Here is a 138155-nt window from a genome sequence, read left to right on the forward strand (position 1 = left end):
TATGAGTAATGCTGCTAAGAACATTCCTGTGCAAGTCTGTGTGGATACATTTCCATTTTTCTTAGACCGACATCTAATAGTGAAATTGCTGGTAAATTTATGTTTAACATTTTAAGAGACTGCCAACCTGTTTTCCAAAGTGACTGTACCATTTTACATTCCCATTGGCAGTTTAAAAGGGTTCCCATTTCTCCATACTCTTTCCAAAAAGTTATCTGTATTCTTAAATATGGGTATTCTCTGAAAAACAACCCCCCCAAAAAGGTTTTAAACGTTTCAGTGAGGTTAGGGTTTTGAGAGGTAAAACGACCCCTTTAAAAAGTGACTGCGGTCCTCCAGCCGGCAGAGGGCGCGCCAAGTCAGGACTTCTTGCCTTTCAAAGCGAGAGTTTAGCCGGATCCTCGTTGCTAGGAGACGGAGATGCGTCTTTCGGCTGGAGATCCAAATTCCCTGCAATTCCAGCCTCTTTCTTACCTGAAGACTGAGATCTAAGGTCCCACTACCGTCCAGGTGCAGTTCCAGAAGGCCCCATTTTGGGGACGGTTTCCTCCTTTCCCGTCTACAGCCGGCAGAGGCAGTCCGAGGATACTTGCCCAGATATCCAGTCTCCTACTCAGCTATGCCCAAGAAAGGGAAGAAGGCCAAGACGCCCCTCTCCGATGAGGAGCAACTGCTTTTGTTTCAGCAGAAGTTGCTGGCAGAGGAGGAGATGGCCAAGAAGAAAGAGAGGCTCCTGAGCCAGTTCTTGAAGGTAATGGCTTTCTGCATTACTCCCTGCCCAACCTACCCACCCCTGCGGCCTTGACCCTGCCATTATGGCAGCCTCATTTTCATGCTGGCCTCCCTTCCTCTGCAAATCTTGAGACCCGGATATACTTAGATTTTGAGTTACACTGTTTGGGGGGAGGGGCAGCTCTCTGTGAAGCATGGAAGGGGGCAGGTCGTATGGAGTCACAACTGAGCCTCATAACTGGGACAGTAGATGGTATCTGCTGCCCAAGCTGTCTGAAATTCTAATGTTCTCCCTGGAAATGGGTCACTAACAACATCCTGCTCTAACGCCTTCTCTCTGAAGGAAATTCTCACCCTTACCCTCCCTAAAACGCCTTTGGGCTGTTGCCTGTCTTACATCAGGACCCTCCCAAAACAAGAACAGGAACTCCCTGGTGTTAGCCATCAAGAGCTTTGGTCTTGCAGAAAAGATAAAGGGTACTGTGTTAGCCGACAAACTGTGATCTTGTTTGTTATACTGTATCAGGACTTTTGGTCCTGACCTCCTTGGGTGTATTTATTCCTTCACATAGGATAAGCTGGCCAAGGAGGAGCACAATAGTGCTCTGAACCTTAATAAGATTAACACACAATGGAGAACTGTCCTTAGGGAAGTCAAGACCAGAGAGCTTCATAAGGACATTGAGATCCTCCGCCAAACATTTGAACGAGTTGTGGACTGCAAGGACAGTGTCATCAAGGTAGGCCTTCTATCCAAGGAAACACTTCAACATGGCTGCCTTGGTCTCGTCTCTTAATAGAATGGGCCTGTTTTTTTTTTAAGTTTATTTGTTGTTAAAGAATTGCCAGTAATATTCTCATAATTCTTTTAATCTTTATTGAATACGTTGTATTTCTCCTTTCTCATGTCTTATTGTGTATAGTTTTGCTTTCCCTTAATCAGATCCTATAATTTATTTGTTTTCAAAGAACCGATTTATTTATGTATGTATTCTTTCTCGTATTTTTGCTTGGTTTCATTGGTTTTAGTATTTAGGTTTTTTAAATGTTAGCGTTACAGGAACTTTGTTACTTTCCTGATTTCTTAAAATGAAGACTGAGTTCTGTTTTTTTTTTTTCTTATTTAATAATAAACTTATTTAAAGGCAAATATTTCCTTCTACATTCAGCTTTCAAATGCCCCATAAGTTTTGGTGTTAAGTATCCTTTTCATTGCTTAATAAATAGTTTATAACTTATCTTTGATGTACTCTTTGATCCAAAGGTTATCTAGAAGTGCATTTCTTAATTTCTGTTATGTTTTTTGTCATTTTTATATGTATTTCCTTAATTTTTATTGAAGTGTGATTAGAGAAAGCAGGTAATATCTCTGTTTTGTTAACTTCTTAATTTTTTCTTTCTGGGAAAGTACATGATAGAAATAAATGTACAAAGACATACAAACAAAATGAATAGTGCCTTTTAAAGGAATATGTATGAGTCTACATAGCTATTTAATCAAGTTAGTTTCCCTAGAACCGTTCAGTTCTAAGATGGATATAGTTCTTTCACTAAGTATCATGTTTTCTCAATCATGCATTTGTGATTTCTTTGCTTCTTTGAAAGTATAGTTGATATAAAATCTTATGTTTGTTTCAAATACACAACACAGTGGTTCAACAGTTACCCATATTATTAAATCCTCACCACTTCTAGTGTGGCTACTATCTGTCACCATAGAAAGATGTTATAGAGTCATTGGCTATATTCTTCATGCTGTACTACTATCCCTGTGAAAAACTTATATTATGACTGAAAATTTTTGTGCCCTTTTCCCCCCCTCCCCCTGCCCCCCCACCTCCATGGTAACTCACTTCTCACTGTCTATGTCTATGAGTCTACTGCTGTTTTGCTCATTCTGTTTTGCTTTTTGTTGTTGTTGTTGTTGTTGTTGTTATCATTAATCTACAATTACATGAAGAACATTATTTTTACTAGGGTCCCCCCTTCACCAAGTCCCCCCCACAAACCCCATTACAGTCACTGTCCATCAGTGTAGTAAGATGTTGTAGAATCACTACTTGTCTTCTCTGTGTTACACAGCGTTCCCCATGCCCCCCTCAGCGTTATACATGCTAATCATAATACCCCCTTTCTTTGTCCCCTGCCCTTATCCCTCCCTTCCCTCCCATTCTCCCCAGTCCTTTTCCCTTTGGTAATTGTTGGTCCATTCTTGGGTTCTGTGATTCTGCTGCTGTTTTGTTCCTTCAGTTTTTAGTTGTTCTTATACTCCACATATGAGTGAAATCATTTGGTATTTGTCTTTCTCCGCCTGGCTTATTTCACTGAGCATAATACCCTCTAGCTCCATCCGTGTTGTTGCAAATGGTAGGATTTTGTTTTCTTCTTATGGCTGAATAATATTCCATTGTGTATATGTACCACATCTTCTTTATCCATTCACCTACTAATGGACACTTAGGTTGCTTCCATTTCTTGGCTATTGTAAATAGTGCTGCAATAAACATAGGGGTGCATATGTCTTTTTCAAACTGGGCTGCTGCATTCTTAGGATAAATTCCTAGGAGTGGAATTCCTGGGTCAAACGGTATTTCTATTTTGAGCTTTTTGAGGAACCTCCATACTGCTTTCCATAGTAGTTGAACTAATTTACATTCTCACCAGCAGTGTAGGAGGGTTTCCCTTTCTCCACAACCTCGCCAACATTTGTTGTTGTTTGTCTTTTGCATGGTGGCAATCCTTACTGGTGTGAGGTGATATCTCATTGTGGTTTTAATTTGCATTTCTCTGATAACTAGCAGTGTGGAGCATCTTTTCATGTGTCTGTTGGCCATCTGAATTTCTTCTTTGGAGAACTGTCTGTTCAGCTCCTCTGCCCATTTTTTTAATTGGATTATTTGCTTTTTGTTTGTTGCGGTGCGTGAGCTCTTTATATATTTTGGATGTCAACCCTTTATCGGATCTGTCATTTATGAATATATTCTCCCATACTGTAGAGTACCTTTTTGTTCTATTGATGGTGTCCTTTGCTGTAGAGAAGCTTTTCAGCTTGATGTAGTCCCACTTGTCCATTTTTGATATTTTTTCCCTTGCCCGGGGAGATATGTTCATGAAGAAGTCACTCATGTTTATGCCCAAGAGATTTTTGTCTATGTTTTTTTCTAAGAGTTTTATGGTTTCGTGACTTACATTCAGGTCTTTGATCCATTTCAAACTTACTTTTGTGTATGGGGTTAGACAGTGATCCAGTTTCATTCTCTTACATGTAGCTGTCCAGTTTTGCCAGCACCATCTGTTGAAGGGACTGTCATTTCCCCATTGTATGTCCATGGCTCCTTTATCGTATATTAGTTGACCATATATGTTTGGGTTAATATTTGGAGTCTCTATTCTGTTCCATTGGTCTGTGGCTCTATTCTTGTGCCAGTACCAAATTGTCTTGAATACTGTGGCTTTGTAGTAGAGCTTGAAGTTGGGGAGTGAGATTCCCCCCACTTTATTCTTCCTTCTCAGGATTGCTTTAGCTATTCGGGGTCTTTGGTGTTTCCATATGAATTTTTGAACTATTTGTTCCAGTTCATTGGAGAATGCTGTTGGTAGTTTGATAGGGATTGCATCGAATCTGTATATTGCTTTGGGCAGGATGGCCATTTTGACGATATTAATTCTTCTTAGCCAAGAGCACGGGATGAGTTTCCATTTATTAGTGTCCTCTTTAATTTCTGTTAAGAGTGTCTTATAGTTTTCAGGGTATAGGTCTTTCACTTTCTCGGTTAGGTTCTTCCTAGGTATTTTATACTTTTTTTATTTTATTTATTTTATTATCATTAATCTGCAATTACATGAAGAACATTATGGTTACTAGACTCCCCCCTTCACCAAGTCCCCCCCCAACAAACCCCATTACAGTCACTGTCCATCAGTGTAGTAAGGTGCTATAGACTCACTACTTGTCTTCTCTGTGTTGCACATGCCTCCCTATGCCACCCCCACATTATACATCCTTATCGTAAGGCCCCCTTTCTTTTTCCCTGCCCTTATCCATCCCTTCCCACTCCTCCTGCCCAGTCCCTTTCCCTTTGGTAACCGTTAGTCCATTCTTGGGTTCTGTGATTCTGCTACTGTTTTGTTCCTTCAGTTTTTCTTTGTTCTTATACTCCACATATGAGTGAAATCATTTGGTACTTGTCTTTCTCCACCTGGCTTATTTCACTGTGCATAATACCCTCTAGCTCCATCCATGTTGTTGCAAATGGTAGGATTTGTTTTCTTCTTATGGCTGAATAATATTCCATTGTGTATATGTACCACATCTTCTTTATCCATTCATCTATTGATGGACACTTAGGTTGCTTCCATTTCTTGGCTATTGTAAATAGTGCTGCGATAAACATAGGGGTGCATCTGTCTTTTTCAAACTGTGCTGCTGCATTCTTAGGATAAATTCCTAGGAGTGGAATTCTTGGGTCAAATGGTATTTCTATTTTGAGCTTTTTGAGGAACCTACATACTGCTTTCCACAATGGTTGAACTAATTTACATTCCCACCAGCAGTGTAGGAGAGTTCCCCTTTCTCCACAACCTCACCAACATTTGTTGTTGTTTGTCTTTTGGATGGTGGTGATCCTTACTGGTGTGAGGTGATATCTCATTGTGGTTTTAATTTGCATTTCTCTGATGACAAGCGATGTGGAGCATCTTTTCATGTGTCTGTTGGCCATCTAAATTTCTTCTTTGGAGAACTGTTCAGCTCCTCTGCCCATTTTTTAATTGGATTATTTGCTTTTTGTTTGTAGCGGTGCATGAGCTCTTTATATATTTTGGATGTCAACCCTTTATTGGGTCTGTCATTTATGAATATATTCTCCCATACTGTAGGGTACCTTTTTGTTCTATTGATGGTGTCCTTTGCTGTACAGAAGCTTTTTAGCTTGATATAGTCCCACTTGTTCATTTTTGCCTTTGTTTCCTTTGCCCGGGGTGATATGTTCATGAAGAAGTCGCTCATGTTTATGTCCAAGAGATTTTTGCCTATGTTTTTTTCTAAGAGTTTTATGGTTTCGTGACTTACATTCAGGTCTTTGATCCATTTCAAACTTACTTTTGTGTATGGGGTTAGACAGTGATCCAGTTTCATTCTCTTACATGTAGCTGTCCAGTTTTGCCAGCACCATCTTTTGAAGACTGTCATTTCCCCACTGTATGTCCATGGCTCCTTTATCATATATTAATCGACCATGTATGTTTTTGTTAATATCTGGGGTCTCTACTCTGTTCCACTGGTCTGTGGCTATGTTCTTGTACCAGTACCAAACTGTCTTGATTACTGTGGCTTTGTAGTACAGATTGAAGTTGGGGAGCGAGACCCCCCCTCCCACTTTATTCTTCCTTCTCAGGATTGCTTTGGCTATTCGGGATCCTTGGTGTTTCCATATGAATTTTTGAACTATTTGTTGTAGTTCATTGAAGAATGTTGTTGGTAATTTGATAGGGATTGCATCAAATCTGTATATTGCTTTGGGCAGGATGGCCATTTTGACTATATTAATTCTTCCTAGCCAAGAGCACAGGATGAGTTTCCATTTGTTAGTGTCCTCTTTAATTTCTCTTAAGAGTGTCTTATAGTTTTCAGGGTATAGGTCTTTCACTTCCTTGGTAAGGTTTATTCCTAAGTATTTTATTCTTTTTGAAGCAATTGTGAATGGAATTGTTTTCCTGATTTCTCTTTCTATTAGTTCATTGTTAGTGTATAGGAAACCCACAGATTTCTGCGTGTTAGTTTTGTATCCTGCAACTTTGCTGTATTCCGGTATCAGTTCTACTAGTTTTGGAGTGGAGTCTTTAGGGTTTTTTATGTACAATATCATGTCATCTGCAAATAGTGACAGTTTAACTTCTTCTTTACCAATTTGGATTCCTTGTATTTCCTTGTTTTGTCTAATTGCCATGGCTAGGACCTCCAGTACTATGTTGAATAACAGTGGGGAGAGTGGGCATCCCTGTCTTGTTCCCAATCTCAGAGGAAAAGCTTTCAGCTTCTCGCTGTTCAGTATGATGTTGGCTGTGGGTTTATCATATATGGCCTTTAGTATGTTGAGGTACTTGCCCTCTATACCCATTTTGTTGAGAGTTTTTATCATGAATGGATGTTGAATTTTGTCGAATGCTTTTTCAGCATCTATGGAGATGACCATGTGGTTTTTCTCCTCCTTTTTGTTGATGTGGTGGATGATGTTGATGGATTTTTGAATGTTGTACCATCCTTGCATCCCTGGGATGAATCCCACTTGGTCATGGTGTATGATCCTTTTGATGTATTTTTGAATTTGGTTTGCTAATATTTTGTTGAGTATTTTTGCATCTACGTTCATCAGGGATATTGGTCTGTAGTTTTCTTTTTTGGTGGGGTGTTTGCCTGGCTTTGCTATTAGGGTGATGTTGGCTTCATAGAATGAGTTTGGGAGTATTCCCTCCTCTTCTATTTTTTGTAAAACTTTAAGGAGAATGGGTATTATGTCTTCTCTGTGTGTCTGATAAAATTCCGAGGTAAATCCATCTGGTCCGGGGGTTTTGCTCTTGGATAGTTTTTTGATTACCGCTTCAATTTCTTTGCTGGTAATTGGTTTGTTTAGGTTTTGTGTTTCTTCCTTGGTCAGTCTTGGAAGGTTGTATTTTTCTAGGATGTTGTTCATTTCTTCTAGGTTTTCCAGCTTCTTAGCATATAGGTTTTCACAGTAGTCTCTAATAATTCTTTGTATTTCTGTTGGGGCCGTTGTGACATTTCCTTTCTCGTTTCTTATTCTGTTGATGTGTATTGATTCTCTTTTTCTCTTAATAAGTCTGGCTAGAGGCTTATCTATTTTGTTTATTTTCTCAAAGAATCAGCTCTTGGTTTCATTGATTTTTTCTAATGTTTTATTCTTCTCAATTTTATTTATTTCTTCTCTGATCTTTATTATGTCCCTCCTTCTGCTGACTTTAGGCCTCATTTGTTCTTCTTTTTCCAATTTCGATAATTGTGACGTTAGACCATTCATTTGGGATTGTTCTTCCTTCTTTAAGTATGCCTGGAGTGCTATATACTTTCCTCTTAAGATTGCTTTCGCTGCGTCCCACAGAAGTTGGGGCTTTGTGTTGTTGTTGTCATTTGTTTCCATATATTCCTTGATCTCAATTTTAATTTGTTCGTTGATCCATTGATTATTTAGGAGCATGTTGTTAAGCCTCCATGTGTTTGTGAGCCTTTTTTTTTCTTTGTACAATTTCTAGTTTTATACCTTTGTGGTCTGAAAAGTTAGTTGGTAGAATTTCAATCTTTTGGAATTTACTGATGTTCTTTTTGTGGCCTAGTATGTGGTCTATTCTGGAGAATGTTCCATGTGCACTTGAGAAGAATGTGTATCCTGTTGCTTTTGGATGCAAAGACCTATAAATGTCTGTTAGGTCCGTTTGTTCTAGTGTGTTGTTCAGTGCCTCCGTGTCCTTACTTATTTTCTGTCTGGTGGATCTATCCTTTGGAGTGAGTGGTGTGTTGAAGTCTCCTAAAATGAATACATTGCATTCTATTTCCTCCTTTAGTTCTGTTAGTATTTGTTTCACATATGTTGGTGCTCCTGTGTTGGGTGCATATATATTTATAATGGTTATATCCTCTTGTTGGACTGAGCCCTTTATCATTATGTAATGTCCTTCTTTATCTCTTGTTACTTTCTTTGTTTTGAAGTCTATTTTGTCTGATACTAGTACTGAACTCCTGCTTTTATCTCCCTGTTGTTTGCATGAAATATCTTTTTCCATCCCTTGACTTTTAGTCTGTGCATGTCTTTGGGTTTGAGGTGAGTCTCTTGTAAGCAGCATATAGATGGGTCTTGCTTTTTTATCCATTCTATTACTCTGTGTCTTTTGATTGGTACATTCAGTCCATTTACATTTAGGGTGATTATTGAAAGATATGTACTTATTGCCATTGCAGGCTTTAGATTCGTGGTTACCAAAGGTTCAAGGTTAGCTTGTTTAGTATCTTACTGTCTAACTTAACTCGCTGATTGAGCTATTATAAATACTGTCTGATGATTCTTTATTTCTCTCCCTTCTTATTCCTCCTCCTCCATTCTTTATATGTTGGGTGTTTTATTCTGTGCTCTTTTGTGTTTTCTTTGACTGCTTTTATGGGTAGTTGATTTTATTTTTTTGCCTTTAGTTAGTATTTGGTTGGTCTGCTTTCTTTGCTGTGATTTTATTTTTTCTGGTGACATCTATTTAGCCTTAGGAGTGCTCTGATCTAGAGCAGTCCCTCTAACATACCCTGTAGAGGTGGTTTGTGGGGGACAAATTCCCTCAACTTTTGCTTGTCTGGGAATTGTTTAATCCCTCCTTCATATTTAAATGATAATCGTGCTGGATACAGTATTCTTGGTTCAAGGCCTTTCTGTTTCATTGCATTAAATATATCATGCCATTCTCTTCCGGCCTGTAAGGTTTCTGTTGAGAAGTCTGATGTTAGCCTGATGGGTTTTCCTTTGTAGGTGACCTTTTTCCTCTCTCTAGCTGTCTTTAAAACTCTGTCCTTGTCCTTGATCTTTGCCATTTTAATTATTATGTGTCATGGTGTTGTCCTCCTTGGGTCCCTTCTGTTGGGAGTTCGGTGTACTTCTGTGGTCTGAGCTACTGTTTCCTCCCTCAGTTTGGGGAAGTTTTCAGCAATTATTTCTTCAAAGACACTTTCTATCCCTTTTCACTCTGTTTTTCTTCTGGTAACCCTATAATGCAGATATTTTTCCTTTTGGATTGGTCACACAGTTCTCTTAATATTGTTTCATTCCTGGAGATCCTTTTATCTCTCTCTGTGTCAGCTTCTCTGTGTTCCTGTTCTCTGATTTCTATTCCATTGATGGCCTCTTGCACCTCATCCAGGCTGCTCTTAAGTCCTTCCAGAGATTGTTTCATTTCTGTAATCTCCCTCCAGACTTCATCCTTTGCTCTTGCATATTTCTCTGCAGCTCCATCAGCATGGTTATGACCTTTATTTTGAATTCTTTTTCTGTGAGATTGGTTAGGTCTATCTCCCCCAATTCCTTCTCAGGGCAGGATGTCTGGGTTAGTCTGGTTTGTATCAAATTCTATAAAGGTCATAATGGAATACAATGAAACAATATGATTAGCATGTATAATGTAGGGGGGAGGTTTGGGGAGAGCTGTGCAACACAGAGAAGACAAGTAGTGATTCTACAACATCTTACTACGCTGATGGACAGTAACTGTGATGCGGTTTGTGGGGGGGACTTGGTGAAGGGTGGACCCCAGTAAACATAATGTTTGTCATGTAATTGTAGATTAATGATAACAAAATAAATAAATATATATATATATATATACACACACACACACCTCAGAAACAAACAAACAAACACAGGGATGAACACATCTTTTTGAATCAGGGATTCTGTTTTCTTTGAGTAGATTCCCAGAAGTGGAATTACTGGTTGAATGGCACTTCCATTCGAGCCGTTTGAGGACCCTCCACACTGCCCTCCACAGTGGCTGCACCAATCCACATTCCCACCAAAGTGCAGGAGGGATCCCACCTCTCCACCACTGTTTGTCCCCTGGATAGCAACCATTCCAGCTGGTATGAGGTGATATACCATTGTGGCCCTGACCTGCACCTTCCTCATGATTAGTGATGCCGAGCACCCCCACATGTGCCTGGTGGCTATCTGTATTTCTTCCTTGGAGAAATGTCTGCCCAGGTCTTCCACCCATTTTTTAATTGGGTTATTTGGCCTTTTGGTGTTGAGGTGTATGAGCTCTCTACATGCTCCAGATATTAACCCCCCTTCAGATAAACTGTTTATGAATATATTCTCCCATGTATTTCAGGCTGCCCCTGCCCTCATTCTCCTAAAGGTGTCCTCCACTGTACGGAAGCCCTTGGATATGATGTAGTCACACCTGTTCATCCCTGACTTTGTTTCCCTTGCTTGAGGAGATGTGTCCAGGAAAAAATTGATCATACTTACATCCAAGAGATTTTTGCCTATGTTTTCTTGTAAGAGTTTCATGGCCTCATGCCTTATATTCAGGTCCTTGATCCATTATGAGTTTACCTCCATGCATGGAGTTAGACAGTAATCCAGCTTCACCCTTCAATACATAGCTGTCCAGTCCTCCCAACACCAGCCATCAAAGAGGCTGTCTTCTCCCCACTGTACATCCATGGCTCCCCTATTGTATATCAATTGACCACATATGCATGGGTCTACATCCAGGCTCTCCATTCTCTTCCATGGATCCATATGTCCGTTCCTGCACCAGCACCACACTATTTTGATTGTTGCATCCCTGCAGTGTGACCCAAAGTCAGGGAGAGTAATGCCCCCACCCTGCTCTTCTCTCTCAGGATTGCCTCGGCTATTCGGCATCTCCCACAGCTCCATATGAATCCCAGGATTATTTGTTCCAGTTCACCACAAAATGCCACTGGTACCCTGATAGGGATTGTACAGAATCTTCAAGTTGCCCTGGGCAGAATGGCCACTTTGACAATACTAATCTTTCCATCCAGGAACATCCATGAAATAGATTTCCATTCATTTGTGTCTTCTTCAACCTCCCTCATGAGTGTCTCACAATTCTCAGAGTAGCGTTCCCTCACCTCCCTGGCTAGGTTCACTCCCAGGCATTTTATTCCCGTTGATGCAACTGCAAATGGAATCACCTTCCCAATTTCCCCCTCCGCCAGCTCATTGCTAGTATACAGGAAGGCAACAGACGTCTGCACACTAATTTTGTATCTCACAACTTTGCTGAATCCAGTCATTAGTTCTAACAGTCTCTTGGTGGAGTCCCCAGGGCCTTTTATGTATATCGTGTAATCTGCAAATACTGACAGTTTAACTTCTTCCTTACCAATCTGGATGCCTTTTATTTATCTTTCTTGTCTGATTGCCATGGCTAGGACCTCCATCCAGTACTATGTTGAATAAAAGTGGTGAGAGTGGACATCCTTGTCTGCTCCTGATCTTAAAGGAAAAGCTTTCAGCTTTTCTCCATTAAGTATGATATTAGCTGTGGGTTTGTCATATATGGCCTTTATTATGTTGAGGTACATGCCCTCTATACCCATTTTGTTGAGAGCTTTTATCATGAAGGGATGTTGAGTTTTGTCAAATGTTTTTTCAACATCTATTGAGATGATCATGTGGTTTTATCCTTCTTTTTGTTAATGTGGTATATGATATGGATTGTCTTATGAATATTATGCCATCCTTGCATCCCTGGAATAAATCCCACTTGGTCATGATGGATGACCCCTTTGATGTATTTTTTAATTCAGTTTGCTAATATTTTGTGAAGTATTTTTGCATCTATGTTCATCAGGGATATTAGTCTATAATTTTCTTTTTTTTTGTAGTGTCTTTGCCTGGTTTTGGTATTAGAGTGATGCTGGCCTCATAGAATGAGTTTGGAAGTATTCCTTCCTCTTCTACTTCTTGGAAAACTTTAAGAAGGATGGGTATTAGCTCTTCTTTAAATATTTGGTAGAATTCAGCTGTGAAACTATCTGTTCCTGGACTTTGTTGGGAGTTTTTGATTACCACTTCAATCTTAGTGCTGGTAATTGGTCTGTTCAAATTTTCTGTTTCTTTCTGGGTCAGTCTTGGAAGGTTGTATTTTTTTAGGAAGTTGTCCATTTCTTCTAGGTTGTTCAGTTTGTTGGCATGTAATTTTTCATATTTTTCTCTAATAATTCTTTGTACTTTTGTCGTATCTGTTGTGACTATTCCTTCTTTGTTTCTGATTTTGTTTATTTCTGTACAGTTTTTTCTTGATAAGTCTAGCTAGGTGGGTATTTATTTTGTTATTTTCTCAAAGCACCAACTCTTGGTTTCACTGACTTTTTTCTATTGTTTTATTATTCTCTGTATTATTTATCTGCTGTGGTCTTTATGATGTCCCTCCTTCTAACTTTGGGTTTCATTTGTTCTTTTTCTAGTTTCTTTCATTATGAGTTTAGACTGTTTATTTGGGATTGTTCTTGTTTCTTGAGGTAGACCTGTATTGCTGTGTACTTCCTTCTTAGTACCACTTTTGCAGTGTCCCACAAATATTGGACTGTTGTATTTTCGTTTTCATTTTTCTCCATGTATTGCTTGATTTCTCTTTTAATTTGTTCATTGATCTATTGACTATTTAGAAGCATGTTGGTTGACCTCCATGTGTTTATAGGCTTTTTTTGTTTTCTTTGTGTAATTTATTTCTAGCTTCATACCATTGTGGTCTGAGAAAATGCTTGATATAATTTCAATCTTTTCTAATTTATTGATGCTCTTTTGTGGCCTAGTAAGTAATTTATTCTGGAGAATGTTCCATGTAAACTTGAGAAAAATGTGTATCCTGCTGCTTTTGGGTGGAATGTTCTGTAGATATGTGTTAGGTCCATCTGATCTAATGTATTGTTCAGTGCCTCTGTTTCCTTGTTTATTTTCTGTCTGGTTGATCTATTATGTGAGTAGTGTGTTCAAGTCTCCTAATATGAATGAGTTGCATTCTATTTCTCCCTTTAATTCTGTTATTATTTGTTTCACATATTTACATGCTCCTGTTTTGGGTGCATAGATATTTATAATGGTTATATCTTCTTTTTGGACTGACCCCTTTATCATTATATAATGTCCTTCTTTGTCTTGTGTTACTTTCTTTGTTTTGAAGTCTACTTTGCCTGATATAAGTACTGCTTCTCCTGCTTTTTTCTCCCTTTCATGAAATATCCTTTTCCATCCCTTCACTTTTAGTCTCTGTATGTATATGGGTCCGAAATGAGTCTTTTGTAAGGAGCATATAGGTGGGTCTTGTTTCTTTATCCATTTTGCCACTCTGTCTTTCTATTGGTGCGTTCAGTCTATTTACATTTAAGGTAATTATTGATTGGTATGTACTTACTGCCATTTTATTAATTGTTTTCTGGTTGTTTTTATAGCTCCTCTCTATTCCTTTCTTCCTCTCTTATGCTCTTGTTATTTTATGGTTTTCTTTAGTGTCATGATTGGATTCCTCTTTTTTAATTTTTTGTGTACCTATTATAGGCTTTAGGTTTGTGGTTACAGTAAGTTTCAAGGATAGCTTCCTGAGTATATAACAGTCTATAAGTTGATGATTGCTCTTTTTCAGGCACAGTCTAAAAATAGGTTTTTTCTTCTTTCTCCTCCACACTTCATGTATTAGATGTTATAATCTGCACTTTTTGTGTATCCCTTGACTGATTTTGTGTATAGTTGGTTTTACCACTTATGTTTTAATTTCATACTTCTTAGTAATTAACTGGTCTACTAACTTTACTGTGGGTTTATTTTCACTAGTGAAAACGATTTAGCATTAGGAACATTTCCATCTACAGCAATCTCTTTAACATGTCCTATAATGCTGTTAATTGTTATAAATTCCCTAAGCCTTCATTTATATGGGAATTGTTTAATCCCTGCTTCAAATTTGAATAATTTTGCTGGGTAGAGGATTCTTGGTTGAAGGTCCTTGGTTTCAATACATTAAATATTTGAAAAAGGAAGTAGCCAACTCGATTGGCTTAAAGATGGAGGCCTGAGAAGTGAGACAGAAACCTCCTCCCAAAACCACATATGATATGAAAACACAGCGAATACAACTAATCCTGAAAGAGCAACAGGTAAGAAGATTGCAACAGACTGCCTACATATGGGGAAAGAGAACACCTCATGGAAAAGGATAAAGCAGCAAAGCTGTGATCCTGAGGGACCCAAGCCTTTCCCCTACCCCACCTCACCAGCAGGAGGAAGAGAAATGGACAGGGGAGGGTTAGATGCCTAGGACTGCTGAATACCCAGCCCTGGATATTTGCTCTGGGAACATGAACCTAAATTACATGGTGCTCTGAAGATTAGTGGGGTTGGATAATTAAGACAGGCAGAATACTCAGAGAGACTGAGATTCCAGCCACCTGTAGAGAACAGATACCCACAACTGGCCACTCTGGGACAAAAGAAAGGCAGGCACTCTGAGAGACCTCCCAACAGAGACAGGGCTGCTAAAAGGGCAAGAGCTGCACACAACTTGCTGCTGGAGAAAGGACAGGTGGACAAAATCAGCCCAGCACACTCAGCCCAGCAGATTGGAAACTTTTGGGAGCTTCAGGGCTCTATCCCACTGGCTGGCCACACAACTCCAAAGACCCCCCACCATGATAGGTAGCCTGCTGCTCCTTCCTCCCAGCCAGCACTAGCTCACAGATCTGCTGCCCCAGCCATTGTACCAGGCCAGCCAGAGGGCAGCCCCACCTACAGCAGCTACAGGGGCATAGCATAGAGGCTTCTCCTTGCAGACTCGGCCCACTGGCCCTGGCTGTGGAGGCAACCACTGCAGCTGGGAAGCAAGAAAGAGCTCTTTCCCCCTAGCAGGCACCAGCATCGCTCACCTGTGACCCCCAACATCGCTCTAGGGGCTGATCAGCTCCAATAGTAGAGCTTCTGGGCACTAGTGGGTGTCACCTACAAATACGAAACGTCAAAAGAACCTGGTTCAACCCCAAATCCCACAAACACCAGAAAGAGGGGCAAGTGAAACTGGACTCACCAATCTTCCTGAAAGAGATTTTAAAATAAAAATCATAAACATGCTCATGGAGCTACAGAAAAATATTCAAGACCTCAGGGAGGAATTCAAGAAAGAGATAGAAACTTTGAAAAATACAGTATCCAAAATGAAAAATACAATGGAGGGATTTAAAAGCAGATTAGATGAAATAGAGGAAACGATAAATGAAACAGGAATTAGAGAACAAGAATACAAAGAAGCTGAGGCACAGACAGAAAAAAGGATCTCTAGGAATGAAAGAATATTGAGACAACTGTGTGACCAATCCAAATGGAACAATATTCACATTTTAAGAGCACCAGAAGATGAAGAGAGAGAAAAGGGATAGAAAGTGTCTTTGAGGATGTAATTGCTGAAAACTTCCCCAAGCTGGGGAAGGCGATAGCCTCTCAGGCCATGGAGCTGCAAAGATCTCCCAACACAAGAGACCCAAGCAAGACAACATCAAGACATATAATAATTAAAGTGACAAAGATCAAGGATAAGAACAGAATATTAAAAGCAACCAGAGAAAGAAAAAAAGTCACATACAAAGAAAAACCCATCAGGCTATCATCAGATTTCTCAACAAAAACCTTGCAGGCCAGAAGGGAGTGGCATGACCTATTTAATGCAATGAAACATAAGGGCTTCAAACCAAGAATACTCTACCGAGCAAGATTATCATTTAAATTTGAAGGAGAGATTAAACAATTTCCAGATAAGCAAAACTTGAAAAAAGTTACCTCCCATAAACCGCCTCTACAGTATATTTTGGAGGAACTGCTATAGATGGAAGTGTTCCTAAGGCTAAATAGCTATCACCAGAGAAAATGAAACCACAGCAAAGAAATTAATTACTAAGCAAATGCAACATTAAATCAACTATCCCCAAAGTCAGTCAAGGGATAGACAAAGAGTACAGAATATGATACCTAATATATAAAGAATGGAGGAGGAGTGTTGGCAGAACTGGACAGCTACATGTACGAGAATGAAACTGGATCATTGTTTAACCCCATACACACAAAAGTAAACTCAAAATGGATCAAAGACATGAATGTAAGTCATGAAACCATAAAACTCTTAGAAAAAAATATAGGCAAAAATCTTTTGGACATAAACATGAGCAACTTCTTCATGAACATATCTCCCCGGGCAAGGGAAACAAAAGCAAAAATGAACAAGTGGGACTATATCAAACTAAAAAGCTTCTGTACAGCAAAGGATACCATCAATAGAACAAAAAGACATCCTACAGTATGGGAGAATATATTCATAAATGACATATCTGATAAGGGGTTGACATCCAAATTATATAATGAGCTCATGCATCTCAACAAACAAAAAGCAAATAATCCAATTAAAAAATGGGCAGACGAACTGAACAGACACTTCTCCAAGGAAGAAATTCAGATGGCCAACAGGCACATGAAAAGATGCTCCACATTGCTAATCATCAGAGAAATGCAAATTAAAACCACAATGAGATATCACCTCACACCAGTTAGGGTGGCCAACATCCAAGAGACAAACAACAAATGTTGGTGAGGATGTGAAGAAAGGGGAACCCTCCTACACTGCTGGTAGGAATGTAAACTAGTTCAACCATTGTGGAAAGCAATATGGAGGTTCCTCAAAAAGCTCAAAATAGAAATACCATTTGACCCAGGAATTCCACTTCTAGGGATTTACCCTAAGAATGCAGGAGACCCTATAAGAGATATTCACCCCTATGTTTATTGCAGCTCTAATTACAATAGCCAAGAAATGGATGCAACCGCAGTGTCCCTCAGTAGATGAATGGATAAAGAAGATGTGGTACATATACACAATGGAATATTTTTCAGCCATAAGAAGAAAACAAATGCTACCATTTGCAACAACATGGATGTAGCAAAAGGGTATTATGCTCAGTGAAATAAGCCAGGCAGAGAGAGACAAGTATCAAATGATTTCCCTCATCTGTGGAGTATAAGAACAAAGCAAAAACTGAAGGAACAAAACAGCAACAGACTCAGAGAACCCAAGAATGGACTAACAGTTACTAAAGGGAAAGGGACTGGGGAGGATGTTGGGAAGGGATGGTTAAGGGGGAAAACATGGCATTATGATTAGCACACATATTGTAGTGGGGCGGGGGGACAGTGGAAAGGCAGTATATACAGAGAAGACAAGTAATGATTCTATAGCATCTTACTACAGTGATGGACAGTGACTGTAATGGGGTATGTGGGGAGAACTTGATAATAGGGGGAGTCTAGTAACCACAATGTTCAAGTAATTGTACATTAATGATATCAAAATAAAATAAAAAAGAATGGAGGAGGAAGAAAAAGAAGGGGGAAAAAAAGAACCTTTAGATTGTGTTTGTAATAGCATACTAAGTGAGTTAAGTTAGACAGTTAGATAGTAAAAAAGTTACCCTTGAACCTTTGGTAACCATGAATCTAAAGCCTGCAATGGCAATAAGTACATACCTATTGATAATCACCCTAAATGTAAATGGTCCGAATGCACCAATCAAAAGACATAGAGGCACTGAATAGATTTAAAAAAAAAACAAGACCCATCTATATGTTGCCTACAAGAGATTCACTTCAAACCCAAAGATATACACAGACTAAAAGTGAAGGGATGGAAACAGATATTTCATGCAACTAATAGGGAGAAAAAAGCAGGAGTTGCAGTACTTGTATCAGACAAAATAGACTTCAAAACAAAGACAGTAACAAGAGACAGAGAAGGACATTACAAAATGATAAAGAGGTCAGTCCAACAGGAGGATATAACCATTATAAATATCTATGCAACCAATACAGGAGCACCTACATATGTGAAACAAATACTAAATAATTAAAGGGGGAAATAGAATGCAATGAATTTATTTTAGGAGACTTCAACACACCACTCACTCCAAAGGACAGACAACCAGACAGAAAATAAGGAGACAGAGGTGCTGAACAACACATCAGGACAGATGGACCTAATAGACAATCTACAGAGCACTCCACCCAAAAGTAGCAAGATACACATTCTTCTCAAGTGCTCATGAAATATTTTCAAGAATAAATTATATACTAAACCACAAAAAGAGCCTCAGTAAATTCAGAAGGATTGAAACTGTACCAACCAGCTTTTCAGACCACAAAGGTATGAAACTAGAAATAAATTATGCAAAGAAAACAAAAAAGCCCACAAACATATGGAGGCTTAACAATGTGCTCCTAAATAATCAATGGATCAATGACCAAATAAAACAGAGATCGAGGAATATATGGAGACAAATGAAAATAACTCAACCCTGTAAAATCTGTGGGACACAGTGACGGCCATGCTAATAGGGAAATATATTGCAATACATACAGGCTTACCTCAAGAAAGAACAATCCCAAATGAACACATTCTAAACTCACAAATAATGAAACTAGAAAAAGAAGAACAAATGAGGCCCAAAGTCAGTAGAAGGAGGGACATAATAAAGATCAAAGCAGAACTAAATAAAATCAAGAAGAATAAAACAATAGAAAGAATCGATGAAACCAGGAGCTGGTTCATTGAGAAAATAAACAAAATAGATAAACCCCTAGCCAGACTTCTCAAGAAAAAAAGAGTCTACATACATAAACAGAACCAGAAATCAGAAAGGAAAAATCACTATGGACACCATAGTAATACAAAGAAGTATTAGAGTACACTATGAAAAATTATGTGCTAACAAATTGGATAACCTGGTAGAAATTGACAACCTTCTAGAAAAATACAACCTTCCAATACTGACCCAGGAAGAAACAGAAAATCTGAACAGACCAATTACCAGCAATAAAATTGAATTGGTAATCAAAAAACTACCTAAGAACAAAACTTCTTAACCGGATGACTTCGCTGTTGAATTTTATCAGACGTTTAGTGAAGACCGAATACAATCCTTCTTAAAGTTTTCCAAAAAGTAGAAGAGGAGGGAATACTTCCAAATTCATTCTATGAGACCAGCATCACTCTAATAACAAAACCAGGCAAAGACACCACAAAAAGAAGAAAATTACAGATCAGTATCCCCGATGAACATACATGCAAAATTACTCAACAAAATATTAGCAAGCCGAATTCAAAAATACATCAAAAAGATCATCCATCATGATCAAGTAGGATTTATTTCAGGGGTCCAAGGATGGTACAACACTTGAAAATCCATCAACATCATATACCACATCAACAAAAAGAAGGACAAAAATCACATGATCATCCCCATAGATGCTGAAAAAGCATTCGACAAAATTCAAGATCCATTCATGATAAAAAATCTCAACAAGATGAGTATAGAGGGCAAGTACCTCAACATAATAAAGGCCATCTACAACAAACCCACAGCCAACATCATACTTAACAGCAAAAAGCTAAAAGCTTTTCCTTTAAGATCAGGAACAAGACAAGGATGCCCACTTTCCCCACTTTTATTCAACATAGTACTGGAGGTCTTAGCCACAGCAATCAGACAACACAAAGGAATAAAAAGCATCCAGATTGCTAAGGAATAAGTTAAATTGTCACTCTTTGCAGATGACATGATATTGTACATAAAAAACCCTAAAGAATCCACCCCCAAACTACTAGAACCAATAACTGAATTCAGCAAAGTTGCAGGATGCAAAATTAATATACAGAAATCTGTTACATTCCTGTATACTAAAGATGAACTAGCAGAAAGAGAAATCAGGAAAACAATTCCATTCATAATTGCATCAAAAAGAATAAAATACCTAGTAATAAACCTAACCAAGGAGATGAAAGACCTATACCCTGAAAACTACAAGACACTCTGAAGAGAAATTAAAGAGGACACTAACAAATGGAAATTCATCCCATGCTCTTGGGTAGAAAGAATTAATATTGTCAAAATGGCCATCCTGCCTAAAGCAATATACGGATTCAATGCAATCTCTACCAAAATACCAACAGCATTCTTCAATGAACTGGAACAAATAGTTCTAAAATTCATATGGAACCACAAAAGACCCCAAATAGCCCAAGCAATCCTGAGAAGGAAGAATAAAACTGGAGGGATCATGCTCCCTGACTTCAAGCTCTACTACAAAGCCACAATAATCAAGACAATTTGGTACTGGCACAAGAACAGACCCATAGATCATTGGAACAGAATAGAGGGCCCAGATGTAAACCTAAGCATATATAGTCAATTAACATATGATAAAGGACCCATGGATATACAATGGGGAAATGACAGCCTCTTCAGCAGCTGGTGTTGACAAAACTGGACAGCTACATGTAAGAGAATGAAACTGGATTATTGTCTAACTCCATACACAAAAGTAAACTCAAAATGGATCAAAGACCTGAAAGTAAGTCATGAAACCATAAAACTCTTAAAAGAAAACATAGCAAAAATCTCTTGAATATGAATATGAGCAACTTTTTTCTGAACATATACTATCTCCTCAAGCAAGAGAAACAAAAGCAAAAATGAACAAATGGGACTACATCAAACTAAAAACTTCTGTACAGCAAAGGACACCATCAATAGAACAAAAAGGCATCCTACAGTATGGGAGAATATATTCATAAATGACTTATCTGACAAGGGGTTAACATTCAAAATACATAAAGAACTCACATGCCTCAGCACCCATAAAGCAAATAATCCAATTAAAAAATGGGCAGAGGATCTGAACAGACACTTCTCCAAAGAAGAAATTCAGATGGCAAACAGCCACATGAAAAGCTCCACATCGCTAATTATCAGGAAAATGCAAATTAAAACCATAATGAGATATCACGTCACACCAGTAAGGATGGCCAACATCGAAAAGACAAGGAAAAGACAAATGCTGGTGAGGATGCAGAGAAAGGGGAACCCTCCTACACTGCTGGTGGGAATGTAAATTAGTTCAACCATTGTGGAAAGCAATATGAATGTTTCTCAAAAAACTCAAAATAGAAATACCATTTGACCCAGCAATTCCACCCCTAGGAATTTACCCAAAGGAAAATGGAAGCAACCTAAGTGTCCATCAGTAAATGAATGGATAAAGAAGAGGTGGTACATATACACAATGGAATATTATTCAGCCATGGGAAGAAAACAAATCCTACCATTTGCAACAACATGGATGGAGCTAGAGGGTATTATGCTCAGTGAGATAAGCCAGGTGGAGAAAGACAAGTACCAAATTATTTCAGTCATTTGTGGAGTATAACAAAGCAAAACTGAAGGAACAAAATAGCAGCACAGACTCCAAGAAGGGGCTAGCGGCTACCAAAGGGGAAGGGTGGGGATGGGTGGGTGGGGAGGAAGGGAGAAGGCGATTAAAGGGCATTATGATTGGCACACATGGTATGGGGGGTGTTACAGTTCCCAGTGTAGCACAGAGAAGACAAGTAGTGACTCTGTGGCATCTTACACTGATGTACAGTGACTGCAGTGGGGTGTGGAGGGGACTTTATAATATGGGTGAATGTAATTATCACAGTATTGCTCATATGAAACCTGCATAAGAGTGTATATCAATGAAACCTTAATAAAAAAAAAAAGGAAAGAGAAAAAAGGAAGTAGCCAAGGTTCTCTGACCAGAATGAATGAATGAATGAATATATATATATATTTCATGGCAGTCCCTTCTGGCATGTAAAGTTTCTTCTGAGAAGTATGCAGATAGCCTGATGGGGTTTCCCTTATAAACAGTCTTTTTTCTTTTCTGACTGCTTTCAGAACTCTCTCCTTATCATTAATCTTTGTTGTTTTAATTATTATATGTCTTGCTGCTTTCTTCCTGGAGTTCCTTTAGTTAGTGACTTTGTGTACTTCCATGACCTCCCCAGGTTGGGGAGGTTTCCAACAATTATTTCCTCAAAGAGACTTTCTATTATTTTGTCTCTATCTTCTCCATCTGGTACCCCTATTACGTGAATACTTTTTTGGTTGTATTGGTCACACAGCTCTCTGAGTGTTCTTTCATTCCAGAGATCCTTCTTTCTCTGTTCCTCATCTTCACTGTGTTCCTGTTCTCTAATTTCCATCTCATTGTCTCCTCTACTTGCAGCAGTCTATTTTTCATCCCCTCCATTGTATATTTCATTTGCTACTATATCCTTCAGCTCTGAGTGGATCTTTTTCAGCTCTTGTATCTCTTTGTTGAAGTCCTCCCTGAGATCTTCAATGCTTTCCTGCAGATCAGTGAGCATATTTATAACTTTTTCTTTGAAATCTTTATCAAGAAAATTGGTGATCTCCATTTCATTTAGTCCTCTTTCTGGTGTCTTATCCTGCAGTTTTGTTTGGAACATATTCCTCTGCCTCCTTATTTTGTCAGGGTTTCTGTGTTTCTTCCTTTGTATTAGATGGATCTGCTATGCTTTCTGGTCTAGAGAGTAATGATTTTATGAAAAAGGAGTCCTGTGGTGCCCAGAAGCTCAAGACTCTTTACTGTTCAGTTCTCCTTTGTGGTGGAGCCCCAGGTGCTGTTGATGGGCAATGGGTGAGGCTGCCTTTCTGTCTTTCTGCTGGCAGTGGTTTATCTCGGTCTGCTGAGACCAGCAGTTTTCCTCAGTTGGCCCTTTGTGATCAGAACAGTGGCTTCCACTTGGGTCATTGTAGATGGGGCTGCCCTCTGCCTGCCCTACAGCCATGGTGGGGCTACAGGTTTAAGGCCACCTCCAGTTTCCAGGAGGCCAGGCTAGCTGGGGTGGTGAGTAGTGCAGTAATGGGCTTGTCTGCCCACAGGGAAGAAGGAGCACTTTGATCTGGCTCCTGCAGACACTTCCCCATTTGGGATGAGATAGGGCCAAGAAAGCTAGGGGAGCCTCCCTCTGCCTGCCAGGCAGCAAAGTCTTACACTGCTGGGCCAAATGGGCCAGCACACCTGTGGTATGCAATGAAGCACCTCAGGGCTGAGCTGCCAGTAAGGGAGATGGAGCATCTGGGGCTCCTGAGAGTGCCCGCCCCATTGGGCCAAGGAAGGGCTGGACAAGTATTACCCACCTGACCTTTCTCCTGTAGAGACAGCTCCATCCAACCCTTGCTCCTCTGGAACCCTTCCTGCTGCTGGCAAGTCTTTCAAACTGCTGCCTCTGCTTTGGGTCTCATCAGGACTGGTGGAGCGTGCCTGTGCTCCACAAGCAGCTAGAGTCTCAGCCTCCCAGAGTGTTCCAACTGTCCCTAGTGTCCAGCCCTGCTAATCACCAGAACCCAATGCAATGTGGACTCATGCTCCCACAGCAGATCTCCAGGGCCAGGTGTGCAGAGTTCCTGGGCTCCATTCCTCCACTGCCTGTGGGCTGGGAATGGGGGAAGAGCTAGAGTCCCTCTCAATCGTGGCTCTGCCACCTTACCCTTTTCTTTGTGGTCTTCTCTTCTTCCCCAGGTGTAGGTGGTCTGTTCTGCAGTCTTCAGGTCATTTTCAGGGTGTGTGTGTGTGGGAGGTTTCTGCCTTGCCTTCCTACTCTACCGTCTTTTTTCCCCATCCTTATCCAGAATGGGCCTAGTTTTAGTTTATTAGTTTACTAATCAAGCTTAAAGCCCTCACAAGACACAGCAGTGATGAAACCAGGCTATTGGTAATAACAGTTTTCACTGAAATGAAAAATAGAATATTGGGCATCATCTCTCCCCCTTCCTTAGAGTAGTCATTCTCCTTCATGTGCAGGGAAGTGCCGCAAACCAGTATTACACAATATTAGAGTTGTAGGACACAGTAGACATCTGACTTGAACTTAGTCCCACCCCTTCATTTCAAAGTGAGAAGACTCAGTTCCAGAGAGGGGAAGTGGCTTGCCCAAGGTCACTTAGCTAGTCAGCTGGGACAAGAGCACGAGTTCGATTCCCACTCCAGTGCTTTATTTAACTGACTTCTGTTTTGACTGTGATCCAACTTCAGGGGCTGTGGATGAGGTTGAAAGCAGTTCTTTATCTCTCAGTAACTCAATCAGCCATCCTTATGCTCTTGGAAGGTTCTTGAGTTCATACCATCTTTTTTTCCAAGGGATTTTGCTGTATTCCTTCACTCATCCTATTTTTAACTTCTATTTATTGACTCTTCCTTAGTCTTTAACATCTTAAAACCAAACAAGAAAAAAAACTCACAATAACAGCAAAATATATATTGTCAGCCTGGCATAATCCCCTCTAGAAAACACACCCCTCTCCTTCACAGCATAAACCCCTAGGGAAAAAAATTTAGAGTTTGGGCAACTATCATGTAATACATATTAAGAGTCCCCGAGATTTGCAGGAACCATTATACATTAGAGTTTCTCACCCACTAGTTATACCTTATGGCTTTTTAAGTGACTTCTTCAGACTCTTATTGGGAGTTACCAAATACTTGCTTAGAAGGGAACCAGCAGTGTTCATTTAGGGATGCTGAGCATTAGCCAGGCTCACCTTTGAGCCAATTAGCTTCTTCTTACACTTCTTGCACTTAATGATTTCAGTTCCTGCCATAGGTAAATCACACACTGCTAATATTATGCACCTTCATAGTTATTCCTGAATAACCAAAACTACACAATAAACGTGCAAATATTAGTTATCCTCACTTGTTCTCTCTACTCCCTCAGTTCCCATTTGTCCTGCACCCCACAACATGTGATTTCCACCCTTCTCTAAGAAACTACTCTTATAAAGACCACGAGGCCTGAATCACGGATACTTTTCATTTAGTCTTCATCTGACCTGACTTTTGCATGGCTCTGACACCCCTGATTATGCCCTCCTTCCTGAAACTCCCCTTTGCTTTCCATGGTATCATTCTTTGATGGATTTTCTCCAGCCTCTGGGGTACGTACATCCAGTCCCCTTTGTGAGCTTATCTTCCTCTCTTCATCCCCTGAGCTTGGCATTTTCCAGATTTCTGAGTCTGACCATCTCACTCCTTAACCAGGTATTTAGGGCCTAGATAATCTTAATCTTACTCATTAAGATTACTTACCCTGGCTTTAAATACCACTTATACATGACTCCCAGGTCTATAAACTGCCAGATCTATAATCCAGCTTGGACTTTTCTCTTGAGTTCTAAATCTTATATTCAGGACTCCTAGATACCTGTTCTTGCTGTTGTACTGTCCTCATGAGCTGCCCCTTCCCCAGCCAGTCCCATTCCTCATCTTCCACAATCAGGTTTTCCTTTTATTCTCCATTTGTGTGGCTAGTGCCATTCAGCAAATCATCCGACCAAGAAACCTGGGAGTCATCCTAGGTTTTGCCTCCATCGGTGATCTGTTACTAAGTCCTGTATAAATCTTCTGCTCTCCTTCCCCACTCTCCTGCTGTAGTTGAGACCTGGGCATTATGTCTCCCAGGGACTACTGCAGTAGTAGTCTCCTATCTTCCAGTCTTTGTACCCAACCACCTCCAGATGACTGTTGATACAACTGTCAGGATTAACTTTCTGAAACAAAAATCTGACCCTGTTACTCCACTGCTTAAATGTCCTTAGTGGCTCCCCTCTTCCACAGGATAAAATCCAAACTCCATATAAAGCACATCAAAGCCCTTCATGATCAGGCTTCTACCTTTAGCTTTCACACAGCCAGCCTTTGCTGTGCCTATTGCCTCTGTCCGGAATTCTTTTTTCCATCTCCTCAGTCTTTCTGGAAAACTCTCACTCCTCCTTTAAGACTGATACAAATGACATCTCTCTTGTGAAGCCTTCCCCAGTGCTCTGAATCCTCAGGGTCCAGCACAGTGTAGGTGCATAGCATGTCTAGTAAACATTTGTTGACTGAGTGAATAGGCCCCTATTTCCCAAGATCCTTTTCCATAGCACACATGTAAGGTAAAAGGTAGCTCTGTGTAGAGGCTGTGGTAGTTTACAGTGAGAGGACGCAAGGTGCCTGGTTCATGTGGGCATTCAGTAAATGCTCTTTTGTTGTATTTGCTTTCATTTGTTTTACTTTTTTTGTTTTGTTTTGTTTTACTTTTCTGAATAGTAATACATTCACATTATTCAAAATTCAAAAGATAAGAAAGTTATATATAGAAAAGTTCCCCCACACCAGTGCTTTCCAGCCACCGAATGCTCCTCCTAAAAATGTTAGTTTCATGAGGAAACCTTTTTTAACACAAGTGGTAATATTCCATACTGTTCTGGCCCTTGCCCTTTTTCACTTAATATATCCTGTGGGTTATTCCACATTAGCCCATGAACAGCTTCTCATTTTATTTTGTTTTAACTGTATAATATGCAGAATCATAGTTCAGTGTCTTACTCTGTCCTCTGTATTATCTGTATCTTGGTAATTGGACCTAGAAACTTGAAGATGCTGTGTTCTTCCATCAGGAGGCACACAATGTCTAGTCATTTCTCTTTTTTTGATGTTAACGGCTGTTGATTACCCATTAATTCACTAGGGTTGCAAAATGCAGATTTCCTAATAGCTTCATTCCTCTTTTCATTTATTAGCTTAAAAACTTCATAGAGACTTTCTGTCATTTACCATTCATTTATCCAGAAGTATCGTTTATATAAGAAAGGCAGGATAAATGCTTGATTCTTTTTCCTTTATACACCAGTTTTTTTTAAAAAGTGGTTATCTGGCATACTCCAATAGTAACTGATTTTTTTTAAGTATCCTTATGAACTCAAAATCACACATATTTGATATTTTTCAGTTCATTGCAGTTTTTATCCTACTGATGCTCACACTGTCCGTTTTTTGCCAGTGGAAGTGTTCCAGTTATCTACTGCTACACCACAAACCACGCTTAAATCAGTGACTTAAAACAACAGTTTATTATCTCTCATGGTTCTGTAAGTTGACTTAGCTCACTAGAGTGGCTCGTGCTTGGGATCTCTCATACCATTGGTCAGATGTCAGTTGGGGCTGAGTTGTATGAAGGCTTGACTGGTCTGGATGTCCAAGCTGGCTAGTAGTTGCCTGTCAGCTGGGAGCTTAGCTGGGTTATTGACTGGAATGCTTGCACACAGCCTCTCCACATGCACTGGACTTCTTACAACTTGACAACCGGGTTCCTACAGGGAGCATCCCAAGAATAAGCATTCCAAGAGGCAGGAAGCAAAAGCTGCCAAACCATGTAAGGACTGTGCCTGGAACTGGCACAGTGTCACTTCCACCGTTTTCTGATGATCCAAGTAGTCACAGGGTCTTCCCAAATTCAAGGAGATGGAAGAAGAGACTTCCTCTTGATGGAGGAGTGGCAAGGTCATACTGAAGCTTGTAAGATGAGAGATGTTGTGCCCATGTAATCTGCCACCGTGAACCACTTCTGTTGGTTCCTAAGCCCTTTTGACATGACCCTATTGGTCTTTGATAGCTTATTTGCCATCTTGTAAAACAGGATACCCTAGATTCAGCTTGTTTATTTTCTGCCTCAGACTTCAAAGCAACCATTTCTCCAAGAATCCCTGGTTCCTTTTAGGAGTAGCCCCATCACTGTAAATGTTCCTTGTTCTTAGGACACTGGCTAGTTACATGGGGATCCCTGATGTCATGCTTACTTTATGTTCAAAGGTAGGAGGACCAGCACTCCTAGAGCTAAAGAATTGGTATTAGGAACTAGGGGAAAATGCCATCCAGCTATCCAGTGAATACCTTTTTATTTTCTAACACAGATGTCACTCAGCCAAAATAGTAACTCTGTTTCCTACCCAGTCTTTAGCTAAGGACCTGTCAGAAGCCGAGCAGCAGCATGCCCATGCCCTGTGCAGCCACTTGCACAACATTGACCAGCTCTTGGCCCTGCAGAGGTGCCGGCTCAGCCTCCTAGAGGAAAGTTACAACATGGAGCTGGAGGCCCTAACCAAGGAGTTTGAGACAGAAAGGTATGGGGGCCTAAGAGATTATTTGAGTCCAGGGGCACATCCTGTCAAGGAGCTGCCTGCAAGCATGTAGCTACACCTGGCCAAGACACGACCCCAAAAAGAGGAGATTCTGTGTTCCTTCCAAACTAACCTAGGTTTAAGCTTGTGGCCTTAGCCTCCCTTTGCCCATGCCAGGTCCCTGTCTGTCACCCTCACCCCCACTTTCAACTATCAAAAGCCAACCCATCTGGAAGGGGACTGGGATTGGAGGGGGACTTCTCACTGAAATCTTTTGTGCTTTTTGATTTTTGTATCAATGACTATACTACTTATTCAGATATCAAAATAATTTTATTCTATTCATTTTTTCTGGCCCTAAAAAGGATAGAGCCCTTCTTACCTCTGGTATCCTTCAGTACCCAGGAATTTGTACTATTCAGTTTTATTATATACTGCTTTAAGATACCATTATTGGTCCCTATGCTTTATCCCTCAGATTAGGGACACTGTCTTATCTCCTATAGGAAGATAATTATTGACCAGCATGAAAAAGAGATACACTACCTACAAGATGTCTTCATGGCCATGGAGCAGAATTATATAGATTATGAGTATGAAAGCAAGCTGGAGTTCCAGAGCACATGGGACGACCTCAAAAACAAGGTATGGGGGGAGAGCAGATGGGCAAGAGCTGGGAGAGAAGTGGGAGAAAAATGCTGAAGGCGTCTAGAGTTGGGAGAGATCCCTGAACCGACACAATAAAATGCCTGCTGCCACTGAAGTTTCTCCTACTGCTTTTTGTAGTTTTGTGAAAATTGGTCAGGAAGGAGAACCATTCTGAAATGTCAACAAAATGCATTTTAGAGTTAAAAGGCACCAAAGAGATCATCTGGCTTCACCCCATGATTTTCAGGTGAAAAAACTAAGGCCCAAAGAGGTAAAATGACCTGCCAAAGTCTTGCTGCTGGGCTTCGGTGGGGCCCGGAGAATCCAGTTCTCCTGCCTCTCTGCCCAGAGTGCTTGCCACCATCCTGGAGATTGCGAACTTAGCCAGCCTACAGACCTGGGTTTGGGTATGGGGTTCTTTGTCTTAATTTTGCCCCATAGTGTTTTGTAAAGGCTTTTAATAATCTTACTACATTTAAAAACTGGGAGATTTCACATAAAAATCCAAAATTTCCACTTCCCTTGAAAAAAGATCTGGCAGCACTGGGCCACGTTCCAAATGAGGATGTTCATGTGGAGCTGAGTAGATGGGCCACCCCTCACTCCCGATCCCCAGGAGCATTTCCTCTTTGGTTCCCCACAGGTCCCATCTAGCCCACAGCAGTTAGTTATATCTGCTCTCTACCAGACTACAAACAGTTCAGAGGGTGAGGTTGCTGGTGGAAGTGAAAGGGCACTACTGATAGCAATATTGGGGCCACTTCCTAGAATTTAGAAGAGAAGCACTTTTTAAGACTGCAGCTAGAGAATACAGTAGAAGATCTGTGGAGACGGTTCCAGGATGCACTCAAGAGTTACACTGATGCCACAGAGGATCAGAAGGTTGCCTTCGAGACCCTGAAGGTGAAGGATGAGAGGAGCTCCAAAGAGATTGAAGCACAGATGAAAAAAATACAGAGACTACAGGTCAGTGCAGCCAACTGGAAACACAGCTTTAACTGCTCTTTTCTCCCATTTCTCTTCCCCGTTTCCACTGGGCCCCATCATTGGTTCGGGAAAGATGATCTGCTTGGATCTCAATCCCCAGATAGTTCTTTCCTCTCTCTCACTGAAGACTGTTAGCTAGTCAAGTGTCTCCTCTAATCTACTCTGTTCCTCCAGGATTCCATAACTATTTTAAAAGGCAAGATCATGGTGCACAGCCATGAGAGTGAAGAGCAGAACCAGTACATTCGTGATGACAAGGAGTTGATCCTTGCACAGCTGCGTAAACTTAAGGCCCAAAGGACTCAGGCCCGGGGAATATCACAGGAGAACTTAGTCAAACTCACTCTGGAAAGTAACGCCACCCTCAAGGCCCTGAGAAAGATCGTCGATAAGGTAACAAAGGGCAGAGGGAAGTCAGAACAAAATTTGGACACCTGGCTCCCTGTGAGTGAAAGGGGCTTGAGAGACGCAGAGAGGGCTTCCTCCTGCTTCCTGCCTGCATGGACACTCAGAATACATTTGTTAATCCATGTTTCTTCCTTCTCACATTTTCAATGAATTCATAACAAATGAATTTTATGCAAGTATAAATACTTGGAATAGTGTTTGGCATACAGTAAGCACTCAGTGTAGGATATATTTACTAGTCTTATCTTACATTTGGATGAGTAGCTTCCCTGGGTTCAAGCAGGGGAACCAACTCCACTATTTCCCTCTTCCCTATAAAAGATCTCTTCCTGCTTCCAACAGGGTGAAAAGATCCTTAAACTTGCTGAAATTTGTAGGAAATTTGAAACAGAGGAAGAAAAAGTGCTGCCCTTTTATTCATCAGGTTTGACTCCCAAGGAGCAAAGGGAGATAGAGGAAATTAAGCCAGAGGAGCTCACTGAGGAGCTGGCAAAGGTAAAGTGCCTGGGGCCCAGAGGCTATTGCTCAAGGTTGGGGAGGAGGGGGCACTGGGCTGCATTTGCCCATGGGCCCAGCACACACCTTCTCCCTTTAACTCAACTCCCAGGTGATAGCAAACTACACAGGGATGGAGAATTTCTGGAAAAGGTACAACAAAGTGAAACTGGAGCAACTGAGCCTCCAACACAGACATGCCCAGTTGTTAGAAATCAATGGGAAGTTGCGGGAGATGCTCAAGCAGTACTTAGATGGCATCTCAGTGAGTGATGAGGTGCTGAGCCAGCTCAATCCACTCTTCATCGTCAACCACCGGAGCAACTTACCCGAGCCCTCGTTCACACATCCAACCCAGCCAGGTGACAACCAACCTCCGACCACTTACAACATCATTGAAGCAGCCCACGTGATCTCCCACATCCTGTGACACAAGGAGAAAATCTCTTCTCAACCCCAGAGAATTTTTTGAGAGACCTGAGGATTTTGCTATTAAAAATTTCCATGGAGTGGTGGGCTCCTTCTATCTTTGCCATATTGGACAGAGCAGTCTGCTTTGAGGATACTAGGAATACAGCAGCCCCAGGGAGTGGAGCGAATAGCTAGGCAACTATCAGGAGACTTACTGCTCAGTGAAGCATTGCTGCTCAGTCAGGGCACCATGGGAGCCAAAATCCATTCAGGATCTAGAGATCCTGTGGGAAGATTCAAGAACAAGTCCTTGGGGTAAGTTAGGACAGGAAGAGAAGGCCAGGGGAAGAGGTGACCCAAAGCCTCCAACCACCCCCATGCCAGGCCAGAGCCAACTCAGAATGCCTTTTCCCGAGCCCAGCCCTTTACCTCATCCCTCTTACAGAAGTAGCCTCAGAAAATATCAGGTAAAGAATGCAAAGAAGTTTTTTTCAAACTAGTATTTATTTCTTTTTGCTCTTGTTTCGTTTTTCTTCCTTGAGCTTCTTTTTGGAGACTTTAGGTCTGCTGGCCTTTTTGTACAGATGATACCCAATGAGGCCCAGGAGGGCTGGCACCATGGCCATGCCTACCAGAGGTAAAATGCCCTTCACCAGCTTCTGCCAGTAGTTGGCTCGGATCAGTGCAATCAGCTCCACGTCAAACTGTAGCACTGCATCCGCTGGAGGCAGAGAGGAGGTAAGGGTTAGAATCCTTGCGTACTGTATTCAGGCCTCAGGATCTGAATGAAAATAGGGAGGGTAGGCCACACCAGAGCAACAACTGTGAAGCTGGCAGGATTTAAATGTGTTGAGTCCCCTTGAACAGAGGCAGAGAAGGGTTATAAGTAGAATTTGGTGGTAGACATGTTTTCCCAAAATACGCAAGTGTAGCCTGTGGTCAGTGACAGATATTTGACAGCACGGGAAAACTTTCTGTGGGTCTGAAATGTACAGACTGTCCTCTATTTATACATGAGAAACTCTGCAACTCCACTTCCAAACAGCCACATGGATTGAATCTGCAGGGCTGAAATTAATTGGATTTAAACTTTTAAAACTCTACCAACCAATGAGCACACTCAATGTGATTGTTAGAAAAGATAGATGTTTCAATGCAGGAGCTGGAGAGGAAGAAGGATGTGGCTACCTAAGGAGTGGGAGAAATGCAAGCAGAAACAGCACTGGAAATGGGAAGCTAATAGAGCTTTGGGTCAGAGTTTTTCTTTAGTCCCCCAACCCTCTTTCGGGGTCTCCGTCTGAGCTGGAACTAGGATAAGAACTGTATCCAGGTACTCTGAAGTACAACACAATTTAGCTGATAAACATCTGTTATAACCGAAAGCAAGAGATATGCACCTAGGGATATCTCTCTAGTCTCAAGCCTTCAAGAACAGATATCAGCAGTGACCTGTGAGGGTTTTTTAAGTTATGGGGTGAAATTATTTTTTGTTTTGTTTTGTTTTGAATTACTTGACTGTGGTCATTTTTACTATCTGTTGCCTGGTGGATGCTGAAAGGAGGGGTGGAGATGTGGTGAAAAGCCACACTAGCTGCACAGAGTTTGAAGTTGTAGGAAAAAGGCAGGAAAGAAGTCCAGAGTTCTGAGAGGGGAGCCACAGGCAATTCAGACCTATGTGGCTCAAGCAGGTGTCTCCTCCCTAAAGTTGCTGGCTGCTAGAGGGCAAGCCAGGTGGCCTTAACAAGTTATATGTCTCAAATTCCTGTTAATTATCTGAAGAGGAAAAAAGCAGTCCTGCAGAAGGAGGCCCCAGCCACTCCTGTCCCTTTCAGCAAACTGAGTTTAGACCTTCTCATGCTCCAAAGTGTATAGCTCTCTGTGGCTCTTAGGGACTGGGTATTTTGACTGCCTGAGAAAGAGGCCTAGTGAGATTACCTGGGATAGATGGTGGAAATCCCCGTTTTCCATAGGCCAAGTGAGAAGGAATGATTGCCCTTCGCTTCTCTCTGAGGGAAGGAATGCCAATCACAGCCAGAGGTAGGACCAGGTGGGCCAGCAGCCTTAGTCCATCTGAAGCCCCACCAGGAAAACTCTGGATATTCACAACCAAAACATTAACTTTTCCACCTGAGCACCAAACAGGTTACCAGCAAAGGTGTCCATCCCCCCCATGTCTCGACTCCTCCAGTGACATCCACAGCTATATAGGCACTGAGGTTCTGGATGCCCTCAGGGGTCCCAATGACCTGGACCTACCCAGTATGAAGCCAGGGCCCTTTATCCCATGTCCTCCTGCCTTCTCTAGAGGCAGGGAGGGCAGGGAAAGCCTCTACCCATGCAAAGAGGGGTACCCAATCCCACCCCTGCCCAGATACTCACCCCACACACATGTCTAGAAGGCTCTGCTCCAGACCTTGAGGAAGAAGACACAACTGTACAGGACGCTGCCTACATTCCCCAAATCCCAGGAGAGGAGGATCAAAGGCTCCCCCTTGACGCTCAGTTGAGCTCCCCATTTCTCAAATTTTTGGCTTCCAGTGGGATATGGGGTAAGAAGAATGTTAGAAGTGGACTTTGAACCTCAGCAGGTGTCTGGTAGAGCCCTGGGGAAATTTCCAAGGTAGTCTAGGGGTTGAAGAAGCTAAGAAAAGGCGTAAGTTGGGAAGAAGTGCAAGGGGAGGCACAGGTCACATACCTGGGATCACCTGCTTTTGGCCAAGTTCTATAACCAGAGGGTCTCTGGTCAGGGAAGTGTCAATAATGCGTCCATCTGCCAAGCTGCCCTGGCAGGAGAAAGGATCAAGAATGCACGTCTAGTACCTCTCCTCCCAGCAGGCACACCACACACACCTGGGCCTAGAGGCGGCCACAACCCCCTAGCAGCTGCCGCCTAGCATTCCCCTCGGAGCAGAAAGGAACAGGAAGCCCCAAAGGGCTGGCAGTTCTCGGAGATCTCGCCACCCTTCACCTCTGCACCAGGGAGAAACTGGTGGAAAAGCAAGCAGGGGAAATGGGCAGAGAAGAGCAGCGCCCCTCCCCCGCGCCACGTGCCGGACGACCCCAGAGCCTGGGAGTTACTCCGAACCGCTTGCCACGTGTCCAAGCCAAAGCTGACGTGTTTCGGCAGGGCGCCGCCCCCAGGCCCCGCCCCGGCCCCCCAGACCCCTCACCGTGTAGTGTATGTGCAGTGTGTCTCCAAAGGCAGCGGGCTCCGCACACGGTTCGGGGGGCTCCACCTATGATCGGACTGCAGGAGTCACGGAGGCTCCTCCAAAGATCCCGTTCTGGCCACTACACCCAGTGTCCCGCAACTCAGTTCCCGCACTTCCTCTCCTTCCCGCTCCCAGTTCGCTTAAACCCCGGTCCGCTCCCGACAAGGCCCGCCCCCGCGGGGCCTGGGACTGTCTCCTCCTCACCAGGGTCTCCACTTGGAGGGTCCGGATGGGACTTTCGGTTTCGAACCCAGCGTCAGCCCAGCACACCGCCCCACTGATCAGCAGCAGCAGCCAACGGAGCGGCAGTAGTGAGGGGCACAGGGTCATGACTGGACGCGGCACAGGGCACCGGGCACCAGGACAGGCTGCTCGGGTGGCGGCTGCTAGGACAGCAGTCCCCTCGGCGCCCAGGCCACACTGGACGGGACGGGGCGGGTCGCGACGCGCCAGCTCCTCCTCCTGCAGCCCTTCCTCCACCTTGTCCCCACCTCCTGGAGGGAGGAGGCGCGGGGAGCCCTCCCTACCCGCTAAGATCCGGAGGTCGCGGATTCTAACCCACCCGTTACGGTTCTGCCGCGTAGCAAGGGGCTGGGTCGCATAACAGCACCCATTTACAATTTCCTGCTGTGTGCCAGGCACTTGTTTGTAATCCTCAAAACCATCCTGAAAAGTAGGCATAATTGTTTCCATTTTACAGATAAGGAACAGGGTACTCAGGTTAAGTATTTTGCCCAAGGCCATCCAGCTAGTGGTGTCAGAGACAGAATTCAAAGGCAGAACTGCCTGAGTCCAATGTATTAGCTCTCTGCTCTTTCCTAAGATACTTACCTCCTTACACCTATTCTAGCAGTGTTTGACTGGCCCACACAACCCCAGCAGTTGTCAAAGGCAGCATCCCTCTCCCACTTCCAGCCCTTCCATCTTGAATTTCAGATCATATATCCAAAAGGAGACATATATATATTGGAGCCATATATCCAAAACTAAGGGACAAATCCCTGATCTTTTCCTCTGACATTACCATTTCCTTTCTCCTTTCATCAACAAACACTTGTCAAAAAGGTAGCTACATATATCCCTTTTATGTTTGTGTAAGGATTTCAGTTTTTAAAGGGTTTTAAAATTATTTCAGGACGCCCTACCCAGTCCCCTTCTGCATGATTTAAACCATGACTGCCCACACAAGACTTGACATCTGGATTCTACTCCTCTAAGTCATCAGGGAGCTCAGTCACCAAATTCTTGGGTCTTTTCTTGGTTCCTTGTCCTCTTTAGCATCTCTCTGGTACATGATGCCACTAAGCTCTGACTGCTTTCTCAAAGCTCTAGACACAAATGCCTATTGCATACCTCTACCTGGATGTTTGACCAACACCTCAAACCAACACATTGGATACTGGGCTCATTCCTCTTGCCCCCTCCATCCCAGCTGCAACAATCTAGACCTCCCTCCCAAGTTCCTATTTCTATTATGGTTCTGCTATCAGCATTCTCTTTCTCTCCTCTCCCACATCCAACCAGTCTCCTCTGGATTCTCTCTCCTCAGCTTCTCCACTCTTTCTTTCAGCTTCCATAGCTACCACCCTAATGAAGCCCTCATTCTCTCTCTCTTTTGGGTTGTTTATAAAGAAGAAGCCCCCTCAGTAGGAGGGAGTTTCTGGGTGTGAAGGAATGCTCTATTTCTTGATAGGAAAATGGGTTACATGGGTGTACACATTTGCCAGAATTTACCAAACTCCATGACAAGATCTGTGCATTACACTGCATGCAAATTATAAACTTTTTAAAAAGGAAAAAATTTAAATTAACATATAAAAAGAAACAAAACTACATTTCCAAGTCTCCTTAAAGCCTGAATAAAGCCATGTGATTAAGTTCTGGCCAATTTAAGACATAAACAGAAGTGTTAGAAATAGTATTCTGGACTGTCAGGAGTGTTCCTTGGAGTTAATTTAGCTAAGCTATGTGTTATTGTGTACTATTCTGCCTTTTCCCAATCTCCTTCCCTTCCTTTTTTCTGCTGCCTGGAATGTAGATGAGATGAATTACACTCTAGCAGCCATGGTAAACCATGAGATGACCATGAGGATGGAAGTTCTTTGCTAGAAGGGTGAAGCAAAAAGATAGAAGTCTAAATCCCAGGTAACTGTAAAGCCACCATACCAGTCCTGAACTGTCTACCACCAGAAACCTTTTAACTTAGGTAGAAATGAACTTCTATCTTGTTAAAAAAAAAAAAAAGGCTCTTCGGCCCTAGCCTATCCCTACTTTAGCCCATTCTTACACTGAGGCTATCTGCTCAGTGTCAGTCAGGTCACCTGCCCACTAAAAAGCCTGCCATGGCTCCACCTTGTCCAATGAATAAAATTCAGCCTCTCTGACATGCCAGTTAAAAGCTTACATCTGGTCCTAATCTGCCTTCCCAAACTTGGCTTTTATTCCATTAAACTGAAAGCCTTTTAAACACAAGAACCTCCTCTTTGTCATTTCTATCTTCTCATTGCCATCGTTTGACACTTAGATGCTCAATAAACGTGTGTGAACTGAACCAAATCCCCTTCCTGCTCATGGATGGTCTGGCATCAGATGAACCTGCATCGTGTGTTTTCAGCTCTGTGCCCTGGCTCATGCTCTTCCTTCACCTGTCAAGATACCTCCAAACCAGGCTCAAATAGTGAGTCCTGATTCTCTTAAGCTTGAACTTCAGGAACACACTCCAGGACATGACCGTTTCCCTGGGCTGTAGTTATCTGTGTATGCTCCACCCCCCTGCCCCCATCTCCTCTAAAAGCCAGCTCTCTGATGGCAAGGACAAGGTTGTAATCATATCTGGAGTCCCCTAGGTACTAGCTTCACAGTACCCTCCATATTACAGATTCTAGACCAATACATTTTATTTGGAATAAATAATATACTTTGCTATACTGGAAAACCATTAAAAAGATCTAACTATACTACCATGGAAAACCTCTATGATAAATGTATATACCCTTAAGTTAAAAAAAAAGCACGACTAGATGTGATAAGCCCATTTATATTCTAATCCCTCCCCAAATGTACATAGGTAAACATATTTAGAAAAGCAGCTGCTAGAAGGATGCACACCAAATAGCTGAGGGTGGCTACCTATGGGAATGGCAGTAAGCAGGAACAGGTTCTGCATGTTGCTCTGCATATTAATGGATCTTTTGCAATAAAAATTACTTTGGTTAAAAAACTACACTTTAAAATATTACATGAATGAAGGGAATATATAGGAGATGGAGAATGAGTTGTGCTAAGAGAGCTAAAGGAGACAGACAAGGGAAAATAAGTCCTTGTGATTAGCAAGGCCATAGGCAGCTTTGTGGATCTTAAGGAAAGTAGTATTTTTAATCAAGTGAGAAAGAGGATAAAGGCAGTTGGTCAGATATTTGGGGAAAATAAATGGACCAGTTTGGCTAAAGTAAGGGATTTAGCCAGGAGAAAGAGGTACTTGAGAGGGAAGTAAGCTTTAGTTGTGAACAGCCTTGAATCGAAAAGGGGAAGCTGGTGTGGGCGGTAGGGGTAGAGTTAGAGAGGGTGGTAATAGAAATGGAAAGGGCAAAACTAAGACAACGATATCACCCACAGGGGTCAGCACAAGCCCACTTGGACCCAGGAGGGACAAGGGAGGAAGGAGCTTGGATCAAGTTAGGATTAATCTGAAGGACAGAGAAAAGGTGAGATGGTTCTGGGAAACATAAGGGAGCGGCCCAGCCCAGACTAAACGCACAACTTAATCAGAGGGCCACTCCCAGGAAGGCCTCCATCCCCCATGGTGTCTCTGTGGGCAAATAGGAGAAACTCTGCCACAGTTTCCTGGCTTCCAAGACTCATGGAGCACCCACCATGCCCAGCTTGGTTAAGGACAATAATATTTTATTTATTCATTCAAGGCTGAGTGCCAATTATGTGCCAGACAGTAAGCAGGGCACTGCTTTTTAAGTGCTTTTAATATGTTTATTTTTAAGATTGTTAATAAATAAAAAGCTGTGAGTCAGCATATGCAAGTTGGGCTTCAAAACGTTAATGCCATATTTTCAAGGGTATGGCTACCCTGGCTGCCTAGAGGTTTTCTTCTTAGGTATGGTTATGCACTCATTTATCTAAAAATGAAGTGTTACCTCCCACCCCCACTCTCTCCTGTGGCTGTTTTAGCCAGGGAGGTTATCATCTCATCAATGCAAGATCTAACATAGGCAAAAACAGATTCCCCATCTTCTAATTAGGTAACAACCTAAAGCCAAGAGAACACCCCTGTTTCCTATATTCAGAAATCAGAAAGAAGCTAACATCCAAGTTCCAGTGGTTCACAGCCCCAGGCTAAGTCCCCCAACCCTTAAAGGCCTTGCACTCAATTCTGTCCTAGAATGGCTCCCAAAAATGTGTGGGATGGAGGGGGTGGAGGTGGGGGATGCCAGGTGGACAAGCTGGCTCTCAAACCCTCTGCCTGGCCCAGACTGATTGTCCAGACCTCAGAGACAGCTCTCTCTGTGTCTGATTTGGAGGAAGGGTGAATGGGTAGAACTGGTCAGCTCTGGGCACATAGCCAGACTTCTGGCTCACATGTTGTCTTCTGTTCCACCACAATCAGCTCAGAAGCCAGATTGGCTTCTACACTATAGTCCAGATACTTTCTTCTGTAGCTCATGGCCATTGACAAACATAAGCACTCACCTTTCAGCCTTGATGGTGAACAGAACTGCCCCCAGTTCCTCATTTCCAGGCCTCCAACCACTGCCTTCGATGGCACTGTTCTCATTGCAATACTTAATGCTCAGACCTAACCCTCTCTTCCCTTTGTTCAGGAACTTGGAGCCATCCTTACCCAACCCGGCAAACAGGGCCAGGGAACCCGATAAGAATGAAAAATTTGCAGAAGAAGGAAGACATCTAGATTCTATCACTCCTCAGTGACCAGCATGATATTCATATCCCTCCAGTTACAGGGTTAGAAAACAGAACTGTGGACTTAGGCCCTCCTATCTCCACACCCTTCAAAGCTTCTGAGTATCAATATGACTGCATGCCCCAAAACCCCACTTCCTGCACCAAGCAGCAGCAAAGGGGTATGCCCCTGCACAGGCCCTCCCCAACACTCACTACTCCACAGGGGTAGTGAAGGATTCCAGAGCATCCTGGAAATCGGCTCCTGGGTCTCTCCCTCAGTGCAGTGTTTGACACCACTCTTAACACAGGTCTGGAAACATAAAAAGTACTGAATAATACCTGTCAATTTTCTGCTCAGAGCAATCAAGGCATGTGAACTGGAAGTGATGCAGGGAATCCCCAGAGCCTTCAGACCTTACAAGTCTGTAGTCTGAGAAACTCACACATACCCACACTCATTCTCCCTGTTACTGTCCCCATACTCTGGAGTGAAGGGGAGACAGTTTGGTCCTCTATCTCATCTGGACCAATCCAATAGCTTCCACTGGCTTTCTCCAGGCTCATTCTGGAATCTCCCTTGCCCAAGTTATCGTGAAGTGGGCCCCAGGCTCAGGTCCGCTGCCAAGCCATGACTGAAAAGCAATTCATGCTCTGGGAAGACGGGGTTGCTGTTTGTCCTAAGAACTGGATGATAAACTTTACCTTCCTGGTTAAGTCTCCCGCCATCAGCCCATGTCCCCATAAAAGAAGCTAGAAGGTTTAAGTAACTGCCACAAGGGGGCTCCCTCCACCTCCTTTCTGGTATCCTACTGAGTTGTTCAGGGGTTAAAAGCTCCCTCCCCGCCCACTGGCCTGCCATCCAGCTAAAATCCTCTCCATGATCATTATTTTATGACATGCTGCAGCTCTAGAAGGTACCTATTTATTAGTATACAAATAAAGCACCTGGGAAAGGCATTAACTTATCAGTAACCTCAGTCACCAAGCAGAACTCGAGGAACATAGGAGGAGGAAGTTCTTATCTGATTTTGAGGGGTGAGTGGATAGGTTCAAAGCTTATGGGGTTGATAAACAGATGTCTGGTTGGAGTAGTTTAAGGGTTCCATAAGGGCAGAAGCATTGGTCCTTGAGGGTGATGGCTTATTTTAGTAACAGGAGGGGAGCTGAAAAGGAAAACTGGCAGCAGTAAGGTAAATGAATGCAAACAATATACTTCACACAAGTACTTGGGACTCTACGACTCATTATGTGCCTAAACCCTGTCCCCGTCCCACATCAGGATGGGAAGACCTCTGTCCTCAAAGCTTAAGAAAGTGGTAAGAGTTCAGAAGGTCTGCCTGGCTCACCCAGACCTTATCCACCAAAGAATGGGTAGTACCATCCCTTTCTTGAGCTGGAGCCAGATAGTAGTAGCAGGAGAGGAAGAGAAAAGCAGTGGGAGTGGGATGGAAGGGCAGAGGCTTGTCTTTTCCCTCAAGAAATTTGTGGCATCTCTGGATGAGGCTTGGCATTCTGACAAAGGGAAGCACGGGCCTGAAGTACAGGTGATGCAGGGCCTTCAGCCATAAGGAGGATCAAGTTCATTACACTACCTAGACCTTTACGTTTCATGCTTATTCACTGCCAAAGTCCAGAACTAGATGGCTGAGGGGACTCCAGTCTATAGAGGAGGGGACCCTGTTCCAGCTGGAAGCACCTGATGCAGGGCTGAGGAGATCTGAGAGTGGAGGCAGTGTGGAGCACTCCAAGCTCAGGACCCTCTAGCCACTGACATCCCTACTGTCTGCCAACAGGTGATAAATATGGCTAAGTTCAGGGTTAAACCCTTTAGAACTAGAGGAGCAAAACCATGAAGCCCTCACACTCTGGTGCCTTTCCTCTCCCCTCGGGGTGTGACGGGAAGTAGGAAGCCAAATGGAGGTTAGCCTCGGCTCCTTGGCAACCGAATGCTCCCCCAGGCAAGGGAAACCTTTATCCCGCTGCTGAGAGGAGGAGCCCTCTGGAGAAAGGGACCAGAGACAGGGCTACCCTCACCATTAAACCGCTGTCCCATGACTGCTGCACATCAAGGATGAAGGCTTGCTCCAAAGCTGCATAAAACAAGTTTAATTTCCAACCAGGGTCACAGTCATCGCGTATCCCACATTTTGAGCAAGGAAAGAGAAGGTGAGTTATTAAACGTATACACAGTCTACATTCCAGAGGAGGAAAAAAGAAGAGAAAAACCGGTTCAGAACTGCAATTACCACTATAACACTGCTAACAAACTTGGAGGTAGAGGGGAAGGGGGGGATCCCCAGGGAGAAAAAAGGCTGGAACAAAGGAAAGCACAAAATCAAATCCACTAGAGGAGAGTCAGGGATGGAGTGGGCAGAAGTGGAACGAAACACCCAATCCCAAAAGAGCTTTTAGGTGAATGGGAATGTGGAAAGGCCCGCCCCTGCCAAGGCCCTAACAGCCAGGGATACTACCAAAATCACTTACTGCCCCCCGCTGGACAGAGCCTCAAGCTGCACCAAGGCAACCTCCAGGGCTGCTTCCTAACACCCTGGGCACTACTGGTCCCTGGAACCCCAAACCACAAGTTACGGGGTGGGCCTAAAATGAGGAAGCCCTATTGGGGACTGGCATCTAACTAGGGAGATTCAGAGAGCAAGTGAGGCAGAAGATGCGAAGTCCTCACCAACCACAAAGACATAAAGTGGGGAACCAAAGTAGGAAAGAAACAAGGAAAAAGGGAAGACAAACAGGCAGCAGCTGTGACTGAGTTGAGAAGGCAAAGGAAAGCATTCAGGGAGGAAGCCACAAGAGGAGCAGGGGCAAAGAAAATCTGAGGAAACAGACAAGGGCAAAAGAAAGTATGGAGGGAAGTATCTGCGGGGTCAGGGGAGTGAACAGAAGTTAAAACAAAATAGAAGCCCCAGCACCCCCCGCCCCTGCCACCACACCCACAAACACACACTCACATTCACTCTCACACACACACACACACTCCTAGAAAGCACTGTGGCCTGCACACACCCACTGCATCTTGGGTAACAGATCACTAAGAGACTGGCACTGAGGGAGACACCCCTGGAACCTTCCTTTCACAGTTCCATCTGGGGTGGGGGGTACTGATCTGACTGCTGTGGACAAAGGTGGCAGGAGCCTGGACCCCTGCGTGAAGAGGTCCCTCAGCCATGCTGTGGGGGACCCTAGGCCCTGACCTTAGCAGAAAGGTTACGGGCAGCCGTCTTGGAGCTCAGGGCACAGCCAGCACACACAGGAGCCCACAGAAAAGCCACGGCTTCTCAAAAACCGCAGTAGTCAGGACCCAGGCCAGAACCTCAGGGACAAGCACCCCCTGTAGAGAGAGACGCAGTAGCAGCAGCTCCTGAACAACTACATCCCACCAGCACCAACGACTGCTTCACAGTTGTTTCCTCCACTCCAACCCCAGATCCATTTGAGGGAACGGGGAAGAAGGCAAGGGCAAGTTGTTGGGATGGAGAGGGAAAGGACAGCAGGACAGTCTGAAGGTCTGGAAACGGAACAGGAAATTTTCATCTTTCAACACATCCTGGACTAGAGAAAGAGAAAACGGGAGAATAGGGGGATTGATATTGAATTCTGCTATGTCCCCCCCACTCCCCTGCTCCTCATTAAACTACCCACCCAGCCCTGCTCAGGCCAGCAGGACTACTAGGGTGAGGGAACTTCTGACAAAGGACAGATGAACCACCCAGCCCCCAACATCAGAAGATAAAGGGCAGGGTGCGGAGGAAAGCAGGAACAGGAGCCATGCTTCATCAACTCCTAAAAACAAAAGAGGATGAAGATGGAAAACCTGAGGCCCTCCCCCCAGTGCCCTAGGGGTCCCAAAACACACCCCATGATCTTGCTACCATCTCTTCAAGCTCCTGAGGAACAGATCTAAGGATGAAGGAAGGATCAGCTAAACACTCTGGGCTGATAAGACTGAGTGGGGTTCCTCTCTTCTTCCCACTAACAAGGCAGGGCAGAATGACATCTCCTTGCAAACAGTCATCTACAGATAAATGTCACCCCCTGTCCTATGCTGGCTAAAGAGAAGGGTACAAGGAAGATGGAAGTGGAAAATCCATCATCTGTCCTATCATCCAGGAAAACCTACCTGCAGAGAAAGGAGAAACCAGTGCAAAATTGCGACAGCCTTCCCTCCACCTTCTTCCCTTTATCTCACCCACATGGGAAGGGCAGATGATAGGCTACAGTGGGCAGTGTCCTGGCTCCAAGCCCTGAGCTGCACTCCCCCTTCTCCCTGGCCCCCACATATACATCTCTCTATACATGTATATACACGCGCACACATGCACGCACACACAGAGAGGCCCGTGCAATTTCCAGGTAGAACAGAGAGAGAGTGGCAAAGGAAAGGAAGGCAAGCGGTACGAGTGGGGCTTGTGGGGAGAGGGAAAGGACTCAGATGCCAAGAGCACAGCAACCAGAGCCAAACCAAGCAAACAGAGAGAAAATACCCCACCCCACCTCCCAAACCCCAGAGGATGGGGGGGAGGGGCACCCCATGAAACCATAACAATCTTGTTTTTGTTTTAAATCCAGTAAATTGGAATGATTCATCATCAAGACAGCAACTGAGGACTGGTCATGGGCATGGGGAGTGGGGGAGGCAGGGGAGGCAAGGCTCTTGTTGGGCATGCGGACATGATACCCAGGGCCTTGGCCTCAATGGCAATGGGAAGGAAAGGGTAGGGCTGGGGCAGGCAGACAACAGGTGTGTTGGGGTGGGTGGGGTGGTCAGATAGGGCTGCCTGGCTCACTTCTTGTTTTTGAGCTGATTGGCCAGCCAGTCCAGGCCTTCGTACAGCCCATCCCCACTGGTGGCACAGGTGGCCTGAATGTACCAGTTGCGGTGACGCAGAGAATGCAGGCCCAACTTGTCTGTGATCTCGGCAGCGTTCATAGCATTAGGCAAATCCTGGAGTATGAGGAAGATACACAAAAAGGAGCCTCAGGATCTTACAAAGGCTTCTAGAGAACCCATCTACCAAAGAGTATGCACCAGCACCCTCTCCTCCTCCGTTGCAGGAACCCAAAACAGATCCTGAGGACCTGTGGTGGTTCTAGTCATCTGAGAACCCCAGATCCAAGGGTCATTCCACTGGGGAGTTCCAAACCAAATATGGGGTTGGTAGGGCAGGGGAGAGGTGATTCAGACTGGACAAAGAGTCAGGTCTGTCTGACCGTAGGAGTGAGGGCAGTTCCACTAAAACAGACAGTAGGGAAGGTAAAAGAGGGATTTGAGGTAATGTAGCTACCAGGATGGAAATGTTGCTAATGAAAGCTGGGTAGGAGCATGAAGAAACCATCTACTTGTATTTCTCATACTTCCAAAATTGAAAGCATAGTTGCAGGGCTCCCCATACAATGAGCCCCAAGGCCCTGTGATTGCCACAGATAGGCTGCCCTCTCTCCAATCCAGAGGTGCAGAGAAGTCTCACCTGTTTGTTGGCAAAGACAAGGAGCACTGCATCCCGCAACTCATCCTCCGCCAGCATCCGCATCAGCTCCTCCCGGGCCTCATTCACTCGCTCCCGATCGTTGCTGTCGACCACAAATATCAACCCTAGGGAGGCAGAGCATGGACTGCACAGAGACGAGAGATGAACTCCCTCCTCCACCACCAAAAGACAGCACCCTCCAAACATTCATTCTCTTTCTTCCTTTTCTCCCACCCCTACCAGCTGTAGCAGGCCAAGGGTGGGCTGTCCATAACCAAAAAGGACAACCACACTTTCTGTTCACACCCAACCAACCCATGCCAGATCCTGGGCAATTTGTATGCCTTACCTTGGGTGTTCTGGAAGTAGTGTCTCCAAAGAGGCCGAATCTTGTCCTGGCCACCCACATCCCAAACTGTGAAACTGATGTTCTTGTATTCTACTGTCTCCACGTTGAACCCTTTGGAAAAAACAAGCAATGGTTACTTGGCCTCAAATACCAGGCCTGCAAACAGTACCCAGTGGGTTTGTTTCTATTTCCAGTGGGTATTGTTCTATTTCTATTGTTTCTATTTCCCAGCCATGGCCATGATCCTAATACAGGAAAGAAAGCTAAGGTGTCCTCAGACCTGTTGTTCCTTGACCTAGTAGCCTAAAGGCCAAAAAGAAAACCTAAGAAAAGCGAAGATGATGAGGAGGGCCAGTCAGGAGGTTCAAAATTGCCTGGGTAACATAAGCTAACTCTTCCCATTCATTCTCTCAGTCTGACTTTTCCTCCTGCAAGAAATGACTCAGCCCCACTCCCATGCCTTGGCCATCAGAGTCAGCCACAGCTAAGAAATGGGGCCTGTAAGGCACAGTGAAAAAAAGAAGTGAGTTATAGTCCTGCAGCCCCACATGCAAACCAGCTGACGATGCTGATCTGGAGCCCCAACTACAACGCAAATGTTCTCTCTTCCACAGGCAGGTCCTAACCAGGATTAGGGCCACCGAGGATCTACCCTGAAGCAATTCCAGGCCTCTGGCAGGAACATCAAAGCCCTTCACCTGCTTTCCAAACAACACAGAAAACAAAACAGCTCCATGCCTAAGGGCAACCAGTGAGTGCCAGGCCGTGGAAGTTTCCAAATCAGAGAGGACCAGGGTAGGTGGGACAAATGGTAGCCCCAACACCTGCTGGTAAGCTAAATAACCATACTTCTCTGAACTCCACAGACTACGTACGTGGACTTGCCTGGTGGCCAGGTTGGGGATCTAGGAATAGGCCCCGGCCTGGCTCAGCTGCTGGCTGCTGACATGAAAGCCTACATCCAAGCTGAGCCCTTACCAATGGTGGGGATGGTGGTGACGATCTCCCCCAGTTTCAGCTTATACAGGATGGTGGTCTTTCCTGCGGCATCCAGACCCACCATCAAGATGCGCATCTCCTTCTTCCCAATCAGGCTCTTGAGAAGGTTTCCAAAGATATTCCCCATGATCACAGCAGCTGCTTTCTGAGGACAGTAGGGCCCAAATGGGGGCAGCGGCAGTCCAGTTTTGGCCTGGTCCCTAGTATGGAGGACCTGATCCTAGACAAAGAAATGTAAACTCATTATCACCACCTGCTTATCAGGATTTCATGTAAATGGGATTTGTCAAAGTCAGGCAGAAGTTCATTCATGACAAACCAAGAGCCTGAGAGGACTATGAAGATCAAGTCCCACTCAGACACATCCTGAGCCTTTGGGAGAGACAAAGCACTGAACACTCAGGACCCCTGCTCTGCCAGTAATTTACCCGTGTGACTCTGGACAAGTTATTTCACCTCTTCATATCTGCACCTGTAAATAGGGGGGTTGGACTAGATGGTTTTTCAAGTCCCTTTGGTTCTGACATTCTATACTACATCCAAGACATTGCAAGATCATTAATGCCCCTCCCTCCACCAACTTATCCTAAGACTTCTGGAAAGGGTGGGAGAGGAGGGAGTGGAATGAGGAGTGGCTCTTTGTGGCTCCCGACAAGGTTCAGGCTTGCCAGGTTCCCAAGGTTTATGCTCCCTGCTCTAATCAAGAAACTGTTTCTCCCCTTCCTGTATTTCTGCAATTCTACCTTCCCTCTACATACCAAAACTAATGAGGAAGAAGTAAGAAAGCAGCACTACTAAAAGTGGCTGAGTCTTTCCACTCTTAAATGCTGGCAGCTGCACAAATGGTGCCCTATTCACACCATAGTGCAGTGAGTGCTGGGAGGTGAGAAGGTTGAGAAGCCATACACCTCATTCCTCAGCCAGATAAATCTAGGCTCACCATGACCCATCCACCCATCCTCGGACCCGACTGGACCAGACCGCTGCTCCCCATGGTCACTGCAACAAGGCAGTCATGTCATTTCCTGCTTCTTCTCCACCCACCTCGGTGTATTCTCCACATAGGCAGACCGACTGAGAACCAAAAGCAGGTCATGTTACTCCTCTGCTCCTCTCCTGGCCTGTATCTATCTCCCTTTCAGTAAAACCCCAGCTGTACCATGGCCTACAAGGTCCTGCGCAATCTGTACTCCCCCTGCTTCTCTCATCAGGCCTCCCAGGACTCTCTCTTGTGCTTACTCCACGTCACTTCCCCTATACTTTCCTGCCTCAGAGCTTTGTACTTGATACTCACTCTGCCGGGAATGCTCCTCTCCCAGATAACCCTCATGGAGTACTCCCTCACTTCCTTCAGGTATTGTTTGAATGTTGCCTTGCAAAGCAGCCTTCCATAACCACCTGTAACACACACTCTCTACCCCTTAACCCCACCTACTTTCTTCACAGCATTTACCATCTGACACATTACATATCTGCTTCTTGCTGAACTGTTTTTCTCCTCCTACCATAATGTCAGCTCCATATCTATTCTGTTCACTGTTGTGTTCCCAGTTCCTTGAATAGTGCCTGGCACACAGTAGCTGAACAACTTAACTCCCAGGGTCTCTACAGACCTCACTAGCAGCTCACGTAAATTGGCAGCTTATGCCTGTACATGGTGGGCATGTAACAAATACCTGCTGAACGAATGAAGGGGACAGTAAGAGCCACTGTGAAGGGACAAAATGCCTCTCTGCCCACCCCATCACTGCCCCAACAGACAGAATCACAGATTCATTCAGTCCCTCTCTTCTTCCCTCCCTTCTCTATGGCACAGGACAGCCACAGAAATGCCTTTTTTGAAACAACAAAGAAATGGGGGTTCAGAATCGCCCGTGCCAGCCAGTTCTCTGTGCCCGCGGGAGACATGCGTCAGCGGGCAGCTTATTCAGCAATCACCATATGCCAGCTGCTGGCACTCTCTATAGAGTCTGGGAACTAGAAAGACACACACACACACACCCCAAAGCCAGCAGGCTAAGGAACAGGTCAAGACAGAGTGCACCCAAACCCAAGAATGTGAAAGATGGACGGGGAGGAATCCTATTTACAAGCTACAGCATGGGGGTTTGGTGGGAGTTTAGTTGCTTTTTCAAAAACTATTTCAGGTTTGTTTGTTTATTTTCCTATTCTCCTCAGTTTGCAGCAAATTCCAGACTAGTACAAAAGAGCCAGATCAACAGCCCCTGGAGACCAAAGTACTAGTTTGTCCAAAAAAACAGAAACGAGTGCTTATGGAGTGTTTCATCTTCAAAGGCCTCCCCAGATATCCACTAATGAGCCAGGCGTGGTACTCCTGGAAGGATCCCCAGAGGAGCCCTGCCCCTGATCCGGAGGGCTGCTACTCCAAGGAGAGGACCTGGCTCAACTTCAGGGCTCAGCTGCAGCCAGGTGGCCCGCCAGCCATCCTCCCTGCCCATCCTGCCCAACCCACCCAGGCACAAATCTCCGAGGATCCCTGAGGCAGGAGGGTACCCCTGCCCAGCTTGTTAGATCAGATCCCTCCAACCTTCGCAATCTGTGGTAGTCAGTCTTCTGGTCCTGCCACCACCACCTCCAAAAACTGAAACCTTCCCCAAGTCTTCCTAGTTTTTATCTTGTCTCCTGTTCAGGTATCCTTTTCTTCAGCTCCAGATGATACTTTGCTTTAAAGTTTAGATAACAGGCTTTGGCCCAGATTCTGAATTGAACTTATACCACACATTTATCTTGCTGTCCTTCATGACCAAAACTATTTTCAATTAGTGATTACCAACCATGAATACAGCAGTGGCTGCAAAATATCCCTTCCCCCAGCACATGCATCCACCATCCTTCAGTTTCTTGGCTAAGCTATGATGCTAAAGTCTTGATTCAAATGCTGATCCCAGTATTATACTTACTTCTCTATTTGATGACATGCTATATCAAGGCTCCTGAATTATCTGAACCATTCATGTGGCACTTGCTACCTTCTGGATCTTTTATCTGTTTTTAAAGGTCTATACATTTATTAGCCCCCCAATTTAACCATGTATTCTCCATGGGCAAGGGCTATGACTTTTATTTTGGATCTGTCCTCACTCCCAGTACTTAGCCAACTGTAGGAGTTCAATCAAGACATTGGCTGATTTAACCCTAATCTTTATTTCATTTCTTCCGTCCTAGCAGTGTTTGGTGTCTCTGTGTAAGGCATAGATGGTTGCTGAGGTATCCTGTCAATTTGGACACATATCTGACGCCAAGACTGGTTTGGGAACCATGAAAGGACTAGAAGACTAAAACTCATGTAATTGTCTTTTGCCATTTTGTACACAATGGGGCTGATGGGTAACTCATGAAATATCCAAGTAGTTCCAGTGGGTTGCCTGGGGCAGCCTAGGGCCCTAAAATTAAAGGACATTATGACTCTTCTTTAATATAATCAGGAGTTTGACTCAGATGAGCATTCCAAAGAGGGTGTCAGCTTTCCTACGAATCTTGGCTTTATCTGTCCCTATTAGCAGATAGCATGCTGCTCCTACCACCAGGATGGTGGCAATTTTCAGCTTTGTGTCATGAACAAAAACCTTTGCTATCTAGCTCTTTTACTTTTTACCATAATGCATTCCTAGGAAAAGCTCTGGGAAGCAGAATAGCAAAAAACAAACAAACCCTGGATTGTTTTACCAGGTACTATATAGCTATAGTTACTCTCTTCTATCACAGATGGCACTCCTGTGTGGATAAGGCAAAATGCCAGGGTTCCATGGCTGGTAGAAACCAGGAATCAGCAGTTAACACTGAAGGTGAACGGCTCAAGATGAAAAATAGAATACAGTAGTATCTCTGTTAACAAAGAGGGTATCTCAAGTTCTATTTCACAGTCTCAAACTTTTTATCAGTGGTAAAAACAGCAATAGAAGACTTTAAAAATATGTTCCAGTACAATCTGCGTGGGACACCACAGGAGTTCAATGAAGCACTGATGGAAGCCTCATCCCAGGATGTCCTCACTGAGGACCACTTACTGCCTCCAATTGCCCAACCCCCCCACCCCGGGGAGTACAGCTGCTGCTGTGACTGCCCATCCATGTGGCCTGTGTGTGTTCCAGCAACATCCCTGCCTCACTCTCCAGGTGCTTCTGAGAGTCACAGCTTCTCTGCCACACACACTCTCCCCACCTGACTCCTGTGATTAACTCAGGCATGTGTCCTGAGACAGCTCTGAGGGGGCTCCTGATCTCACACCACCTCCTTCTCTTCAGGCTGCATGGATCCAGGGAAAGGAAGGCCAAAGTCTCTCAAACCCTCTGCTACCAGGCAATTGCATTAAGAGCAGCTTTGTTCCCAGATACTTTTCAAATTGAGATATCACTAATAGAGATGCTATTTATAGCACAGTCATTGAAGTAGACCTATAAAATTTAAGGAAACAAAGCAGGGTCTGCCTCTATTTAGTTTCCTTAGTACAGCTGGCTTGTGACCTCTGTAAACTTTCTAAAGTTTTGTCTCAAAAGTACTGTAATCAGCACACAAGAACTCCTATATTAATATCTCAATGACTTCTACTGGACTCAAAGATTTCCCAAAGCCAAGAAAAAGCTTCTGATATCAGCTTCCATCCATTCATTAAACATTTATTGAGCATACTCAACTAGGAGTATAGAGAAGAAAATTTTCTGCCTTCATGGCATTCAGTGGATGGAAGAGAAAGACTAGGAAACAAACGACTACAAACCAGAGTGAGAATACATGGGATAAGCACATAGTATTATGGGGACAGAAAGCTAGAGCAGTTAATCAAGACTGAGAGGTAAAGGATGATTCTCAGACATGATTCTCAAGTCACACCAGAGCTGACTCCTGAAGGAAGAATAGGAAGTAATCAGACAATAAAGAAGAGGGAATGGGGGATAGGGAACAGCACGTGCAAGGCATAAAGACTTGAGATAGCACTTGTTATTAGGCAAGGCCAGGTGCAACTAAGACCTGGTAGTTTATCTGGATGCAGCATGGTGAGTAAAAGGAAGTAATGAGGGTGGAAAGATAAGGAGGGGCTAGATCATGAAGGGCTTTAAAGATCATACTGAGTAAACGTGGTCAGATATGTGCTTTAGAAAGACTGTTCCAACAGCAGTCCAGGGAATAAATTAAATAAGGGAAAGATTAGAGGCAGAGAGACCATTTGGGAGGTATAATAACAGAGATGAGAAGTCAAAAGTTCTGACCCAGAGGGGACAATAGAGAGAAGGACAGATCTGAAGCATCAAAATAGTAGAATCTACAGGATTTAATGACTGATTACATGTAGAAAGGGTAGAAGAGTTAAAGATGATTCCCAGGTTTCTGGCCTGGGTGCTGGACAGGAAATACAAAAGGAACAGATCTGAGAGTGAAGATGCATTTAAACACTGATTTTAAGGTGCTAAGGTCTGAAGCTCAGGAGCAAGGTTTAGGCTGAATATTTGGGAGTTATCTGCACTGATGGTTAATTGAACCATAAGAGGGATGACCCAGGGTGGCAGCAGTTACTGGCTGCCTTTCCCTTTCTTTCTTCCCCTTTGTTCTTAACAGAACCCCTAATTTGCTCAGATGTCGGCAGGGGCATTACGGCGGTGGGGAGATATCCTTCCCCAGCCCTAGGATAGGAAAACTGATCAGCCTTAGGGATGTGTGCACTCCATTTTCCTTGCCAGGGACTGAGTCATGAATGATCCTGTATTAACTCTAGCCAATAGGATGTGGAGGATGTTTGCTGGGAGCATCTGGGAAAGTTTCCCACAATCTTAAAAAAGGACATACAGCAATGTTCTCTTGTCCAGTCTTTGAATGTTGATGTAGGAGAATGAGATACTGGAGAAATCCAGATCATGAAGCTACAGACAGACATAACTCTACGATGTCAGAGCAGAAAATGGAGAAATTTTGGGTCCTTCAATAACACTGCCAAACTGGTAGATTAAAAAAAACAAGTATTCTAGTCCTAGACTTGTGTGTGCATATGGTAAAATACACATTTTATATTTTTAACCATTTTTAAGTGTGCAGTTCAAGGACATTAAGTACATTCACATTGTGCAACCATCACCACCATCCATCTCCAGAACTTTTTCATCTTCCCAAACTGAAACTCTGTACCTATTAAACATTAACCTCCGTTTCCCCTACCCCCTCATCCCCTGGAAACCACCACTCTACTTTGTTTCTATGAATTAGGCTATTCTAAGTACCACATGTAAGTAGAATCATACAATATAAGTCCCTTTTGTGTCTGGCTTGTTGCACCTAGACCTCTTGTTATATGCTTTAATAAGTCATTGTTTAAGCCACAGGTGTGTTTTCTATTTTTGCTACTGATATAGCCTAACTGATATATCTTGGGAAAGTGTATACAGTGGGACAAGAGAAAAGGCCAAAGGCAGAAACCTGGGAGCCATCAGCGACTAAAGCAGTGGGCAAAAAAGGAGGCCAGGAAAAAGAATAAGAAGCAACCAGAAGAGTTGAAAGGGAATCAAGAGAGTAAGACATCATAGATACCAATGAGAAAAGAACATTTTTAAAAAGGAAGGAGGATCAAAGGCTACAGTAAGGTCAAATTAAGATAAAGTCTGAAAGTTCAAAGCCTTGAACTTAGCTACTAGGTCATCAATGATAACTTGTTATAGACAAAAACATATCTAACTAAAATTAGGCTCCACTTGACTCATTTGGCAGACTCATTGAGGCTCAGGCCAGAATCATTATGCCCGTTTCCTTTCTAGTCCCAGAAGACAACTCCAGTACTCCAGGGTAACCTGAGGGAGGCCATAGTATGAAGGGAGAAGGATCCTAAATTGCCCTGTCTGATAGAGATCCAAATCCTGGAAAGGGTCTGGCTTTTCCCATGGACAAACCTCAGCAAGCAAGTCAGAGTATGAGTTTTCAGAATACATGGCTGAGCCAGAGAAAACAGTGAACAGATGAAAACTAGACTCATCTGTTTCTTTGGAACGTTCTGTGGCACTCCTCTCCAAGCAAAACTTCCAGCTTATGGTATCCTTAGAATCTGACCACCTTACAACTGCCCCATCTCCTGATACTCGATGGCTGCTCCAATGCCCACATCTATAGCTTTAGATATCCAGAACACTACACTTTCCTAATTACAAAATCACTGAGATTCCATGAATAGTCTGCTGAAGGTCCTAATAAACCTTTTGTCCCCAATCTGGTCTCACTGTGCACATCAAGATGAAAGTGAACAGACGAAACAGGAAGCCATGATTTAGACAAGGCCACCATTGTAGAGATGCCTAAGGATACAGAAGACAGAAAACTGCTTACCTTAAAGAGTAAGAGCTGTCTGTAGATCCCTTAGCAACTCAAAAATACTTCTTCTCGTTGAATGAAACTCTCGTCTGAATACAGATCACGAATGCCAAATGATCACATGGCCCTCAGTGTTATTTGTTATTTTTAAAAACCAAAATAAATAACAGTATCATTTAAAAAAAAAAAACACTTCTTCTCTAGGACTTAGCACAGCACGTTTTATTCACATTTGTCTGTTTTGCTTTCCAGTGCTGAAACTTCCTAAATAATGTGCCTTTAATGCATTACAGGTCAGCTGCACATCCCATCCAGTACATCCCATCAGTACTGGATAACTAGGCGGAGAGCTTAGGATGGCTAGAGCCCACAGGCCACTCAGCTCAGGTTGCAAGAAGTTAAGTCTGTCTCACTGCTGTGAGACAGTTAAGTCTGTCTCACTCCACATGCCATGAGGAATGTGGAAAATACTTCACTAGACTATGAGCCCTTGCCAGCAGGGACCGTGCCATATTTAGGTTTCATGTCCCAGCATCCAGCACCATGGCTAATCTGTAGCTAGTGACTGACATGCTTATTTTTGAGGACATGGTTCTACTGATGGCACCAAAACATTTGTGAGGTGGAGGAAGACAGTATTCTATAGGTGATCCCTGATGCTCTTCCTGCATCGGACAAACTAGAGAAGTGGTTACCATGTTTTCAGAGCTCTAGGGTTCTCTGTATGGGATTCAGGGGCTGCCTAGGGGAAAGGAAGACCAGATGAGAGCTCTAATTATGCTCCCCCACTGTCCACCACCACCAGAGCAGTTCCACTTTTATCCATTTTATGTATTCGAATTCAAATACAATTCTATATAAGCCTCGATTACTTAATTAAAAAGGAAGGGAGGGCAAAAACCACCGCAACAGAGAGCAAATGTTCTGCATCCTAAATCATGAAGTTTAAACATTCATGCTTGACATTCTTGTGCATATGTTCAGAAAGAAAGGGTTATGTCAAGCTCTCACCAGTGATGGGAGAACTAAAAGGTACCCTGAGATCTGCCACATCCAGCCATCTCATCTTTCTTCGGGATATGGTGATAATGGCAGATCCCTGATATCTCAAGCCCTTTTTCATATAGTACAGAAGAACCTTTGCAGAAGTCCATGACAAAGCTCTAACACCTTCACGGTGTCCCTAACTCAGTCAGTGAGTTCTTTCCCACGGCTACAACACAAAGCCTTCAAACATTTGTGGAACTCTTTCCAAATGTTTCCCATGTCTTTTCATTACCCAAAAGCTTTATTAGCACTCTACCTGTATTTGCCACAGATGTTGGAAAAGGTGGACAGAATTACAGATATCACAACTCTGGACCTTAATAGAGTACATTCCGAAACATACTCAGAGGCAGACATTTAAAGGGGATATGACTAAATGAAAAGTGGCCCAGGAAATGGAGGATGCTGGAATTCTGATTAAGACCTAAAATGGGAGCCAGGAATCTAAATCCTTGACCTAGGTCAATCAGAGTGTCCTTCTATAGAAGAGTCAACCATTGCCTCAGAGTCACGCTGACTGTTCTAACACGAACACTGTTTTTGAGCCCCACAGCTGCACTGTGCATCCAACTTGATGGTTCAGAGCCCCTGCCTTGCTCCAGCTTAACCTCCCACTCAGGCAGCAGGAGCTGCCTTTGTGAGGCTCATGCTGAAAAAAAGACTTCACTGCTCAGAAGCCTACGACCAACACAGAAAGTCATGGTAACGATCATCCCTCTACAAAGGCAGCAAGATTTTCTTTTGTAAGCCTCTCATGTAAGACATCCCTGAGTGTTCATATTATTATTACTATGATGATGATGATGATGATGATGATGATGAAGAATAGCAGCTAACATTTACTGGGTGCTTACTATATGCTTTGTATAATACTAAGTGCTTTACATGCATTATTTCATTTAATTCTCATGTCAACACCATGAAGTAGGTACTATCATCAAAATCTTTACAAATAGGAAAACGGAGCTAAGAGAAGACAGGTAATTTCCCCAAAACCATACAACTAGTAATTAGCAGAGGCAGGATTTGAACCCAATTTTGTCTGATTCCAACATCCATACTCTTAATTACTATACCATTTTGCCTCTAAAGTCACCTGCAACGAAAATGGTGAGGAGAGCCAAACACAGTGATATGCGTTGTCTCAGGCCTCTTGGCATCCGTTTCTAAAGGCATACGGGGAAGCAGATTCCACAGTTTCCCTCTGTTATTTACTCAGTTTTAACAAACCTGGTTTTAAAGAAGTTTCTCCTTCAAACCAACAAATCCCGCCCACTGTCCTCTGAGTCCATTTTCTTATTAGGACTCCAGTGGAAAAGAGAGTTAGCAGAGATGAGCATACAATATGACCCTTTGTGCACTAAAGACTTCAATTCCACTCTTTCCAGCATGCTGTCTGCCCTCCTTTATACTTGCAATCAGCTCAATAATAGCAGCTACAGTTCACTGGCACCAATTCTGTACCAGGCAGCACATACATACATTGGCTCCCTCCTCCATCCCCAGGATCCAAATTTTCAGACAACACTTTGAAGGACTTCCATCTAATGGAGAGATCCCCCCCTTTATCCACAGTGGGGAAACAGGGGATCTGAATTTCAAATAAATGACTGTGTTCTAGTTCTGTGTATATATATATATATATATATATATATATATATATATATATACACACACACACACACACACACACACACACACACACATACATATATATATTGGTCTTAGCTCCCATTATCCATGCTTGTTATGTGCCTCTTAGGAAGGTGACCATGACTTCTTCATTACAAAGGCTAAAGGCCTTCCCTCACCTAGCTCTCTCCAGGCACTCTCCCTGACAGCCACATCATCTCTCTTAAACTAGTCAGAAAGCTTGCTGAGTTCTATCCATTCGCATCCTGTATTCATCATGAGTGCCTACTGTGTGCATAAGCACTGTGGGAGATACAAGATAAACTCCAATTCTGCACTCAAAATCTTTGTCTCTTTGGAAAATCAAGATATACACTCAAAAATTTGACTATGTAAGGTAATAATTCTATGCTGGAGGCAAGAGGCATGTGAATATGTGAAACATGGGGCTCTTCCAGCTGAATCCAATGTCAATGATTTATTCTGTGATGAACTCAATCAGTTTATTTCTTAAAATGAGCTTTTACAGACATGTTATCCACACTTTGGTCTAATGTACAATGGCCAAGTCACTGCCCCACTCCACAGTAAGTGGAGGCAGCCCCAAAACAAGCTCCAGACAAAAGGGCAGGAAGGCTGTTACCACCTAACAAGGGAGAAGGAAGTATGCAGAGACTAGATTCTGTTCTGTTGCACTGACCCAAGCAATTAGACTCCTGCAGCAGATCTCCTACCAATAAAACATTCATGCCATAGACCAGGGGTGACCCAATCCAACAGCAGCAGAGGCAGGTTTTAAGTTACACTTCCCTCACCCGGATGACCTCACTATTTCTTCTCACTCCTAACCACATACCACATTCCTCCTGGCCTGGCCAGAGGGATACCGGCAGTAATACAGCCCAGAAAGAGGGGAACTCCCCAAAATGAGGAGCTACCACTTTGCTAATCAAGTGGCCCATTTTAACAGGGAACTCCCGCCTCCCCCTCCTTCCCTCAAACACTGGCGTAAGCAATGGCTCCATTTTCTGTTCCGGGAATCCTGGTACTTCCTAAAGAAAGAAAGAGGATTGGAAGACACAAACTCAGAACCAGGGACAAGATGCTCCCTCCTCCTGTGAGGCCGCCCCCGCTTCTCCTGGAGGAGGAAGGCACCACCTCTCTTCTTCAAGCAAGATCGGATCATCCTCCCCCTTCTAACTCCTCTCCTCCCGCTCCCCACCTGCCGCCTTATTTCCTACAAGCGATTCCCAAGACCAAAGGCGCAACCTCCACCAAACTAGTGCCCCTGGAGTGCCCCCATAGCCTGCCCAGCACGTTAATGCCTAAGCCGCCAACGTACCCCTGCCCCACGATGGGGGGAGGGGGTGGTCACCGCAGCAAGGCTTCTCTCCAATCTCCTATCACTAAGAAGAAAGGGGTGAAGGAGTAGAAAAAGCGGCATTCTCTAGTCTTTTAATAGGAAGAGGATACAAAACAGTCACCACCGCCCCCGCATCACCTCACCCAGTACTGCTTTCCTCCCCAACCCCGACCCCTCGAAAGACCACCTTGTGCAGGTGAGGGGACCCTAACTGCAGCCCAGGTCGCCCCCTGTGCGAGGCGGAGGACAAATCCGTGTGGGTCCCCACCCCACCCCCCAGCTCCGCGTCCTTCAAATGAGAGGGCAGGCTTGAGGTTGGCCCGGCGCCCCGTCTCCGAGCTCTCCGTGGGAAAGACCACAACGCCTCAAGCCGGGCACTGCCGGCCAGGGGCGGGGTGGGGTAGGAAGTGGGGGCTCTATCTGCAACCCCAACCCCGAGCCTCTGCTCTACATCGGCCCCCCTTCCCTCCCCAGCCCCTCACCTGTTCCTGCTCCCAGCTCCGCCGCTACGACCGCCGCCTCCGCCCCCGCAGGTTCCGCTCGGCTCTCGTTCTTCTCACTCAGACTCCCACAGCCGATTTCTGCACCGCTGCTCCCCCGGCCCCGCTCCCTGGCTCCCTCCTTTCTTCCCTCCACCTAGCAGCGGAAGCCGCGACCGCGACAGGAGCTGTGCTGCGAACCCCCACCCGCAGACCGGGATACTTCCCACCTCCCCGATCGCGCGAGAGCTGCGCGGCTGCGAGCGGCAGTTGTCGCGAGATCCATCACCATGGCAGCGACTGCTGCAGAGGCATTCGGGTGCCGGAGCTGAATCCCGGGCGGGGGGCAGTTGTGGGGGCTGGCGGCCGCAGGTGGCGGAGGCGGCAGCGGGCTATAGGGATGAGGCAGTGGGATTGAGCTCAGAATATGGAGTTTAAGGACTGAGGTCACGCGTGTTGGCCATACTGGAGACGGGTTGCGCGGAGAGGCCCGGGGGTTACTTGGGTAAAGCCAGGAGCTGAGTTGAGTACAGCCCTTGCTGTGACCCACTTACTCCTCCAGACCTCATCTTATTTCTTACCTAGGGCTAGCTGCATGCCGGGAGAGCCCTCGCTACACCAGTGTTGCTGCTCACGACTCTTAACCGAAGACTAATTACTCAGGGGTCTGTAAAGATCCTTTTCCATAGGGAAGTGGAGAGTGATACCTTTAAGAGACTGCGGGGAACAGCTGGACTCTGGACCAGTTAGGAAGTTGGAATGTGAAAGGCATGGTTGAAGTCTAACTTTCAGGGGTGTGGTATGAGGCAGTGTACCTAGATGATTATGAATTTTTGTATCCCAAAGAAAGTGAGAGACTTTGCACTCATGTTTCTCATTTCCTGCCCACCCCCACTTCCCTTGCACTCATTTTTGCACCTGGTCTAGACATAGGAAGATACTTGGAACAGTGACAGATGTGATGGAAGGGCACCAGTAATTCTAGGAACAGAAGAAGGTTCTTTACATACACACCATGTCTCCTCATTTACAGCAATGTAAGGGAACACATGGCTCTTCCCCAAGACTTGAGCCAAAATTGTTGCTTTTCTGGATTTTTTTGCCTTGTTTCTTATCTCCTTCCTAGAAGAACTAGGCTAGTAGAGAGCCACACTCTGTCTTACCCTTGTCCCCATCAATCTCTGATATATACATTCACCAGTCTCTTCCTCTTACCCCAGTCTTTTTTCTTATTTTAACCTGGAAAATAACATGACCCTAGAATGAGAAGCCAAAAAGACCCTAATTTAGGATTGTGAGGGATGTGTTGGAAAACAAGGAGCATGTTTATAATGAAGAGAATTGTGTCTGTCCTGGGCTGTTGCCCTAAAGGGTTTTGCCCTACTTAGCTCCATATTTTCAATGGCAAAAGACTCCTTTAGTGCTATTACAGACTCTTAGAGTGGGCCCTGTGATACCTCCCCATGATCACTCTTTCCATTTCTTTTCCTAAAATTTCCTAGGTACACCCTGCCAGGTTATGCCCCCACAAAAATGACCACCAAAATTATGCCCCACAACCTCCACTTCCCTAGGGCCCCAACCACACCATCATGCCTTGTGGGACTCTGACAGGAGGTGTCAATGTCCCTGCCCAAGACTTCAGATCCTCTGGAGATTGTCTCTCAGATGTGACCGAAAGATGGAAATGGTGACAGCCTAATATGGTTCACAGCCTAATATGGTTCACAGCAAGTAGCACGGCATTTGAACCAGAAGTGCTAAAGGGGACTGGGGAATCTCCCAGCCCACGGTCTGTTGCAGCCTCACTGGGTGCTTCCCATGGAGCAAACAGGAGCCCAGATAGGAGGGGTGCCGCCCTGCTGACAGTTAGCCAGCTACTACTACTGCCACTCCCAGCTTCCCAGCCACTTGAAAGGGTAAGAGAGAAGAGCTCTTCCTGAGGCAAAGGAGGCAAAGAGGCCTGACTTACGGTTCTTTGGGCTTTTTCTCTCCCTCTGGCTGCCACTGAAACTAAGTAAAAGCTGAAATTGTAGCCACCCTCTCTGTGGGTTGCACACTCCCACTCCCGTCACTGACCCCAGCCCTGGGTCTGAGCCCAGCGCGTGTGCCGGGAGCAGGGGTAGGGAGGGGGGTGTTGGCCTTGCTGACAAAATCCATTTGGAATTTCTCAAGGTTGTGGTTTGGGGCTTAAGTTTGCCACAGAGCGTGTCTGATGGAAGAAAAAAGACAGCTAGAAAGAGAGAGGAAGCCAAAGGGGATTCAGAGGAAGGAAACAGGAAAACGCAGAAATATTCTTGCTGTGACTCCAGTGGAGATTCTCCTCCCTCTTCCTGAGTGTGAGAAATTCCCATTCTGGATATCCCTTACTGTTATTCTTTCATATCCTCTGTCCATTCTAGCTGCATCCCATCCTTCCCCAAGTCCCCCATAAACACAGAAGGCTCAGTCAGTGCCTGAAGGGTGAGATATCTTCCTGCCTCCATCAAATTTCCAAATCCAGAATTTTCAATGCTCAATGGAAATTCGGGACATAAACTTTTGCCATAAAGTGCTACCCTAACCCAACACTCCTCAAAATGTCTTGTTATCCTGGTGCTACCATCATTTCACCTAATTTTGAGAGTCATTTGGGTAGCAGATCTATCTATTGCCTACAGGAGTGGAGAGAACTATTTCTACATTTCCTGGCCAAGGGAAGATGACCTGTTAGAGTAAGCATCTTACAACCCCATAAACGTTCAATCACTCATAAAATTCTAAGTGTGTGATGCATATACCTTTTCTGAACTGAAAGCTAAATGATTTGTTTCAAAGATACTGGGAATATAAAGATTGGAATAAAAGAAGTTTTGTTTTCTATAGTTATGGTTATCTCCTAAAAGATAAAGGAATTATTTTACAAAGATTAAATGCAAAAGAGCTCTAAATAAAGGACAAAATACATATGCAAATAATTCGGTGGGAGAGCATGCTGGTTCACTGGTTTCCAGAGCAAAAAAGAGTCCTTTTTTGAGTACTGGAATGCCTTCTACATGCTTCTCATTAGTCTTGTATCTGCCTCCCAAGCTCCCTGATTTGGAGCCAGAGAGAAAATCACCTGCTCTTTTGGGTTCAGGTTTAATGTTGAGATACTTTCAAGACTTGAAAAACCCAGAACAGAGATGACCTCGTGGTGTAGGGAAGGGGATCAACCAACTACAGAGGACCAAATTCAGTCTGGCAATCCATTTCTGCAAATTCAGTTTTATTGGACAAAGCCACGCCTATCCATTTATGCACGGCCTATGGCTGCTTTTGATCGACAACAGCAGAGTTGAGTAATTAAGGCAAAGATGAGTAGTTGTGACAAAGCCAAAAAACCTAATATATTCACTGTCAAACCCTTTGGGGGAGGGCACGGGGGTGGGGTGGGGAGGGAGGATTGCCAACCATTGTTCTAGAGCAGCCACCAAGGCAAAATCTGGAGCTGAGGCACATAGTAAATAAGGCCTATGTTTGCATCTCTAGACCCTCACTCCTTGAAGTCTCTCTTGGTTTTTCACACTAAAAGTTACCAGCTAAGTCACTGAGGACCATTTTAAATCCTTTGTGGAACCAGGCAGGATATACATAAATAAAATCATTGTGTAGGAGGGTAGGAGATTAACCTGAAAAAGAAGCCATGGACTGGGATCCGAAGTGTGGGCAGAAATATCACCATCTGCATCCACTGGTCCAGTAACTTAATTTATTTTAGTTACAAACAAGAACCAAGAACAAGTCTCAGTACAATAAATTATCCATTCCCACATCTACTACTAAAGAATGAAAAAGAGGCTCAGAGTTCTAGGTAAATCTCTACCTTTGGAGGGTCCCCTTAACATCTGAATGTGGGGAGACAGCCTCCCTAAGGGCCTAGGCAGACAACTGTCTCAGGAGAAAGCACCCCCCAGCACTCTGTCCCTTCCCTAAGAAAAATCTCTCTTCACTGTCTTCCAATACCCCACAAAATGGGCCCAGGCTGCAGCAGTGGAGTTTGGAAACAGCAAATACAAGTGAGTGCTCACTTTCTGAATATAGGCCTTAGGTTCACACAATGCCTGGGGCTATCCCTCAGAGGAGAAGAGTGGTCAAACTCTAGGGACTGCCAGCCCAAAGAAGTATGCATCAGATTTAAAGGGACCTTTGGGTGGTGGAGGGGGGCAATACAGTGCATTTCATCTTTGCCAATTCAGGTGTTTAAAGAGCAGAAGACAGGTGACAACTTCTCCCAAGGCCGGCCTACTGTGGGGGAGAAGGCCACACATCACAGACTCCACCTGATCTGCACCAACCCCAAAGCTATTTCCAGGTAGATACTTTGAGTTTCCAGGGGCCAAGACTGACCTGGACAGAAATCAGAGCAAAGGGCTGAAAAAGTGACCCTCCCCTTCCCCAGCTCTGCGGTGAGGCTGACCCTCACTTACACACATTAACCCACTCTGTGACCTTGCACTCATCACACAGCACGTAGCAGCACCAATGGAAGCGACAATGACAGCGCTCAACTCGTGTCTGCCGGAGCACATTGTGCCCACGGCCACAGCACAGGCTTCCACAGCCATCCAGCAAGCGGCTGGTCTTGTTGCAGGCCCGGCCCTGAGTGCCTGGGGAGCCCACGGTGGGGTCTCGCTCACAGAAGTCAGGAGACTTCTCAAAGTAGACCAGCTCTCCTGAGAGGCGACGGGGACGCAGGCGGGGTTGGAAGGCTCCAGAGTTGCGGTTGTGGGTATCGATGAAGATGGCCTGACCCAGTCGCTCTCTCAAAGCTGCCCCCACTGTCCGGAACTCTGGAGCAGCCCTCCAGCATGTCTTGAACTGGCAGCTGCCTGACGTGCCATGGCACTTACATTTCCGCTTCAGATTTTCAGTTACCACCTAGAGCATCAGAGGTGGAAGAAGGGAAAGGGATTGGAACAAAAGGACAGAGCAAAGAGGCACATGAGAGAGGAGGGAACAGAGATCACAGGGAGGGACAAATAGAGGCAAGAATGGCTATGGAATATCAGAAAAGAAAGGACACTGGGAGGCTGACTAATAACCCATCGCTGTCACTGCATGGTTGGAGAACTGAAGCCAGAGCAAAGTGATTTGTCCAAGTCTTCAATTCACTAGCTGCTAACAGAGACTCAGTTTAGATAACTAGCTGGCAACAGGACTCAACTTCAGTTATCCTGACTCCCATTTCAGTACTCTCTCCAAAGTGAGCACTGCTAAATAAGGGAGCCTGGCACAAAGCACCCCTAAATTCTGTCAAGAAGGCAGCTGTAATAATAGGTACCATATAATGAGTACCTGCCCAAACTAGGCACTATGCGGTTATTCTAGTTGCTAACTCACTCTTAATGACATTGTGAGGTAAGTATCATTAGACTCTTTTTTTTTTACAGATGCAAAAACTGAGGTTAAGTGACTTGCTCAAGGTCACCCAGATGAGTGGCAATAACCCACCACTCTCATCCTCTTACTCTGCTGTGCCTCGCAAACTCTAGCCAGGCCTGGAAAGCTAGGGAGACCCAGGACAAGTTGCACACACATACCTGGCGTCCCACCCTGTTGTTGTGGATCCGCATTCGTGCCTGGATGTCCCGGGGAGCTTCCCTGGAATCCAAGAAATCCCGAGAGAACTTCTCTCCAAAGTCCATGTCATGGTTACAGCCACCCCATTCCCATGTGTCCTGGGGGCCAGGGCCAGGGCTTGAGCCAGTGCCTGGGCTGGGCAGGGGGTGGGGGAAGCTCTTGCCCCTGGACAGCGCCTGCAGCTGCAGCAGTTTGGCCCTCAGCCGGTCCTGCTCACCGTTGCCCTTCCAGCCACAGCCACAGCTCCCCAGCTTGCCCAGGCTGCAGGCCGTGGCCACCGCATGCATGACCCCAGCAGCCAGCATGGAGAAGGAAAAAGCACTCTCACGGAAACCTGGGGGTGGAAACGGTGTGGTTGGGGGGTGGTTAAGGTTAACAGTTGAGAGTAGGGAGGTGGAAGGAAATAAAACAGCCACCCGCCAATCCCAGAAGTTCTCAACTGAATCCTGACCCTGCTATTTACCAACTGAGTAATTTGGGAGAAAGTCATGGGAGAAGGAAGGGAACAGAAAGCCCAGAGCCTCAGTTTCCTCATCTATAAAGGGAGAGAATGAGTTGAGATGATCTCTGAGGCCCATTCTCGCTCTGTAAATCTGAGATATTCTGGTGTGGATGAAAGAGCTAGCCTAAAGGGAAAGACCCCTGGGTTTGGGAATGGACTAGGAGGGAGTCCCTGAGGTCTTTGAAGATGTGTTTGCTGCGTTCTACATCTGAAAGCCTTAGAAATTCCCCAGCCCTGCAGGGAGCTTGGGTGGGGTGGAAGCAGAGATCTTGGGTTCTTTTTTTTTTTTTTTTCAGGTTATTTTAATCAGTCTTTCAACCAGCCTACCTTACACCACCCTAACACCCAGAAGCACTGAAGCTGTGGAGTTGTCCTTCTCCTTTCCAGTTTCTAGTTTTATATTTGCGCTTTAAGACTGCCCTTTCTGTTTATCCTAACCTGCTATTACTCTATAAAGTGCTGGGAAGGGGAGAGAGGTGGGGATGATTTTCCCTAAGGCCCTTTTAAACTCTTGGCTTCTTTGTTATGTTTTGGGGGGTCACAGAGGCCCAGGATGACAAGCCTTTCCCAGGCTTAGGGAGTAGCGCTTCTCATTTGGGCATCAAAGCCTTCCCCTACACCAGGCCCTGTGGAGGAGGGGGTCCTTCAGTTCCTTTATGGCAGGGGCTCTCTGGAGCCTTCGGAGGATGAGAGACAGCACCTCCTTAGAGGCCAGGACTCTCCCACCCCAAGAGGAGTGCTCCTGGCCCAGCCTTCTGATCTCCCCCAACCCCAACCCTCCAGGGGTGAAGCTGTTTGCGCAAGTCTTGGGAATTCCCCTGCAGATGGCAGCTGCCTATTAACCCCGTAGTCCCCAAAGTACTGCCCCCACTCTTGAGCTGAGTTCTGGATGGATCTTTACTCCTCCAGGGAGTAAACTCAGGCATGGCCTGGCAAGAAGCAAAGATGCTTCCCAGACCAGGCCAGCAGTGACCTGTTCTCTGCCCCTCCAGCTGGTCTTCACCTGCTCAGGTGAGAGCCACCTGGGGCCCCCAAAGCACAGAGGAGGGGGCTGATCCCAGGCTTCAAAGCCATCAGGTCTTTGTTCCCAGCCTCCACTCCTGGGAACCCCGGCAATTAGGGGAGTAGGTTTAACCCTTAAATGGTTGGGGGCGTCACCCCACCCCCGCTGAGGCTCTGGGGACACCAGCCTGGGCTTGTCCCACAGAGAGGGAGGGGGAAGAAATCTGGGGGAGGTGTTGTGGGGGGCTTTTGAAGCTTCCAGGGCTGGGGGCATCTCTGCTCACAGGTGCAACCCAGATCGAGCTGGGAGGAGGCAGGACAGAGGGGCCCTAGGGTAGGGGAGCAGGGATGCAGCTGCCTTGCCGGCAGCGTGCACGTGGAAATCAGAAGCACAGGGGCCCAGACGGGTGGCCAAATCCAGATCCGTGCGGCTCCCAGGGGGAATTCCCAAAGAGGCCCCTTCCCGAGTCGTGAACCCGTGCCTTCCCGCCTCCGCTCGCCTCGGCCTGCCCCCCACCTCTCAGCCGCGGCAGCGCAAACCCGCCCGGCCAGGCTCACCGCGCTTGAGGATGGCGCTGTGGTGCGGCAGGCGGCCGCCGCCCTCGAGCGCCGAGCAGTTCCAGCGCTGGTCGCGCAGCTGGTGCTGACATTCGTGGACCGCGATGTGCAGGCCCTGAAGTGCGGACGCCGTCACGTCGGGGCTGCGCAGGCACAGGCCTAGCTGCCGCTTGCTCAGGCCCGACAGCGTCAAGCACACGGTGTTGGCAGTCAGTGGCGGCTCGCCCGGCAGCTTCAGGCCCAGAATCTCATTGCTTAGGGCCCTGGGAACGGAGATGTTTCGGGGTCTCTTGGGGCCCAGGTCTCGCGCCCCCTCCGACTCCTCCCGCCCGTTTCCGTGCTTCCAGCCCAGGGCTTTCTCTTGCAGGCTGGGTGACAGGGGGAACTGCTCACCGACTGCACAATGCCAGAAACAGGAGACCCGCGAGGCCCGAGGGCGGAGGCCGCGGCCGGGGCTCCTCCGGCATGTCGAAGCCCGGGCCCGAAGGCCCCCGTGGGCAGATGGCTCAGAGCCTGCGGGACAGGGAGGCTCAAGGAGGGTTCCGGAATAGGGTGGCTCGCCTGGGCACCAGAAGGATGCCCACCTTCGGGCTCCTAACTCACCAGTGCCAGCCCCCTGACCCTTCTCATCCCTCCCAAACAAAACAGTAAGAATCACTCCTTGATTCTCAGACTCCCAGGGCCCTGGAGGAAAAATCTGTACTGGATCGCTCTGGGAGCCTGACCCAGCCAGACACAAAGCCCGGCACACAGACATACACTCACGTGCAAACTCAGACATATGGACTCACAAAACACAGCTCCACCACCTCCCCACCGCTCCCTCTTTGAGGGCCCCAAGAGTCGCTCACCCCGCCCATCACAGCCTCTTGCCCTCACAGGGCTAGCAGGCGGGACTGGAAGGGGGTTCCCACTACCTACAGACGGCGGGGTGGGGGTGAGGGAGAGTGTCGCCTCCAGGTGCCGTCGAGGGCAGGCAGTCTCTGCGAGAAGGGTGGAGAAAGGGGCTCCCCACCGACTCTACCTGCTTCCTCCCAGTAGGGAAAAAGGGGAGGCGCTACGTGCAGCAGTCAGGTGAGGAACCTGGCTCCCACCTGAAAGGGGACCGCAGCCAAGCCAAGTCCTCTTCCCCCTCTGCCACTTTTCTTAACTACGTGTTCTCCTCGCGTTACCAGTCTGGTCCCCACAGGTCCCAGCCTCAGTCCCCACCCCTCCACTCTCGTGTTCATCGCCCTCCAATTCTGGGGGCATTCCTTTATTTGCTGTGTCTTTATCTCTGACAGTATCCTCAGTTCTCTCTCTGCGTCTCTGTGGCCCTGTGGGCGGATGCTTGTCCGTCTGACTACCCGTGTGCCTATCTGGTCTCCGTGTGCGCGTTCCTGCCCTCCCTGCTTTCCCGGTTCTATTACCTCCAGCTGCTCTGGCGCGGGACCACCACCGGTGGGACTGGGTCTCCTGGGCTCAAACCTTGGGGAGACCGCCTCGGGTTCTGCCCCCTCGGCAGAGTCGCATTCTTCCAGGGCAGGGCCACTCCTCTTCGCCGTTTCCCCAGCGCCGCCGCGGCCGCGGGAGGAAGGGAGGGAGGAAGGGAGGGAGTGATCGAGAAAGCGGGCGAGCAAAGGACTAGGGGCTCTGGCTCTATTCGCGCCCAGATGACGGGCGCTCTGCCTCGGCTGACAGAGCTGCAGCCCCTCCCGGAGCCCGGGGCATCCCCACCCCACTCCTCACACCCCCACCCCCCGCCTCGACCCGGGGAGCGCTGCCGCTCCCCCTCCTCCCAGCTAACACACACACACACCCTCTCCCCCGACGCCGGGTTCAGGCTTGGCCCCACTGAAGGGGGAGGTGGCCCAAGTTCCTCTCACCTGCTCTGGAGTCGCCAAGGCCGAAAGGAAGGTGCCGTGACCCAGACTAGGGATTGAGGACCTTGGCTCCAAGTGGTCATTGTTCTTTGCCTCAGTTTCCCCACTGAAAGCTGGATGGCTGGAGGGTACCTTTGACAAAATGAAGAGGGAGCTGAGAACCGACTTCCTTCCTGGACATTGGCGTATGGAGACCTCCGCGAGAGCACACCGCAGGGCACAAGGAGCTGGCAGGAGAAGCTCCCTTCTGGGTGGCTTGGCTTCCACCCACCTCCAAAGGGGGGGAGGGAGAAACTCTGCGCCTGCCCCTTGGGAGGGGTCATCTTTGGCCTCAGTGTTTAGCCTTGACAGGGGATCTGGTAGCCCCAAAGATCTTCAGCCTGCCCCTATGATTCCCTCTGTTTACAGTCATCCTTGTCGGCAGAGGTCTCCTGCTCTTCCCAGGTCTGCACCTCTGGTGGTCCATATTCCAGATCCAGGCTTGAACACTTGCTTCACATGGAATGAGGACTGCCTCTGACTCCCAGATGAGCCCAGCCCAAGGAGAGCCAGAGAAAGAGCCTGATCTTGGGATGCACAGATGAGGCAAAACTACCTTAGGGAGCTGCAGCGGCAGTGAAGGGGTTAGGCGCCACTGCACTCCTGCCTGACTCACCCTCCCAGCTCTAACCACTGCGGGCTATTTTTGCCAGAGAGGGGCCCCAGGCTTCCCAGCCGCCCCCGGCCCCTGCCAGACCGCAGCCCAGAGCACGGCTGGCCCCGCGTGCCCAAGGCTGGCACATTGACTCAGAGACAGGCCCCCCAGAGAAGCACAGCCACAGGGCTTAAACCCACAGCCACAGTCATCCCTTTCTTGGTGGTGGCCATGTAGCTCTGTTGGGCAGCCAGCTTCCATCTTGCACTGCTGCAGGTCCTGCCTCAACTGCAGGGGGCACTGCAGTCTAAGGGGGCAGAACTGTCAACAAGCAACAGTGACTTTCATCTGTTGGGTATTTATTGACCACCCAGAACAGACTGGGGAAGTGAAGTACCATGGTTCCTGCCACTGGACAGCACCACAGAGGGCTTCTTTTCTCTGCCTCCCCACCTCTGGGAACAGAGGGAAGAGGAGAAGGAGCCCTAGATCTCTTGCCCTCCTTCCTGATGAGGAGCCAAGAATCAAACCATGTGTGGTTTTGAGGCCACTAGAATCTGCAAGCCCTATCTCAGTAGCTTTTGGCCTTACACCTGGATTCAGCGATTCTCACCAGTGTCCTTGTCTTGCATGTCAGCCTGAGACTTCACCCAGGTCCCTGAAAGAGGAGGATGAGGTTTCCTGTGACCCTCTTCTCCCATGCGGACCTCTTGAACATTTGTATTTCTCTTTGTGTCTCTGGGTCTCCCTCAGGTTTTGGACTGTTTCTTCTGATTTTACGTTTGTCAGTCTGCAGTATAGTCAGGTGCCAAGAAAGGACCTGGGTCGGAACTATTGCCATAGATTCTAACTTCTCAGTGACCCCAGGGCTCCCCATCTCGGCCTGCCCCAAATCCAAGGCCCGACTCCAGTTCTCTCTCTCTGCAGAAGCCTAGCTCTGGGCCAGAAGGCCACAGGCAGGCAGACTGGGTGGCCTGAGCTGGCCCCCAGTGCCCTCAGTCCGACCGGCTGGCCTGAGTGCTGACCTGCAGGCGGCTGGAGGGTGGTGGAACAGGCGGGGTCTGGAGAGGGCTGCGGGTACACACCCATTGCCTAATACCCCAAGCACGCGGCCAGCTCCAGGAAAGGGGAGGAGCAGGAACCAGAGAGACCTTGACAAGGGTTGGGGCCAGGACAGGAGGGGGAAAGTGAGGGGCTGTCATTACTTCAGGGAGGGAGTGAGAGCAAGCTGGTTCCCCTTCCCCTCAGTGAGAAGAATGAAGGGCTGTCTTCCAATCGTGATGATGGAGGGTGTAGTGGGAGCAATCTGGGAAGAACACTGGGGCCCTGGAGGGCGGGAGTCAAGGAAAAGAGTGGGGGCCCCTGGAGATTGTGGGATCGAGCAACTGAGGCGGTGGCTAAAGCCGAGCTCAGCCTCCGGAGCCTCCTCTTCCTCCCTGCCCCCGTCCCCCATCATGTTTGCCTTGGCCCGGGGTCCCGGGTGACTCATGTATTGCTGAGCCGCTGATAGGGGCGGCCCAGCCCGGGGAACCCAAATTATAGGCCCAGGAGGGATGGATGCGCCCGCGGCAGTGAGCTCAGCTGTACTGCCCACCCTCTGCCTCACACGCCTTCTTCTGCAACACATTAGGCCACCACCCGGAGGCACCAAAGTGTCCGCAGCCCGACTACTTTGGACTCTCAGGAACATCCTCTCATTCAGCATTTCCCCCAGCAAATCTGTGGGATTATCCTAGACAGAATTTTGCCCCCTTCCTTGCCAGAGGCTGATGCCTTCCCAGCTCAAGGGGGCAGTGCCGCCTGCTGGTGCTTCAAATAAAAGGTAGGCTTCTCTACTTGTAAACCCTGAGCCCTGGTCCCCAGCTTTCTTCCCAGGAAAGCTCCTTTCCCCTCTGACATCTCTCTCCCCTATTTCTATTCCAGAGGGGTTGTTTACTACTGGTTTTCTACTTCAAGACTTTAATTATCTGCAGTCAACAGTGATACAGAGGAACATAAAGTAGGGTAAAGGAGATAGGTAGTAGGATTCCATTTCATATAGGGGGAAGGAAAAGTCAGTGTGGGAACAAACCCATGGAGACATCTGAGGAAGAGCATTTCAGAAGACAGAAAAGCAGGTGCAAAGATCCTGAGACAGGAGCTTGCTTGGTATGTTCAAGGAATTAACAAGGAGGCCAATGTGCTGGGGAGGAAGAACCCAAAAGGGAGAGAGTGGAGTAAAATGAAGTTAGAGAACAAGGAAGGAGCAGGGTTAGATCATATAGGGCCTTTTAGGCCACTGTAAAGATTTTGCCTTTTCCTTTGAGATGAGGAATCAATGGAAAATTCTGAGCAGAGGAATAAAATGATCTGACTTACACTTTAGAAAGAGTGGTTCTGGTTGCTGTGTGGAGAATAAACTGTGAGAGCAAGGGTAGAAGCAAGGAGATGTGTTAGGAGGTTATTACATTATATAGGAAAGAGAGAACAGTGGCTCAGAGCAGTGTCATTGAGGTGGAGTGGTTAGAATGGATCAGATTCTGCCTATAGTTTGAAGACAGAAGGACAGGATTTGTTGATTGATTTGGCATGGAGTATAAGCAAACAGATGAGTTAAGGATGACTCTAAGATCCTTGTCCTGAACAACTGAAAGGATGGAACTGCCATTTACTAAGATGGATGACTGGTTGGGCAAGGGAAGAATCAGGCCTTCAAGTGCTAGACCCATACATTTTGAGATACTTATTCAAGTGTTAAATGTGCAAGTCCAAAGTGCGGGGCCAGAGATATGTTCAGGAGCATGAGATGGATAGTTCACCAAGGGAGTGAGTGACTGTAGACTAAAAAGAAGCTCCAGATTGAATTGGGCTGCACTTCAAGAAGAAGGAAGCAGTCAACTCTGCCTGCTGTTCCTGAAAGGCTGATTAGGATGAGAACAGAATGTTGACAGTAGAGCAACCTGGAGGTCACAGATGATTTTGATAAGGAGGTGTAGTAGGTTCAAAGGTGTCATTTGGGTGGAAAGAAAGAATAATGAAAATAAATTGGTGCCAGTGATTATAGCAACCCTTTTGAGTTTTGCAGCAGAAGAAAGCAGAGAAATGGAACAATCTTGGGTGGTAATGTGGAGCAAATGAAGCACCTCCCATCTCCATGGGGTTTTATCAATCCTCCAGTCCTAAAGACTACCCAGGCCCCAGTGGGAAGAAAGTCCTAAGGCACAAAGGACAAGCTACCCATGTTACCTTGTCTATTTACTTGAGCCATCTGCACCAGGGGCCCTCTGCAGAGACTGCTGGCTTTTGGACTGTGGAGGATGCAGGGCCAGTACATCTTGTCCCTCAGAATTGAATCCCTGGAGGGGTCAGGTATACTGGACTAGGCAAAGGGCCTGGGAAGGATATTCCCTTCAAAAATAACCTCCAGCAGGCTTCATTGGGGTTAATATGCATCTCATTTAAAACGTAAATACCCCAGGAAGATTAATCAAACTTACCTGGCATGCACTCATTAGAGTGATTTCTCTGCCTTGGAAGAGAGGCCTGGTCATTTCTGAGACTTGGAACTCTTGAGAATTAGGAACTCTTTATTATTTCTGACTGATATACTCAGTCAGAAAGTAACCTAGAGACAGGGGAGATGAAAAAGAGAGGATTCAAAAGGGAGACAGGAAGATTCTAACGATTATTTTTATTTATCTGTCAATTTTGGGACAGGCCCACAGCCTGCTGTTGGTGCACATTCACAAAATGTGAGTAAGATGGAAAGAGCATGGGCTTTGAGCTAAAATGATCTGGGTTGTAATCTGCCTCCACCATGTATTCATTTATTAGCTGTGTAGACCCTGGACAACTTCCTAATCTATTTTTTTCCTTTGTAAAATGGGGAGAGAGGAGACACATAGAGGAGGAGATCTCTCCTTCCAGGAGCCATCTGCGTGTGGTGGGAGGGCATAATAACCAGGCTGGCAATGCTCTCTATGCCCCATATAGGTAGCAGCAGCCACTTCAGTAGGAGGCCAAGGTGGCCTTGAAGCTATTTGGAGTCCCTGGGAGGGAAGAGAGAAGTGCACAAAAGGAGGAGAGGTTGCAAGCACTCTTGACTATCCTAGCACGGTGAGAGTGGAAAGCGCCAGAACACAAAACATGTCAGAAAAATCCAAAAAGAAGTAGACATGTTGAGGCACAAGTTCCCTATTCTGGGTTCAGTTTAGCCAGCCGCCCTTCTCTTCCCAGCTTTCTCCCACCATACACACCCAACATCTACTCCACTGCCCTTCCTTTCTGAGCCTAGTCCTCAGAGACTCAGCCACTCCAGGCCTTGTCCATCTTGATACAATCTTGGTTGCAGGCTCAGCCTCCTCCCCCAGTGATATGCACAGGTTGACACATGCCACAGGGTGACACATCAAACGATGACACAAGGTACACAGGGTGAGAGTGACACATATATGCATATTTAATCTTCCCACCCACACACACACTCATCCACCCGTCCACCCACCTCCACACACTGTCCCAGACACTCTCCGTCAGTCTGTCTTCTGGGTCTCTCCTGACAGTGGCTGCCACCTCCTTCCCGACACACAGGAGATGATGCACTGCCCCAGGTGGTGTCTGTGACAAGATGACTCGATGATCCCTTCTGACCTGAGCTAAATTCCAAGATTCTTTGGAAAGGTTCCTAACATCCCACCTCAAAACATGGAGTTTCTGCACAGGACGACATATATGAGTGTGCACCCTCAGAACACACACACACATTTGCACACTCACATGTGCATTGTCCCACTTACACCACACACTCACAGCCACGTATGCGCTCCTTCCCGCCCACAAGCACAGACTGCCATCGCCTCAGGTTTCTCCCCATGGCCAGGCTCTGTTCAGCTCACCCCCCAACCCACCCCCGGGATTTCCCTGACCACGGCCTCAGCCCGACCCCAAATTTCCCCCTTTTCCTTCCCTGTTCAGCCTTCGGGGGTGGGGGGCTTCCTGGCCTGGGAGGCGTCTCTCCAGAGTACCTGACCAGAACCGCAGCTTTCCTTCCATTCAGGATGGAGAAGAGAGAGGGGATGCCGGCGGGACCCGGGGTGACGTCGAGGGGACAGCCCCATAGCCAGCGGGCGAAGCGGCTTGGCTCCAGGCGGATTCTGCCCGTAGCACATTGTCGCCGCGCCCCCTGGCGGACGCTGGTCCCCGACGGGCTCCGGACGCAGAGTGAGGCGGGCGCGCGTGGGAGGGTGTCCCAAGGGGAGGGGTCGGGGGCCAGTGCCGGCCCGGAGGCGGGAGCCACCGGGCAGGGGGCGGGGGTGAGCCCCGACGGCCAGCCCGTCAGCTCTCGGCTCAGACGGGCGGGATCCACGGCCCCGCTCTCGCTCCTCATTGTCTGCGCCCCTGACCGGTGCGTCCTGGTGCCACAGTGCGGCCCGGCGGGGCAGCCTCCTATCGTCACTTCAGCCAGCGTCGCAACTATAAGAGGCGGTGCCGCCCGCCGTGGCTGCCTCAGCCCACCAGCCGGGACCGCTAGCCATGCTGCCCGCCGCCCGCCCCCAGGGCTGGTAGAGCCAGACTGCGAACTCTCGCTACTGCAGCCACCGCCGCGTCCCACTGTCGCGGGCAGCAGCCAAAGCCGCCCCAGAGCAGGCAGAGCGGGCAATGGGGCACTGGGCGCTGCTGCCTGGCTGGGCTTCTGCTACACTGATGCTGGCGCTGGCCGCTCTGCCTGCAGCGCTGGCCGCCAACAGCAGTGGCCGATGGTGGTAAGTGAGCTGGTGCGGAGTCGCCACTTGTCTCGAGGCGCAGAGCCAGGGGCCAGCCCCATCTAGCTCCCACGCTCTGGGATCCGTCCACAGACAGGCTCACTCCAGGGCACTGACTTGCCTCTGAGACACCAGAGGGGCGCTCTGGAGTGGAGGTGCCCCAGAGAATACAGTTCTGCTGAAGTGGGGTGAATGGTCTGCCCGCGGCGGCCCACGATACACCAGGAAGGGAACCCATTGCCATCTAGCACCGCCCTTCTTACTTGAGCCCCAAACCCAGCCTCACGGTGGTAGTCACACCACAGGTTCCTCTGCCTCAAGAAGGGAAAGGCCAGGAGTGCTCACCGAAAGGAGGCAAGAGGAGGGCGGGACTCTAAGCATTTCACGCCTTGGGTGGGCATAGACTGCAGGCCAGGAGTTCCTCGCTCAGGATGCTCAACAGGTGAGAGCCAAGGTGGACATCCAGTTGCCCGGCTCCCCATGCCTCCCTCTGTCCAGTCCCCGAACCCAGGGCCTGAGCAGCCCAAGGACTCCTGGGGACACAAAAGCCTGAAGCCCAGCCCTTTAAAACTACTGAGCCTGGGAGCTCGGAGTCTTTACCTTATTATTGATCTCCCGCCGCTCTCTCAAGGAAATAGCCGCGGGAAGAGTAGGGAAGCACGACCTTTTTGGTTAGGATGCAGGTTCCCTTCCACATCTTGAGCTCCTATCATACATCTCACCAGGGGCATCGTGAACGTAGCCTCCTCCACAAACCTGCTGACCGACTCCAAGAGTCTGCAACTGGTGCTCGAGCCTAGTCTGCAGCTGCTGAGCCGCAAACAGCGGAGGCTGATCCGCCAGAACCCGGGGATCCTGCATAGCGTGAGCGGAGGGCTGCAGAGCGCTGTTCGAGAATGCAAGTGGCAGTTTCGCAACCGCCGCTGGAACTGCCCCACCGCTTCGGGGCCCCACCTCTTCGGCAAGATCGTCAATCGAGGTGGGTACCCAGGAAGGTAACGCTTCCGGGACCAGGGTAAAGTGGTGTCACCCTAGGGCATGGGCAGGCGAGTGCAGGGAAGATGTCCCGGGCGCCTTCAGCGTCCACGATCAACACTCCAAGAGCTTTCATGCACAGCGCCAGCTCCGGGCCAGTCGCGTTCTACCAGGCGCTTTCAAGCCGTGCACCTCGGGCACGAAGCTTAACTTTTCTGAACCACTGCCCCAGAGAAAGGGAGCTCTGTGTCCTGGCCACTGGCCACTGCTTTCCGCAGCCCCTCTCAAAGGCGTCTGGGAAGCTGCTCTGAGATTTGGTCATGTGTCTTCCCTCTAGCCCAGCAGGGCTTTCATCGCTGACATAGGCCAAAAGTTTGAACAGCGGAGATGTCTTGGCGGTTCAGAGTTCTTCCGTTCCCCTTTACTCTTTTTCTTTCTGGGGCTGCCCCAGTTCCCCTGAGGAGTCAAAATGCACCCCATCCTCAGTAACGCATGATGACAAGCGTGGACCCGGTTGCATGCCCGCGCATGTGTTTTCTCTCTGAGAACGGCTTTCCGACACAGCCCTCCGGGCGCCTGGCTCTCAGGACAGTAAGGGCGGAGTCGGGACCTGGGACTCAAGGGTCCCAAGCCCTCCCTGAGGGAGCTGGCCGCACCCCCTCGCTGATCCCTGCTCCCTTCCCCCACAGGCTGTCGAGAAACAGCATTTATCTTCGCCATAACCTCGGCCGGGGTTACCCATTCGGTGGCGCGCTCCTGTTCTGAGGGCTCCATCGAGTCCTGCACGTGCGACTATCGGCGGCGTGGTCCTGGGGGCCCCGATTGGCATTGGGGGGGCTGCAGCGACAACATCGATTTCGGCCGCCTTTTCGGCAGAGAGTTTGTGGACTCCGGGGAGAAGGGGCGGGACCTGCGCTTCCTCATGAACCTCCACAACAACGAGGCAGGCCGCACGGTGAGGGGGCTTGAGGGGCTCCGCACCCGATGCGCAGTGTCAGGGATCCCCGAGTCCCTGAGCAGGGGCAAACCTCGGACTTGGGAAGTAACAGGCAGCGATAAGGCCAGGGGTTACGGCAAAGAACCAGGAGTGGCCTTCCTAAGGGAGCAAGAGGTTTGGAAGGAAACCAGAGAATGGAAGAGAGTGGCTGAGGGCATGTAGACCGCAGAGGTTGTAAGTCATGTAGCCCATGGAATGTATTGCCTACAGCTCCCTGTATTGTACAGATTCCAAAAACGAGGCTGAGGCAGAGAGCAGAGGTGGGCCTGGTGTCTAAATATCTGCGGGATATTTCGCGCTTCCTTTCCGCTGGGCGCGGCTAGGGCTGGGCCTTTGCAGAGGTCCCGGCAACGTCCGGAAGGGGGCGGTATCTAGGATGGTGGCCCTGGCTCTGAATGTGCCCTGTCTTTCCCCCAGACCGTGTTCTCCGAGATGCGCCAGGAGTGCAAGTGCCACGGGATGTCCGGCTCGTGCACAGTGCGCACGTGCTGGATGCGGCTGCCCACGCTGCGCGCCGTGGGCGATGTGCTGCGCGACCGCTTCGACGGTGCCTCGCGCGTCCTCTATGGCAACCGCGGCAGCAACCGCGCCTCGCGGGCGGAACTGCTGCGCCTTGAGCCTGAAGATCCCGCGCACAAGCCGCCCTCCCCACACGACCTCGTCTACTTCGAGAAATCGCCCAATTTCTGCACATACAGCGGACGCCTGGGTACAGCTGGCACGGCGGGGCGCGCCTGCAACAGCTCGTCTCCCGCGCTGGACGGCTGCGAGCTGCTTTGCTGTGGCCGGGGCCACCGCACGCGCACACAGCGCGTCACCGAGCGCTGCAACTGCACCTTCCACTGGTGCTGCCACGTCAGCTGCCGCAACTGCACGCACACGCGCGTTCTGCACGAGTGTCTGTGAGGTTCGGCGCGCGCTCTCTCCCAGCAGCCTTGTCCTCAAGCCCAGCCCCAGATTCGCTAGCACCTAAGACCCCGATATGCACCCACCAAGTCCCTCCAGACTGCCACATTCCCTGCGATTCTTACTTACCCGATCATTTCTCCCACCTCCTCCTACCTGGGGACTCCTGAAACCACTTGCCTGGGGCGGCATGAACCCTCTTGACTTACTGATGAACCTGCCCCAACCTACCTCCCTCCCTCTCCGCGGGAGACCCCTTTTTGCACTGCCCCCTGCTTGGCCAGGAGGTGAGAGAAGGATTTGTCCCCTACCCCGTCGGAATCAGCTCCTGAAGATGTTGCTCTGCCTTCTCCAAAGCGCCAGCGCCCTGCCTGCCTCTCTCCCTTCCCTTTATCCTCTGTTTTCTCCAGGTCCCCACATGCTCTTCCAATTCTCCCGCCAAGGGTGCAAACCCTAAACAACACCTGGGCATCAGGGCCCTTCTCCTCCCCACCTACAGCTGAAGCTGGGAGGTTCCAGGGTGAAAGGGCAGCTGTGGTGATGTGGAAAATGAGGTTGGGGGACCCAGCAGATATACCCCCATTCTCTCAGCCTTTGTGGTGGAGCTACTGAACAGCTGTGAACCATGCTTCCCTCAGTCACCTCCTACCCCTTCCTGTCCTGCCTCCTCATCAGTGTGTAAATAATTTGCACTGAAACGTGGATACAAAGCCACGAGTTTGGTGGTTGTAAATAAAACTATTTATTGTGCTGGGTTCCAGCCTGGTTTGCAGAAACCACTTCCATCCCTATTCAATCCCTCTCCATTTTTCTCTCCTTTTGCCCTCCAGCCTTTTCTGATCTCTCTTCTCCTCTCCCCAACTTTTCAAAGATGCCTTTGCCTACCGGAATCAGTATTTCCTTCCACTGTAGCTATTAGTGGCTCCTCGCCCCCACCAATGTAGTATCTTCCTCTGCAGAATAAAATCTCTATTTTTATCAATGACTTGGTGGTTTTTCCTTGAGTCCAGAGCACACTATTGCTTACCTCTCTTAAACAAATGAGATACATTGTTGGGAGGTTTCCTGGCCCTCTGATTCTGACCCTTGGATGACCCCAATAAGGCCACTGGGGATCCAGGTCTCCAGAAGAATCTGGTCAGGAGCCAAAAGACCTGCAGTGTTCTTCTTCCTATTCCTACACCAACTGGCTGTATGATAGTGGGCGAGTCCATAACTGCAACTGCTTCAGTTTCTTCCCTTGCTGAATGGGGATTAAACAACTGTGCCTACTTTTCCTATCTGGAAGAATTGTGAAAATGGCTACTACTGAGTGATAGCCATCACTATGTTCTGCAAAGAAACCGAAGAAGAAAGAGAAGCCCAAGCAGAGAGGGTGCCACTGCCCCTGGTGTAGAGCTTTTGGTCCCTGAAGCCCATTTGCTTCAGCTGTGGTCAGGGCACTGGACAGCAGGGAAAGTAGTCCCCTCCTCAAGACAAGGCAACACCTTGTTAGGGCCCCAGCTCCCAACTTTGGGCTCAAGAGGACCCAGATAACAGATGAAGGGCTCTAGTCCTGGATCCAAAAGCTCAGAGATAATGGTCGGAGAGAGGAAAAGAACAGGAGGGCTAGAAACCTAGTAGAGGCTAGGCTTAAACCAATGTAACCAAAAGCAAACCCAGATGTGGTCCATAACCAATCTGTTAAGCCAGCTGTTCCCATAAAGAGGATTCTATTACTAACAACACCGACAGCCCACAGTCCTAAACCTATCTTTAACTCTAATCCTCTCCCGTCCCTAGTCCCTAGGTCTATGTCTAACCTTAGCCTTAACCCTAACTTCAGCAAACACTAACCCCTTCCAAAGCTTTAATGCCTGCCCTAATCCTTAGACTTCACTGCAGGGAGGACCCAAAGGGCAGGGGGAGCTATGAGGAACCCCACCCCCAAGGGCAACAACTGATCCCAGCCGACTGGAGAATTTCCCCTCTCCCCAGGACTCTTTTGCTGTTCTTGCTGCCTCCCACCTCTCCCTGGATGTGTGAACTCTGACCCCTGTTGGCCTTTGGGATGGGTGTGGGAGTAGGGGAATGGAGTCAGGAGCTGCTCATCCCTGTGAAGCATCCTTTCCCCTTTCACTCCATCTGCCATGCTAGCACCAGCTCAGCTCTGAAGGCAGCTGAGGGGGAGGAACAGAAACTACTGATCCTAGGTAGATGGCACCAGAGAGGCCTTGGGTTTCCAGTAAAGAAGCCCTGCAGAGAATGTCCTGTCTATAATCCAATGAGTTGTTAGAATTCCCCAGCTTCCAAAACAAGAAGTTAATGGGCTGCCAGAGGCAGAAGAGGGGCCTTGGGCCCCTGCTAGACAGCACCCAGACTAGGGAGAAGCATCAGGGTGGGAAGTCAAGGGGTTGGCACTGTTCCAGCCATTCTCACTTAACTTCTAATTACAAGACCTAGACTGGAAACTGCTTTCAGGTCCAGAAGCTAGGCAGCTCTGGGCTGAGCTGACATGTAGGAGCCAGAAGAAAAGTTAGGAAAAGCAGTGAATCCTGTTCTGGCCCTAACTGAACCCTCAACAAATCTGTTGCTTTCTCAGCCACCAGTGCCTGGTCTATTAAACCGAGTGGTTATTGATACCTACTCTCCTTCAGGAAGGTGATGAGGTTTGGATGAGATCATGTACATGAAAACTCAGGCCATTTGAACACTTGCCGACACCTCTTCTGTGTTAGGCATATGCCAAATGCTGGGGATACAGTGATGTTCGAACCATAGTGCTGTTGGGAGGGATTTCCAGGATGGTCAGGGATTCAAGCACACCAGCAGATTTTGTTGGAAAATGAGGGCAGTGTGATGCAGGCTCAGTGAAGTGTAAAGCCCTCTGTACATGCATGCGATTTAGGGACGGACTCCCATACTCAATTCCTCCACATGGAGGCCCTTCACTTCCGGGGGCTGGGACCTTGCAGGGGTTAGGGTAGGGCAGTGTAGTGTGGCCCTCAAGTGGCATGCACTACTAAAACAAACAAACAAAAAGTGACCAAAAGGGCTTTAGGATATGCAAAGCACTACATAGGTGCTAATTATTTTGTTATAATGATTATCTGTGCCATCCTCACACAGGGCTAGAGCAGGTAAATCCAGGGGAGAAAAGCAGCTATGCCTAGAAAGAGGCCTCATTAAGGTCTCAGGGCCCAGAGCCTGCTCAGGGGGTTGTCATAGGATACTGTTCTCAAGAATGGGTCTGATGCCCCAGCTCTGCCCCATCCACCCAGGCTATCCTCCCCCACCTCTGATCTTCAGGTCCCAGGTGCCACACTCCCAGGGAGATCTGAGGCTGCCAGAGACCCCGGATGCAAGTGAGGGAGGCACTCGTCCTGAAATATCCTGGGGGGAGTGGAAAAGCTGAGCAGACTAAACCAGCAGGTCTGCACAGTCCCTGGGGGGTCAGCAAGCTGGCACCACACACACCCTGCCACACGCACCCTGGAAAAACCCTGTCAGTGGGGCTGCAAATACCCCAGGGTCTAGCCCCCTCCCCCCCACCTCAGGCTGGCTCAGTTCTCTCCAGTCCAGAAGGAGAAAAATAACAAAATGAGGAGAAAATAAGCTGTTTGGCTGTGGTGTGAGCAGGAATATCCATACAGAGCTGCCCACCACTCACCCTTACTCACTCTTTCCACACCCAGCCAGGGCGCCCAGCATGAGACAGACCACCCCCCTTCCCCCTCCCCCGTCTGGGCTAAAAGCAGACGCTGGTGAGCGAGCAGCAGGTTATAAATATGCCCAGGGAACTGCCGCCAACTCGCTCCCTTGTCATTCCCTGGGAGGGGATAGGGTGGGGTGGTTCCTTGGGAGGAGTTGGGGCTGCCCTGTTCCCTGGGGCCCAGGAAGAAGTAGGACTTCCAAGAGGCTACTGTATTTTTTTTTTTTTTGCCCTTTTCAAAGGGAAAGAACCACTGCCACTTCATTTTTCCTGGACGTATGCTCATTGGCTCAGAGGTGGGGGTCCCTATCCTTCCTGAGCCATGGCTGAGAGCTCAGAAAGAAAGGGCCCGAGGCCACTCAGTCTGTGTCAACTGTGCAACCCAGTGTCACTTCATGCCCACTTACTCTTAGCAAAACCGAAGTTCATTCATTCCTTCAACAAGCATTTCTGAGGGCCTGCTGAACACCAGGCTCTGTGCAGAAGCACAGCTGCCTGCCCAAGTGCATGCACAGCAGCTGCCACTCCCAGGCGTTCACACCAGCAACAGGCCCCAGCTGCAGACTTACTGGCTTTAACTTAGCAGCCTCATCAAGAAGGGTAAATCTTCAGGCTCCTGGTTCCTCCTTCAGGCTTCTCAGAGTAAGTTGGCAAGGAGTGTTGAGAACAGGGCTCCTAAACTTTCCTGCTTCCACGACTTCCCTGATAAATGAGAGGGTCCTTTCCCTCCTCCTTCCTCAGTCATCCTCCCAATGTAGGAGCCATGTGAGAAAGAAAGAGCCACTCTCTGGGATGCTGAGGGCCACCTGCCCATGCTGCCAGAGCCTCCTGCCTCCCAGCTACTTGCCAAGTAGGTGCCAAGCTTAGCAAAAAGGGGCAGTGCCACCCTGGGAAGCTTCCAGCTCTCCTCGCTGGGGGCTGAACCCCTCCCGCCTCCCTATTAATCCTCGGAAGTGAAGGGGCCGTCCCTGGAGGCCCCTCAGCCCTATTGTGGCCCCTCACCCTCCTCGGCTGTCGTCTAATTAACTCCTCCTGCCCCTGGTTTTGTCTGCCCCCCTTACCCCACCTTGTCGGCCCCGCCCCTCCGCTCGGCCTGCTCCCCACCACGGACATTCCAGCCCGGCCGTGCTGCTGTGCCAGGGCAACCAGGGCCGGACCGAGGCCTAATCCCCCCGCCGCCTGGCTGGGCTAGGGGTGCCCCACTCACCTCCCTGCTCTCTGGGGGCTGCCCGGCTCTGCTGTGGCGGAGACACACAATCGGGACAAAGGCGCAACCCCCAGGGGGCTAACTCAGCCTTCACGCCCAGGTTGTGCGGCATTTGGGGAGTTTAATGAATTGTCCATCATGCCTTTCAGGGCCCGCCCGTCAGCCTGGATTAATCTTCGGAGCCCTGGTGGGGTAGGAGACACTAAGCCTGTATTTATTACTCTCCCATTGTCACTAATTGAGGTAATTATCTGTGACTCTGGCCTGGCCAACAATGCAGCATTCACTCCCGGGACCTCGATGGGCCTGGCTCCCACTCTCAACACCAACCCTCCCTCCTCTCCTCTCCTCTCCCAAACCCGCCAAGGGCTAAGTTGAGCCCTGGAGCATGTTGGGAAAGTGGACAATGTCCCACAATGCCTCACCTTCCAACCAGTGTCTCCGGTACCCACCACTATGGAATTTCAGATAGGGAGAAGCCTGGTCCCCGATAGCAGATGAGAAAAGAAGGCAGCCTGTCTAAGGACAGGTTTGGCTGGCAGAGCCCTCAGGCCACAGAGGAGCACATTTCTGATGCCTTTGGTTTTCTAGATTCTCCAACACCTCATCTCTGGACTGGTGGCACCAAGGTCTCACAGGGTCCTTGTGTGCATCCATCCTCATGTCCTTGTAGCCTCCAAGCTATAGGGTATTAGGAGCCCTAATCCATACTGGTTATACTCTGGGAAGAGTGGGTGTGAATATGATGGGGGAGGTTAGAAGAAAGAATAGGAAAGAGCTTGTTAGGGAGTTCGGGAAGAGCAAGAGGAGCCATCCTGGGAAGGAGCAGCCAGGGGTTACACTAATGTGGCCATGCAGCACCATTAGGGATAAACTTGGATTTGGAGGGGTAGCAGTGTCACAAAGTAGATTTCATGTAGAGATGGCTTTCCAGATCAAGGGGATCAGCCCTGGGCAACAGGTGTGTGTTTGTGCATAAAAGAAAGAGATAGCAAAGGAAGATTTGGTCACAACTAGGTAATGAGCTCCTTGAGGGCAGGAACCACATCTTGGTCGCTATTGCTTTTCCAAGAGCATAACATTGTACCTGACACATAGTAGGTTCTGTCAAATGAAAAGATGGATAGATGAGGCCTGCATTTGCATTGGGGTTAGGGGTCTGTTGGCTCTTCTCTTCCATAGAGGCTCTTCGTTGTATCTCAGCACTTGCTGGAAGGAAATGTCTAGACCAATCCAGAAGAGTTCTCGGATAGGCACTTCACCAGCTACAAACGTAGGACTCTAGAGACCGTTGGAAGAGCGCCACCTTGTGGTGTCTGTTGGGAGAGCTCCTGGAGAGACCCCAGCAAAGAAAGTAGGGTAATCCCTCCAGAATGGAGAGGTTACACAGCGCAGCAGCCACCCACCCCTCCACCCCACCTTCCTATATATCTGATGCTGAATTGCCTGGTCAGTGTTTCTGTGGCAGTTTTATCATTTGCCTGCATTTGCTGAGGGCCTGCTCCAGGCGGAGCTTGCGGGGGATACAAAGCTAAACCAAAGGCACTACCCTTGAATAGCTTGCTCCAGCAGGGGATTCCACAAGATAAAAGACCAACAAAGATTATAATCAAGCAGCAGGAAGAAATGCTATTGGTGCTGAGGAAGCAACTAGGACTTCATAGCTCAAAAACTCTCTGCCCCTCACCCCTCCCTCAATTCTTCTCACTAAATCTCAAATGTTTTATCCTTGCTTTCCAGAGACCCCTCATGATTTGGCTCCTACACATCACTCAGGATCCCCTCCCTCTGCACCTCTGCATTCTCCTCTGTTTCCCATGAAAGCGGTGTGCTTTCCCACCTCTCTACCTTTGCTCACACCCTGGAATGCACCTCTTTCCCATCTCCCTCTGTTGAAACCTGTCTCAATGTCCTTTCCTCCATGAAACCCTTCTAATTCTCCTTGGCAAAGTGGCCTTCCCTCCTGAAGCACCTTCTCAGCAGGGCTTGCATTAGCCGCACATACTGGCTGTCCCATGGATGATTATCTGTGTATATTCCTCATCTTCCTGCTAGGCTTCCAGCTTCCTGATGACATGCGCTCTATGTTTTGTTCATCTTAGCATCCCTCACAGGCACAACATATGCTCCCATTAAGAGAATAAATGGATGGATGGATTGATGAATAGATGAATAGATAGATGGATATATGGGTGGGTGGGGGACAGATGGATTGATGGATGGATGAGTGGGATGTATAACAGATTGATGCATGCATAGATAAATGGAAGGGCAAAGCAACTCTTCTCTAAAGAGTCTTAAAGGACTCATAAAAAACTGTGCTGCGCCAGGGACTTCAAGGGAGGAAGCCCACCCCATGCCAAGATATGCAGAGGAGGGGAAAGTATGCTGTTAGTGAAGGACAGAGTGAGACTTCCTTCACTGACATATGCACCCTCAGCCCCTGTCTCCTAGAGGTCTGGGAATATTCCTACTCCCCAGAGGTCACAGTCTCAGAGCTGCCCCTTCCTTCATACTCCCCTGGACCCTCAGGAATGCCTTCATTAACATGTATTATGTTGAACTGCCTGTACTGTAATGACTGTGGCTTTCCTCTTCCACATCCCTCCGCTTATCTCATGCACACCTTAGACTGTGAGCTCTCTGAAGACAGGAGCCATGTCTGAGTCTCTTGTGTGTCCCCAGGGCCTGGCATACATGTTTAATGAATAACTGAGTAAATGCTGACTCTTTTCTCCATAGACACATTTTGCACACTCCCTATGTACTCAGGTTCAGCCATCTCTCCTGGTCTTCTCTTCCTCACACCCCACTCCTCAACACTCCTGATCCTGAATTCCCTAAAGTCCTAGAGCTCTGGCCTGGTTCTTTTTTCTTTTCTTTCTTTTTTTACCCATTTGTGGATTATCTAGGGAAGTCCCAGTGCTCTCCTGAGAGTCTGAAAGGGGAGGGGGCTCTTGGTTTCTCTAAAGCCATTTGACTGGACCCCATTTAGGACAGAAAAGGACTTCGCTGGGAAAACCTGGCTGCTGGGAGGGCAGGAGGGTCCTGCACTAACCTGAGGGCTGATACCGAAGCCTGACCATGCTCGCCTGTGTCTGCTGTCCCTACTCCTGACCCGTGTGGCTGTCCCGAGGTGGCAGGTGGTTGTGGCCCTGACTCAAGGCTGGACAGCTGGCAGAGACAGTCAGATTTAGAAGTCATTTTCACAGCAGGGAGTCTCCAGCCTCCCACCCACAGGGCCCTGCAGGGCCAGTCTGAGATATGGCTCACCAGGGGCTGGCCACCAGACCTGCGTTCGCTCCTCCCCTTCTCTCTTTCTCCTCAGATCTTTAGCAGCTAGTGTTGACTCCACTCTTAGGCAAAGATGGAGGAAGTCCTGGGGGTAGGGATGTGTTGCAGAGACACCGGAACCACCCAAGAGCCCAGTACACCATTCATCCATTCAAAGGGTTGTTTGTCTCTAGCCCAGAGCTCCCCTCTCTTCTCCACCTGGCCTCTGCTGCCTGTTTCTTCTCCTCCCCTACCTCTATTTCTCTCTTCCCCATCCTCCTGTCCCTCATACGCCCAAAACTAATGAAATAGCTCTAGAGAGAAATAATAAACAGCTTAACATTTATATGTCACTTCCTATGTAGCAGGCATTGTTCTAAGTGCTTTACATATTGAATCATTTAATCCTCCCAACAAACCTATGAAAGAAGCAATATTAATAACTCTGTTTTATAACTGAGGATGCCCCCCCAGGCACAGAGAGGTTGAGTAACTTGCCCAAGGTCACACAGCTAGTATGAGGTAGAGGCAAGATTGAAACCCAGGCATCAACCCCCAGAGTTCATGTTTTAAACACACCACCACCCTAGTTCTTGACAACAGTAGCAGTATGGGTGAGCTGTTTGAAACTGGCCTCCTCAGTGTTCAGCCACAAAGAGGTAGAGGCAGTATGGTGGAGTACATCTCCACAGGGCCAGCCCCTCCAATATCCCATGCAGCTCACCTCTTCTGCCAACCCTAGAGGCCCGCAGCTGTAGCAAAATCTAGGCACATGCCCTCATGGCTGCCCTGGCCTTCCTCAATCTTTCTCCATGCCTGAAGTTCATCCTCTTCTCAAGACCATAGTTCCAAGGCACACTCCTTAGCTGGACTAGGCTTACCCAACCTGGCCTCAATTTTCACTCCTGCCTTTACCTTCCACAACTCCTTTGAATGTACCCCCAATTCCAGTCAAACCAGACCATTTGGTAATTCCTACACATAACCCCTTTCCCCCACATCCATGCCTCTATTTTTGCTGTTCCCTGTGTTTGAGGCCCTTGCTCCCAGATTCTATCTCAGATGCCACCTCTTCCATGATCTTTCCTGATCTCATAAAATCTGTACGACCTCCCTTGTTTGACTCCTTATAGTACTTACTGATCAATACTATCGGTAGTTGTGCGTTCCCCTCCACCCCCCATTATCAGGCAGGCCTTGAATATCTCTTTCCTGGAGCCCAGCTCAGTGCCTGGTTCCTCTCAGGTGCTTAGTAAATACTTACTAGTTAATCTGTAGTAGTTAGAATTGCAGGTGGAAGGGAGACAGACCTCAAGAAGCTTTGATCTCTGCCCAAGGTGACCCCCACTTCTTTTACCTCCCCCAGCAAGAGCTAACTGAAACTTGGCAGTGTGGGTTCCAGGCAAGTTCTGGGATGGATGCTCCCAGGTGACTCCGGCCAGTGCTCTCCCCTCAGGTTCAGAAGCCCAAAGACAATCCCTCCCTCCACAGAACAAAGGCCTGCCTGTGCAATTTAGGGTCCAGTCCCGTGGCCTCCTGCCCCCTGCCCAGTCTCTCTGGGTGCGGGTGGAGAGTGGCGTTGAGATAATTGGAGACCAACATTACAAGTGGTTTTAGAATAGGGTTAGGGACCTGAACGCTGAGGGGTAGATGGAGTTGGCGGGACTCGGTGGGGGTGGGGGTAGAGGTGGGGCCGAGGGCCGGGCCAAGACTCCGCGACTGAGTCTGGGCGAAGCCCCCGCGCCAGCCGAGTAGGCGGCTAAATTTACCCAGGCTGACTCAGCCCTTACCCGGAATGGGGGATTGGGGGAGTGTGCTGGGGTAGTGGGAAGAGTCAAAGGGGGTGGGGCGGGGGGCAAGGAAGGGAGAGTTCGGGACTCGGGGAGACAGGGGTGAGCTGGGAGTTTCCATCGAAGAAAGGACGCCCCCCAACCTCCCACCGAAATGGAAGGAGTAGAGAAGTCTTGGCGCGGGACACTGTGGAGAATGGGTAGGTGAAAGGAAGATGCCAAAGTTGGACAAAGGGCAACTTAGCTTTATTGAGCGCCTACTCTGTGCCAGGCACTGTGCAAGACGCTTTACATACATTATCGCGTAAAATCCTCACAACAACCCTGCGAGGTAGGTGTTTATAAACCCCCATTTGACGGATGAGGAAACTGAGGCTCAGGGAGGTGAAGTGATTCGGCCGAATTCACATGGCTAGTAAGTTGAGACAGAGGAGGTGTCCAAGATCTGCGAGCAAAAAGACTTCAGTGCTGGGTCCCAAGGTCGTCGGTGTGGATGAGTACAAAGAAGGGCTCAGCGCGCTCCAGAGGTCTAGAAGGCCAGAGTCCTGCTCCCGACCGCACGGCTAGAGGCGGCAAGGCGAGGGACCCGCGCTCGGTAACGGGATCAATTGATTAACTGGCAGTGCCGGGATAGGGGGAACTCGGGCACTAGCTACCGGGGAAATCTGCGACCTGCGCGCGCCCCATAGTGGCTACAGCGAGTATCACACCCCACACCTAACAGGCTTTTTGGGACCAGCGTCCTCCTTCCTTCCCTGGCCGGTTTCTGGACGAGGCAGAAATGCAAGGAATTCTCAGGGTCCTTTCAGATGCGTGATACAACCCGGGTGGGAAACCGTGGTAACGATTCAGAGAGCCATTAAGGAACATTGGGGAGGAGGAAAACGGGAAGGCCTAGAGAGGTCCCAAGCTGATACCCTGGCTGCCTTCCCTCCCCAGCTCAGACCACCACAGACCAGGCACAGTGACAAGGACGCCATCCTGCCCTGCCTTTGGGTGCCTTCACGTAAACCTAAAAGACTGGGCTAGGAGCCCTCGGCTACTTACTCAGCTCTTCTGCAAACCCTGAACAGTCTCTTGAATTGAGGATGAAGCCACCCTAGGTACTCAGTTTCTGTTCACTTACTCCTAACTCTCTTGGCTTCTGGAGGGGAGGATGAAATAAAAGCCTCCTGAAAGGCTCCAAAACGTCAGGGATGGCCCTTAGAACGCTATCATTTTACATGCCAGGAGGGCTGGCAGGGAAAGTGACTTTTCTAAAGTCACCCAGCAAGTCAGTGTCAGAGTTGGGATTGGAACCCAAGACTTGTGACACCAAAGTGAACACTTTTAATGCTTTTCGGTTGTTTCTGAACCTCTTCTGTCAAGAGCCTCTCGGTCACCCAGTCACCTCAGTCCATAGCCTCTCCCTTCTGTCCAGAGGCTCCGCCTACCCTGAAGCGGCCCTCCTATGACTATGCCGTCCCTGCCCTCCTACCTGACCCTGGCTTAGGCCTCTTTGCTTAGCTCCACACCAGTCCATCGACCCCTATTGAAGACCTTAGCACAGTACCCTGAATGGAGCAGCCTATTAAAGTCTACGGCTCACCCTCACCTTTCCTGGAAAAAAATATCATGAACGGACATGTGCTCCCTTCCCTTTTATTTGGGCAGCTTCTATTTCAAGTAGGGGAACGGGTGGGAGAAAGGGGTACAAAGAAGTTTTTGAGGAAGAAAGGGGACCATGGCCCTAGGATGGCTGGGTTGGGGAACACAAAAACAAGAAAGGGCCTCTCACTGCAGCTTCCTATTTCCCTGTGGGATCCCCTTAGTGTCCCTCGCCCCGAAGAGGGCCTCCTCGGCTCGGCTGATGACGTCTAGAATCTCTCGGATACTGTCGCTCAGCTCTGCTGTCTTCCCGCCTTCCCGGGGCCTTGTCCGTTCATTCCGCCAGGAGGCGCCCGAGGCTTCTGTGTCGCTTCCATCAGAAGAGCCGCTTTGGACGCTGAGCTCCGCAGCTTCGTCCGAGTCGGAGTCCGGGGCGGTGTGGCGGCGGATGCGGGACACGGCTTCCCTCAGGGCCCCGGCGTAGGGCCCCGGGGTTCGTGGCCAGCCCCGGCCCACGCGCAGCGGAACGGCCGCCACTTGCTCCGAGCCTTCGGCACTGCCAGCGCCTCCCGAAGCCTCTGGGCCTAAGGCTGAGTGCTCTGGGCTACCTAGCTGTGTGTGGGCGTCCTGCAGGTTTACTTCGCCAACCGGGAGCCCCAAGATGCGGGAGGCGCGCTCCTCCAATGAGGAGTCCGCGGGCTTCCCGCCCTCAGCTTCGAACCCTCGCCCCGCACCGGGCTGATGTGAAAGGCGACTGCTCAACAGCAGCTTTTGGCAAAGCGAGGGAAAGACCGCGGCCCCCTCACCCTCCTCCTTGTTGCGCTTCGGTTGACTAGGGGCCTCCCCACCAACGCGCGAAACCCCAGTGGGCAGAAGCTGCACATGCTGGGTTCGAGGGGTCGGAACATACTGGGACCGAATTACCACGCACGTGGCGTCAATAACAAAGACGCCTTCTCCTGGAGCCAGGCCGCGGGAACTGCGCGGCAGGGTGTGTGCGTGGCGGGTGGCCTTCCAACCCTCCAAGGTCTCGAGTCCCGCTTCCTCTCTATGACCCAGGGACTCTCTCCATCCCGTGCCTCCTGGAGCCCAAGGTCTGGGGAGGGTCTGGCTTTGTCGGGGCGGCGGTTGCTTTCTAAGGGGGGAAATCCAGCATTTAGGGAGCCAGGTCTGTTCTCTACTTTCTTTCCCTTCCTCGGAGCCCTTGACATGGGGCCTGGACCTGGGAGCCGGACGCGGGGCTCTGGGGGTCGCAGTTGCAGACCCAGCAGAAGCTGTCTCTGTGCCTGGGCTCCCAGCAGCTTTGGTTTGGGGGTGGCCGTCGCTGCCACTGTTCAGGCCAGCAGCAGCCAGCCCCAGGCTTTTCTCTGCAGCCCCCTTGCCGGACTCCAGCTTTGGCCTGGCTATTCCACAGCCTGGGGATCCTCCCAAGAGACCCCGACCCTGTCGGAGACCCCAAGCCCCGAGGACGTCCCGGTAGATTCGAGGATCCAGCCTCTTCTTTGGGCACCCTCCCTCTGTCCTGGCTAGAGTCGGAGCAGGAGCTGACGGGGCGGGCGCCTGGGAGGGCTCGGGGCCTCGCTTAGTGCCCAAGGTCCTGTGGGGGCCTTCGTAAGAAGGTGGAGCCACATAGGGTGGCGGCCGGTCCCAGCGGCGTCGCGGGGCTGTCCCAGCAGCACCTCTCAGCAGCAGGTGAGCCTCGTAGCTTGGGGGCCCTGGCCGCCGACCTCCCCAGGGCCCCGCCCACACCGCCCTTAGGTCGCCCTGCAGCTGCGCCAACGGACGGGGCGGTCGCCCCACCTGCCCCACGCGCTCTGGTCGTGAGGGAGCTGGGAGCCCGGCAGGCTGGGCCACCCGAGGGGCGTTCCGAGGCTCTGCACGGGGCCGACCGAGGGGGCTCCTTCGGGCCCCACCAGCCTTGCGCCTTTTTCTCTCGGTCTCCTTGGCCTCCCGCTCCTGCGATGCCGCTTTCCTTTTCTCCTGCTCCCGAGCTCGGGCCTCGGCCAGGGGCCCCATCCGCCAGTTGGTCGCCTCCTGCAGCACCCTGGAGGCCCAGGGTCGGCGGGGCGGCGGCTCAGGGGATCCCAGGCGCGGCCCACACCTGGGACAATGAGCAGGAACCCAGGTGAGCAGTTTGTGGGGGAAGGGAGCGGAGGTCCGGGGAGCTGGGAGCATTGGAGACCACTCCGGGCTGCCTTGGGGTGGGGGGTGTGAGTGTGTGCGCGTGTGCACGTGCGTATATGTTAGGGCTGAAGTCGAAGCGGGACTCCTCACTATCTCTCCATGCACACTTTAACAGCGTCTGTCCCATTTCACCTCCTGTCCTTTCTCACACTCACTCTTGTACCCCCAAGACAACGCGGGTTGCTTCAGCCCTCGGGATGGGAAAGAGAAGGGGACCAGCACAGCTGGCTGGTGCCTGCAAGGATGTCCAGAACCCACTCCCTGCCCCACCAATTTCTTCCCCTCACCCCTCCTTCACTCACGTCCGGCTCTGGAGCCCGCGGGCCCAGTGGCTGGCCTGGAAGTCCATGGGCTGTCGAGGAGGCGCACAGCGACTGTAATGGCAGGAAATAGTTTTCACTTCGATCACCAGCAGCTTGGATTTCTGCACCCAGAGGCAGCTGCCTGACTCCTCATCCTGGGGCTCACGGGGGCTGTCGGGCCCCTCGGAGAAAAGCTGGCCATCCAGCATTCTGCCCTACCCCACCCCGGCCCCCCACCCTCCCACCCGCCCCGAGAGCCCCCTCCCAGCCCAGGGAGCCGGCGCCCACTGCAGAGCAGCGGGCCCAGCGACTGAGGACTATATATACCCGGGCACACGTGTGTGCCTGTCTGTGTGTGTGCGCGCGCATGTGACACAGAGAAGACGGCTCCACGCTGCTACCTCCCCCATGTGCACGGCCGCCCCCTGGGGCCCGGGAATGGGCGCCCCTTCCCACTGCTCTTGTCCCCCAAACTTGATGGGACCTGCAGGAGTGGGCAGGGGATTTCTTATTCTTGCCAAGCTGACACTGTCCCCTCCCCCGCCCCCATTTCTTCAACCTTCCTGACGTTTTAACCCTTCATTCTCCTGCTTCTCAAGGTTCCAGATCACCAAGGTTCTGCCCCTGACTTTTTGCCTCAGTCTTCAGTTTCCGCTACAGGGAGGTTATGGGCATTGAACTCAAGGTCTCTGCCTGCCAGTCTCGCTGGTTTCCATGGGGTTGGGGTACAGAAGGGGCTGGCCTACGGCTGGGGGGCTATTTTTAGCGGCAGTGGCTGTTCGGTTGCAGAGAGGAGATGAGTAACCGGCTTCCATGCGGTGGAGGGAGGAGGTGGCGGCTTTCAGGCGATTCTGGGGGAGAGCTGCTGCCCCCAGGCTCAAAAAAGGTGACCCCCAGACCCTTAACTCCTAACCCTCTCAGTGTTGCAGCCCAGGGCTGCTGGTTCAGCAGGGCACATCTGCTTTGCCCATCCAAGCTGCACTCCCATTCTAGATGTTTGTCTTTGGGCACCCAGCAGCAGGCTCTCTCCCCCAATCCAGAAGCCAGTACTTAGGGGTCATACTGTGCTGTGCCCACACAGCTCTCTGCTCAGCCTTGTGGAGGGCAGGCTAGGGTGCTTATTATGCACTTGCACCCTTTCAAAGGGGATGGCAGAGGAATGGTGTGCTCCTTAGCAAAATCAGCCTTCTAGCAACTGAAATGATAAAAGCAGCCCCTACTTCCCAGCGTAGAGCTCCCCACCACACTACCACAACACCGAGCCACTCAGCCTCCTGAAGTGGTGCACCTTTGAGGCTCATTCTGTCCGGGGGTAGGGGGTTTACTTACATCCACATGATCCCTCCCCGCAAGCCTATACCAGGTGTCCCCTGATTCACCATGGTAATGTTAGTGGCAGCACAGCCCACGCCAGCCCTTCCATGCAGAGACTTAGCAACCATGCCTGGCAACCGTGGCAGCAGCTCCAATGGAGGGGAGGAGTGCAGAGAGGTGGGGAGACTGTGTATGGCAATGGTTCCTGAGCAAGAAGGGATGATCTGCCTTTCCTGAGGGTAATAGGTAAGAACAGGCTATGAGGTTAATTTTGTTCATTGTCTTTCCTTCTACTTCATCTTCAGACTCAGACTGATTGGTTAGGTTTTGAGGGGGATAGAAGCAGGAGATCCCAATTTGTTTTCCACTAAAGTGCACGCAGTCCTTCGGGTACAGACCCTTCCTTTTAAGAAGATGGAGCCAAGAAGCTTGTTGTGGGGGCAGAAACAGACTTACTGAGAATCAGAGCAACAAAACCTAGTCTTCCTTCATCCTAACATAGACCTTTAGAGAGAATCCAAATATCCCCCGTCCTATGCACTTGACCGCCCCCCACCCCTCACACCTACCAGCTGCACGGATGGCTCTTTGCTTGAAGGTCCTTCCTTCTACCCAAGTCCCACCAAACTCCTAAGGCTTTTTAAAGCCCTTGCCTCCTTAGACAAACGCCCCTTCGTGATGGAATGTGACATAAGGAGACATCTGTCTTTTCCACCAGGCACCCACCCCCACACACATAAACATACCCTAATTCTAATAACTTGGAAGCCTTCCTCCTCCTAAGCCTGGGAATGTGCTGTGAGAGCCGTGAAGAGAAGAATGCAGGAGCAGGGACCTCTGAAAAACCAACGTGCAGCACTAAAAGCTGCCTTGGTGCTTTCCCCATGTTCCATTATGAAGCCTGGTTTGGGGAACCAGCATGGTATGGCCAGGTTCTTGAAAGTTCTTAGGCACAGTGTAGACAGGGGCAAGGAGTTACTCTGAAATTGCTTCTGGTCTCAGATAGGAAATGGTATCATACCTGCAAGGCAAGTGAGATGGTACCCAGAATTTGGCTCATAAACCAGCAGTCTAGCAGTCCCTGGAGTGTTTGGTACTGACTACTGCTTTGGCTCACAGCGTTTCACCACAGGGAAAGGTCTGATGGGGCGACCATAGTCCTGCTGCTCCTCCACCCAACCCCAGCACATTCTAACCTGGGAAGGATGGCAAGGGATCTGTAGATTCAAAGACAGTGCTGGTTCAGCAAAAGCCAGAGTCCAACCTTCCCTAAGAAAAGTTGATGATGGTACCACATCTCTGCCTAAAGGAGACCTTCTGTGCATCTACCCTCTGGAGACCTCATACTGTTACAGAATTTTCCTGCGGTCCCAGCTATGATCCAAGCAGAGGGGAAGTGAGTAATAAGGAGGCCTGCAGGGAACGGGGTAGAGAATTGTAATGAACAGATAATTAGAAAGGCAGTAAGTCTGGTGTAGTAGAGTATGATCCCCAGAGCTGGCCTGTTTGAGTAGAAATCCTAGCTCTACTTTTTACTAGATGTGTGGCCTTGGGCTGGTTATTCAGCCTCTCTGTGCCTCAGGTTTTCTTTAATCTGTAAGACTAGAATAGCTACTATTGTTCTGAGGATTAAAAGGATTAATATATGTAAAGCATGGAGAATGGTGCCTGCCACACAGTTTTATATGCATGTGTCTGTACATGTATGCTGCTCTTGTTAGAAATGAGTTGAAGAGCCATATGAAGTAGGAAGGCTGGAGCTGTAGTAGTGTTGGTCAACTGCAGAAATCAAACACTGCAATACCATGAAGAGGTTCCTGTCATTTTAATTAGGTTTGCCATGAGAAGCAATGACCTCAGCTAAGCATTCTGCCCTCCTCCCCCAGCTAACCCCCATCTTGGAACCCAAAGGCCCTCCTCTCCACAATCCTCCCACTCCCATTAGGGGAAGAAATGTCACTAAATAGACTCAGCCTCCTCCATACAGCATGAAACAGGATGAATAAAAATATCTTTATGAAGAGTTTTGTTGTATTATCTTAGGCTGGAGTCAGGCAGACATAGAGACAAAGGCTGCGTGAGGTCTGGGGATCTCTTAGAGATCAGAATTTGCCTGAGGGTTACCCAGAAAGGGGGCTATGTCAAAAAGGGCAGGGGCTGGGGTGGGCTAGGCTACACGTTTTCCTCAAGTGTATGTGTGAGGATGAAGACAGCTAAAAATCCATTCTCCTTCCTGCCCCCATACTTTCCCAGCTTGCAGGGAGCAGGGTAGAGGGCTCCCTAAGCAGGACACAGAGTCACAATTCTTTCAAGGTTTCATCTGTGGTTCCCAGAGCTTTGGGCAGGCAGTGATCAGGGCATATCCCCTGATACTGTCTGACCCCTTTCCCAGGCTCAGGGCTTTTCTCCACCTGTGAGCACCAGGGCCTGCAGGATATCAGACAGAGATACAATTCCCTTGACCACATCATTCTCATCCACCACTACAAGCCGGTGAACCTGAGGACAGCAACAAGGGAGAAAGGGATGTTTAGTACCAGCCTCAGGGTGGGCCCTTCAGCCCCTGCCCTTCTTACCAAACCCCAATATCAAAGCTGCTCCCCGCAGCTCATTTGGGTCACTGGCCCCCCTACCTCTGCTTCCACCAGCCTGCTGATGATGGTCTCCAGAGTCTCATGCAGATAGCACTTAAGGACACCCTCAAAGTAATGTGACCTATGTTGCAGGGCTTTGGTCACAGACACATCTAAGTTGTTGTAGGTTTTTTCTGCTGCCAGATTCTGCAGAGAGAGAGGAAGGTGCTTGCGGTGAAGCAAAGGAGTCAGCTCCCAAACCCTGAGCCCACCCAACCTCACCAGAGGGATTTAGAGCAGTTGTCAGCCATGCCCACAAGCCATACCCAGCTCATTCAATTCCTTTCCAAGTAAGATTTGCAAGTTTAGAAGCTTCTAAAACCCTCAGGTCCCAGAAGAGACTCTTCTCCCTCTCCACATTCAATACCCCACCCCATTCCCTACCTCCCAGCCCCTCCACAATCACTCACGATAACATCAAACTTGGAGTAGATGTCCACCACACGCCCTAGGGGGACAGAGGTAGCTCAGCAAGGAGGATCTGGCATCCAAGGCTCCCCCTGTGCACAGACTCACCCTCCGGGCTGAGCTGAGAGGGCAGCAGATTTTCCCAGAGCCACCCTGGCTTCCCTGGAGCTCTCCCTCTTCTGCCCAATCTCTCACCTTTCTCATCCACCACTGGCAGGGCAGACACTCGGTGTTGTACAAAGATGCCTAGAGCCACATAGACGGGGGTGGTAGTGCGGACCATAGCGATATTAGCATATGTGCCGATCTGTAGCTCTTCCAGAGACTTAGACATGAATTCTGGCTTGGGGAACTCAGTGATCTGAGGAAAGAACCATTAGCTTCATTTTCAAAGCCCCCTAAATCCAGTATTGGATATTTGGATACCCCTCCAATCCAGCATAGAAGAAAAAACTGGGCTGAGGAGCACTTACAAACAACTTGAGGAACTTGAGGATGCGCTTATGGGTGAGGATGTACAACGTGTTGCCTGATTCTGGGTCAATAACTGGCAGCCTATGGATCTTGTTTCGAATTAATGAAGAGACAGCATCAAACAAGCTGTGGGAAGGTGGGAGATAATGGTAAGTTCCACAGTGCTGGGCTTGAGGGCGGTTAAATAGCTCCTTAGAGTGTGTTTATAAACAGGGAGAGCTGGTAGTTGGGGGAGGGGAACAGTGTTCAGACCAGAGAGTATGTGTGTGTATGTTGGGGGGGTGGGGGGCAGGCTGGGGAAAGTGTCTTTTCTCTCTTCTGCCTCAGGATCTTTGGGTGTCTAGGGCGTTAGCTGTGCTGATGGCAAGGCTCTTCCCCTTCTGGACAAATGGGGAGCTGGAACTCACCTGGCATTAGGAGAAATGCAGACAAGTGGTTTAAAGGAGTCCTGTAGGTACACTTCTGGAGGGAAAAGGGAGGTTCACAAAATACCATCATGGAAAACTCTTCCCAGGAAACTCTCCATCCCTTTGTCCTTTTAGAACCCCCAATTCTCTACATACCTCTCCAAGTCTCTATCTTGTGTTCTTCCAGCTCATAGATCTGTACCTGGAAGCAGAAGCAACAGAGTTTCAGACCTGATCTCTGTTTCATTAATCCCTTGCTGTTTGTTTGAAAGAAGGGAATGAGAATGTGGGACTCTGGGCAGGCAAAGTGGTTTTGGGTCATTGGGCCCAGGTTCCTTACCAAGGCTGACTTATAGTAGCGGTGAAGGATATTGATGAAATCGGTAATGGTCAGCATGCCTAGAGACCAAGAGAAGAGCCCTCAGCACTGCTCAAAGCTTTTCCCCCTGCCCAGCACAGGGTGCCAAGAATACTGTGTTGCACAAACTTTTGCTTACCCACAAAACTTTGCTTCTTACTGTCCCACAAAGGGGCAGCTCGTACACCATTAGTCACTAAAGCAAAGAAAGCTTTCTTCACCTGTAGCCAAAGAGTAATAATCATGAAGGGAAAATTCACAGGGGGTAGGACTTTAAAAGAACAGGGGTTGGGTATGCTGGGGAAAACATGAGACTAAACACCATAGAAGAATGAGGATATTATCACTGGGATGAGACAGGATGAGATGGAACAAGAGGCTCCAAGGAAGGGGAAGGGAAAAGAGGATTTCACTCACCTGAAGGGAAGTATCAAATACGACCAATTTGGAGCTTGTGGGAATCAGGTCATAGCAGCGATGAGACTTCATGAAGGAAGTATACACACTATTGTTGGATTCTGGGGTCTCTGCATAGGGTGGGAGAATTAGTAGCTTCCTTCCATGCCCAACTCACAATCAAAAGAGGCAAAGAATAAAACAGTGTTGAAGGTGCTCAAATATTTACAGCATGATTTTTTTATAAGGCCCCCTATTCTATCTATTCCCATTCTACAAAACTTGGATAAACCCTTTAGAAATCATTTTATCCACCCCCTCCCATCTCCAGGTAGGACCACATTTATCTACTGGCTCCATATGCAAAAGATGGCTGACTGAAAAAGAAAGTCTTATAATATCTTTCATTAACTTATTCTAGTCTAAAAGTTTTTTTCTCATCTTTAATTCAGGTTTTCTCTTTCATACATCAGCACATTTTCATTTGTTCTCTTCACTCAATTAAAATGTAATTAAGTTTTTTAAAATTCTTCTAAGACCCGAAAATGAGAAGGTCATGGTCAAAGCTGGGCCATTTCAGATCAACACTAAGTTGGAGCCCAGTGTTCAATCAGCCTGGCCCAAAGCACCCTGAGAGTCCACCTCGGGACAACACTGTGAATCAGAAATCATCCCACCTACTCTAGACAAATGGGACACCCTGCTGTATTTACCTTTCCATTCCTCTGATTTTAATTGCTTGTTCTACACTGGAGAAGCAACCCCCAAAATAAGAGCCCAAAGGTGCTACATACTATTCTATGTGTGCTTAAAAATATTACATCACTTAATCCATACAAGAAATCTGTACAGCAAATACTGTCCTCACTTTTCAGATGAGAAAATAGGTGAAAAGCAGTTAAATAAACTGAAGGTCATACCATCAGTGTCAACAAAGACTCAAACACAGATCTGCCTGATCGAAAGTTCATGCTCTTGAATCCTATGCCAGTTGTTTTTAATTTTTCATTTTCTAGCAGAGCTAAACAGATACACAGTTTAAAAAGACAAACAGTTCTAAAAATTTTGTTGAGAAAAACTGCAGTTCCTGGCATCCACCACCCTGTACTACCCCTCCCCAGAGATGAGACTTCTTAGCTGATTATTTTGGTATTTACTTCTATGTCTATAAACAAGCTTACATTGTTCCTTTTTGATATTTTCACTCTTGGGCATTATTTATTAATATCCAAGGAAGATGGAACTTTTTAGTTCTCTTTCTTACAAGATATATATGCACATAACAAATATGCACCTCCCATCCCCCCATTCTTCCAGAAGCTAAACTATAATGTTGGTTACATCATTATTAAAATAATTTTGACTGAATAGTCATTATTCAGAACTAGGCCAAATGGCGAACTCTGTTTTTTTATTTCTTTCACAATTTTGTTTCCCCTGGAGTTAATAATTGTCTTTTTGTTTGCCTAATTTTCTATATACAGTATTTATAACTAATTTAACCCCCAACTCTTCACCAATTGTTTAAATCTCCTTCCAAAGTTCAGAAACATCAGATAGTCTGTCAACTTAAACTACCCAAAGAAGTCTCTCCAGAGCCTTCTGACCTGCTCAAATCTGGGCTGCTTTGCCTGGTGTACACTGCTGAGGTCTTCCTTCATCACCATCCAGGGGCCCCCTTTCACGTCTCTCCTGTATTGGCACTCCTGTATCCTGTATCCCATGTTTTCATCTTTTTGATTACTCCCTTGTTCTGGTGGAGCACATCTTCCAGTAGCTTCCTGAGAAAGGGTGCATGGAAGGTAAATTTTTTGAGACCTTGCAGCCTGCAGATATCTTTATTTTACTCTCATCTTTGATTTATAATTTGGCTGGATATAGAATTCTAGTTGGAATTTATTTTCCTGCAGAATGTTGAAGGCATTGCTCCACTGCCTTCTAGCTTCTGATGTGCTTAGTCCGAGGCAACTGATTCTTTGTTATGTGACTTGTTTTTTTCTCTCTGAAAACTCAGGATCTTCTGTTGTTTCCAGTGCTTTGAAATCTCATGGTGATTGTGCTTTGGGGGGTCAATTTCATCCACTGTGAGTCCTTTTCAGTGAGTCTTTTCATTATGAAAACTAACGTCCTTCAGTTCCAGGAAATTTTCTTCAATTATTTCCTTGACAGCTTCCTTCCCTCTGTGCTGTCATTTTTCTTTTTCTGTAAGTCCTGTTATTGAGATACTAGGCTTCCTAGACTGAGCCTTTAAATGTTTTTTTGGTCAGTTTTTGTTGTTTTTAGAATATTTTTTCTCCTCTATTTTCCACTTTGATTTTTTTCCACTTCTCTGATTTTTAATTCTACTTTGTGGGAGATTTTCTCAATTTGATTTTTCAAACCTCCTGCTTAGTTTAAAATTTTTATTATTATATTTTTAATGTCTAAGAGCTCCTTTTTGTTTTCTGAAAATTCCTTTAAAAAAAATCATATCCTGTACTTGTTTCATGGTGGAAATATGTTCTTATCTGAGTATAAACTAATATTAATTTTTAAAGTTTTCTTCTCTATGCACTGACTTTTCCCCTTTATTGCTTTTTTTATCCTGTGGGGTTTTTTTTTTTTCATATGAGGGGCACCAGTATGGGTCCCTTTTTTTTTTTTTTATGTCAGAAGCTTTCTTTAAATGTCTGGTAATCCTTGGTTTAAAGGATTCTAACCATTTTTTTTATTATTAAAAAAATTTTTTTTATTAAGCTATCATTGATATACACTCTTATGAAGGTTTCACAAGAAAAACAATGTGGTTACTACATTCACCCTTATTATCAAGTCCCCCTTCATATCCCATTGCAGTCACTGTCCATCAGTGTAGTAAGATGCCAGAGAGTCCCTACTTGTCTTCTCTGTGCTACACTGTCTTCCCCATGACCCACACACACCTTGTGCACTAACCATGATACCTCACAATCCCCTTCTCCCTCCCTCCCCATCCACCCTCCCCTTCAGTAACCGCTAGTCCTTCTTGGAGTCTGTGAGTCTGCTGCTATTTTGTTCCTTCAGTTATGTTTCGTTGTTTACACTCCACAAATGAGGGAAATCATTTGGTACTTGTCTTTCTCTGCCTGACTTATTTCACTGAGCGTAGTATCCTCTAGCTCCATCCATGTTGTTGCAAATGGTAGGATTTGTTTCTCTTTTATCCAACTATATTTTAAGAGTGGAATCTTTAAAGCTGTTTGGATGCTTTACTTCTAAGTGTATAAGTAAGCCTTGTTGACTGTGAGCCATTCAGACGGGGAACAATCAATACTTAAATTTTTAGGGCTTTCCCCTCAAGGGGATTCTGGAGAGAATGATTATTCAGTTACTTTCATGATGGAGGGTGAAGTTTTTTTCCATCAGCATTCTGGAAATTGGATGCAGGAAAAGGACTCATATCTCAGCATCCAGTACAGTTCACTTCATGCTCCTGTGTTTAGTACAACACCTCACTTCTCAACTGGGCTACAGCCCATCTCCAGACCTCCAGTATCTGCCAAAGTTGGGACAGGGAGTTGCCCAGATGCACTCAGTGGGGTAGGAAGTCTTGGGATCTGACTGCTTTTTAGATGTTCAATGTTTCTCAGTTTTCCCCACTATTAATTTATAGTCCAGTTTTCTCAGGTCTGCTAAGTCATTTACCTGTCTTTTGTCTGCTTTGCAGCTTTCAAAAATGTATTGCTATTGCCTCCTCTCTTGTTTGGCCTATTCTGTTGGGCTTGCACTTTTTTAAAAAACTCCATTATGGTGATTTTAGTGGCTTTTTGTGAAGGAAGAAATTAGATGCATGTATTCAATCCACCATCTTTAACTGGAAGCCCATCATTGTTTTTCAAATTTGAAAACTCACAGACTCCAAGAACATATCTTTTGATACCAATTTAAGAAATGTTACATTGCTAGTTAAATTCTATCACTTTAGGCTACAGGCCTACATTTGATTTGGCCTTCACAGTATTTTTTTTTTTTTGGTATCATTAATCTACAATTACATGAAGAACATTATGTTTACTAGGCTTCCCTCTTCATCAAGTCCCCTTCACATACCCCTTCACAGTCACTGTTCATCAGTGTAGTAAGATGCTGTAAAATAACTACTTGTCTTCTCTGTGTTGCACAGCCCTCCCTGTGCCGCCCCCCCCCACATTATACATGCTAATCGTAATGTCCCCTTTCTTTTTCCCCGCCCTTGTCCCTCCCTTCCCACCCATCCTCCCCAGTCCCTTTCCCTTTGGTAACTATTAGTCCATTCTTGGGTTCTGTGATTCTGCTGCTGTTTTGTTCCTTCAGTTTTCCTTTGTTCTTATACTCCACATATGAGTGAAACCATTTGGTAATTGTCTTTCTCCGCCTGGCTTATTTCACTGAGCATAATACCCTCTAGCTCCATCCATGTTGTTGCAAATGGAAGGATCTGTTTTTTCCTATGGCTGAGTAATAATCCATTGTGTATATGTACCACATCTTCTTTATCCATTTATCTACTGATGGACATTTAGGTTGCTTCCATATCTTGGCTATTGTAGATAGTGCAGTGATAAACATAGGGGTGCATCTGTCTTTTTTAAACTGGAGTGCTGCATTCTTAGGGTAAATTCCACACAGTATTTTTTTTTAATGGAAGTATTGTTGATATACAATCTTAGATTGGTTTCAAATGTACAACACAGTGGTTCAACAGTTAACCCATATTATTAAATCCTCACCCCCTCTAGTGTGGTTACTATTTATCAACATAAAAAGATGTTACAGAATTAACTATATTATCCATGCTGTACTACTGTCCCCATGACCAATTTATATTGTGATCACAAATTATTGTGCTCCTTTATCCCCCTTGGCCTTCCCAGTATTTTAAAAATAATTTAAATCAGTTCCCTAATTAGAAATCTGGAGATTTACATAAAAATCCAGATTCTCAGTTTCTTTTCAAAATCAGAGGCTCTGACAAAACTAAGTTTTGAATTCCTGAACAGTAACAATTGACCAAACCCAGATACTTGCTGCTTCCTTTTAGGAGCAAAAAGATCTACAGATTGTTGTGGTCCTAGGCAGCCTACATCACTGCTTGGTTCACGTAGACCATTTGAGTTTTTGAACGCTGCCTTGGTGCTGATGCATATGTACTCAGAAACATAAAACAGGCACTGATATCATATGGCAGTACTCAATTATGTAAAGTCATCCATATAATTCAAAATATGACTATAGTAACTTTTTTGGATACCAACAAAATGAAAACAGAACTTTTAAAAAACCTTCTAAATCACAAACCCTTAATAATATGTCCTAAGGTCTGAAACCATATTTTAATCCTCTGAGAAACTGTATACTCCTAATGCCATAAACATGTCCTAGGAAGACCTAGGAGTGCTCCTGGGCAAAATTCTTCATTGGAGATGCCTGTAAGTTCTGCTTCCTTCTAGATGGTCTCGTGTTGGACCATTCCATTCTAACCAGGCGTTTGGGCAGCTGCTGGAATTGCCTTCTCCTGTGTCCTGGATTTTAGGGTTTAGTGTCTCTATTTCTAGATTAGTTCTAAGGGTTTTGAAAGACTTTCTATCATTTCTTGTGTACACTCAGTGGTTTTAGTGATCTCACTGACGGTAAAATCCTAGTAGCATTGTTTCTGGACTAGTTAGAAAATACCAGACACTTTTAGAACATGGTTAGCCAATCCAGAGTTTATATAGAAGTTTTCCCTACCTCAAAAGTTTCTCTCAAGTGGTTTGATAATTGAAGATATTAATCATTTCCATACTGCCCAAGATTTATTCCTGGGTGATCTTGCCAAATTACTGTTCCTGATTTGTGTGGTTGGTCACATTACCTTGCCCAGCTTTGATTTTCCCAGGATGTACGCTGGGAGAGATTAAAAATCAATGCTAAAGACAAGTTAGGGTCAGGCTGTGACCTTCATACCCAGTTTCCTTTATTCAACAAACTTACCTTGAGGATGCTCATTTTCCAGAGCTGGGGAGCTATCTGAAGAAGTGACCTGGATAAACAAGAGAAACAAAGATTCAGCCTACCTAGGCTCCATCCATTTCAGCCTCGCAATAGGAGATGGGCTAGTGAACTAATGACTTCATTTAAAGCACTGTAAGTCCCTTTTGAAATATTAAGTCATTCAATCTTCATAGTAACTCTGAGGTAAATACTATTATTAGCCTTATTTTCACAGATAGGTTCAAGAAATAGTAAGCAAATTGCCCAAAGCCACATAGCTGGTAAGGGGTGGAACAGGGCTTTGAACACAAATCTGTGTGGTTTCAAAACTCATGTCCTTATAAACCAGATTGCCTAATGAAACATTAGGTCTTAAAAGCTGAGAGTAGAAAATCTGAGTGTACATGTGAAACCTTCATAAGATTGTATATCAATGATACTTTAATTTTTTTTTTGTAGATAATTATTTTTTATTGAAGGGTAGCTGACACACAGTATTACATTACATTAGTTTCAGGTGTACAACATAGTGATTCAACATTTATATACATGACAATTCTAGGTACCAGCTAATTGATACTTTAATTTAAAAAATTAAAAAAGAAAAAGAAAATCTGAACATAGGATTGGCCCCATAAGGTTCTCACAGATCTACTTTATAAAAACACAGAAGCCAGAGAGACAACAGTGCTTTCCCCCTTCACTCCCTAAGCATAGCTCTGGACACCAGAATCATAGACATATTCCCTAGCCACTGGGAGAGGGTCACATCTGGAGAGGATCCCTGCAGCTGAATGTAAGAGAGAGAGTCAAAGCTTGATTGACTGAAGGGTGGAAGAGGAGCACAAATGTTCTGAATCTGGGGACCATTGTGAGTCAAAGAGCCAGAGGATGATGGTTTTCGAAGTTTTCTTGCCCATGACAGTTTGAGATTAGAGAGGGCTTTGAATACAGAGAAACCTTGGGAACCATTTCTGTGCTCCCCCAAGTGGGAACATTCAGAAATTTCATTTCATCCTGGGTAAACCCAGGAGGGATCATGATAATTTTCATCCACTGGAATCAACAGTTTTGGCTCCATTTTCTCTGGATAACTCCCAAAGCTAACTTAATGTTACAGTTCACCTCCATAGTTGCTGTAGTAACATGAAGTTAAATGCCTTGGCTTGAACCAGGGAAGCTGGCTGGTGAACAGGGTCAAATTGGCAGGACAGCCCTAAACTTCCCTCCCATGATGGGCCAGAGTGGGAGCAGTGGGGAAGGAAAATAATCTCCCTCTCTTCTCTCTGGGCTGCATAAGACTATTAGCTTGGCCTGGCATTTTGGCAGGGCTATCGGAATAACAGCCCCATCACTTGTAAGTGGGAGAGAGGGCTGTTCAGCAGTAAAGATACACACATGGTATAACACAGTCTCACAGAGATCTATCCAAAGACACAGAAACAACTACTCCTGTAGAAATTATCATACCCATCACATAATACTGCACATACATACTGTACTGTGCTACAGTTACTTTGTTCATTATCTATTCAAAACAGGTGATAAGTTCCAGGAACTATCTTACAGTTCTTTATAACCCCATACAATCTAGCATGGGTTTTGCATATAATTCTCAATTGTTTTGTTTTTTCACTCTCAAATTAATCATGATAATGATGCACACTGATATTAACAGCAAGACCAAAGACTATGTTACGGAGACAGAAAAGAGATGTACAGCTAAATAGAGATAGATGCCTACATAAGAGTTGGACACAATTGAATATGACTTTATGTTTTTGCCTATTTCTCCATACAGGAGTGGGGTAATTATGTCCACTCTTCTCTACTTCTAGTGACTTAGGGGACCAAAGGAAGTACTAATGTACTACATAAGCACAAAATATCATTACAGAGACACGGGCTAGATCCAACACACAGACTCAAAATTTCTTTCAAACTCCTGATTCACATTTCCAGTTGTTTGCTGGACAACCACAGATGTCACAGAGACTCCGCCAATGCTTTCATACAAAACAGAACAGCATCTGCCCCTCCAATCCTATTATTCTTACAGTGATTGCCATCTTCATTTCTTACATTGCTCTCCTTTCAGGTACCTAAAACTATATAGCCTTGATCCCTCCAAGAATGAGCTGTGCCAACATGTCTGCTTAAAATCGCAGAGTAGGACATGACCTAAATGTGTCCCCAACATTTATCAGCTAAGCTGATATGTCATAGCTCAACTCCATCTCTTTCCTTTCCACTTTCACAGCTTTAACTTAGGTTTTTACCCCTTCTTCTGCAATATTATCTAACCTGGTCTCCTGGCCCTAAATCTCTCTCTTTAATTTGACTTTCATGCTGTCACCAAGTTCTCTCACCAATCATCCCAGATTTGGAAGGGACTGTCATCCCCAGCAACCAGGAACTCACCACTTCCTGAAGTAGCTCCGTCCATTTACTGAAAGCTATTAAGAACGTTCCTAAAGCACACTCACTGCCTTGCTCATAAATCTCCCATGGGTCCCCTTATTGCAAAACAATGTTCAAACTTAGCATGGTACGCAATACCTTCAACCTGACGTCAGCCTACTTTTCCAGTCTTTTCTTTCACTATGACCAAAATCCAAAGCTCCAGCAACATCAAACCACTGGTTCACCCTCAGGTAATCTCTACGTACTCGGACTTCTATGCCCTGGCTCACACTGTTCTCTCAACCTGCAATGCCTCTCCCAGGTTCACAATAATTTCTCTATCCCTGTGCTTCTACAGTCCTTTGCACCTTAATGATAGCATTTATGACTCTACCTTTGGCTTCACTGGCTTGCCCTCACCCCACTCCAGTTAGGCTGAGCATTTTCAAAGCAGGGATTTTTCTCTTCTTTTTTCTATTTCTAAAAATTTCTACCCCAAGAACCTAATACAGTACATAAAGTGTGAGGGCTAAGTTAGAAAATCCATGTAAAAATGTTTGTAAACCATAGTACTTTTACAAATAAGTAAAAACTGGCATGTTATTTTAAACTTAGTGGAATCAGATCTTTAATTCTTGTTCAAAATTCTCTTTATCTGTACAAACTGACTCCCTTGACTGAGTGACCAGTTGTAAATCACTTTTCCACTTTTTCTTTTTTATAACCCAGAGAGGGACATGACCTCTCTGCAGGTAAAGAAATGTGCAGTAAAGGAATTACTCCGGGCGTGTAAACCACTCAGACAGAAGTGAACCTGCAGTCCTTATACAACAGACAGTAGCGGAGGAAAAAATCAAGATAGGGTTACTCTGCCTCACAGAGGATATGCATGATTAAAAACTGTTGGTGAGGAAAGTGAATGGGGAGGGTTCCAGAGTGCTAGAAAAATGTCCCTGAGAGTGCTACGTCCAAACATGTAGCAAGCAACCCGCAGCATCTCTGGATGGCAGGGACCTGCTACAATTGGTTGTTGCCTGCTCGCCACGATCACAGGCCTGCTTAGGATCAGAGTTGAGCATGACCTAAATAAACTTGACCAGGGACACAGGGGCCTCTAACATTTGACAGTCTCTCCTTCAGGAAACCCCACTTTTCAGCCTTATTTAGGTAATGTGACCTCGCTGGAAACCTCGAAGCATTATAAAGATCTTTCAGATGTCACTCCTGCCAGGGATTGCACGGATCACATCAGACAACCAAGAGCCAGGTGCTACCTGCAAACCTGCTTCACCCAAGAAGGCCGGTTCACAACCCAGTTCTCTCAGGCAAACCTCCGAAGGGCTTTAAGGTGTTAACAGGAAAGGAGGCCCGAGATCGCCCGGGTGTGCGTGGGCTCCACGGAGGGAGCTAGAAGTCACTGCAGACCGCTCGGGCTGGTGGTACCGCGGGCGGAAGGCGGGCACCGGCGCGGCCCAGTGCTAGGAGCTGCGCCAGAGAAGGCACGGAGGGGCAGGGTCACGGGATCCGACACTCCGCTACTCGTTATCTGGGCAGCAGCGCCGGCCCCTACCCCGGCCTCCGCGTCCCCTACAAGGGGTCTCAGACTCCACAGCGCCCCCCGCCGCCCTCCCGCGCTCCTCACCGTCTCCATTTCAAGAGGCGCCGGCAGGGTTGGTTCGCTTTAGGAACGTATCTTTTGCTAGGGCGGGAGGGTCCGCCCCACGTCCGGTACTCGCCCGCCCCACGTCCGGTACCGCGACGCCACTTCCGCCTACGCAGGGAAGGCGCCAGCTAAGGGCGGAACGCAGGGAGCTTACCCGTCCCAGCGGCCTGGCCTCGGTACCCGCCCTCCCCCGGGTCCTCTAGGGCTTCACGGATCCGGCTGACGGCGAGGGTGACGGGACGGAGCCGCTTGTATTTAAAATGTTCTTTTTTTATTTGTCGTTTAAAAACAAACTTGGAAGAAGCAAAATCCAAAACTTGCCCTTTGCCTCTTGCAACGTAAATTATGTACAGTTCAGAATGATCGCTGATACAAAACATGCCAAGGACGAGGGCGCTGGGGGTGGAGGGAGAGAGGGCGCCTTAGAAAGGGGAATCATTTCATCCGTTGTTACGAAGGACCAACCTTGCTGTACAGGATACACACAACACAAAATAAAGTCTTCACGGGATTCACACTTGTCAGCGATTTATTTTTTAAAAAGGGGGAGGGTCCTGAAGGTGAGGGGAGAAGACTGTAAAGGGGAAAAACTGAAAATTGAGTATGTGCAAGTGTAAACCAACCCAAAATACAAACACGGGGGTGGGGAGGGCGGGGGGATTCTGATGCAATTATACAGGCGGGGTACTTAAAAAAAAAACCAACAACCAAAATTCCAACCTCGTAGCTTGGGTCTGAGTTAGTTTATATAAAAATTAAAAACTGTTTAAGGTTTCTTCACTAAAGTCTACAGGACTATCGGATACCTAGCATATGCTTAACAAAGTCTGCCCCATCCCCTCTTCCTAATGCCAGCGCCCAAGCCCTAACCAGAGCCTGATTCACAGGAGCCAATCTCCCCCTCCCTGTAGCCTAGACCTTTTGCTCTTGGAAAAGGAACATCCAATGGCTTTGGGGGCAGCAGCCCAGTCTCACCACTGTCTGATTTAATTACAGTGGTTTCTGTGGGGGTTAGGGGATGTTGTTCTCTTATACATTTGCAGCTTGAAACAGTTGAGGAAGCAGCTTAAAAAAAAAAAATCTCCCTACCCCCATCAATCCGCAACCCCCAAATTCAAAAACAAAACAAAAACAAACCTAAAATCACAACAGCGACCGTGCTCCCCCTCCAGCAGGCCCACCCATCCACTGCCAACAAGTCCACCCCTACACTCCAGACATTTGTTTCTTGAAAATATTAATTACAAAATGCCCTTTGCCCACAGCCCCTAGAAGAGAACTGCATATAAGCTTCATCTTCATTCCCACAGCTCCCTACAGAGAAGGGTCTGGGGCCTCACCCACCTGACCTACCCCTACCCCCAGGAAGAGGTTCAACTGCAGCACAAGCTTGGGCAGAAAGGGGAAGGAAAGGGAGGCAAGGACCCCATCACTCTCTGGCTCCCCCTGGGGCCAGCTCACTTTTGTGCGTTATAACATAGTCCAACTATACAACAGGGGGTGGGAATCTCCCAGCCTCTATACCCCCACCTTACAGCAGTCACAGCCAGGGGGTGGGGAGAAGGGGTGAGGAAAAGGGCGGTAGGTTGGGTAATGGAGGGGGCCCCCCCACAAGGGGAGCTCCATGTGTCCGCCCCACACCCCCCTACCATTTATAAACTGGTTTTGTAAAAAGAAAATAGATATATTTATATAGAATATATAAAGCACAAAAATTAGTAGTTTTACATTTGCTCTCCCCGGGGGTGGGGGGAGAGGGGAGGGTTCTCACCTCCAGCCGGCTCCCCCATGCCCCACAAGACTATGTACAATCCCATGTATAAATAGATAAATACCCCCCACCCTCCCCGCGCTGACACTAAGCTCCCCCACCCCCACATCACCACCCCTTCCCACCAGACCAGCAGCAGTTTGGTGACTGAGGGAAAGTGGGAGCTCCAGGCCACACCCTGCCTCACTGGGTATGGGCATGCCACTCAGGGATAGCCCTCACCCTACCACCCACCCACCCCATCCAGGGGCTGGAGGGCAAATGGGCTCATGATGAGGTTGGGAAAACAGGAGGGAGATATCCTGGTCCTAGGTTTAGCACACCCCTCCTGCCCCCATATCCAGATGGAGAAGGAAGTCCTAGAGCAACTAGGGGCCAGTCATCCCCAATCTTCGTCATCATTAGCCTTAACCACCATCCCTTGCCCATAATTAAAAACAAAGATGGATTTTTTGTTGTTGTTTTCTTACTCCTCCTACCCCCTTCCACCCACTCAGAAGAGGGCAGTGAGGTGGGAGAGAGGGTTGGGGCAGTAGGGGCTTGGAGAGGGTCTCACATTTCAAAACAGCAAAAAATCCAACACTTAAATGAGGTAGGTGTGGGTGCGGGGTCTCCTTGCCCGGCATGCCTGGCTTGCCCTCCTGGGCAGCTGGGCGCCTCTTTCCCGTTCATGTTGCATTTGTCAGAGTGGAAAACAAGGAAACACAACCCATAGAGAGACAGAAACACAGAGGAGAAGGGGAAGACAGAGACAGATTGAGAGGGAAGGGAATGGGGGTGAGGGTGGGGGCAGGACCCGGCAGGCAGGGCCAGGTGTGGGACCCGGCCTTTGGGATTGTCAAGCTTAGTCAAGTCTCTTTGCAGCCTTGCGTTGGGCCGGAGAGGTCGGTGGGAGCAGCAGGGCTGTGAGGCCCGGCCACACATCCTCCTCCCCACTCCCTGCTGCCTCCCAGATGCTTCTGGGTAGTTCCCGGCCCATATCCCCCTCGAACCTGAGATGCCCAATGGCTGCTTCTGTCTGGCCCCTCCTGGAGCTGGGGGCAGAGATGCCAGCCTGGGGGCCGGTGGCGGGGAAGAAGGTTGTCCCTGGTGCCCAGGGTGGGCTTGGCCTAGGGCCCTCTGCCCCAGCCTCCTGCTCCAGGGGCTCCGGTTAGCCGGCAGCCCCAGCCCTGGGTCCTGGGTCTGGCTGCTACCTCTCTTCCCCCTCATCCCTTTCAGGGAAGAGGTTGGGGGTGGGGGGACTCCCCTGCCTGGTAGCCTCAAAGCTTCTTAGTTCATCCATTTCCGACAATTCCAGGCTCCACAGTGGCAGGGGATCTTGTGCTGATCGTCCTCAAAGTCAAACTGATAGTCATAGGTCAGCTGGAAAAAGAAGAAGGCAAAATCAATGCCAGCACCCCCAGGGGAAGTGGGGGAGGGCAGAGATCTGACCTGAGGGCAGTGGTCTTGGAACTGGGCTCTGGGGAAGGGCAGAGAAGAAGGAGCTACTTTGACACTCACACAGGAGGTTTCCTCTCACCTCCTCTCCTTTGGGGATTCGCCGGCTGGAGATGATGATGATTTTATCCTCCTTGTCAAATGTGACAACTTCCGCCACACAGTTAGGCGCACAGGAATGGTTAATGTACCTGGGCAGTGGGACACAGTCAGGAATGCCAGGCAACTAAGCTGGGATGATTTGGGGTCCTTGGTTGGCCCACCCCCAGAGGGTCACCCTCAGGGACCACAAATCCCTACCTCCTCATTCCCCTCTCACCTGGCAGGGCCTCCAGTCAAGGTAGCATCAATCACATGTTCATTATTTATTCGGAACATGTAGATGCCTCGGTTCTAGAAAGGCAGAAGTTGCAGAAGGGGCAAGAGTATCAGATAATGGCAGTGGCGGTGGTGGGATGAGGTTGCGGACTTGAGCAGTGGCTTATTTCTTACTGTTTCTCCTGCCTCTCTCTTCTTCCTCCCACAGCTTTCCACCTGCTCCCAAGCCCAATCCAGCCCTTTGTTCCTTGGATGTACATGGACCATGCACCACGACGGCCTGTCAGCCCATACCTGCTCCTCATAGATTTTCTCCCGCCGATTGGCCACCTCGTTGCGAATGATGGTACCAATGTACTCGATGACCATTGTGTGCTTTTCTAGGTCCTTGGCTGCATAGAGCCCCAGGCCCTGGATACGAGAGCGAGCCAGATACACATTGTTCTTCCACTCAGTGCGCAGTCGCCGGTACTGAGATGACTTGGAGTGCACAAACTGCTTGCTGTACGGGGTGTTGGTCTCGCCTGTGAAGGTGCTCTGATATGCTTTGGACATGCTGGTGCTGTTCAGAGTGTGGGGCCTGGGAGGTGATATAGTCCATGACAAGACAGCTCTCCCTCAGACCAAGCACACCCCACCCACCTCCTCCCTGGGATGTGCAACACGCCAGTTAGGGGCATGTGCTGCCTTGGGAATGGAGTGGAGGCATCTAGGTCTTGGCTCTGGTGATGCACCAACTAGGTATGGGTACCCTTCTGTCACCTTGGGTGGCACACAGAGCACAGGATGAGGAGAGGGGCTGGGGGAGGGGAGGGGCACGCCAATTCCCCTACACTGAGCCCACTCTCCCATCTCCCCACCTTCCACCACCCTCCTGCCAAACCATATTCAGGGCCATGCTCCTCTGGGAGGTCCTCCCCAAGCAGCCCAGGCCTGGAATTTAAGTTCATGGTTTGTGCCAATGTCTGAGCCCTACCTCCTGCACATACTAGAAGCCCTGAAAATGGGGGCTGAGTCTCCCACACTGGGCTGGATTTTAATTAAAACTGGCTCTGAATTCATAGCCGAAAGGCAGTATCCTTTCCTTTCTTCACACTGTCCCCTTCTCTGATGTACCATTGGGCTCTGTACAGACGGCTCAGTGCAGGGGAATGACTGCTGCCTGACAGAATGCCTTCTCACCACCCTAGGGCACCAGCCAAATTCTCACCCATCCCAGAGCAGTGGTTTTCAAACGTTTTTTATTCCTTTTTATTTAGCAAAAATTCTTCCTTTTTTACCTTTTTTTTTTTTTTTTTTTTTTTTTACAAAATGTTACTGAACTCCAATACATAAACTAGATGAATACGGAATTCTTCTGATTGAATCCAATTTGGGGAAAGGGATTATATGCATAGGGAGGACCAAGTTCTGCCCACTCAGCTATGTGTTCCAGGGCTTTTCAGAACACACACAGTTTGAAAACCACTGCTGTAGAGCATCCAGGACCAGGGCTGACTGGAGTAGAGTCTGGCACTCTACAACAGCCTGAGGAGCAACCACAGGTCTTCAAGAAAGCCCTGCAACCATGGATCCTGCCTCCCTCTACCCAGGGACCAGGGCCAGGCTACTGTGGTACACAGAAGCAACGGTGAACAAGTCAAGAGGTAAGGTTCTGGTCCCAGCTGTGTGACCTTTGTCTAGTCACTTAACCTTTCTGGGTCTCAGTTTTTCTCAGCTGTAAAATGGGGGTCATACCACCTGCCCTACCTACCTCATAAGGTTGTTGTGAGGATCAAATGAGATAATGGATGTGAAAACGCTTTGAAAAAAAAAGTATAAAGTGCTATACAAATGTAAGGTTTTATTATTTTTCTATTATATTTCTAATTATTTTTGACACCAACTCAAGCCTGGGGAAGGGAAGGTGACCCTAATACTCATGGGGCATCTGAGGTTTGGGAGGCCCCCTGGAAGCAAAACAGGAGAGAAAGGAAGTGATTGGGTCCCTTATATATTTCATAAAATTTCACCGTCTACCCAGAACCTCCCCAACAGCCGTTCCCAGGGTGCCCAAGATAAGTCTATCCTAGATTTCAGGTCAACCCAGGCCACCTGAGCAGGTTGGGGAGGATAGGGATAGCCTAGTGATACCTGCACACCCGCTAATCAGGAGGCCTAGAATGAACCCCCAGTCTCTCCAAGGGAATTCTGATCTGTAACCCCAAACTCTCTTAATCGAATGGAGGATCCCTACTGACTCCCCTACCCACATCCCTTGGCCCCAGACCCACAAGCTCACCGTTTGTAGTGTGTGAGGATTTTAGGCTCTGATCGGGCACAACCAGTAGGGTTGATCATGAGTGGTAGCTCCATCAGGGGGTGGCGTCCATAGCGGAATAAATAGTTTTGACAGCTCTCCACTCCAGGCAGCTGTGGGCACAAGTAATGCTCACCTTAGCCTAAGCATTTCTGGGGAAGGGCCAAAGTTTACAGTGCCCGCCTGGCCTCCCAGCCCCCTTCTTACTGATTCAGCTATGCGTAGTACAGCGTGCACCGTCAGCCCAAAGAGCTCCTCGCCTTTCAGATACTCAGGGAAGAGCCGAAGCATGTCAGCCTCTTTTCTCATGGCAGCTACAGGCTCAATGATGCGATTCCACACAGCTAAGAGGCAAGGAAAGAGAGCAGCCCTCAGAGGCAACTTCTGTTCAATGACTTCAGCCCTAAACTTGACCCTGAGCTGAAGTTGTTTCCTGTAGCCTGCATACCTTCCTGTCACAAGGGTGTGTGGTTCTTTAGGACCCCTTCTTGGCCTCCCAGTCCCATTCTGTCAACAAGCCAGAGGACTTCCCACCCTGAAGGAGCATCAGAGAGCCTTGTGACGGTGAAACATGAACCCAGGGCCCTTGAGTCTCAGCAGAGGCCACAGGCCTTGCTGAGAGCCAGAACAACAGGCATGCTTTGGAGTTGAGAAGACTTGGAGTCAGGCTCTAGTACTAGCCATGGAACCGTAAGCCAAATACTTCAGTCTCTCCAGACTCAGTTTCTTTATGTATAAACTTGGCATAATAACAGTACTTACCTCATAGGGTTGCGTGAACAAAATAACCTTTTTAAGTCACTTAGCTTAATTTATGGCACATAGCACATCCTCACTAAAAGGTAACTTATCTTACTGCTATTTTTATCATTAACGCCAAACTAAGATCAAAAAAATTTTGTCCAGGGAAAAACCACCCGAAGGAACTCATGGTTAGGACAAGGTTGAATGAGCCAGATGATAGGGTCTCAGAACTGTATTCTTTAGTTCCTCTGAGGATAGGTAAAGGAGCTAGAATATGCGAAGTTATTAGACCACCGAGATACGGTCAATCACAAGGGGATTTTAGGTGACTAAAGAGAGGCTACAACACTTTCTCTGGGGATCTTCAAGAGACCTCTGCCTGTCCCAGGTGGGAGGAGGCAGATCACTCACAGGGACCCTGCAGATCTCTTCTCAATATTGTAAAGGCGATTTCAGGAGAAATGTGCCCACTTCCGCATCACCATTTCAAGAACCCAGTGCTCACCCTGGGGAGAGGTGTCGGTGAAGACCAGGTCCTCCAGGCCCTGCTCGACGACCTTGATGACAAACTCCGGCCGCCCGTTGTTCTCACCGATGGAGCAGCGATAGCAGCAGCGGCGGTTGTTGGTGCGAAGGCTCCAGTAGATGCGTGTGGCCTCATAGCCCACAGGGTACAGGGCGCTGGCACTGTGGAAGTCGGCCATCTGGTGTGGCAGCAGCTGTCCAATGGCGTGGAATACAAGGCCCCCGACACGGAACATGTGTAGCCGCTCTCCCCGCTGGATGATGCTGGCGATCTGCTTCACCTCATCCCGCTCAATGTAGACCCGCCGGAAGACAGCAAAAGAGCTCAGCTCTTGCTCACAGGGCCCCTTGATCTTATGCACTGGACACAGCATGGTCTTGTCCTTGAAGAACATGCACTTGGCGCGGATGGCGCAGGCAAAATGGTAGACGTTGGGGCAACGCATGCGATTGCAGCTGCTGGTGGCACCGGTGCGCTGGCACAGGGAGCACTTGGTTAGTAGTCCTCGGTGCAGGGCAACCTCCACATTCATTAGAGCCCCACCCTGGGTCTCATACACCTCCGTAGACCACAGGGCGCAGTTGAGGTGCACCCACAGGTCCAGGTCCAGGTTCAGCAGGCGGGCAGGCCCATCAGTGGCCCCATCACCCTCCTCATGACAGAAGCAGCAACGCCGCATGTCTCGAGGCACCTTGTCAGGTCGCAGGGCTGTGCCGAGCTGTTCCATAAACTCTGCCACTTCGCGCTCATCCTCCTGCCGCCCACTGCCTTTCTGGATGGTCAGCAGCAGTCGCAGTCGCTTCCAGCGCACCCCCTTCCACTTTTTGAGGCGAGGGGGGTGGGAATCTTCACCTTCCTCAGGGGGCCGGGCTCGGGGCTTGGGCCGGGCTGACTCAGGGGATGAGGCCAGCAGCAGAGGCGAAGGGACTGGTGGCTCAGCTGAAGGCTCAGTGGGGAGTTCAACCAGGGGCTCAGCAGGGGGGCTGGCAGGAGAGGGGGCCAAAGGGGATGGGGGTGGGGAGGGTTCCTCAGGAGGCGGGGCCGAAAGCTGTCGCACATCCAGATTGGAGACGTTGTAGGTGTAGCTGTGTTGGGTGGGTGGCTCTGGGACAGGGCTCTCCTATGGGAGGGCACGTGCCCTGTATCATTAGTGCCAGCTCCTCCCTTATCTAGCCCCATCCTTCCGCCCACCCTGATTCCACTCTCCCAAAAGCCCTCTGCCTTCTTTGCCCTAGCCAGATACCCACCCCCGTTTCTCCCAGAGACCTACCTGTTTCAGGAGGCTCAAGATGTCTAGCTGGCTCTTGAGCGTATAGCCAGGCAACACTGCATCAAACTGCCTCAGCCAGTCAGTGCCAGTTTCTGGGCTCTTGCCGCCCAGGCCCTTTTCTTTCCCACCTGCAGGTAGGAAGGGGTCAGAGCCTCCCACCAGAATCATCCCCCGCAGGCCCCAAGGAGTTTTCCTGCCACACTCACCAGGGCCCTCAGCTTCCCCCTTCTTAGGCTCAATGCCTGCCCGGGCAGGGCTCTCTGGGAACAGCACCTCATAGGAGTTGGGGATCTTCATGCTTAGCAGCTCTGCCACTGCCACCATAACACCACTCAGGTTCTGCCAGGGCAGGAAAGGGGATGAAAGAGCTGTGTCACCAGCATGTAGAGTGAGCCCTATCACTAGCTCACTGGGGACAAGGACACCCAGAACACAATTCCCCAAGCATCTGCTCAGTCCTGCTGCTGGGCCATCTAGCCATTCTCATGAACTTCCCTTACAGCTGCCTTTACCAAACTGTTGTGGCAAGGGATCTGTGTCCACTAAGTTTAGGAAATGACACATACCATATCCACAACTTATGAGATTCATAACATACAACTTAGCAAATTAAAGGATCTGAGGAATCTTATTTAGTAAAGAAACGTATTCTATTGTTGCAACTGGAATTTCCAATTTTCTTTGACCACAAAACCCTATTAATGTTAAAAAAAAAAAGAGTTCCAACAAATGCGACTGTGGACATGCTGTTTTGCAGCATTCCTTGCACTATACATACTCTCCTTGTTGATAACTTGGGTATTTACCACTGGACTGTGAGCGCACTGAGGGCAGGGACCTGTCATGTTTTCCATTTAATTGGTAATGCCATAGCCTCTAGCCCAAGCGTTCATGCACAGTAGGTCTTCAGTACAGAGTTTTGAATGATCGATTTTATCCAGATGAGTTCCAGGAACTGCTCTCTGACCAGGGTATGCTCAGCTTCCAAGGCACCCCCAGGACACACCTTGGCTGCAGCAGCAGAGACTGTCAACATGACTGACACCTCACTTCCTTTGCCCTTTTCCCAGGTTGTGGTAGGTAGCTTTCCAGGGGCTTCCAGGTCTAGGGCCCCGTAAGGTTTAGTATCTGGGAAGACTGAATGAGAGAGAGGGACCTGAATAAGCTCCAGCTGCCTCTCTCTCTCCCAGCCTCTGACATCCCAGCCAGGCCCAGCCCCTGTGCAGAGAGCCTCTACCTGGGATGCTGGCCCGAGGAATGATGGGGATAACAGGGGAGAGAGCTCGGTCATCCTGCTCCCACCGGCCTGAGCCCAGCTGAGGGAAACGAGAGGCTTCCTCCCCCAGGATGCTCTCAGGAGACGAAGCTGGCACAATGCTGTCAGGAGAGTCGCTGTCCTCATCACTCTCCATCCTGGAGGCCAAAAGTGGACATTTGTTGTTACAACCTTGCAGACTCCCCCTCCCAATTCTAGAAATTAGTATTTGTCATAGCCTTACTTGAAATCCACCATTGGCCAAAGGAATAATGAGGCAACCTGTGCACCACCCCCATTCTTTACCCTCATTTCTGGTCCCACTCCCACCTGACATCCTCAGTCTGATTGTGGGGGGGTGTAGGCAAGGCGGCCAGCAAGTCTAGACTCTTCACCTCTGAAGCATCTGAGGGGTCTGTAGAGAAAGAAAATGGCAGGCTGAGGGTGGCCAGGGCTGAGGGTGCTTTCTCCCCCATTTCAGGCCTAACTAGTACAAGATCTGGCTTAGCTATCATGACCACTGTTTACCGATCCACCACCAGTTTACGGCAGGCAAGCTTTATTTATGAGCCTTTCCTATTTGCCAGGCCTTGGGCTTTAGGTATAATCTATTTTTATCATCTTTTAACAGTCTCAACAGGTGAGTACACAATACCTACTATACGGTGAGGAAACTGAGGCTCACCCAAGTCAGTTGTATTACTTGGCTGTAGTAACACAACTAAATGAATGTGGGACACAGTATTCAAATCCAGACCTGACTGTAGTTCTATACCCACTAAAGTTTGGCTGCTCCTCATCAACAAAAGCTTCATTAGTTCTCTAGCTGCCATCCACCTCTCCCACTGAAGCCCATCTTAGCTATCAACCCAGCTGTGCTGAAGAGGCCTTTCCTTCTCAGGGGCCCCATCATGTGTGCACCCAGGGCAACATGCAACTGCTTGTATCTCAAACTGTGTGGAATGGCACACTAACTGGCTTGGATCCCAACCACCAAATCCCACTAAGGAAGGAGAGGCCCACTCTGCTCCTGACTTACCCCTCAGCGTGCTCTCAGCGTCCCGGGCAGAGGTGGCATCCTTGGGGTGCTCCCCCAGCTCTTCAGATGGAGTGACGCCATTCACCATCTTCTGCTGCACCGATGGGGGTGGGGTGGGCGGCAGCGACGAGGGTGGTGTCGGCGGGTTACTCAGGTTATTCTGGGAATGGGGTGGGGTGTTGTGTGCAAGATGGCATAGGGAGACTGATGCCATCTCCTGACCCCATACTACCTCAGCCATCTCCACGCCCACCTCCACCCCCCGCAAAGAAGCTCATCACCCTCAAAAGGTATTGCCATTTTTCTGACCTTGGTAAGCAGCTGGGAATAGTAGTCAGGGCCAGAGGCCAGTGCCCCACTTCCAAAGGCCCCCCTCAGCTGGCACTGCCCACTGACTGGGCAGCCACTACCAAAGGGAGCAAAGAGGCTAAAATTGGCGGTGATGGTAGGCTCTGTTAGGGGCAGCAGGGACAGCTCCTAGAAGGGGCAAAATGACAAAGTTGGAGACCTGCAGCTACACAGCTGGGTGCCAGGGAGCCCCCATACCCTGGGTTGGGACCAGGGGACTGGCTCCTTGGGATCACCTGTTGCAGCTGTTTCAGCAAGGCCTCGCTGGCCCTGACCCCGTCCTCCTTCCGCAGCTTCTTTCGGGAGCTCACCAACCTGTCGCTGGCCTTCTGTACCCGCTTGGGCTTCGGTGTTAAAGGCTTCCTTGCTGCTATATCCTAAGCCGGATAAAATCACAGTGAAGGTGGCTGTCCTCCTCAGAGCCCTCACCTCTTCTGCTTCACCCAGACCTGCTCACTCTGCCCTGGGCTCCAGGCCCCTCTCTCTCTAGGCTCCTCTCTAGCTAGCATACTCACCTCCTTGTTGCTGGGGGTACCCTGTAGTTTCTGCTCCAGCCCAGCCAGCTTGCTGTCAATGTGCCCGTTGATCTCAGCTCGCAGCCCCTCGGGCCCCCGCCCAGTGCCGAGTTGCACATTCTTTGCCCGTAGAAGCTTCTGCAGGAGCAGATGCCCTGCCTCTGAGCGGGGGCCTGCCAGCAGGAGGTGGTTGCTGGTACCTGGTGCCCCTCCTGGCTCCCCGTTGGCTTCCCTCTTCACTGCCTGGGCTCCCAGGGCACATGGCTCTTCTCGAGGTTCCTGCTTGATGCTGAGATGGGGTGGCTCCAGCACTGCCTGTCCATTCACCTGCTCCAGATGCCCAGGTACCAGGCCGCTCTGCTCCGGCTTCTGGGCTTCTACCAGGGCATCTGAGGGGTCCCAAGGTCTCAGACTCTTGCCAAAGAAGGAATCTGCAAGCTGGGCAGCAGCAGGTGAGAGCCTCCCAGGAGGCAGCTCCAAGGGTGGCCCCTGGGGTTTTGGGGTCCCTGGCTGGGTTGGGGTGAGGTGGGCCTCAGAGGGAAGCTGAGTGCTGGGGGAAGGTAACTGTGAGGAAGATCTCTTTGGCTCTTGAGGGCTGGATGGTAGAGGTGTGGGATGGACAGGGCCAAGGACTGGTCCTGTGGATAAGGCTCCTTGTGGGGCGGGAAGCCGGGGTGGGCCCTGAGGTCGGAGCCCTGCTCCTGGCTCCTGGAGGGGGCCTGTCTGGGGTCCAGGGAAGCCCCCAGGCTGGGGCTGGCGGCCCAGAAGGCCCTGGAGGGGAGAGGGCTGGGCAGCAGGCTCCTGGTAGGGGGGGGCGTGGCGCATGGACTGGCCCTGCTGCAGCTGCCGCTGCACAAGCAGCGCCTGTAGCTGCTGCTGCTGTTGGGGGCTCAGGTGCCGCAGCTGTGGGGTTTTGGCCAGGACTCCTTGGAGCTGTGCCCGAAGCTGACCCACAGTGGGCATGAGTCCAGCCCCAGGTAGGCCCTGCACAGACTGGGGCACAGATCCTGGTTTGGCAGGCTGTGGCCCTGTGTTACCCTGCACAGGCCGCTCTAATCCGAGGGGCTGTTGGGAGCCCAGAAGGTTCTGGGCCATGGGCCCAGGCTGCTCCCCTAAGGAAACAGAGGACTGGGCCAGCAGGTGGGGTACAGACGAGGCCTCAGATGATCCACTGCCTGGCTGTGCGTGGCTTCCCACACCTGCTGGGTGGGGCCCGCTGGCTTGCGGTTGCTGCTGTCCTGGGAGCCTCAGAGGCGGCTGCAGCTGCACAGAGTGGGGCTGAGGCTGGGCCTGGTGTTGGACAAGCAGGAGCGGTGAGTCCCCGGAGAGTGAGGGCTTTACCTCCCCTGGCTCAGGGGCCACTGGCTCAGGCACAATCCCTACTGCTAAAGGCCCTCCCTGATGTGGGCTGGACCCCTCAGTGGCCTCCGGAGGAAGAGCCGTTTCTACAATGCTTTTCTCCTTGCCCATTAGGAGGAGGGTTGGGCCCAGAGCTCCAGGACTAGTAAAGTGTTGCAGAGGCTTGGCTGGTGTGCCGGGGTCGAGTGTCACCTGCTGTTGCTGCTGCTGCGGAGACAATAAAGTTCGGCTCTGGTTCAAGAGGCTCATCTGCTGCTGCTGCTGCTGCTGCTGCTGCTGCAGCTGCTGTTGCTGTTGTAACTGTTGCTGCTGAAGCTGCTGCTGCTGCTGAAGTTGCTGTTGTTGCTGCTGCTGTTGAAGCTGCTGCTGCTGAAGTTGCTGCTGCTGCTGTTGAAGTTGCTGCTGCTGCTGCTGAAGTTGCTGTTGCTGAAGCTGCTGCTGCTGCTGCTGCTGCTGCTGTAAGGTGGCCATGGGCTGAGCAGTCAGTTTGGGCTGCCCGCTGTGTGGCAGCAGACCCTGCTGAAGATGGGAAAGCCCTGCCATGGAGCCCTGCTGTTGGTGTTGCTGCTGCTGCTGCTGTTGTTGCTGGGCTGTGACCAGCCGGTGTCCCATAAGGCCCTGACCCTGCTGTGCCAGCTGGGGAGAACTCAGCACCCGGGACTGGGTCAGAAGCACCTGTCTGTGAGAACCCTGGGCGCCCAATGCCCCAGGGTGCTGCTGCTGCTGCTGTGGCTGCTGCAATACTGCCACCTGGGCAGGGCCCAGCATGCCCTGGGGCCCCTGAGATGCTTGGGGGGACAGCTGCTGGACCAAGAGGCCTTGATGGCTGCTGGGAGGCAGAAGCCCCTGGGGCTTGGGCCCCAAAGCCTGGTTGGCCTGTACCCCTGGGCCCTGCTGCTGTTGCTGCTGGACTGCCACCTGTCCTAGGAGGTGCTGCTGCTGCTGCTGTTGCTGCTGTTGCAGTTTCTGGGCAAGTTGCATACGTTGCTGCTGCAGCTGCAGCTGCCTCTCCTGTAAAAGCCTCGAATCGGGTCCTAGGCCTCGAAGAGCAAGGTTGCCAGGGAAAAAGCCCCCTGAGGGACCAGCCAGGGCCCCAGCCCCACCAGAATGTTGCTGTTGCTGCTGCTGGGCCAGGGTCGTGCTGAGGAAGGGGCCACCAGGCTGTCCAGGTAGTGCCATGCCCCCGGGGGGCAGGCGAAGACCTGCAGCCTGCCCACCCGGGGGCCCTGGTGGAGGCTGCAGCCCATGGCCAGGAAGCAGCTGACCAGGCAGCTTGGTGATCAGCCGTGGGCTCTGGGAAGGGCTGAGGGCCAGCACGGCCGAGTGCTGCTGCTGCTGCTGCTGCTGCTGTTGCTGCTGCTGCTGCTGCTGTTGCTTGTTGCGATACTCTGCCATCAGGTTCGTGTGCTCCTTCTGCTGCTTCCGCACCTGGTGCAAGAGGGCCGCGGGTCAGCCTGGAGCCTGCCGGCCCGTGCCACCCCTCTTCCCAGGCTCCTGGCTGCACGGCTGAAGGCTGCTTTCCTCACCTGATCTAGCTGTTTCTGGATCTTGCTCTGCTGCTCCGTAACCAGCTTGAGCTTCTCAGCGTCAGCTTCTGGGAACTCACGGCCGGCCTTTTTGGCAGTGCGCTGCTTGGCACACAGAGCCTTTCGGGACTTGCGGTGCACACCAATCTGCTCCTCGAGCACCTTCAGCTGCATCTGCAGGAGCTGTTGGGTATGGAACAGCCACTCCTCATACTGCCGCTGGTCAGCCTCATCTGGAAAAGTAAGAGGGGTGTCAAGACCCACAAAATGGTGATCCTAATCCCTCTTCTTCCACATGCCCCAAGCCACTTACTTCCCTGCACACACCTTCCCATCCCCATACTCACTGATCACTCCCTGGGCAAAAGCAGGTGGATTGGGACGAGGCTGGGAAGGGTCACCAGCACTCCGCTCCTGTGATGAGAGAGACCACTGAAGGGTCACTGTGCCACACCAGGCCCTAATTAGGATGGCCCAAAGGCATAGGGCACAAGTTCCTACTCCCACCTGATCACTTACCTGTCCACTCCCAGCTACCACATGATTCTGCAGATCACTGCTGGGCCCCCCTGAGAGTCTCTGGGCTAGCAGGGACACTTGCTGCCTGCAGTCCACCAAAGCACAGAGGATGTGTTGGTGATGGGGAAAGTTGAAAAGCAGAGGTGGGACAAGTAGGGAGAGGGATAGAAAGGGACCAACCCCCCTAATCTTACCTGTTCATACCAGGTGCCACTCCAATGCTGCCCTGAGCCATTACCTTCTTGATGCCTTTCAAAGCCACCATCTTAGCCTTTGCAATGGGATCAATGATATCTTCTGCAGCAAACTTGTCCAGGTCTGGAGAGGGAAAAGCTAAATGAGCTGGACATTGGGGTCAAAGCTCCACTCCATGCCTGCCATTCCCTCCAACACCTTGACCTCGACCATGCCAAGCAGAACAATGGCATGGCATGGTGGAAAGACAACTAGACTAGGAGCCAGGCAGTGTGGGTGACTCAGCTCTATCATTCACAGGGCATGTGGCCCTGTTTTTTTTTTTCTGGCACTGTATTAGGAGTAAGTACTTGGTAAATATTTGTTGAGCCAATATAACAACATCATTTCACTTCTCTGAGCCTCAGTTTACTTCTCTGTTTGATAGAGATCATGATTTCTCTTCTGCCTACCTCTTGAAGCTACTCAGAAGACCTAATGAGAAAAGAATATGAGTACACTTTATGAACTAGAAAGCATTCTTCAAAAGTAATGTTCTTAGGGCAACTAGTGTAGCCCAAGAACCTAAGATACAGGCAGTGTGCCAAAGCTCTAGATGCCAAAGCTGCTTCAGGCACAAGCATCACTCACAGCCCACTTCCCTGCCTACCCAGGATGCTAGGTACAATCGGAGAAATAAGCAACCACAAGCAAATTAAAATTCTCCTAAGATCCTCAATACTATATCTCCACTGCTCAGAAAACTGGCTCCCTTTTTAAAGGACTAACCAAACTCCCTTTCCTACTGTTTCTGAGGCAGTTAAGAGAGACTCTAGCTCTATTCGTTGTGTGATCTTGGGCAACTTACTTAACTTCCATGCCTGTTTCCTTTTCTATAACTGAAGATAATAATAACCAATTTAATGAGTTGGTTATGATGATTAAACAAATATAAAGCACATTGCTTGGCAAATGGTAGTCACTCAATAAATGCTAGTTGTAATTTGAGATGGTCCCTCATCTGGCCCCTGCTGCTTCTCCAAAATTATGGTTCTGCCTCCCCACTTTCCTCCAGAGTCTACTCCAGCCTCACCACTTTACTGTCTCCAAATATGCCCCACTGACATTCTTGCCACAATAGCCTCACTCAAGTCTTTTCACCTACCAGATTACTTTTTCTTCTACCACCTCTCTCCAAGTCTTAATCTTTTAGTATCAGCACAGCTATAAAGCCTTTGCTAATCAGGCTTTATACATTCATTCCACCTGAATGCCTGCTATATGCCAGCCACTGTTCCTTCCATCTTAAAAGCTATAGTGCTTCTGCCTACACCACTAGTAAGATATTTAGCCAAGGCTCTTTTCATTCCACCTCTCTTAACTAGGGATCAGCTTAGGTCTGCAGCTTAAGCACCCATTCGGTGGTTACCATGATCACCTGAGTAACTAAGCCAGTGCTCCCAGCTTGAAGTTACCTGTATCCGGGAAGAAGCTGTTAGCCAGCTGCTGCTGCATCGCCAGCTGCTGGGGTTTCATGCACATGGAAGGTGACATAGTACCCATGGGCTTCTGTGCCAGCACTGACTGTTGGCTCTGCTGGGGCACCAAGCCTGCCTGCCCCCCATGCTGCCCACTTTGCATATGCCCTTGGTTGGATACCATGGCCATGGATGGGGCCAGGCGCTGCTGAAGGGCATGAGCTGGTGGCTGGGTGGGCATCAGTGGTTGGGCCAAGCCTGGCTGTCGGGAACCTCCAAGTCCCAGGGCGAGCTGCTGTTGGGGCCCAGACATACTAGAAGAAGAGCCCTCATGTGGCAAAGACATGGCCTGGGCAGGGCCTGGTGTGGACAGCAGGGAATGCTGCTGCTGCGCAGGCTGCAGCTGTGCTGAAAGCTGCTGCTTCTTCTGCAGCTCCTTCTTCTCATGCTCCAACAGGTCCTCGATGAGCAAGGGCAATTCACTGGCTACCAGTGAGCTCTCCATTTTGTCCAGCTCATCCCCAGCTGCTGCATGTCCACCAGGCAAGGTAAGGGCCCCACTCTCTAGCTCAAACTTTTCCAGCAAGGAGGACCCTCCTGGGACATTCAGTGGGCTGGGGGTCAGCAGGTGAGCTGGTGGTCCTCCAGAGGCCCCAAAAGAGCCCTTCTCAGTTGTGTGCCCACTGCTAGAAAAGGGTCCTGTGCCCAGCCGGGTGTCCCGGCTGCCCATCACATTCTGTCCTGGCTTCAGCCCCAGGCCTAGGGAAGTGGTGGCAGGTGCTGGCTCTGCTTTGGGGGTGGTCATGGTGAACTGGCAAGGGGAAGGGTGGCGCCCACCCTCCTCCACCTTGGGCTTCACATCAGAGAGCACCGGTGCCAGACGGGGTTCAGAGGCCTCAGCAGCAGGCAGAGGGCGCTCCTCAGGGACCAAGGGTCCTGGCTCTACCCCGCGAAGCAGGGCCTCCCGCTCGGCCTTTTCATTGGCCGACTCCACCAGCCTCAGGTGCTCATTGAAGATGTCCTTCTTGTCCCCAGTATCCAGCTCAGGATCAGTGTAGGCCAGTAGGTCAAACTCATCCCCATTGAGCAGGTCATCCAGGTGGGGGTCGTTGGTCTCCAGGTTTTCCAGGGTGCCCAACTCATCATCTCCCTTGGCCACATCCACACCCAGGCCCAGGTGAGCAAGCTCCTCGTCATCCTCTAGGGCCTTATGGGCATCAAAGTCATCATCCAGCTCAGGATCCTCACAGGGTAACTTCCCAGCTTCCAGGGCCAGAGGAGGGGGTCGGCCAAGCTCAGTGCTTGAGGGGGGCCGGCTGACCAGCTCCAAGCCAGTGGGCAGGGTGGGGCCCTTGGTATGGGGTGCTGGATGGAGGCTGTTTAGTTCAGGGGCTGGTGGGGCCGAGGGTTTCTGGGGGGGAAGGCCTGATATTGCCAGGCCTCGGAGCCCTTCAGGGGCCAGTCGGTGGGACTCCTCACTCACGGGGTAAAAACGGGGTCTCTGAGGGGGGCCCTGGCCGGGAAACGGAGTCCCCCCGGGTCCTAGTCCTTTCTGTACATTGTGCCGCAACTCAATGAACTGGGCAGGACCAGCTGGACCAGGCACTGGCTCACCAGGGCCAGGCAGGCGGGTGGGAACTCCCGCCAAGGGGGAGCCTAGGGCTTGGCGGCTCAGCTCAGGCCCAGCTGAGGGGAAGCGAGCGGACATGGCGAGGCGCATGGAGGCTGCTGTCGCCTGCTGCTGCTGCTGCTGCCACAGCTGCTGCTGCTGCTGCTGCTGTGAGGGCAGCGGCCCTGCATAGGGCGTGCGCTGGTAGAAGGCCTGGGAGCCTCCCACCAGTTGCCTGCAAGAATACACAGCCGTCAGTAAGATGCAATCAGTATGAAGAGCTGGAACACAGGCAAAGACAGCAGGGGAGGATTGAGTTAATACGGTGTAGGGGGAAGGAATGGGGATGAACGAGTGAGCCTGGACAAGGATGAGAAAGACAGGACAGTGGACACAGTGCACCACGGTGGTAAGCTGTTCTCCCATCCACCCCAAGGGAACCCCCAGGCTTACCGGCTGCTCACATCCATAGAAGGGGTGGCTGGTGGAGGTGGCCGAGAGAGCCGGTCATCGCTAGGGAAAGCCCCGGGCCCCAGGATGGGGCCACCCAGCTTGCTTGGGGGCAGCGCCACAAGGCTGTTCTTGTCCTAGAAGGGAGAGAGAGGAGGTAGGGCCACCTTCAGTACCCTGGACCCACCCACCCTTGCCGCTCTACCAACCTGGGTGCCAGCAAAGGGGGTCTGGCCTCGGCTCAGCTGCTCAAAGGCAGGGCTGCTAGGCTCAGCACCCCAGGTGCCTGGGGGCCCCACCACCCCAGCAGCTGCCGCAGCCGTTTCCTTCTCCTGCCGCAGGGTGTTGCGCTGGATCTGCTGCCGTATCAGCAGCTCCCGTAGTCGTTGGCGCTGTGCAGACAACAGAAAAGGGGTAAGTCCATTATACTCCAACCACAGGGCAGGCACAGGGACAGCAGAGACATAGGGGCTCAGCTCCAGGATGTCAACCCACCTGCCGTTGCTTTTCCAGCTCTGTCTGGCTGAGACTGGACATGCCTGGGTCCTGGGTACCTGGAAGTTCGGGTGCCGCCAAAGAACTGCCCATTCCAGCCCCTGGGTCTTCTCGCTTATCAACTGGAGAGGTGATGCCTGCCCGCTGTGAGGCTCCATGGGACAGGTAGGGGAGGGATCCATCGGGTGCAGGTGGTTGTAGGACTGATGGGGGGCGTAGTGGGGACAGCCCGTAGCCCTCTCCTGTGGACCCACTGCTGGATCCCAGGGGGCTGCCCGATGGGTGGAAGTTCCCTGTGGCTACTGTGTAGTTTGTGCTTTGAGGCTTGCCCAAGGTAGGGCCCGGCCCAAAATGGCTGTTGATCCCATGGGGTGGAGGGAGACCAGGCTGAGGGACAGGGGGCTTTAGGGAAGGCTCCCCTACTGCCTGAGGGAAAGTGAAACGCATGGGAGAGGGGGTACCCACAAATGCACCTGTCCCAGGGGACCGGGCAAAATTGGGGGGCTGCCCACTTGGGACCTTGGCATGGAGCTCACCTGCTGGTCCTGAGGGCAGGGCTGCTGGGAAGCCCCCAGCCCCCAGTGGAGTGTGGGCTAGAGGCCCAGCCTTGAAGGCAACTTCAGGGGGCTGGGGTCGGGGTGGCTTATGAAGTGGGGCAAAAGGGTCACGGGACTGGGGGCGTGAGGGTGGGCGGGAGTAAGGGTCAGGGGACTGGAAGCGAGGAGTAACAGGAGATGGACAGAAAGCCTCAGCAGACAGAGGACGGGGTGTCAAGGGAGACTGGGAGCTGGACTGGGACTGGGGACTGGCAGGTACTCGGGAGAAAGGGTCGGAGGGCAATGAGCGGGAGGGTAGGGCACAGCAGCTCTCAGAGGGTGGGAGTTGGGGCCGAGGAGTCAATGGGGGCTGGGCATAGGCATCAGGATAGGGGCCAGAGCGAAAAATGTCTGAGTGGCTGGGAGGAGAAGGAGCCAAAGCCTGGGCAGGGGGTGGCTCCTGGGGTCTTAGGCCCAAACCAGGGCTCTGAGGCTCTACCTGAGACGCCCGAGGGGTTAGAGGGGCTTTGAAGACATCAGGTGCCTTTAACTCCATGCCACCCAGGTGAGGGCCTGAGGAGGGTGAGTCAACAAAGCCCAGGTTTGGGGGCCCATAGCTAGGAGAAGATGCCCCAAGCTCTTCCTTCTTCACCTCTAGGGCCTTCCGAGACTCCCCAAAAGGTGGGGGTGACAGCAGGGGCTCCGAAGCCTTGCCTCCCCCTACCCCTGGGCTCTCAGGCACAGCCAGGTTGTCCAGAGAGGGGCAGCGGGGTTTGAGGAAGGGATCAGGTGTGGCGGGCTGGTGTCGAGGGGTGCCAGGCGGGGTAGTGTGGAATTCCCCTGGCTGGCCAGTCCCAGGATGAGATGAGGTGCCCAGCGTCGGGGGCTGTGTAGGGGCCCCAGTCGGACTAGGATAGGGAGGATAGGCGGGTGGTGCCGTGGGGAAGCGGGGCTCCAGAGCGTAGGCGGGGGCCAGTCCAAAGGGGTCCTGCGAAGGCACTTGGGCGGGCACCTGGGGTGGGAGCTTGAGGAAGAGCTCACCGGGTGAGTCGGGGCCGGGCACCGTGCCTGCCGGCGGCTTCAGGAACCCATCCGCAGAGGTAGACAAGCCGGCGGGGGTAGTGGGGCTGCCAATGAAAATGGTGGGGGCGGCAGCAGGGGGCGGACTGCCCAGAGCCCCTGGCTGGGGGGGAATGCGGAGATGTAGAGCCGGTCGGTCAGTCTTACGGGCCATGTCGCCCACCTTTGTCTGCTTGTTGATTTGGCTCTCAGCCTGCTACGGGAGGAGACCAGGCACAGGGCAGTCAGGCTGCTGTGGGCCGGCCCTGTGTCCCCACCCCACTCAGAGAGGCCCCCTAATATAGGACTTAGATGGCATGGCCCCAACTCACCTTTTGCACCTTGTTGATGCGGTGAGCTGCCCGGTTATCTTTGGCCTTTTGCTGAGGGATATAGAACAAAACCTTAGGCCTAGGGCTCAATATCTTGCCCGGCTCCCATCCCTCAAACTCCCTGTGCAGAAGCTGATCCCTTCTGGCTCAGATGCTTTGGGAATGGGGAATGGAAAAATCAGTGACTTTCTCAAAGACACCCCACCCTACTCAGTTCCCATGCTGATCCAGGCTCCATTCTGTCTCACCAAATAGGGGGCTTTGTCAGTGGCTGGAACTTTTCTCCAGAGCTTCATGATTTGTTTGCAACGGCTAGACCAGTCTGGACGGCAGAGGGATTTCGTTAGAGGAGACGTGGCAGGTGACTCCTGTACCCACCACGTTACCAGGCTGTTCCCCTTGCCCTCATCCCATGGGTACCTGGATAATCTTGCTTGAGATTGGGAAAGTTAATGTTGGCATAGAGCACAGGTGAGATGGTGGAGAGCTGGCCCAATTCCTCATCCTTCTCCCAGCGCTGAAGACTCCGTTGGTTATAGGAGAGCCCATCGCCCTCACCCTCTGTGGTGGGCGTGGTGGGGGTAGAGGGCGTGGTGCCCCCAGAGCCCGTCCAGGGGCTGTCTGGCTCACCGGGTTCCGGGCTAAAGAAGCCCCCGCGCTCCCTGGGGCGCAGGGGCAGAGAGTCACAGAGGGCAGGGATGCCAAGCCTCACTCCAGTTAAATGCCCAGAGTTCCCAGGCCACTGCCCTGCCTTATACAGGAGGGCCATTATAAAGGGAGCAGAGGAAAATGCTGCTATAGCAGCACCCAGGAGTCCAAGGTTCCTTCCCTTGGCATGGCCCCCACTGGAGGGAAGAGATAGTAGGGACTGCCCAAGGAGGTTAAGCATAGATACCAACCTAGAATCCAGGAAGGGGGACTGGCAGAGGCCTGGGTAAGAGTCCATTGGGCTGCTAGAAGGAAGAGTGCCCAAAGGGAGTCCACCTACAAGAGGCAGAGGATTAGAGAAAGGAAGCAAGAATCCCATCACCGGGGCAAGCCTGGCCATATCTCCCCACCCAGTCTTCAAACCACTCCATCTGCAGCACCTTGAGGAAAGGGCCTCTGCAATGGTGTACGGCTGCCGTCTAGGCCAGGGGTTCCGCAACCTAGATGTTGCTCTCGTTCGGAGCCCAGAACATCCTTGAAGAGCTGCTGCAGGTCCTTGGATTCCATCTTAGGCAGTTCTGTGAAGGATGGATGAAGGATGCTGCTGGGAAGACTGAGGAACTGAGGGAACACCACAGGTCTACACATGGTCAAGGCCCAGGAAGGTGCCCAGGACTCCCCATCAAAGAAATTCTAGATGACAGTCCCACAGGTTGGACCTTCTTCTCCCACTGAGAACTCATACATGAAGAGTGTGGGTCATGGTCTCACCTTCCGTGGGAATCCTGTCTAAGTCAGAGCTAAGCATCCCTTCACCCGGGGTTCCTGGCTTCTCAGGGTCACTGGGCACTGGGGATGCCTTTATGCCCCCATCCTCAGGTCCTGCAATTGCCAGGAGAAACCCATCAGCCACGGCCAGCATGGAGGTGAGCTACCACATAGGCCACCCTAACCCAGAGGGCATGGAAGTTTCCAGCCTCCAGCCCTGATGGTGCTCGGGGCAGAACAGATTGACAAGGGCAAAACCAAGGTAGGACACAGTCCTCCCAACAGCCCTCACCTGGAGTGTCAGCCTTGCCCTCGGGGCCCCGGGATTCTTCATCTGCAACATCTGGACCGTCATCTCCTACAAACAACAGTCCCCCCTCCCATCAGAGACGTCCTACCCCTGATGTCCAGACTGGGTCCCCAGCTCCACAGGCGAAGGCCCTTGGCCCACCCTCAACACCAGCCCATTCCCCACCAAATTCCCTTGCCAGCTCCTAAGCACAGAGGCAAGCTAGATCCCTTTAGACCATCTCCCACCACATGGCTAACCTTTTTGTGAGGTGGGGAGCTCCTTCCTATCTAAGGCCCCATCTCCCTTGGCTTTTGGGGTTCCTAGTCCAAAGGTTGGCCGGCCCATCCCAACTGCAAAAAGGGCCTTCCGGCTCAGGTCCAACAGCTCCTTCCCAAAGAAGGCTTCCTGTGGGAGAAGTTGGAGAAAGGAACTTCTTTGCACCCTGAAAGGCAGGTGCCCCCTCACCACCCAACTCCCATCTTGGAGCCTGAGACCCACCTGCAGGTAAGTAGGGAACATGTCTTCAAGTTTGCTCTTCTTACGCCCTCGCCGCTGCTGCTTCTTCTTCTCATCCCCATCAGCTAAGTTCTGGTCCATGGAGCCCTCTGCAGGTAAGTCGGCAGACATCACTGGGGACGGAAGAGGGGGTGTCAGCCTCCCTGAGGACACTGGGCGTGCTGCTCCAGCTCAGCCCGCAGATGCTTTCTGCCCTCTCTCCCCACCACCCTCTCGGCCCCAAGAGTGAGGCCCCAACCCCGGGCCTCCCTGAAGCTGTCTGAGGGTGCTGGGACCCCCACCTGCTCCCAGGCCCCACTGGAGCCCTCACCCGTCTCACCCTCGTCGGGCTGCCCATCCCCACTCAACACCTCCGCCTGTGCAGCAGGCCCCTTTTTCACACGTGTGTGGGATTTCCGCTGTCGCACCATGAAACCACCGATGCCTATGAGGAGGCAGAGGGGAGGCTGAGAAGCTGCCGGAGACTTGGCGGGCTGGCCCTCACCACACTGCCCCACCCCAGGGCCTCACCAGGCCTATAGGGTTTGCGTTTGCGCTTTTTGCTTTCCTCCGTCTCCTCTTTGCCAGGCTCCACATCAGGGCTAGGGGGGCCCTCCAGCTTGACCTCACATTCCATGTGCTCCACACCGCCTGCGGACAGGAATGAGATGGAGGCGCATCAGAGGCACAGGCCCTTTTAACCCTGTCATGCCTCACCACTCAGGAACAGTGCGCTTTGCCATAGAGCCATTCAGAAAGACCAACTGCGGCTTGAGGGTGACTGGGAGTGGCAATGCCACCCTGTCCAGCATCCACCTTCCACAGGCATGCTCCCATTACTTCGGCACTGAGATTCCCCAACCTGACCTTCACCCTTGAGCAGCTCATCAGCGTCCAGGTCTCCATCCTTCTTGTCATCAGGGCCAAGGGCATCTGAGGGCTCAGAACCCTCTAGCCCTGCCTCGCCTGGGAGGCCAAGCCGTCCTCGCCGTTGGCGCCGCTTGTGCAGGGGCGACATGGTCAGGTTACGCAGCACAGCCATGCCAGTTTCTGTCAGCCACACGCCCTCGAAGCGAAAGTACTGGGGCTCTGCACACAGGGGAAGAACATGTAAGGCCTGGACAGAGGTCCTAAGGAAACCAGGACTCCAGGTTTCAGCCTAAGTCCCTAGCTGGGACAAAAGAAGTGGGAGACAAACAGACCAAAGTCCAGCCTGGAGTCTGAGGGCTGGGAGAGAAGAGGCCACCAATGGGCACCAGCTGAGGCCCGAGTTCTCCATCAGTGACCCAGGGGATTCAGAAAGACTGCTAGGAGGGAGCCTGAGTTTGCTCACAATTAACCCTTGGTTCATTAAATGTACCATCCTCCAGCTGTCTGGGGCTAAGAAAGCCCCTTCTTGCTGAGTGCCAGCATGCAGGGCCTGCCCCAGGTGCCAGAGCAGTGCCCACATCTTGATGGTAGAGGAGATGGCCCCAGTCCCCTTCACTGAGGAGACAAAGCTGTGTTCTGTGCTCTCTGGAGGTGAGAGTCTGGCAGTGCAAAGGCCATGTTGTCTGATGGAAGGAACTCTGGGAAATGGGTTCTAGTCATAACTTTACCAATAACCTACTGGATGACCTTGGCAGGCCACTCATCCTCCCTGGGTCTTCGTTTCCTCCTCTGAAAATAAGATGAAACTGGGGGTGGAGCTAGACCAGATGGTATCTAAGGTGTCCTCTGGTCTTAGCAGTCAGAATTCCGGTGACTCACCTGGCTCTTTCACCTTCATAGGAACCAACTCTGGAGGTGCAACAGGCGCTGCAGAAGAAAGGGCAAACAAGGCCGCTTGAGGCCCTGCCCCATAGCCCCTCTGCCCTCCTCCTTCTCCCTTCCCCATAGCTCTGGGTACTCACCAGCAGGCTTTACCACGTAAGGCTGGCAGGAGACACAGTCAAAGCCCTCGTCAGCTGCTTGCTCCACGTCATCCTCTGTGAAGAGGCTCTCACAGCCAGCATGCATCCACCTGGGAGAAGACAAGGGGAGATAAACCGAGAGTGCAAAGCTGAGAAGAGGGAAGAAAGGGTCTATAGAAGGGGAAGGGGAGGACCCTCACCGTTCACAGTGGCGGCACTGGATTAGTAGGTCCTCTTCCACATACGGGGCATGACAGATAGGGCAGGTCACCAGGCTGGCACAGGGCCCACAGTGCGTGTAACTATTCTGCCATTCACAGTGGAAGCCAGGGGAGGCGGCCCCACACTGCATACAAGACACACACCTGGTGGGGGCAGAAAGACAGGCCCTCAGCACCTAACCTACCCAAGGCACCCAGTGGTACTCTCACTGAGAACCAAGTGACCAGGCTGTCCTTCTAAACTCAGCCTGTGTCACGTAGTCAACATCTTGTCTATGCAATCATCTCAGGACCGGGCCCCTCTGAAGACCCCAGGTTCCCTTACCACTTGCACTTCCAGCCGCCCTTGGGCACGGTGAGCAGTGGGGGGTCCAGACAGTACGTGTGGTAGCTAATGTCACAGTCATCACAGAGCAGAAGGCGTGAGGGGTCTGAGGCCTGGCCGCACACCTCACACACGATGCACTCCACACAACGCCAGCCCTTTAGCAGCATCACCTTGGTGATCTGGTGCAGAAGATGGCAATTCCTCAGGGTGTGATACAGAGGGGAGGGAAGACCTTTTAGGGGAGGTGGGATTTATATGGGTGGAGCTGGAGGACCCCAGTGCACAGGCCAGACCACCATTTGAACACAGGAAGGCTATGAAGAGCACTCTCATCCCAAAACAGCAGCTCCCAACTTAGGCTTCCAGGGATCTCTACTAATCACAGACTAGCTTCACCTGGGCACTGCCTCATTACGGTCTTTTACTAACCAAGTCCCCAAGAAGACTGTAGAGAGAATTAGGTTGTATTTCCCCCAGTTTTGCTTGAACATTTAAAACCTGCTGCCGCTGCAAGTTAGTGAATATTACAGTGGACAAGTCCTAAATTAACATTAATGAAAACCCTAAAACAATTGATTGTGTAGGTTGAAACACTGCTTTCTCTTTGCACATATGTGTTTATTATTTTGAAGATACATTTTATTTCCAGACCATATCATTTCCTACTAACAAAGTTCACATAGTTTATATGATGGATTGAATTATACAGGTAAGTCATGCTCTACCACAAAGAAACTTATAAAGACCACCATGATTTCCAAAGTACTTTCACCCAAGATGAGTTTGATCATCACTGGTGACTGATGAATGACTTCATGACCAAGGGCCACTTTAAGTAGTATAGCCAGGCAAGGAGCCTAGGATAAGAAATAACAGATCCCGTTCCCCATTACAGCCTCTTGGACCCTGAACTCACCTTGCTATTGACACAGTAAGGGTGATAGCACTGAGAACACTGGGAGCAGGCAAGGAGGTGGCCCTCTGCCCCCCGGCCAAAGCTGCCACATACCACACACATGTCCTGGGGATACAAAAAAGAAAAACCTGTATGTCCAACCTAGTCTCCTCATCCCCCTCAGTCCTGGCAACTGACTGCAACACTCATCTGAGAGGAGGGAGTCTGGAAACCAAAAGCCTGTCCCCCAGCACTAGGACACCGTGAGCCATCATGGACCCTGTTCCTTCCTAGCATGTTTATCTGACCAGGAAATGTGAATTGGTACAGCCTGAAATGGGTAAATGAAAGAAGAGTAAAAGAAAGATAAGATGGGTAAAGACTAGTCAGGATGGGAGAGTAATATACATAACAAAATTCTATCCGCTTCAAAATTATTCAGGTGAGAACACACACAGGCACCATAGACCCTAAGTGTCAACAGAGCAGAGACCATTTCTGCCTTTTGCACTTACATCCCTAGCTCCTAGCTCAGTCCCAGACTCAGAGGAGACATTCAAGGGACATCTGACAGACGGACAAACAAATGAACAACATGATTCACTGCCTGTTTTCTCATTAGCTGGGTATCTCCAGAAGCTGGTCCTTGATTTTCTGCATTTACCCTCCCGCCAAAACATACAGAGCAGAAGTTCAGTCTCCCAGGTCCCACTGCTGAGGATGGGACTAAACCAGTCAACTATGGTACCTGCATTAGGACAAACTTGTCTGTGTTGGAGAAGAGAACCACAGTATTTTGCATGGTGTCGTCATCGTCATCGTCTTCTTCCTTGCTGGGAGAGCTATCGATATCAGCAACCTTATAGGCAGAGAGTTGTTCAAAGTGAGGCAACAAAATCTGCCCCAACAAAGCTGCTTTGCGCTTTGATGCTGGGTGAAGGAGGTATGAATCCCTGGCTAAGACGAAGGCCAGAAGCCAGGACTAAGAAGCAGAAGAACACCCCACCTCCCCAACTGGGCCTCAGCCTGGACAGCAGAGATTTCAGAGAAGCCTGGGGGCCAAGTGGACAGAAGGAGCACAAATATAGCCAGACAGGCCCTAGGCTAGCAGGCAGGCAGGTGAGCATGAAGGGGACTGGCAGGATTTAAAGGGTGTTTGTTAATCTTCAAGGGGCCAGCTGAAGCAAGTTTGGGGAATGGGAGGCCTCTCCTTACTACCAGAGTCTCAATGGAAGAAGTAGTTGATTTTAGCCGGGCCCGTCCTCTCCCACGTCCTCCATGTGCTCCTCCACGTGGACGGCGCCTTCCTGGGAAACTATTGCTGCGACCCTGAGGGAAGGAAAGGGATGATTACAGGAGCAGGTCGAGGGCTATTGTCTTGGGTCCACAGGCTGGAAGGGAAGTGAAGAGATGAATGGACAGAGCATGACAGGTAATAATAAAGCCCAGAGTCCCAGTCAGCACAGGGGAAAAAGCCAAGCTTTCAGAGAGCTACGGGTAGGTGGCTCTGGCCCAAATCACGCCCCCTCTCCCAAGAAAAAAGAGTGGCCGACACAGTATGATGAGAAAAAATACTGACTTCAAAGACCTGAGTTCCTACTGCTGATTCTATTAGTGGCTAAGCATGAACCTGGGCAAGCCACATTCCCCTCTATATATTAGTATTCTTCTTCTTAAAGAGGATAGACTAAAGGATCTCTGACAATCTAGGATTTAATAAGCCAGGTGGGAAAATACTGGTGACACAGGACTACAACTCTGAAGGTGGCATGACATTGATCAGATCCAGTGGCTGGATAGTCCCTCACCTGTTTGATGCGGGAACGAGCTGGGGAGCTGCGCCGCCTCCCCTTGTCCCCCTCAGCTTTGCCTCCGCTGACAGCTGTCCCAGCATCACACAACAGCGAATCATCAGTCTCTGGCAGCGAGTCGGTACAGAGCCGCAGGGAGCCCTCATCTCGGGCTGGACTAACATCTGTAGATACCCCCAGCTCCATGGACAAGGAGCCACCCCCTTCGGGGTCAGGAGAGCCTAGCAGGGGCTCTGAGCCAGGAAAACTGGCACTGGCATCACCCTGGCTCAGATTGGAGATCTCATTAACGATGTCGGATTTGATGAGAGTGGGTGGGGTGGGGGCCACTGGTGCACGCAGCTCCTCTTGCTCTTCACAGGGTGATCCCTGCCCTGTCTGCTTGCATTCTGGGCCATAGACCTCCATAGGGGTCACAGGGGCCAGCTCCTCGGGGTCCAGGAGCACAGGGGAACCCTTAAGTTCACTAGTCAAACTGCCAGGGGTCTGTCCAGGTTCTGGCTGTGAACAAGGAGTGTCAGTCCCATCCAGAGGGGCTGTGTCTTCCCCCAAGCCAGAGAAATCATCCAGGGCTGGGGCAGGGCTGGGGGCGGGGCAGGAAAGGTTCCCCATCGGGGAGGGGAGAGGACTAGTAGGGCTGGGTTCCAAGGCTGGGCACTCAGGTTCAAGGACTTTCTCAGTGTCCATTTCATGTGGCTCAGCCTCATCTGAGACCTCCACTGCCTTCTCCATGGGACTCAGTAGACAGCGAATGGACAGCGGTAGAGCAGGAGGAGAGCACTGGGAAGGAGAGGAGTTTTGGGGAGGCAGGGAATGCTGGAGGAGCGGAGAACACCGAGGAGGAAGGGGCTCCATCAGAATGGGAGAGGCTGGTCCCACTGGGGAGCCTGGAGATGGGGGGAGGATCATAGGGGGTACAGGCTCAGGGTCAGTGCAGTTAGCTTCTGGGGGAGGGCTAATGGGTGTCTCTAGGATAGGGGCCGCCAATGGTGACTCAGGGTCACTATCCCCTTTGGCACCAAAGCGGTACTCTAACTCCCCCAAAGGAGACAGGGCTGGCGGGGCCACAGCTGTGATAATGGGTGAGAGCGGAGGAGGAAGAGGATCTGGAGGAAAAGAGAAAAAGGGAGGCTTTTAGATTAGATATGCCTTAAAGAGCTAAGACTGTCCCAGAGTAAGGAGGTACTTATATACCCATACCTGGTGGCATCAGCTGAGGCGACAATGATGGCTCCCCAGCTGGGGACAGCGGCAGCTCCTCAGGCAAAGGGGACAAAGCTGGTTCCCCAGGCTCAGACAGGACCTGCTCTCCAAGCAAAGAGGATGAGCATGGCTCCCCAGGCGGGAGGAACGAGGGTAATTCCTCAGGTGCAGGGCACAGGCCTGGCTCCTCAGGGGGCTCCTCAGGTTGAGGGGACAGGTGTGGTTCCTCACGCTGGGGGGACAGGCAGGGCTCTTCAGGCCCAGGGGACAGCTGTAGGTTCTCAGGCTCGGGGGACAGGAATGGCTCCTCAGGCCGGGGGGACAGAAGCAGCTCCGCAGGCCCAGGGGACAAGTGTGGCTCCTCAGGCTGGGGGGACAGACCCAGCTCCTGTGGCTGCGGGGACAGACGTGGCTCCTCAGGCCTGGGGGACAGGTGTAGCTCCTCAGGCCGGGGGGACAAACACGGCTCCTCAGGCTGGGCAGACAGATGTGGCTCCTCGAGTGCAGGCGGCAGGTACGGCTCCTTAGGCTGGTGGGGAAGATGAGGCTCCGCAGGTTGAGGAGATAGATGCAGCTCTTCTGGCGTCAAAGACAGGTATGGCTCCTCAGGCCGGGGGGAACGATGTGACTCCTCAGGTGCAGGGGACAGACGTGGCTCCTCAGGTGCAAGGGGCAGAGGTGACTCCTCAAGTGGCAGGGACATAAGCAAATCCTCCGGTGGTGGGGAAGCATGTAAGTCTTCAAGTGGCGGGGAAGCAGGTGAGTCCTCAGGTGGTGGGGACAGGCGTGAAGCCTCAGGTGGAGGGGATGTGGGAGATTCCTCAGGTGGTGGGGACAAGGGAGATTCCTCAGGTGGTGGGGACAGGCGTGACACTTCAGGCGGTGGGGACATAGGTGAGTCTTCAGGTGGCGGGGACATGGGTGAGTCCTCAGGCAGTGGGGACAGGCGCGATGCCTCGGGTGGTGGGGAGAGAGGAGACTCTTCAGGTGGAGGGGACAGGGGTGATTCTTCAAATGGTGGAAACAGACAAGACGCCTCAGGCGGTGGGGACCTGGGCAACTCTTCAGGTGGAGGAGACAGGGGTGACTCCTCAGGTGGTGGGGACAGGCGAGATGCCTCTGGTGGTGGGGAAGTGGGCAATTCCTCGGGTGGAGGGGACAGAGGAGACTCCTCAAATGGGGGGGACAGGGGTGATGCTTCAGACGGTGGGGACAGGGGTGTCTCAAGTCGGGGGGGAGATGGGGGTGACTCCTCCAGTGGAGAAAAAGGTGATGATTCTGGAGGGGGAGACAGAGGAGACTCCTCAGGTGGTGGGGAGAGGGGTGACTCCTCAGGTGGTGTGGACAGGCGTGATGCCTCAGGCGGCGGGGATGTGGGTGACTCCTCAGGTGGTGGGGACAGGGGCGACTCCTCAGGTGGGGGCAGCAGTGGCATCTCCTCACTTAGGGGGGCCTCCAACTGGGGCTCAAGTTGGGCCCCTGCTCTCCCTGCAGACATAACACACTCTGTTACTACCTGAGTCGGCTCCACTCCACCAAAGAGCAGGGTCTGGGGCAAAGCAGAAACTGTCCTTTGCCACAGAACAGAAGGGGATTACGATCAGACACCCTCAAGTCCTACTCACCTAGTGGTTTGGCTTCACATTGCAGGGGCCCCAGTTCCTTGGATTGCATAGAGGTCATGTGCCCACCCTTTGGCTGCCCTTGGCTGTACAGAGCATTGGGCTCATCAGTGGAGTTATCACCGGGCTCTGGGGGTGAGAATCTGCAGAGGGTACAGGAGAGCAGGCACCATGGCTCTCATCAGCTCTCAAAGCCTAGAGAGCACCCTGGGGCAA

At 49.1% G+C, this 138155-nt stretch overlaps 8 protein-coding genes across 23 annotated transcripts in view; 2 read left to right on the forward strand and 6 right to left on the reverse strand.

The window, feature by feature from the left end:
* The first annotated feature begins 375 nt into the window (after window positions 1–375).
* CCDC65 (coiled-coil domain containing 65) lies at window positions 376–31455 on the forward strand. Of its 3 annotated transcripts, XM_036891629.2 has the most exons (8): window positions 380–751; window positions 1305–1472; window positions 27966–28135; window positions 28639–28777; window positions 29549–29746; window positions 29942–30160; window positions 30518–30670; window positions 30783–31455. In XM_036891629.2, exons 1-8 carry the CDS (start codon window positions 620–622, stop codon window positions 31098–31100), a joined length of 1497 nt encoding a protein of 498 aa, XP_036747524.2. In that variant the 5' UTR covers window positions 380–619; the 3' UTR covers window positions 31101–31455. The 3 variants fall into 3 exon arrangements, with proteins under 3 accessions (XP_036747536.2, XP_057342519.1, XP_036747524.2); XM_036891641.2 differs by lacking the exon at window positions 29942–30160 and having other exon boundaries at window positions 376–751; XM_057486536.1 differs by lacking the exon at window positions 1305–1472 and having other exon boundaries at window positions 376–751.
* Window positions 31456–31552: 97 nt separating this feature from the next.
* On the reverse strand, window positions 31553–34740 carry FKBP11 (FKBP prolyl isomerase 11). 2 transcript variants are annotated; one of them, XM_036891653.2, is made up of 6 exons: window positions 34498–34737; window positions 34252–34317; window positions 33777–33864; window positions 33461–33494; window positions 33017–33087; window positions 31556–31802 (listed from the first exon to the last, which is right to left on the reverse strand). In XM_036891653.2, the coding sequence occupies exons 1-6, from the start codon at window positions 34621–34623 to the stop codon at window positions 31585–31587; spliced, it is 603 nt and encodes a 200-aa protein (XP_036747548.1). In that variant the 5' UTR covers window positions 34624–34737; the 3' UTR covers window positions 31556–31584. The 2 variants fall into 2 exon arrangements, with proteins under 2 accessions (XP_036747557.1, XP_036747548.1); XM_036891662.2 differs by lacking the exon at window positions 34252–34317 and having other exon boundaries at window positions 31553–31802; window positions 34498–34740.
* A 6558-nt stretch (window positions 34741–41298) lies between these two features.
* ARF3 (ADP ribosylation factor 3) lies at window positions 41299–58096 on the reverse strand. 2 transcript variants are annotated; one of them, XM_036891614.2, is made up of 5 exons: window positions 57871–58092; window positions 46018–46258; window positions 45040–45150; window positions 44691–44815; window positions 41299–44167 (listed from the first exon to the last, which is right to left on the reverse strand). In XM_036891614.2, the coding sequence occupies exons 2-5, from the start codon at window positions 46163–46165 to the stop codon at window positions 44006–44008; spliced, it is 546 nt and encodes a 181-aa protein (XP_036747509.1). In that variant the 5' UTR covers window positions 46166–46258; window positions 57871–58092; the 3' UTR covers window positions 41299–44005. The 2 variants fall into 2 exon arrangements, with proteins under 2 accessions (XP_036747509.1, XP_057342520.1); XM_057486537.1 differs by lacking the exon at window positions 41299–44167 and having other exon boundaries at window positions 44701–44835; window positions 57871–58096.
* A 3003-nt stretch (window positions 58097–61099) lies between these two features.
* Window positions 61100–67192, reverse strand: WNT10B (Wnt family member 10B). Its single transcript, XM_036891589.2, has 5 exons — window positions 66940–67192; window positions 65924–66043; window positions 65531–65793; window positions 63429–63802; window positions 61100–62766 (listed from the first exon to the last, which is right to left on the reverse strand). Exons 2-5 carry the CDS (start codon window positions 65995–65997, stop codon window positions 62308–62310), a joined length of 1170 nt encoding a protein of 389 aa, XP_036747484.1. The 5' UTR covers window positions 65998–66043; window positions 66940–67192; the 3' UTR covers window positions 61100–62307.
* Window positions 67193–73573: 6381 nt separating this feature from the next.
* WNT1 (Wnt family member 1) lies at window positions 73574–77584 on the forward strand. The gene is made up of 4 exons (XM_036891599.2): window positions 73574–73767; window positions 74493–74746; window positions 75432–75697; window positions 76157–77584. Exons 1-4 carry the CDS (start codon window positions 73664–73666, stop codon window positions 76643–76645), a joined length of 1113 nt encoding a protein of 370 aa, XP_036747494.2. The 5' UTR covers window positions 73574–73663; the 3' UTR covers window positions 76646–77584.
* Window positions 77585–86836: 9252 nt separating this feature from the next.
* Window positions 86837–90900, reverse strand: DDN (dendrin). Its single transcript, XM_036891586.2, has 2 exons — window positions 90680–90900; window positions 86837–90294 (listed from the first exon to the last, which is right to left on the reverse strand). Exons 1-2 carry the CDS (start codon window positions 90886–90888, stop codon window positions 88380–88382), a joined length of 2124 nt encoding a protein of 707 aa, XP_036747481.2. The 5' UTR covers window positions 90889–90900; the 3' UTR covers window positions 86837–88379.
* A 2901-nt stretch (window positions 90901–93801) lies between these two features.
* On the reverse strand, window positions 93802–106793 carry PRKAG1 (protein kinase AMP-activated non-catalytic subunit gamma 1). 2 transcript variants are annotated; one of them, XM_057486545.1, is made up of 13 exons: window positions 106685–106748; window positions 102640–102688; window positions 98277–98450; window positions 96691–96800; window positions 96413–96494; window positions 96256–96314; window positions 96072–96117; window positions 95916–95970; window positions 95508–95634; window positions 95230–95395; window positions 95037–95074; window positions 94627–94773; window positions 93802–94492 (listed from the first exon to the last, which is right to left on the reverse strand). In XM_057486545.1, the coding sequence occupies exons 4-13, from the start codon at window positions 96760–96762 to the stop codon at window positions 94388–94390; spliced, it is 897 nt and encodes a 298-aa protein (XP_057342528.1). In that variant the 5' UTR covers window positions 96763–96800; window positions 98277–98450; window positions 102640–102688; window positions 106685–106748; the 3' UTR covers window positions 93802–94387. The 2 variants fall into 2 exon arrangements, with proteins under 2 accessions (XP_057342528.1, XP_036747458.1); XM_036891563.2 differs by lacking the exon at window positions 98277–98450 and having other exon boundaries at window positions 106685–106793.
* A 161-nt stretch (window positions 106794–106954) lies between these two features.
* KMT2D (lysine methyltransferase 2D) overlaps window positions 106955–138155 on the reverse strand; it is a 39482-nt gene continuing 8281 nt past the window's right edge. Inside the window, exons 10-57 of one of the 11 annotated variants that reach the window (XM_057486544.1) lie at window positions 137943–138082; window positions 136315–137805; window positions 135112–136220; window positions 134519–134632; window positions 134052–134162; window positions 133325–133429; window positions 132406–132587; window positions 132060–132224; window positions 131860–131969; window positions 131717–131764; window positions 130835–131056; window positions 130499–130618; window positions 130299–130412; window positions 129971–130101; window positions 129730–129877; window positions 129473–129538; window positions 129184–129294; window positions 128853–128990; window positions 128664–128748; window positions 128185–128426; window positions 128013–128086; window positions 127765–127815; window positions 125838–127649; window positions 125552–125734; window positions 125346–125479; window positions 123281–125127; window positions 121826–121949; window positions 121632–121716; window positions 121460–121526; window positions 121113–121345; window positions 119779–121014; window positions 118228–119517; window positions 117949–118089; window positions 117674–117841; window positions 117365–117524; window positions 116656–116740; window positions 116308–116483; window positions 116077–116207; window positions 115277–115409; window positions 115071–115198; window positions 113780–114920; window positions 112738–112874; window positions 112513–112643; window positions 111985–112032; window positions 110526–110811; window positions 110233–110306; window positions 109996–110104; window positions 106955–109838 (exon numbers count right to left, since the gene is read on the reverse strand). In XM_057486544.1, the coding sequence (XP_057342527.1) occupies window positions 109746–109838; window positions 109996–110104; window positions 110233–110306; window positions 110526–110811; window positions 111985–112032; window positions 112513–112643; window positions 112738–112874; window positions 113780–114920; window positions 115071–115198; window positions 115277–115409; window positions 116077–116207; window positions 116308–116483; window positions 116656–116740; window positions 117365–117524; window positions 117674–117841; window positions 117949–118089; window positions 118228–119517; window positions 119779–121014; window positions 121113–121345; window positions 121460–121526; window positions 121632–121716; window positions 121826–121949; window positions 123281–125127; window positions 125346–125479; window positions 125552–125734; window positions 125838–127649; window positions 127765–127815; window positions 128013–128086; window positions 128185–128426; window positions 128664–128748; window positions 128853–128990; window positions 129184–129294; window positions 129473–129538; window positions 129730–129877; window positions 129971–130101; window positions 130299–130412; window positions 130499–130618; window positions 130835–131056; window positions 131717–131764; window positions 131860–131969; window positions 132060–132224; window positions 132406–132587; window positions 133325–133429; window positions 134052–134162; window positions 134519–134632; window positions 135112–136220; window positions 136315–137805; window positions 137943–138082 (15229 nt within the window). In that variant the 3' untranslated portion in view covers window positions 106955–109745. The other 10 variants (XM_057486539.1, XM_036891527.2, XM_057486540.1 and 7 more) reach the window with 10 other exon arrangements.

Source organism: Manis pentadactyla, chromosome 10 (assembly GCF_030020395.1).
Source record: "Manis pentadactyla isolate mManPen7 chromosome 10, mManPen7.hap1, whole genome shotgun sequence".
NCBI classification, from domain to species: domain Eukaryota; kingdom Metazoa; phylum Chordata; class Mammalia; order Pholidota; family Manidae; genus Manis; species Manis pentadactyla.

Coding starts and splice junctions, on each gene's coding strand:
- CCDC65 (XM_036891629.2), top strand. CDS start 620: ATGCCCAAGAAAGGGAAGAAGGCCAAGACGCCCCTCTCCGATGAGGAG. Junction 28,136..28,638: donor AAGGAGTTTGAGACAGAAAG/GTATGGGGGCCT, acceptor TATCTCCTATAG/GAAGATAATTATTGACCAGC. Junction 28,778..29,548: donor GGGACGACCTCAAAAACAAG/GTATGGGGGGAG, acceptor GCCACTTCCTAG/AATTTAGAAGAGAAGCACTT.
- FKBP11 (XM_036891653.2), bottom strand. CDS start 34,623: ATGACCCTGTGCCCCTCACTACTGCCGCTCCGTTGGCTGCTGCTGCTG. Junction 33,495..33,776: donor CCAAAAGCAGGTGATCCCAG/GTATGTGACCTG, acceptor TTCTTCCTCAAG/GTCTGGAGCAGAGCCTTCTA. Junction 31,803..33,016: donor ATTTCCACCATCTATCCCAG/GTAATCTCACTA, acceptor CTCTGCCTCCAG/CGGATGCAGTGCTACAGTTT.
- ARF3 (XM_036891614.2), bottom strand. CDS start 46,165: ATGGGGAATATCTTTGGAAACCTTCTCAAGAGCCTGATTGGGAAGAAG. Junction 45,151..46,017: donor CACCACCATCCCCACCATTG/GTAAGGGCTCAG, acceptor TTTTTTCCAAAG/GGTTCAACGTGGAGACAGTA. Junction 44,816..45,039: donor CTACTTCCAGAACACCCAAG/GTAAGGCATACA, acceptor CTGCCTCCCTAG/GGTTGATATTTGTGGTCGAC.
- WNT10B (XM_036891589.2), bottom strand. CDS start 65,997: ATGCCGGAGGAGCCCCGGCCGCGGCCTCCGCCCTCGGGCCTCGCGGGT. Junction 63,803..65,530: donor CAGCGCCATCCTCAAGCGCG/GTGAGCCTGGCC, acceptor TTCCACCCCCAG/GTTTCCGTGAGAGTGCTTTT. Junction 62,767..63,428: donor ACAACAGGGTGGGACGCCAG/GTATGTGTGTGC, acceptor CTGATGCTCTAG/GTGGTAACTGAAAATCTGAA.
- WNT1 (XM_036891599.2), top strand. CDS start 73,664: ATGGGGCACTGGGCGCTGCTGCCTGGCTGGGCTTCTGCTACACTGATG. Junction 74,747..75,431: donor CGGCAAGATCGTCAATCGAG/GTGGGTACCCAG, acceptor CTTCCCCCACAG/GCTGTCGAGAAACAGCATTT. Junction 75,698..76,156: donor ACAACGAGGCAGGCCGCACG/GTGAGGGGGCTT, acceptor TCTTTCCCCCAG/ACCGTGTTCTCCGAGATGCG.
- DDN (XM_036891586.2), bottom strand. CDS start 90,888: ATGCTGGATGGCCAGCTTTTCTCCGAGGGGCCCGACAGCCCCCGTGAG. Junction 90,295..90,679: donor CGCGGGCTCCAGAGCCGGAC/GTGAGTGAAGGA, acceptor TCATTGTCCCAG/GTGTGGGCCGCGCCTGGGAT.
- PRKAG1 (XM_036891563.2), bottom strand. Junction 94,774..95,036: donor ACTCCAAGTTTGATGTTATC/GTGAGTGATTGT, acceptor CTCTCTCTGCAG/AATCTGGCAGCAGAAAAAAC. Junction 94,493..94,626: donor GCAGGCTGGTGGAAGCAGAG/GTAGGGGGGCCA, acceptor TGCTGTCCTCAG/GTTCACCGGCTTGTAGTGGT.